Source organism: Epinephelus moara, chromosome 24 (assembly GCF_006386435.1).
Source record: "Epinephelus moara isolate mb chromosome 24, YSFRI_EMoa_1.0, whole genome shotgun sequence".
Classification (NCBI taxonomy): Eukaryota; Metazoa; Chordata; class Actinopteri; order Perciformes; family Serranidae; genus Epinephelus; species Epinephelus moara.
In genome coordinates, this window is record NC_065529.1 from 16,494,486 (window position 1) to 16,612,170 (window position 117,685).

The 117,685-nt window shown below is 43.0% G+C and overlaps 3 protein-coding genes across 6 annotated transcripts in view; 1 reads left to right on the plus strand and 2 right to left on the minus strand.

The window, feature by feature from the left end:
- The window catches only part of ikbke (inhibitor of nuclear factor kappa B kinase subunit epsilon), a 16,952-nt gene extending 10,139 nt beyond the window's left edge, over positions 1 to 6,813 (minus strand). For both annotated transcript variants that reach the window (XR_007569461.1, XM_050038117.1), the window contains exons 1-8: positions 6,373 to 6,813; positions 5,846 to 5,945; positions 5,450 to 5,587; positions 3,055 to 3,184; positions 2,790 to 2,971; positions 1,385 to 1,545; positions 975 to 1,085; positions 677 to 856 (exon numbers count right to left, since the gene is read on the minus strand). Coding sequence is in view for 1 of the 2 variants with exons in the window: in XM_050038117.1 (XP_049894074.1) it covers positions 677 to 856; positions 975 to 1,085; positions 1,385 to 1,545; positions 2,790 to 2,971; positions 3,055 to 3,184; positions 5,450 to 5,587; positions 5,846 to 5,944 (1,001 nt within the window). In the remaining variant the exon portion in view is untranslated. The remainder of the gene's footprint in view (positions 1 to 676; positions 857 to 974; positions 1,086 to 1,384; positions 1,546 to 2,789; positions 2,972 to 3,054; positions 3,185 to 5,449; positions 5,588 to 5,845; positions 5,946 to 6,372) is intronic.
- Positions 6,814 to 8,839: 2,026 nt separating this feature from the next.
- srgap2 (SLIT-ROBO Rho GTPase activating protein 2) lies at positions 8,840 to 74,983 on the minus strand. 3 transcript variants are annotated; one of them, XM_050038115.1, is made up of 23 exons: positions 74,429 to 74,981; positions 40,206 to 40,398; positions 31,895 to 32,057; positions 27,362 to 27,424; positions 25,009 to 25,224; positions 24,473 to 24,601; positions 23,970 to 24,191; positions 22,908 to 23,009; positions 22,598 to 22,795; positions 22,411 to 22,495; positions 21,805 to 21,832; positions 21,495 to 21,525; positions 20,700 to 20,760; positions 20,411 to 20,488; positions 20,166 to 20,300; positions 19,962 to 20,067; positions 16,463 to 16,687; positions 15,168 to 15,247; positions 14,565 to 14,745; positions 13,673 to 13,810; positions 12,224 to 12,479; positions 12,017 to 12,127; positions 8,840 to 11,926 (listed from the first exon to the last, which is right to left on the minus strand). In XM_050038115.1, exons 1-23 carry the CDS (start codon positions 74,493 to 74,495, stop codon positions 11,372 to 11,374), a joined length of 3,423 nt encoding a protein of 1,140 aa, XP_049894072.1. In that variant the 5' UTR covers positions 74,496 to 74,981; the 3' UTR covers positions 8,840 to 11,371. The 3 variants fall into 3 exon arrangements, with proteins under 3 accessions (XP_049894072.1, XP_049894071.1, XP_049894073.1); XM_050038114.1 differs by having other exon boundaries at positions 14,565 to 14,763; XM_050038116.1 differs by lacking the exons at positions 8,840 to 11,926; positions 12,017 to 12,127; positions 12,224 to 12,479; positions 13,673 to 13,810; positions 14,565 to 14,745 and adding an exon at positions 14,783 to 15,025 and having other exon boundaries at positions 74,429 to 74,983.
- A 167-nt stretch (positions 74,984 to 75,150) lies between these two features.
- Positions 75,151 to 81,186, plus strand: fam72a (family with sequence similarity 72 member A). The gene is made up of 4 exons (XM_050038133.1): positions 75,151 to 76,636; positions 76,874 to 76,951; positions 77,576 to 77,700; positions 77,806 to 81,186. The coding sequence occupies exons 1-4, from the start codon at positions 76,485 to 76,487 to the stop codon at positions 77,898 to 77,900; spliced, it is 450 nt and encodes a 149-aa protein (XP_049894090.1). The 5' UTR covers positions 75,151 to 76,484; the 3' UTR covers positions 77,901 to 81,186.
- Positions 81,187 to 117,685: the final 36,499 nt, after the last annotated feature.

Genomic DNA, 117,685 nt, shown 5'->3' on the forward strand with positions numbered 1-117,685 from the left:
CGCTTTCATGTGATATGCGTGGCATTTCTGTGCGAGCCTGCGTTCGCGAGTAATCCATCCAAGAGTAATGTGTGTGCAAAGCTGTATGAAAGCTCTGTTATACATCATTTTATTGTAATTTTTCGCTGTGAAAACATTGGATTACCGACAAGTGCTTGGCCTTGTCGGAAAGCTACAATTCTGCTGTTTCCGCTTCTCGCTATGACGCACGGTCGCGGAGAAAATCCACAGAGAAGAACGGGTGTGAATTTGGACGCACTATGCGTCGTTCGGGCCCATAGTCTGAACTTCTCAGTTTCAACATTATATTGAGAACATTTAGGAACAGTGCTGCACATTAACTTTTGTCTGCACATTGTTTTTGTCGCCATTGTTGCTGAGTCTGAGATGCGAGTCATGCGCTCTCGCTCCGCCTCCACCTCAGGTACTGAAATTTGGCACAGTTTCATTTTAAGTGAATTGGTACTCGGTAGTACCGACGTGAATCGGTACCAAGTACAAAAAGTACCGAGTTTCGGTACCCAACCCTAGTCACTCCTGCAGAATAAACTAGAAATCTAGTCTGACAATTACAAACAAATGCTTTTTACTTTAGGCAGTCATGTTTTAAATCCTTCCTGCTTCATTTTAGTTTGCTCAGAATAACGTGTGTGACGATATACCCGTGCAGACTTACGTGTTATAGTGGTGTATGTAGATGCAATGCGCCATGGCCTGTTGCAGAGAGAAGAGGTGAACTGGCTGCCTCTGCAGTATGTCTGTGGTGGCCGTGAAGAACTGGTCAAAACCCCAACACCTCTCCTGGTCAGCCTCCAGTATACCTGCCAGTACTGGAACCAGCAGCACCCTCAGACCCCTACAGACAGAGAGGGGGCAGAATGGGAGAGAAATACATGGAGACAATCGAGGAAGAGTTAGCATCATGTACTCTCATTAAAGAGTCACTGAGATACATGTTCAAATGCTCTACATACTGTGAGAGCTGGCAGCTGTGAGGTAGGTGGTAGCTCCACTCTATAGGCCCGTCCTCCACCCGCTGTATTCCAGCTATTGCCCCCATAGGCTTTTCTGTGGTTATTTTGAACCTACACAACAAAACACACAAGTCAGGCTGATGGATCATTGATGGATGTTCATGTTCTGGCGGATACCCCAGGATTCCTGAAGAAACAGCATTCATGATTCCATGGTGATATGCTTTCCAGTATGTATCATGGCTGGTGTTAATGGAGCTTAAAAGAGGCATTTTGAGACCTAATGCAAAAATAATTAAAACTGGTATAATTACTTCATTAGCTATGGTTGAAGGACTTTAAAACTCAGTGTTGCTAACAGAAATGTGTGGTCTGTGATTAACCCTCTCACACCTAATTTATTAACTTACATGGTGGGCTTGTTCCTGCGTGGTCCCCCGAACGGTGCGAAGGGAAGACTCCCGGCGGCAGCGTGGTAAAACGTCACACCAATACTCCACAGGTCTACATTCACACCGTAGGACTTGTGATGAGGCTTACGTAACACAGCGCGTTCATACATGTCTGGGTGCTACACAAACACACACACACACAAACATATGCAGAGTAAGAAGAGAGGACACAAGCAAGACATGTTTATCCCCAGGTCTCTGTCTTTTTATCAGGGAACATCATGTTAAATTCAGTCGTGCAGAAATGTTTACAGTGAAGTTGTTTTCGTGAATAGCCCCATTTGTCCACTAGAGGGCCATCCAGTCTTGATAATACAAACTGCTTCCAGGTATCAAGCTCTAAGCTCCACAGGGCCTGTCTCACAAAGTCATTTCAACGCAATCACTAACGCTGGTAGGATAATTTTTACATCTGGTGGCGTTTATAACAAACCACCAATCACATACAGCACATAGAAATTCAGATCAGAGTTTAGATGATCAGCGATCCTCATGGGGAAATGGGCCTGTGTAGCAGTCATGGTAATATGATTTAGTATGAAAGACTGGTTATAGACTGTAAGCAAACAACCAGGGTGTAAATGAAAGCACCTGAATGAATGGGAATAGTATGGAGTATACTGATTGCACCTTTGACTGTAAAATAAAATGGGTACTGTTAAAAAATGTATTACACATAGTATTGCATATGCTTTCTTTTCTAAAGAACAAGCTACTATTACAACAATGAAAAGCAATGCTGTTTCTGCTTCCAAGCCTCGAGAACGTTCCCTGAATGGAAACTGACCTGATAGAGGAGGTTACAAAATGTGCAATAATCTTAAAACTGTCAATCTAAAGGATGCACTGAGCATACTTTTTTTATTGATACAATATTATTTCATCAATTTCTTCTATTTTACTTTGATGTCTTTATTTATCCAGGGCATTGGGTGAGCCTTAATACACTTTCTCAGCAATGTCCCCATCCACTGAGGCAGTAAAAGGATTTTCTGCTCATAACGTCCCCTCGTGTTCTTTAAGGCGTCAGTAATGGAATATAAATGTGACAGGCTATGTTAAGAGTGCCTGCAGGCTAACCTGTAGTAAAGATGATATAAGAGACTCTGTGCACACCACACGGTGGAGACAAATCTCCATAAGACAACTGCTCAGACATCAAAGTGGTTGGAAATGTCATTTCCACCAGTGGGTTTTATGGGTGTCTGTTTTGTTGTGTATTATCTTCACCAAGTGGGTTATGCTATCAGACCTGTTTCTTGTTCAGCTGTCAGGAAATATCAAAAAGTAATTTCTGACTGCATATCCCCTGGTTGCACAAAACCCAGGCTTATTAAGTTTATTCATGGGACTGTTATCTTACCAGATACTCTTCAGTTCCGTAGATAGACACAAACTTCTCATCATCTTCCAGCTCTCTTGCTGCCCCAAAGTCAGTCAGCTTATAAACAGACTTGCCGTCCTCCCCGACCTGCCGCATGATGTTGCCTGGCTTAATGTCCCGGTGCACCACTCCATTTTCCCGCAGGTGGTTCATCCCCTGCACTGAAGAGAAGAAAGCGAGAAAACTTCAGTTTAGGTATATGAGATTGTTGGGGAAATACCAAGATATACACCCACCTACCCACCTACACACTGCAAGACTGTGAGGAACTCTGTTTCAGGCAGGCCGAAGGCATTTTCTGGCTCCTCTAGCAGGCTGAGCAGACTTCCCCCTGAACAATACTCCATCACCAGTACCTTCTGTTTAGATGGGAGCTAGAGGGAGACATTTTATTTTATTTTATTATTTGTTTATTTCGCACCATTGCACAAGACAATAGAAAAAAACAAAAAATGGCCATCACAAAATAAAGGTGCTGAGCAGAGGCAAGAGATCCAGATGGGCCTATACGGGGCCTCAACTCCTTAAATACAGTACATCACCAATTCAACACAAGAGCCTAAAGCAAAGTGAAAATAAAAAACATCAAAAAAAAATCATAACATTGAATACTGGAATTTGGTATGAAAAAAATATGGAAAACAGCAGGAAAATAATCAACCTTTTCAATACAGTTAAACATAAAAATACATGTCTGATACACATTAATATCAAAAATTGATAATATCTTAAGTTGCCTAAAAAGAGGAGCAGATGGTTCAGAGTGAGTAGAAGTAGTGGCAAGCCTTATGAATTTCTTTTGCAACAAAAAAAGTTTGTGAAGAGAAGTAGGAAATGTACTGGCCCATATAATATTACAATAAGATAAATATGGGTATATTAAACTGTAATACAATGTCAGAAGACAGGAGCGATTCACTAAAGAAGAAATCATTCTAATTATGCCATAAGATTTCATAATTTTTTTGCACACAAGCCCAATATGGCTTTTCCATGTAAGACCTTCATCAACAATAACACCTAAAAATTTGGCATGAGAGACCTGTTTAATTTCAATGTCATTGATAAATAATTTAGAGTCTTGTTTTGAATAATTTTTGTTTTTTTGTCTGAAAATCATATAATTGGATTTGTTGATATTTAAGGAAAGCCTATTCATCTGAAACCATCTCGAGGTTTGTGCAAGTATAGTATTTGCATCTTTAATCAGGGAACCAAAGTCAGAATGTGAAAAAACTATATTTGTCATCAGCGAAAATAATGTTGCAGTGCGGTATCAAACTGTACAGCAAAATCATTTATAAAAATCAAAAACAGAAGAGACCCAAGAACTGAACCTTGTGGTACACCACAAGAAACCACAGTTCTATTGGAATTCATACCCTCTATACAAACATATTGCTGCCGGTTGCTGAGATAATCTCTAAGCCAATGGATAACAACATCCTGAAAACCATAACGAACAAGTTTGGATATTAGGATACTATGATCAACTGTATCAAAGGCTTTCAATAAATCCAGAAAAATGCCAATTGCAAACTTATCGTCATTTAATGCTTCATAAATTTTGTCAGCAAGTTGAAGGAGAGCCATATAGGTCGAGTGATTTTTACGAAATCCATATTGGTGCTTATACAGGATGTTGTTGTCATTAAGATGTTTCAACACTCTTGCATAGACCAACTTCTCCAAAACCTTGGAGAAGCAGGGTAAAATTGATATAGGATGGTAATTATTGAAGAGACAAGGATCACCTTCTTTGAAAAGTGGCAGTACCTTAGCTACTTTCAAGTCATTCGGGACTACACCAGTTTTCAAAGAGTAAGCAAGTACATGTGTTAACGGCATACATGTGTTAACACATTAGGAGGTGAGCTGCAACTCCTTCAACTCTGTAAACATTATGATGTGGAAGAATTCAATGATAGATGCTAGAAAACGTATAACTCAGAGAGGGAAGGGAATGCGGTGGCTTTGCCTCAGGAGGTAAAGTGGGTCATCCACTAGTCGGAAGATTGGTGGTGTGATCTGTGATGGAACTCGTCCAGCTTGAGCAGGACACTGAACCCCATATGGCGTGTGTGTGTGTTAAAGAAAAAGAACTGAGAAGCAGGTGGCACCCTGTGTGGTAGCCTCGGCCATCAGTGTATGAGTATGTGTGTGTGAATATGACTCATAGTGTAAAAAGTGCTTTGAGTGGTCGGAAGAATAGAACGGCGATGTACAAGAGCAGTCCATTTACCATTTCAATTACCAAGTGACTGAGAATGTATGTGTAAATGTATTAAGTCCCTTCTTAAAATATACTTTTATCGGAGCACCTTTCCTGATTTTACTTGAGTTTTAAGTTTATTTAGACTGTCTTTTATTCCCTCAGCCTTTATACACTTAAGTGTTTTTATCAGTTCTTTTAAAAGTTGTTGTTTTTATGTCTTGATTATGTTAATTATTGATATGTGGCGCACTTATTATCATTATTATTATTGTCTAACAGTGTAGGACCAAGTGTATAAATGATTTCCTATTCCATGTTCCAAATGAATTTGAAATAAAGCTGCAGCTCTGTTTTACACAGTGATACATATCCCACCACATGGCTGGAGTTTCCGTTGTCTTCCCTGCTCTCATGGTGGCCTTACCTCTTCCACAGCATACAGCCTGACAATATTGCTGTGGTTGAGCTTCCTCAGCATCTCAAACTCTCTCATCTGGACCTCATGGGGGCGGTTGTAGCTCACTGTGTTGAACACCTTGACAGCTACCAGCTCACCCGACCTCTGCACATGCACAAACACACAGATTCACATCAGCTAACAAGTCACACAGCACCATGTCAGAACATCAAAGCCAGCACACATCAGCACTGCAGCCACAACCTTTTCTTATCACACTTCCTGGTGTTGCTTTTCAGCCAGTGAGTAGGCTGAAGCATCTGAGATAAATGGCAGCAGTGATGTGAATGAGCTGTTCAGTGGAAAAACAACAACTTGACAGTGTGTTATGATGGTGATAAGAATCATCCACAGGGTGGCTACCTTGTTGCGAGCCTTGTAGACACTGGCGGTGGCCCCTTGACCGAGGACATCTTGTAAAGACCACAGGTAGTTTGTTGTGCTGGCTGTAATACCTGACATGCTGGGGGAGACAGGGACAATAATTAGACAGAGAATTAGAAAAACATTGACAGAGACAAGTCCTCTTTGTTCTTAAAAACAAGACACATTAGATAGGAAATAAACATAGAGTAGCCACATATTAGCTGTTAGGTAACGTTAGCTAAGTACGGTACAACAGACAAACTTTAAGTTACCATAGAGAGTAAAGCTAAATTTGTTATGTCATAGAGATGTTAACAGTTGACCTACATAGTTAGCTAGGTGTGCTCTGGTTACTTTTATTTAGCATTACTTTAATATGTAATTCAACAGACAGCCAGCACGTTAACTGCGTACTGTAATGAAACAATTTATTACTAACAACTATTTAGGCTAGTTAACCACTTCAGTAAGCTTTTAGCGAGTCCGTTTCACTAACTGAAAAGTTAGCCGTACTGTTAGCTTACCTGAGCTGCTGCTGCAGTTAGCCGGACTCTATCTCAAGGTGAATCCGTCCTGACAGCTGTGCCTCGACCGGTTCTCCCACTACACAGCTGGTTTTCCCGTGAAATATGGCGTCACAATAAACGTCTGTCTTGTCAGTTACAGCTCAAACTGCTCCGGAGCATTGCGGTAAGTCAAACTTACTTGAAAGCAAAATACGCCTACGCGAGCCAAGTCTTCCGTAGCGAGCGAGAGCAGCTGCACACACAGCTGGGCAGGTACGGTGCAGGCAGGCAGAACAGCTTTCCTATGTTTCCGTCTTACGTGTAGCCAAAGAGTTAATGAGTTTCAATAATAGCAGCAGCCGGCAGCAAGGCATTGCCGTGACTGTTTTAGGAAGTGTGGACTTCACAGTCTATACTCATAAATGATGGCGGAAATAACAGCGAAGTGCAAACTTCACAGTTTTCACTCTGTGTCTGAACTTCCGCCTGTGTCTCAGTGTATATGAGAGCAGGCTACACTGATGGCACACAGCCCTACATCACATTATACTGAGGCAGAGAAATATTGCATATATTCTGTTCCAAGTTTCGATTTGAGTTAAGTTTTATCCCGGAGAAGAGGTCCCTGAGGTCCCTGAGGTCCCTGAGGCCCCTGAGGTCCCTGTGGGTGCTCAGACCCATGCTGGGAACCTCCATGTCAAAGAGTAACTACAGCTGAATCTCCACCCTACTATTCCCAATCCCTTTATGCAATAACTGCTGTGTTTGACTATTTTTCATCATATATCTGCTACTAATCATGTATCTTAAAAATATAGATATGAATGTGTGTGTGTGTGTGTGTGTGTGTGTGTGTGTGTGTGACCGTGTGAAGGATGTGATCAGCAAGTGTGTGTCAGTGAATATCTGAGTGTGTGTTGGTACATGTGTACACATTTATATGCTGCTAACCAGATTTCTCAAACAGAGTTTTGTTACAATAAAGAATCTATCTATCTATCTATCTATCTGTCTATTTGGAAGGACAATCAGCATATCAACCAATATCAACTGCTGTTTCCCCAAGATACCTTTGAACCATCAGACCCTGAACTGACTTTTTAGAGTTTGTTTTATCCCTGTTTAGAGATTTATCATTTTTATTTCTAATTAGTTAACCCATGTGTTTTCACCTTTATAAATGTGAAGAATCAGATATGATTGTGTTCCCACGTGCCTGTAGAGTCAACATAAGCGCTGTCATCACGTCCTTTTAGTTGTTCCATTAATGTTGCCAGGATTTCTTTCTGATATATCTGCAGTGTCGCCCCCCTGCTGTTCAGCATGACAGACAAATTCCCAAATTTGATCTGTAACTGGTAGAAAAGATTTCCACACACTTACATCTACGCAGATCTATCTATGTGAGGAAATCTTTTCTACCAGTTTGGACTTGATGTTTCTAACGCCTTGCCAAGACCAAGCTGGGTGGAGCGGTGGTTGTTCTGCATGAGCACATATTCGATCTGTAAGATCTAATTGATACCAGTCAGTTTATAAACCACCTCAAAGTGTATGTGATGTGATACTAGTGCACTCTGTTCCCCGACTTAAAATCTGCACTGTTTGGAAGTCATTGAAATCTTGAAGGTGTAGCCTATTTTAGAGTCAAGCGGGCGATTTAAGATGTTTATTTTCTTAATTACAGTGAGTAAATGATGATATAGATCAATATTATTTAATGTTCATATATGGTTTAGTATCGGACCAACCCTTTCCATGTTCACTGTCTGCTGCTACAGACACTGTACAATGTGTCTACCTGTTTGTCTGCATGTCAGTTATTAGTTGCCTGACAAGATTCACACATAGCTTTGTTCTGTTGAAGGGGAACTCCACCAAGTTCAACTAACTCGACATGATGCATGCTACTTAGCCTGTAAGTGTAACGGTGGGAGCTTTCTGAAGTTTAAAAAAATAACCCTGATGATGTCATTAGGGTTTTTTTTTTCTATTTTTTATCTCAGACTCGGCCTAGGACTATATATTTTTAAAAGAAACCCTGCATTACAAACTTGAGGTGTGTTGTTTTAAAAAAGTAGGCATTTAGGAGACAAAGATGCTATTGAGTTGCATCATGGGAAATGTAGGATTGAGTACTTTTGGAGTTTAAATCTGTCTCTGAGTCTCCAAACATTATGGAGAGGAATCCTTAACCACTGGAGTACTCCTTTAACCTCAGTTTGGTTTGAGGGTTTTCTTGTCTACACAGCTTAATCAAGTTTTGTCTCCACCGAGCCATCGAAACCTTTCAGTTTGTGCTTCACTTGTTTCTTCTTGCTGTACATTCTTGGTCTATTACATCATCACTTACTTCATAATTACCGTACGTTCTTGTGATAGACACCAATTTCACTGTATTCTATCATTATTTATATCGATATTTCATGGATGATTTTCTGTAATGAAATGCCAGTTTTCTTATCATAAACATCAAACAAGACTCTTTATAGCAAGCAATGTTTATTAAAAAACAGATCTACTACAAGAACTACACATAGAATTATATAAGGCCTATTTGATTAAACTACTATTGCTATTACTGTACAATATTGTACCAAAAAAGAGTGTACCTCTGTAATGTACAACATTGTATATACAAAGTACATCTGAACACAGGATTCTCCAGTAATACAGAGACAACTATAAATAGATTTGACATTACAGTCTTTTTTTTTTTTTTTTAGTTCTGCTGTTTTCAAATGGACACAAAAATGCATATTCAACAATATTCAATTCCGACAAATCATCCCCACACAGTTAGTCCACACGCAAGCCAAGTTGTTCAAGTGCACAATGATTGATTTGAGATCGAAGAGGGTCCCAGCTCCCCTTTGATGGCACAGCCGGGACAAAACACACCAACCAACCACATGCATGTCTGTATGTCGATGAGGTGAGTTTGTTTCTCACCGCACACACGGTCACAGTCCCTCCAGTTGTCACGATGAGGTAAGAGCAACACAAATACACCAGGTAATACACGAACAGTATACAGAGATAAAAATAAACCTTAACAAGTATAATTCATTACCTGGTAGAGAGCATACAGGAATGCAGTATGTGCTGTGTTTCTGGGGGAAAGGGGGAAGGCGTGATGGGAATATGTGGAGCAAAAATTAGTTCAATACTGTGTCAAGAAACAACAAACAAGGTGTTATTCAGTTTACCCTGAATGGTATGTGTCCACTTTTGACGTCAGTGTTTGCAAATGTATTCACATATTCCTCAATTCAACATCAGATCTAATTTTAGGTACATTTTAGCAAACAATATATGAATATATATATATATAAAAGTTTTGGAGTTTCTCGTCCTCTTTCTACTTAAAGCTGGTCGGCCACGAGACGAGACATGTCATGTATCCCTGCAGGCTTTTTATCTGGTCACATGTACACAGTGCATATTTATTCAGCGCTGAGGCTGCTGGTACAGTCGCTGTTGGGTGGCGTCCCTTTATGATGGGTGGTCAAGGGGTGAGGGGGGTGAGGTGCATACACACTCTACATCCACGCATGCTCACACAGGCGCACACACACACACCCAGACAGCTACACAGTTCAACATTTTAACCATTACAGATTCTGAGCATTACTTAACAACTGGGAACGAAAAGAGAGTAACAACAAAAGCAAACTTTGCTTAAGAACGCATCGGATGAGGTGGTTGGTTGTGCTTCTATCTAAACACACTCAAGAGGATCCTCAGCTCCATGCTTCCAGTTATCATGATTATTAAACATACATACACACCATTAGAATAATATAACCCTTTTTTTTTTTACTGTTAAGTCTGAAGTATATAGTTAAAGGAGCAAGCTGTGACTTGTGTTTGAAGTTGTTTAGTGGCTGGTACTGCGAGATATATAAAGTGAGCCAGCTCGCCATAGCGGCTGCTGTCTATGGCCCCAGCATGCAAGGAAAACCTGAAAGGCGTTTAGCTGCCACAAAACACCACCACACACACACATTTGGAGAGAATGTGTGTGCTTGTGTGTGTACAGTCCAACATTACGTATAAAAATGCTGGGTTTCAGTGGTCCCCTACACACGTAATAGAGCTGCAGGAGAGAAGCAGCATAATGCCTCAAACTACCAGCTTTCTGTATTGCTTTATATGTGTATTCAGAATTACTATTGGCCATGTTAGGTTTTGGAGAACACTGTTCCTGCTATGCTCCTGTTGTGGGACTAGTACTGAACAGTAATTAAAAAAAAAAAAAAAAAAAATCACCAAAATATCAAACACTGGAGGAAGAGATAAAATAAAGCTCTCGATCACATGACTTACACTGATATTTGGCCCAGTTTTCTTTCCTTTCATCATCTCAAAAGTCCACCTTTATCTCCAGCCTTCCACTTCTGAAGCAGCGAGTCAGTGTGTTTTCGTTTCTACGCCGAGAGAGAGCTTAGCATTTCACAGTCTATTCTCAGGAATCAAACACTCCCTTCCAGTCCGCTAGTCGTGGGTCATTAAAAAGAAGAAGAGAAAAAAAAAACTGTCATGTCTACTATACAAAAATCAAACAGTGCTTTTTGTTCCTCACTTAGATCTGTGTGTAAAGGCAAGTAACACTCCTGCACACCCACTCAAACACAATTTCAAACATCACAAACTAGTGTATGTAAGCTGAAGGTCAGTAGGAGTCCTGTTCCCTTGTAAATAAAAAAAAAATGTAAATCCAGTGATGCCTGGGATCTCTGCGGTGGCAAAAGAAGTGTCTCTGATCGATGATCGCTAAACTGCGCCATCTGATAGTTGACCTGTCGTAAGCAGAGCTGCCAGGAGAGGGCTGAAAAAAATCTTGACGCTCTAAAGGGAACATGGTGTCTTAAGAACTGGTCTGGACACCATGAAGTGAATGCTACACATGAGTAGTGGGTTAGGTCTTGTGTGAAACAACGAAGTGCTTTCTGCACCTGCTAGAAGAGCCGTAAGAATTTGCGAGAATCAGCAAGGTGGGTCAGAGCAAGAGGTCCTAAGCCGGGCAGGATTTGTCGTTAGACTGGGGTGGAGGTGGAGGAGGAGGGGTGTGAGGGAGAGAGTGTGTGTGGCCTGACAGTGGAGGGGGAGGCGTCGGGGGCACGGTAGAGGTTGGGGAACCCATGGCTGGACTGCCACCTCCGCTCTTTGGGAACACCACCGGCTTGGGCCTTGTCGCTGGGGGGCGAAGCTCTCTAAAGGAGGGTACAGATGAGGAGAGGGAGGAGGAGGAGAGAGAGGGGGATGTGGCGGAGGGCAGGGGGCTCCGCGGCTGGCTCTTAGCCGGGCGGAAGGAGGAGGGCACGTCGCTTGCGGAGGAGGCGCTGCGCTGCAGTGGGTGGGCATGTGAGGAGCCCCCCTCGCTGTCCCGTAACAGACGGGAGTGGAGTGGACTGGAGGGCTCCGAGGCTCCTCCTCCTCCTCCTCCTCCTCCGCCACTCACACCTTTTAGCTGCTCCAGTGTATCCAGGACCACATCGGGGGTGTGTGTGTGTTTCGAGGTGCTCTGTCTCTCCAACTTACTGAGCTCACTCATCGCAGCCTCGATGTCCTGCAACATGAAAGGCAGACAGAAACATATTATCTTGTGCATGCAAATACCCAAAGTAGCAGATGGGGATATAAGCGACCTGACACGCACCTGTGAGCTGGGCTCCACCTGGGCTATGACCTCAGGGTCCAGTGGTCTGTGGTTGCTGAAGCTCTTGGATCGTCCTGCTGAAGTTGTCTTACGTAACTGCGGACTCTCCACCTAAATGTTCATAATACCCTCAATTAAATTCTCGCCACATTAAACAAAATAGTCCTTTCACTACATGAATTTGTTGAAGCTAAGATGTCACAGTACCTTGGTCTTGAGAGAGGAGTGGCGGGTGACAGAGTTGAGGATGCTGTGAGCGCTGACGGGTCGTTTGTCTCCAGTTTCTTTCACCAGAGCCCCACCAACAGGAAGAGAAGCCGTTCTCACCCCTCCTCCTCCTCCTCCTCCTCCTCCTCCTCCTCCTCCTCCTCCTCCTCCCCCTCCGCTGGCTCCTGGACTCGTGCTGTCGCTCTCTGAACGGAAGGCTCTTCGGATGCTACCAGATTCTGGACGTTTTCTCATCCTGAATGAGACAAATATTAGAATACAATAGATTATATCTGTACTTTCCACCAACGGAACCAATTTTCTTGGCTCACCAAACACAAGAAACAACACAAGCATATAGACAAGATCACTGAGGCCAAAACACACTGGCGCCAACCAGTGCACACAAAACATACGCCCAATTATTTTCAATGTACAACCAAACACTGCGGCTGCTACACGCGCCTCGGTGCTCCTGGACGCGCCGCCCCACAGCACTTCACACCTCATCCTATTTCCAGCCTCGCCGCTCCTGAAAAAATGTTATTTTTCCCCCACTCATTCCTTGTTTGCACATACTGGCTCCTGTCGAAGCTCTTGTACTCTGCTGCCATGGCAGCTCGGCTCCTCTCCTCACCATGGATGTGCTGTATAAAGAGAACTCTGTTGCTGTTGCTGTCTCGCGTGGGTGTTGAAGAATGAATGAGGAGAGGCTCGTTAAAGTCGAGAAATATCCTGAGCTATAAGCCCCACAGTCCTGTCATTATAAAGACAATGGCAAAAAAAGATATTGCCTGGTGAGCCACAGCTTTGGAGAACAGCTCTTTGGGCGAGAAATCCGGTTTAATTAGTGAGTGTCCACACATGATTTTAAGCTGATGCATAGGTGGAGGAAGTACAGATCTTTTAGTTAAAGTAGCAATAACTGTGTGTGGTCTTCTGTTGATGTGCTGCAGTGTGACGTGACCTGTTTGTGCTAGGGGCGGCATTTCACATGCGTCACATAACGCACCACACCAAAGCAGTGCCAGTGTGTTTTCAGCTTCATAAACAGTTTCCACATTAAAAACAGTTTATGTCAGTGTCTGCAGCTTAAATCTCATCAGTCACTTTGCTGAGTGAGGAATTTTGATGGAACTTGGGATGAAGGACTTCTTAAATACATGTTAAGAGGGATTCTATAGTGCCTCCTGAAGCTCCAGAGCTCAAACTGGCTGAAGAGAGAGCAGGAGCTATCTTCCAGGATGCTCCTTGCTTTCTTTCTTATCCTTTCTGTTAAGAGTTGGGTCAAGGGCTTTTGTGGCTTGCCACATATTTTGCTTGATGTTGACACAATCATAAAGTTTTTTCTTAGATCTACAGTTTCAGCCAATTTAGGGGCAAAAAACTATGAAAACAACAACAACAAAAAAAGCTGCAAATGAAAATCTACAAAATACTGAGACACACTTGTTCAGGTTGGCCAAGTAGATGTCCGCCACATGAGCTCCAGTAGGAGAGGCAGCGCTGCCTCTAGTAGACACTCTCTCCTCCAGCAGGTCCCTGCTGTCCACATCAGGCTTTGGACTTCCCCTGCCTCCATCAGTCCTGAAACATCCAACAAATAGTTTACAAATCACTGCTGTGCCTTCATATTGCAAGTTAGAGAAGAGAAACTCTTTCTGTCTCTGATACATCACTGCGTCTTGACTCATATGATGTAAGGAAGCATGAGTCATGACAAAACTGTTGTCCTAATTGAGTAATAAACACAAACACTAGTCACCTTTTTCAAAACTACAAAGTTTTTCACTGCAAAAATAGCGACAGACACTTCAAGGGGAAATCCAGCATTTTTCAAACTAAGTATTCTATGACTGATCTAGATAACTTTTTACTCACCACCTCTGAGTTTTGAGAAACACAGACTCTAACAAGAATAGCTACAGTTAGCTCAGTAAACATGAGCTTCACACATTTGTTTACTTTTATGCAGAGTCCAAAGTATTCCCGTATAAATCCCTGTGGCCGTAGCCACAAAGTGTAAGAAATTCTCACACTTAATATAAATAAACCACAAGGAAGCTGACCTGCTATGATATGCAGTTTCCTACATATCACAGCAGATCAACTTCCTTAGCGATGGGGATTTCCAGTGGATGACTCTCTGTGTTTGCTTTTGGTCAGATCAAAGAACAAGCCTCAGTTGTCTTGATGTTTTTTTATGGGAAGCTCTTTGCCAATCTCAACAACAGAGACATGAGTAAAATATTATTATGATCAATAATCACTACAAAAAAAATGTATTTGTTATTCTGTTCTTTAATGCAGACATTTGATGAAGACTGGTGACAAATCTTACGAGTCTTGGACCACGATGTACTGGTGTGGCACTAGTCCATCCACCCCGTTATGTCGTCCCTCCCACCAGTCGTCAGACGCTCGCTGGTACAGAAGCAGAGACGCGCCCTTCTTAAACGACAGCTCCCGACTGGTCCGGCCTGAGTAGTCAAACCGAGCGATGGCTTCGAATGGGTCAGACTCTGAAACAGCCAAGGAGCCTGAGAATCAGAGGATGGTGGACAGACACAGGAAGTGGCAGAGAAGCAGAGGGCGGCAACAAATGAGAGAGAGAGAGAGAAAGAGATGTGGAAGAGAGGGGAAGCCAGATTAGTGCATAGCAGGTTAGTGCTGCTGCTGATGCTGATGCTGTGTTTGGTGACTGCACAAATGTTAAATAATGCTGAGCGGTAACAAAGCAACACAATGAACAGGTTACTGGGAGAAGGTGTGAGCGGGTTTAAACTGTTAGAGCTGTAGTAACTGGTGAGAAAAGCAGGATGAGATTACTTTAACTGGTTGCAGGAGGAGACTGACTTCATTTATTACAGTGTATAAAGTATTGCATGTATTCATATGTGTGTGTGTGTGTGTGTGTGTGTGTGTGTGTGTGGGGGATATGCACCATCTTCGCTGTTGTGGATGACAGAGACGGTGTCAGGCGCAGGCTCCTCCACAAGGGGGGGCTCACAGTGTGGACTGTCACTGAGGCGGACACACAGAGCAGATGAGGTTAGAGGACACAACAGCAAAAGACTCAGACTGACAACATGTGTTGATGACTCACAGCCTGACTTCATATTCCTCTTTCACATCACATAAGCTCACACTGTATGCACCGTGCAGCTACTTAGTGACAAGATTATAACCGTGCTGCAATCCTCTCCACTCCTTGAAATAACATTTTAAAATGTGCTGTCTGTCTCTGCTTGGATTTTAAGGCACTATGAGATCTAGAGCTGAGTTTGGGTTCATCCAGGGCCGCAGCCAGGAATGTACTGAGGCCATGAAGTCACTCCAAGGCACCCTCTATCCCCCCTCAGAAAACTCTCAACTGTTCAGTTATATTACCTGTTAATTTTACTTCCTGACATTACCTACACTGTCAGTAGGGATGTCACGAGAACCAATACTTTGGTACCGAGTCGTTGCCGGAATTCTAAAAACTGGGCTGTATTCGTTCTTCTGCGGTACTATAGGTACTACTTTATTTAACCATTTAGTCATTTATTGGTTGGTTTAAAAGTAGGTACATTCTGCTAAACTCAATCTACACTGAGTTTGAAAACAACCAATTAAATACCCACTATATGTCCATTTTAGTTGTTGAATGTAGACTCTCCCTAGGTTGCTAAAACTTCCCAGATCCTATGAGAAGTACAGTATTGACCACATGGCCTAAATGGCTGCTGTGGTGCAACCAAGCCCAGCCATGCCAGCGTGATAAGATTTTCTGTCTACGCAGCTCCTCCAGTGTGACGAACAGTCTAAACAACGGCACTGACTGGCAGTAATCATAATAACTGGTGCCGAGCCTTGTCATTACAGTAAAATTGAAAGTTGGCCCCTGTGGGTGCTGTGGTGTGTGTGTGAGTGTGTGCATGCTGTGCTCTCCCAGGCTGATGTGGTCAGGCGGTACTTTAATCTCCTATGTGATGGAGGGTAAGCTGATCCTCGTGGCCCCCTGGCCCTCAGCGGAGCAGACGAGCTGAGCTCCCCCATCACTCCACGGCAGCCCCTAAATCAACCACCTGGCCCCCTTTTTTTCTGCCCTCCTCATCATCTCCAAGCCCCCTCTAGTTAGATACCAAATGGACGAGCAATCCCCTGCTGTCCTGCTAGCCTTAGCAATTTAAGTTCCTGCACTACATGACTTATTAAACGCCCCTCGCATTACACACTCTCACTCCCCGCCCTCACCAGAAGTCATCCCCAGCTCCAGGGATGGTGTAGATGGGGCCCGGCAGGTCCTGCGGTCCGGGGAAGATGGTGTCATGGTGGATGATGATAGTTTTAATGAGCTCGTTGACGTGGGCCTGGCAAGAGACCTGGTCATGGCCCTCAGGGACAGACATCAGGGTGGGACCAAAACAGATGGCCAGGTTGTAGGGGTCCATCATGTTCTCCTCGCTGTACTGGGACAGGCTGGGCAGAAAGGGGGGAAGCAGAGTAATTCAGAGGGAATTACCTCATCCTTTTTTCTTAAACAGATAATATATACAAGACCGACTATGCACACAAACAGCCATGACATGTCATTTACAGCCTTCATCACCCTCTACTTGTGGATAAGCTGTGAATGCATATCTGTGTTTTGTTGCACAAGGTCCAACAGTAAACGCTCCCAGTGTCTGCATCAATACATCACTTCATTTGTACACTGTGGTGATGGAGGCTCTGATGATGTGAGTATGTTTCAGTGTGTGAGAAGAAGCAGGAGCACTGGGGTGACCATAAATCACTAAAGGAAGAGAAGACGCTCCCCTTCTGTCTCCGCTAGGTTTACCCAGGAGTCTCACATTTCAGGTCTACCACATCCCTTTTCTTTGTCTCTCACTCCCCTTTGCTACCTCCCTCCACTGAAAGGCTTATCATGGTTTTTTTAGGGACGGACTGGACAGCGTGGAATATGCGCCTCGTCATGTGTGCATCGAAAATCAATTTTGGATGTATATTGGATGATGCAGAATAACCACCGCTCCAGCCAGCTTGGTCTTGGCAAGATTCTGCAAAGATCCAGACTGGTAGAAAAAGATTTCCGCACACTTGCATAGCATACAATGTATATTGGATAAAAATATATATTTAACCAACGCTGCATCAAACAAAGTGCACATGCAGAAAAATGTTTTGTGAGATTACTTTAGGTGGAAACTACTTCTTACAATGACACAAGCCCTCCTATAGCTTACTTTATTTTAATGGCCTCTACACAAGCTTTTTCAAATTCTCCTTTATTGGCCACTGCTTTGCGGTGGAGTCTGTCCTCGTCTTTTTAAGGAGCTTGGGTTTGTGGCTGCTGTGAGCCCATTAAGACTGTATATAATACTGGGCTATACAAATAAACTTGACCTGAAGTGGAAAACTGAATCTTGCCTCAAGGACACAAGTTCCTGAAGTAATGAAGATGCAGAAATGTTCTTTGCACTTTGGACTTTCATTAGGGTTTGCACTTGACTTCCCACAAAAGGTTAAAGGATGTTTAGATTTGGAGTGAGAAGGCTAAATGTAGGCCTTTAACCTAATTGTGGTGTTTATGAAACTACTGATAGTGTATGGGGGAAATGTTAGCAAATGTCAAGAGCATGATGATGCTCCTTAACTGTTGAAAGACTCTTTCATATGACCAATACATCATTGGCTATTATTAGGCTTATGGTGATGAAAACTGTTTTTTTGAAGTCAGTAAACTTCTGTATACTGAAAAATGTACACTGATGAATATTTGAAAATGACTTTAAGGGGTGGTATGCTGTGACACACATTAGCATTAACTGAAAAGGCCCAGAAGTATGGCTGTTTTCAGTGGTCGGAGTAATAGTTGCAGTCTTTTCAACCCACCATACTTCGACTTGCTTAGAGTATGCTTAAAGTATACTAGGACTACAGCCTCATTTGAGAGAAATATGGAATATGAAACTATGCTGAATATCACAGTAATGATATTACTTGCGATAAACAAATAGATAAGCAAGTGTTTCTGCTGCTCTCACTACAATGCTAAAATACAATAAGTTTCTTGTTACATTTAAAATATTAAAAAAAAATATTTCCATCATTCTTTCATCGAACAAATTTAATATTGTACTGAACACAAAAGGCAACAACAACAACAAAAAAAGAGAATGACAGTTACATTTTAGTGTGCAGTTTTCTACTGATACTCTATTACAGTGGTTCCCAACTGGTCCAGCCACGGGGTCCACATTAGTTCAAGGTCCCACAGTTTAATATATCCAGCGTCATACTTGCATTTGGCTATGTCGTTGAGCTAGTTTGCTGTTTCTGTTATGTAGCTATCCAGTAGTCACTAACTCTATAGCAGAGAACAGCACTTCAAAATGAAAGCTCTGTGACGGAAATTCACAGTCCTTCAAAAAAACAAAATAGTTTTTTACAGAGCTGACACATTCGCAAGTCACTTGAGGTCCATTCAGAATGGACCCGTGACCCACTTTTGGACCACGACCCACCAGTTGGGAACTGCTCTCTTACAACTAACTCAAAACTCAGAATCCCTAAGTGTAGTATCACAGTCTTTAACAGTGCCTTTTGGTGCAAGCTAGCATCATGATGACGATAAAGAAAGGATTTTGTGCAGCCATACAGTGAACAGACACTATAAAAAGTGATGCATGTTGGGTGCTCAGCTGAGAGTATTTATTGTGTGAGACCATTGTAAAGCAAACCTGATGAAGCTTGAGGTGAAATGCATCGTTCACACAGGGGATCTACTCTGCTTTTCTGTCTTATACATAGATACAGTGAAGAATGTTCATATTGAATGTGGCTAAAGTTTCAAATAATAACATTAAACATATGTAAAACATGTCATCTTGGTTGACGATGTTGTAAATTTTGGTTCATATTCCTGCTGGAACATGTCCACTTGTGTTTAAAAGCTGTTACTGGTGATTTTTCACAGTAGAACATGCAGCTACACCCAGTAACAGTCATTCTGCAGCTGCAATGACGGTGCAGAGACACCAAGATATGGAAGACCTGAAAACTCTGACCTATCAGAGCAGACTGTGGTTTTTGTTAGGGGGCTTTAAGAGACAGGCACTAAAACAGAGCGTTTCAGACAGAGGGTGATACAGGTGTTCCAGCACAAACAGTATAAGGCAATAAAGTGTTTTTTGACCATTGAAGCATGTAAACATGTTTTAATAGAAACCAAAAAAATGAGCAAAATAGCTCCTCTTTAATAAATTTGACCTTTGACTGTGCAAATTTTTTTGGTTTAGTTTTATATCATAATTTGTTTTCTGATGTTGGTTTAATGTGACAGTTGTTCTTGAGAATGCAGCTTTTGATGTTAAGCTGCTCCCATCTCGCCTCGTTTGTGAGCTCTGTCCAACAACATTTGGCTTCTTTGGAGCAGTACGCCTCAGGGCTGAGGATATGCCGAAACTCAAATATAACAAGTGGTGATTGTCACACCGGTTTTACTGTGCACAATGTGTAGTTGCTTTTGTAACAGTCAATTAATTCTTTGTTTTATACAATATATAATTTGCAATAACGTCATAGCTACTAATGAAGAAGAGAAATCAGTCTTCTTCCAACAACTTCCTATAACCACTTATTGGCAGAGCAACTATAAATAGTTTAATTTTTTCCATTGGTTGACTTTAGTTTCTTGGTGTGTGTGTGTGTGTGTGTTTTTGTATGTGCTTGCATGTGTCCTCCCACTCACTGGTTGAGGAAGGCGAACAGATATCTCATAATGATGAGGGTTTTGCTTGGCAGAGATTGCAGACCTTTCTTAATGTGGACTGCCCGCTCCTGGAGGCTCTCCATCGCTGGAAAATAACACAGCCATGACACCCAGGAGATTACTCACACAATCAAGCCCATAAATACACACTCGCACAAACAGAGGAAAGGATGAGAGACTCACAGACACAGGATATGAGGTCATGGAAGACTTCCTTAGGGAAGAGGGCTTGGTCCAGTCCTCTAAAGTAGAGCTTCAGGACGCCAGCAATGGAGTCCATGTCGTGGTCATTCTGGTCCCCTGCCAGCGGGTCCTCACCTATATCCAGAAAACAAGACAGAGAGGAGAGAATGGGAGGGATAATAAGGCACTGGACAAACTCAGTGTGTTTAAAGTGCTTGGGGTTTCCTGTTGAATGACAGTCTTACCTCTCTCAAAGGCATTCTTGATGTCATTGACTTCCACCTGAGAGCCTGACACTCTGAAGATGCCCTCGTGCTGCAGACCTACACACACACATAAACACACACACAGGTGTTTAAATCAAAAGCACTGGGGGGATTTTACATGTTTTGTAGTTTCACGCTAAGAAGTTCTGGTAAAATTCCCACTTTAATCTGATCCCGAACCAATCACACTTGACTCAACAATGCAACCAATCAGTGCTCGGGAAAAGCTGATGCTAAACCTATCACTTCACTGGAGAATTTCACTCACCATGGCGACTGATGAAGCGGATGCAGCTCTCGACCATCAGAGGGATGGCCTCGCCAGACTCCTGAAATAAGGGGAGAGGAATTAACTCCCAATGACGGAACACACGACAGGAGGCCGGTGTGTGGAAATCAAACACAAGCGCACTTTCTTGTCAGGAGGATTTCCGCACACACGTCTGCACATGCACATGCATCAGTGCACACGTTTGTGTGTGCGGGGCGAGAAGGGAGGGTGGGCACGGTACCCAGCTGTTGCTAGGAGACGGCGCTTTTTCCTTTTCCCTTTGTTTGTTTGGGGTTTCCAGAAATCTCTGGGAGGTGCGGCTGTGGAAGGTATTTTGGCTGATATACGTGCCCATTGTCATGTGAATCCCATTGTAGTTTTAATGTGTTTAAAACATGACTTTCGTTTGAAATTAATGATCAAATGATTTCTTTGTAAAGTGAGAGCTGGTGGCCAAAACACGAGCTATCCACAAGGGGGAGCCACAAACATGAGATTCCCTGATGGAGCAGTTGGCTTTTGATCACTAATGCCTTGCTTCACGTAGCATTACAGTACACCAGCAGACAGATTTATCTGTAGACATAATTGTATTTGTGTATTGGGTTGTATTAATCGGAGTTATGTGATAATAACCAAAATGCTGTCAACCTCTAGGTGCCCATACACCCTGTGGGCAGAGGATAATGTGAGAAAACATGTGGTTTGAGTTAAAAACAAAGCTTCAGCAGGCTCTAACTGAGACGCTAACAGCCGCTCAGAAACAAAGACACACTTCTGACAGATAATTACCTGCTTCCGTACCGCCGAGTTCCTCCGTCCGCTACACAGAGGGAGAGAGAGAGAAAGAAACAGCACTCTGTCATTATGTCTCCAGAGAAAGTCTATTTATACTCACACAACTCTGGTAACGCTCTATTTGTATGCACAGACACATATGCACATGTGTTGAAAATATCTATAAACAGTGACAGGGAAAATAATACCCCAGGTTGCCAAGAAATCAAGCTCAAACACTGCTATGGTATATGCGTGTGTGTGTGTGTGTGTGTGTGTGTGTGTGTGTGTGTGTGCGCATATTTCCTTCCTTCACCACACCTACCTGGCAAGGCAACAGTCAGTCTTCTGACCTAAAGGGGAGAGAAACAGGAAGAAGGGGAGGGGACACGGAGAGAGAGATAGACAGTTATAGTAAAAGCAGGACACATTAGGAAACAGCTTGAGATGGACAGAAACAGGGAAACAAACTTCCCACTGAAGCTGTATACACACACAGGTTTTCCTGTAAGGTTGTGGAAATGCATACACATTCGGCCCTAAGGAACACCCTCCTCTCACACTTAAACTCACAGCTGCATCCACATATGGTCACTGTCACTGTGACCTCGCCCTCCACTCATTCGCACACACACACCCACACCCACACAGCGCTTGTGATTATTAGATAAATTAAACCCACTCTGCTTCCCCGCATGTGTCCTGATGTGTCCCACTAAACCACTCATCCCTCTGATCTGCTGCTTGTTCCGCCTCGAGGCACTGGGCCTTTTCCTGAATCCATCTCCCTCCTACTGGGGAGGCTCCCAGTACGCACGCACGCACGCACGCACGCACGCACGCACGCACGCACGCACGCACGCACACACACACACACACACACAAACACAGGACACAAGGATAATGTCTAAAAGGTATGAAGGACACTCACTCTCTCCCAGGGTCTTGTCGATGAGGTCATGCTTGGCCTCCAGCTTGGTGATCAGGTTCCTGCCTTCCAGAAACTCCTTAAGCTTCTACAGACACACACACACACACACACACCGGGGTCGCACAATGCACTACACTAATGCACAAATGTTCCTGATAAATCCTCCATGACCATAACTAGCACTAACCGTGAAGTAAAACTGCTCCGTCTCCTGCTGATTGGCCCGTCGTTTGGCCAGACTGGGCTTGCTGAGATAGGATTCACTGAAAGTGGACTTGACTGACTCCATGCTGTTGCTGTGATGGAAGCACTCTGAGACATCAAAGTCCTCCACCGTCACCATGTCTTGGATGGTGGACAGGGTGGCCTCCATGGTTTTCTTCACCTGATGGGCAGGAAGCGAGAGGAGAAAAGATAGAAAGCAAAAGTTGTGATTAACACACAAGACGGCTGCAAGAGGTGAAAAGATCAATTAACAATACAGAAAGATGTCTGACCTCCTCATTCTCAATCTTGAGTGTCGAGAGGCGGGACTGCAGCTGCTGACACCTCTGGAGCAGCTCGCTTTCCAGCGCCTGCTGTGCGCACAACACTCCCATCTACACCCACCCACACACACACACACACACACACACACACACACACACAGGAACACAGTGGAAAGTTAGACAATTAATAATGTGAGATAACATCATCACAAACAGTCATATCATAACATCATAACAGTGCACTGACTTAAAGGGATAGCTCAGATCCTTTGAAACAGGGTTGTATAAGGTACTTATCCATAAACAGTCAATCATCAACAGTAGATGTTGGTTTGGTACGTCTCCAGTTTGGAGAAGCAGACAGGAGTACTGCCATGGAAGCTAATGTACTGCTGTGGATGTGGGCAGCAGCAAAATGTATTTTAGCCACTCAAAAGAAGGTCTACAGAAAGAATTGTTAACAGTTTAAGTGTGCACTATATTGAGAATATTTTCATCACTTTACCCTGCCGTCAGCCCTTTCCAACAGGGAAGCACTTAACAGCTTCAGTTTCCCATCCACACTGTCATAAAAGCTACCAGATTCCATTGAGGAAAACAGTAATTTTACCTCACTTAACACAGGAGCTGCTGATATAACGCTGCCTTGATCAGTTCGTTTGTTTGTATTATTGTGTGACTTTAGTGAACCTGAACTAACTCAGTCACACAACCAAAGTTTCACTGGAGTCTGGCACTAAAGAGAGCGACAAAAACAGCTTCAGTTCCCCATCAGAAATCTCTGTCTGATGACAAGGTTAAGTGGTAAAGAACTTCCTAAATATAGCATACACTAAAACACATTTTGCTGCTGCCCTGTCCACAGCAGTACATTGCTTAGCTTCCTTGTCCGCACTCTAGCCTGCTTCTTCAAACTGGGGTCGTGCTGACCGCCATCTACTGTATGTAATCCAATGACTATGGGTAAGTACTTCACACAACCCCACTTCAAAAGATCTGAACTATCCCTTTAAGCTTCAATAAGAAGAAACAACACGCCTAATAAGAATGACTCGAGGAGCACAACTGTACCGTGTCTCCCATGTGGGACTGGAAGTCAAAGCGAGCTGGGGGACAGAAGACATTGTTGTAGGTCTCCATCAGTTTCTGTTTGTCCCCGTTGGCCTCCAGACTCTCTGTGGCTCCCTCCAGTGTCTCCAGGCCGGAGTGTTTCGACGACTCTACGTTCTGTTCTGCAGATAGGTAGGTCCTCAGGGCGCGGTGCAGGCTGGCGTGGTAGCCTAGGTCACAGCACTGTCACACCCACACATAAAACTAGATTAACACACATGGTGATATGCCAACACTGCAAATACTGCTGGTAAAAGAGAAATCATGTCAGTGGACAAAGAAGAGCAAACGTGCAAAGAGAGGTGACCGGTCTACTGCCTTCATTAGGAACACTGAAGCTAATGTGAAGAGACTGATCAAGAGGCCACCAACGGCTAAAACACACACACACACACACGCGCGCACTCACTATGTCGACAAATGTTAGCTGCTCCCACAGAGTAACATGGTGTGTTGATACTCACGTCAATGATGTCGGAGAGGTCATGGATGTAATATTTGAAGACACAGCTGTTGGTAGCCTCAAGAGCTAGCAGGTACTCATTCCTGGCCTTGATGGCCTTCAGCTTGTTCTCTGTGTACTTAGCTTGTCTCTGATAAAACCGACAGACAGATTGTACAAAGAGAGAGAAAAAAACAAATTGTAAGGGAGGTAATGAAAGAAATCAGAAGAATGGCAATGACAGGTAGTGAGAGGGAAGGAAGGAAGAGGGATAATAGGTGTTAGAGTGAAACGCCTCAGTATTGATTACGGATAATAAGAAGTGGAGAACCATGTTGCTGTGACAGGCCCCAGCTGTAGCAGACAAGGTTAGCAATAAGCCAGTCGTGCCCTCATAAATCATTCATGAGATGCACATCGTAAGTCAGTGTGACAACAGGTGGAGCACTCTGAAACAGCTTTCCTCTCTCTACCCGTTGCCCCCCCCCCCCACCCCCCCCACCCCACCCACCCCCCCCCACCCCACCCAGCACCCCAGCAGGGTCCGGCTCCACTCACCTTCTCCTTCATCTTCTCGATTTTCTTGACACTGGAGCGTCGGACGGGCTTCTCGTCGGTCTTGATGCTGGCCAAGGTGTCGGGGGAGCGTGGCGTCTGTCGGTCGTCTTGTCGACCAGAGCGTCCCATCTGCTTCTCCTCCTGCTTCTCCGCCTCCTTCAGCTTGGACTCAGCATTGATGCTGTCAGTGTTGTACATGTGGTAGGTCTTCATCACCTGGGAACACAGGGTTGAGATTTGCAGGTAAACACGAGTGCGCGCTTTGCCCCAGTTTGTCTCTTACTTCAGTTTTTGGCTCAGGATCAAAAGCAGTTTTTCATCAGTCAGCATAATGTGGGGCACCGAGGCTCAATACACAAACAGCACAGTCTACACAGACAGATCTTTTTGGCGCTGGCATTCCAAAATATTGCTGCGAATGAGTCACACAACCAGCCTCCTCCACTGTACAACACCAGTGACATGGTGGTATGAGTTTGACATGAAGAGTTAAACACATGAAACAAGTGTGTGTGTGCAGTGTCAGCCTTATTCCAGTGACCACCACCGGAGCAATCATTACTGCTCAAACCCTTCCAAAACATTGCAGACAGACACACTGCTCCATCTGTGAGTATGGATGTGAGCATGTGCGCGTCACTCAAACCAGATCTATTTCTATCTCTTACTATATACTATAATTACAGCACAAGACCTGCTTTTATGGGCCTAGCTGAGCTGCAGCTATACAGTTTCTTGCTGCTCAGAGCTGTGCCGTGGGAGGAAACTTTGCCCACACACACAAACACACACAGACAGACAGAAAAACACACTCTGATTGCCTCAGTCTTTTTGGCAGTACCATAGACATGTGTAACCAGACGCTATGGAGCCCCTGACAGCGTGAGAAGACCAAAACAACAGACAGTGATGATGTCTGAAATATCAATACTCAGATCAGACTATCCAAATAGTAAAAACAGTGCCTTACAGTAGCATGAGAGTACAGTTTACAGAATATTTAGAGGCAAGAGTCTACAGCTATGCTAGCGGCTCCGTCGGGCTGCACTTAGCCACAGCGGCGCTTTGAGCTAAATGCTACCATAAGCCAGCATGCTGACACGTTCACAATTACAGTGCTAACACGCAGGTACAATGTTTACTATGATTACGTTTGTCGTCTTAACATGCTAATTAGCCCTGAACACGTAGCACAGCTGAAGCTGATGGGAATGTCATTAGCTTTACAGGTATTTGGTTATAAACCTAAGTATTGGACAAATTAAAATTCTGATCTGATGATGGCGGTTACTAAAGCTGCTTTCACACTACGAGCAACAAAGCAACAGGCTACAAGTCATCTTTAATGGCAGCCAGTGACATGAAGCTTCAAAGTGCCACCCAATATTTGTCCCTGCTTGACAGGCGTGACACACTGCAAATCAAAACTCAGCTAGCCTAAACTTTTTCAGCACTTCAATGACGCCATGAAGCATCAGCCAATCATATGTTTTTGTTTCTAGCACCATGCCAGCTCCCTGTGTATTGCAGTGCACACAGGGATGCAATGGGGCAGCAAAATGCGACATCTTTGTTGCGAGTTGCAGAAACACACAAGCCCATGACGAAGCAACAAGGGCTTGGGCGACACTTCAGTGGCCACTCTGTGACTACTTAGCTGGCTGCACTGTTGCTTTGTCAGTGGTAGTGTTAACAAAGCATAAGGGATCACCAAAGTTAATGTACCAAATTTGATGGCAATCCGTCCAATAGTCATGAGGAATTACATTCAAAACCAAAAATATGAACCTGCTGGTAGTGCCGCAGCAGGAAGAGTCAGGTTATCACCAAAGTTAAAGCTTCTTCCTCTGGAGACCATCTTAATTCATTCAATAGTTTTTTGCTCTGTTTTGTTTTGTTTTTGTGATCAGATTTTTTTTTTTATATTTGAGATATTTCAGCCTGGACCAAAGAGGAGGACATACCAAACAGCAGCTTTTCCTTGAGCCAAGCCGCTAGTCAATCTTTATGTCGTGTTTTTGTGTTGGCTATAAGCTTTGTGTTGTCAGCTTCTGTTATATCTAAATATTAAAATAATTGTATAATTATAATAGTACAATTATAATAATTAAAATAACTTTTACTTGCAACCAGTCCTTGTCGTAACATACTTTGTACCTTTGGTTTTGAAATATACTGTTAAAGAATGTTGATAAGCACGTTTTTTAGCAGATTTAGCATCTCATAACACCTGTGAGGAAAAGACTGCTAAACCTGACACTACTCTCTCCCTTGAGCTGTACAAGTTGCAAGAGATCACAACACATAATAATGGATCCACATATGTGATTGCCATGCCAGTGGTTTTTCTTACCGTGTAAAGCTCATTAAGAACTTTCAGCAGGTCCTCTTGCAGCTGCACGCCGACCTCTTTGCTCTGAAGGGACAGAGAGAAAAAGACAGATTAATGTAGCTCAGCGTCATTACTTGCAGCTTCTACTGTCCGTCCATCTACCTGCTCATCGCTCTGCCGACTAATGACATCCACACCCACTCAGTCATGTGGTCAACCCACTGCCACATCATCAATCAAGACTAGATTATCTGGCTAAAATGGAAGTGGAGGAGTCGCGAGTCCAGATAAACGAGCAAGGCAGTAATGGACTTGATGGATTGTGGACTTTAAGGAGGAAGCTACAGATACTGATCTTTACATGTTGGCCAGATGGAAAGAAGAGCAAGACAGAGAGGGCGAGTGGATGATGAAGCCAGAGACAGAGGGCGAGATGACTAAGTTGAAAAAGATAAAAAAGAGACAAAAGAGGGAGGCCAGGGAGTAGTACAGGCACTACCATGCTCCAGACATAACTGCCTGGGAGCCACTAGTGACTGATGACTTCACAACAACCCACAGATCAGAAGACTCTACACACATACACAAGTGTACATACACAAACAACATCGCATTCACAGCTCCTCTTATGCTTTTAAAAGGACGCCATTTAGACTGGGTTTACTAATGACGCAAAGAGAGGCATGAACAAACTACAAAGGAACCACATTTGCGCACACAGACTCACCCAAACAGAACTGACTTAACTTGAAATCAGACAGGTAAGAGAAAGCAGGAGACAAGCATGAGGGGAATAAAGGAGACGATAGAAAAAAGCAAAGACAGTCAACTTTTAAAAAAAAGTGGCTCAGGAATGCAGAATGAAAGCAAGAACAGATTTCTCTGGTGCATGCTGAGCATCTGTCTTCTCCTGGAGGAGGGCACAGAAGGGGGATGGGTGGTGCTGGTAAGCTGGAGGGAAAAAGGTTAAGGGTGGTAAGGTGATCATGATATGAAGGTTAAGAAACGGAAGGAAAAAGAAGGTGTTGAAATGCTGACAGAGAGAGGGGGAGGTCATGGAGAAAAGAGGAACAGAAATCATTATCATTAAACAATCTGGAAAAATTACAGAGGTCAGAAAGGTCAGCAACAGAGGGAGAAAGAGACAGGGAAGAGATTTACAGTAGTGCAGCAGACCAACGAGGTAATGGGATAACTGTGGTTGTCCTGCCCTCGCTCTTCAAAGGGACTGTTCACAGTATTTTTTCTCTTACCTGTAGTGCTATTTATCAGTCTAGCTTAATTTGGTGTGAGTTGCAGAGTGTCGAAGATATCGACTATAGTGTTGTGAGCAGTTTCATGTAGGAACTATTTTCTTTCTACCAAACTATAACCACTAACTGCACCACCACGCAGAAGGAAGCGTGCATCTACTCATTGACAATGGGGCTTGTGTACATGACAGCGCAAGATGTAAATATTAATGGTGTCCTCCTCTGCTGAGCTGTAACGTTAGCTTGCCCACTGGTGCTAGGAGAGCTAGCAGAAGATAAACGCTTCCGTCTATGTGGTGATACAGTTGGCAGGTGTAGTTAGGCAGAGAGAAAATAGTTCCTACATGAAACTGCTCAAAACAAGGTCTGAGAATTATCTTGAGTAATCGGGTCATGATTTCTGGAAAGAGACATTACTGTTGAGGTTTTCAATTTATTTTGTTTTTGGCGCTCTGAGCACCACAAGCCAAGTCCCATGTAGTTCCATTATACTGGAGAGAAGGCAGACATCTCTACGGCCGATATCTCCAACACTCAGTAACTCACACTCAGCAATCTCGATTGATAAATAACACTATAGGTGAGAGAAAAAAATATGTATTTTTGATCTGGGGGGAACTATTGCTTTAAAGTGCTGTAGAAAGCTCATATTAGGTGACAACCAGCCAGACTACAGCCAATCAAAAAGCAGTCATCCATGGCTGAGCCCTCCTACCTATCAACTGTGGATCTTGACCTCTGGGCTTCTCATCTAGCCCGTGGTCGTCTGTCTGGCTTGGCAAGAACCACAACAGAAACTAGAATCTAGCACACTTCATTAGCCCCTGATGTCTGCGGTCCAGTTTGAGACTGTGTACTCATTAATACAGTTTGACTCATTAGTACTCACTCTCTCTCAGTGACAAGATCTCATAAACACTCACGCTGCGCTAACAGTATCATTCTGCACTGCTTTCCACACCGGCTGAGAGGAACGTGATGACTTTTGACAATTTGTGTCGAGAATGTTCGTCTCCTTGAGTTTTGTGTGTGTGTCATGGCCCCTGGCACTGCTGGTATTCATGCCACTGACTGGAAATGTTATAAATGAACTAATTATCTAGTTAATTAGCCATGAGAGCATTCTCTGTGTGTATGTGCGCAGCCTATTTGTGACCCAGACATGATTGGAGCAACTCTCATGCCAAAGAACAAGCAGTGTAGTAAAAAAAAGAAATCAATGTCCATGACTCAACCAAGAGTGAGAAAAAGAAAAAGAGAAAGTGTGGGGTTTTGAACTGGTGTTTCAGATGAGGGCGGAGGGTTGTGTGTGTGTGTGTGTGCGTGTGTGTTCTCATCGCCTGCGATCAGACTGTAAATGTAATTGTGAAATAGTTCAAAGACGACCTATCACGTTGGAAATCAGCAGCCTCTGCTGTGACATTCCAGGCACACACTGCTTCACTTTGCCTCACACACACTTATCTTACTTTACATGTGAGGTGTTTTCCCGATTACATTCCTGTCTTATACCCTATCCTTAGCCCGCCTCACTTTGATCCTTACCTTAAACTTAACCATCTTTATTTTTTACCTAAACCCAGTTTGAGGCTATGTGTTCTCATCCTATGAAGAGGAAACGATTAGCCAAAATGACCTCAGCGTGAGAGATGTCATAGCCCTGAAGGTCATAAGGAACAAACAAAGATGCATAAAGGGATGTCAGCAATTAACTGCTGAGAATATTTTTGACTAGTTATGCATGTCGGGTTAAGGTTAGGTTAAATTTGCTACTCTTCAGTTTACCACACTGCACACCACCCAGGTCTGGTAGGAGCTAGCTAGCAGTGCTGCTCCTCTGTGAGTACCACTAGTAACACCATCCCAACCCACAAGCATTGCTGTGGAAACACTGTACCCACTCTCCAGCCTTCTCCAAGGTCACCCCAGTGAGTAAGCAGCTGAATTGCAAGCCGCAAACCCCGTTTAGCATTGTTAACTAGCTCTGTTAGCACTGTTAGCACTGTTAGCAGTGTCACCAGGGCTGGTGGTGCTTACATAGATTACAATGCTAAAGGGGTTCTGCAGCTCAAAATGAAGCCGTTTACTCTGCGGGGCGATCTGGGGGGAGATCGGAGGGTGGCTAGCATATTTCCGCAGCGGTAATCAAGAATGAGCGGCACCGCTAGCCAGCTCCCACCCGACCCAGGTGTGAATTTGGGTTTCCTAGGATAGGGAAGGCATGACCCATCCTACTTTGCCTTACTCTGCCTCTGATTGGCTTATCCCGGCATTCTTACTCTTACCAATCCCACTCCTCTTGCCTTAAACCAAGTCAACCAACAAAGGTAACAAGTAGAAATAAAAAAACAAAAACAAAAAAAAAACAGAAAATAAAATAAAAGACAAGCCACTTACATCACAAAACATTAAAATTTCATCATCTCTTAAAGGATAGCACTTTGAGATGTGGTGCTACAGCTCACTGAGTCAATGGAGTGCTGGACTAAAACTAAAGGCCTCTTGTTTTTCAAATCATTTTGCAACCTTTCTTAAACATTAACCTGTTAGTTACTAGTTAATGGGTATCAGGCTGTGTGGAAAGCAAAATTAACCAAAACTGCAAAAGGGGTTGCACTAAATAACTTAGCTTAACATACTGAGGAAACCCCACCGTTAGAACTACAGTAGATTACAAGTATAAAGAACACACTCACTCACAGTGAATTCCTGCTTACATCCCTCGTGTATTTGTCCAGCCTTGAGATGAACGAGCCTTGGTATTTGCTGTACAAGGTCACAGTAAGCTCTGATCTCCAGAGAAATCTCTTCATCCCCTCTCTCTTTTCTCTCTCTTGTCCCCATGTTGCCCCCTCTCTCTAACTATATTCCACTCCCCTCTGTTCTCTTTTTCTGTTCTTCCTCTACATGTCCTCTTTCTCACCATCACTCTGCCTCGTCTCTTTTCTCTCTCTCTCTCTTGTCCTGATGTTGCCCCCTCTCTCTAAATATATTCCAATTCCCTCAGTTCTCTCTTTTGCTTTTCTTCCTCTACGTCTCCTCCTTTTCACCATCACTGCCTCGTCTCTTTCCTCTCTCTGACACCAGAGATCAGAGAAGACAAGGATCAGGCTACTGTATGAAACACAGACAACATAAACTCTCTTGGCCTGATGTTCAGCTGACTTGCCGTCAGTCAATAAATCAGACAAGACATAAAACAGATGCTGGAGATGTGGACGGACGGGGCAAAAACATGACACGGATTCAGCATATAGAGATTGACTCCTGCTGCGTCTGTGTGCATTTCAGTGTGCATTACCTTCTTGAAGAGACGTCCTGAGTCCTCGCTGATCTGTGCGAAGCGGGGGATGATGTTGTTGAGGTAGAGGTCGGACAGTGTGGCGTGGTCGCGGCTCTCCCTCTTTACCTGAAGCAGCAGCAGGTTCCAGCAGTTCACTGGGGATAGAATGCTGTGCTCCTTCCTACACACACAGAAACAGAAACTTAAAATGTATTCAAGGACCTCCAAGAATCTTTCAGATAAATTACGAGCATTAAGTCTCTTTCATCTTTTAATTTCCCCTTTTATCCTGCTGATACACACATAAAGGCCAACTTCATGTGAAATGCAGAAACACACTGTTTTCACACAGATGAGACAAGGCATTGGAATAAAAGAGGGAGGGAGAGAAAGCCCAGACAGATTTATGCACAGAGCAGCCACACACACACACACGCAGGGTCGATGAGCCAGCCCAAACAGGGGATTCAGCCAGGGTACAAAACCCAGCAGGAAGAGGTAAGACTCCCCCACAAGCACAGCTGTCGCAGAAAGAGAAAAAGGAGGCAGAGACATGAAAAAGACAGAAAAAGAGAGATTTAAAGACTGTAATGATTTCGGGAACAGCTAACAGCTCAATACTGTTTCATTGTCTTTGCCTCAAGTGCCCATAAAGCCATTACACAAATGCAAGACTGTCAATGCCCTGCTTACACCACAACACAACCCCTTTNGTGTGTGTGTGTGTGTGTGTGTGTGTGTGTGTGTGTGTGTGTGTGTGTGTGTGTGTGTGTGTGTGTGTTTGTGTGTACAGTATGTGTTATGGATGATCCATGGATGATCTAGTGGGTAAAATGGATTATGAGTGAGTGTAAGTGGATGAAAGAAGGTCTTTGTGTCATTAAGAGCAGCTTTAACTGGATAGAGACAGCAAAGAGCTGCAAGGCATTTACACCACACACACTGACACACACACAGACACAGATGGGGTCAGGCAAAGTAGAGCAGTGACCCAAGCATCCACAAGGTCAGACAGACAGAGAAAGTCTTTGACCAAGGGGTATAGAGTGGGGGTGGTGTCCATGGGGAAGTGTGTGTGTGCGTGTGAGTGCGTGTGTGTGTGTGTGTGGGAAAGTAAGGCCTGATGCAATGAGTCATAGACAGTGATGTGATATGCTGGTAGTGGCTGTCACTGGTCAGATGGTCAGATGACTAACTGGGTGTAATAATAACAATAATGATTCCAAGGGGAAGATTTAAAAAAAAAAAAAAAGAATCCACCTACACACATATTACGAAGCCCAAAAGCTGAAACTCCCCACGTGTCATATGCTAAACTTGAGCGGTCATGTGGACACATGTGTGTTTGCATCACTTTCAGCTCCTCTCTGCTGTCTGTGCCCTTTCCTGTGTGTTTGTCTTCACCAGTTGCACAACATTTTTTTCTCCACCAAAAACAGATCTGCAGTTCCTCTATTTACTCAAGCAGCCCGGCCTCTCCACCCGCATGTCACATGTCAACTTCAGCCCACCAGTGATCGCCATGGTAATGGCACCACAGTAGTGGGTGAAATATCACTTTACTCTCTGCAACCCTCAGCTATCAGAAGGTAAACACTGAAATGTCACTGGCCCTCCGAAGGTCACATGGTGTGCGCTGGGAACAGAGTCAGTCCTCGGGTCAGTCGCTGCCACTGACTCACGTTAGAGGGAAAATGCTAAATGGTCATTTACGTTCAGGATCAAAACCCGTAGCATTAAACAAGGCATCGCTACTGGTTGTTTTGCAAATTGAACAGTTAATTGCGCTGACTGAACTAAAGATTAGGTCCGAGTGCTCCATCGAGGCGACAGGCTGAATATACACTTGTTGTCTGAACAAGACTTTTAGAATTTGAGTGATACAAGGATGCATCAAAAAACAGGTCTGGCTGCACAAAATACAGGCACAATGTTGTTTTGTTCTGTGTTGAATGTTTTTCTGTTATTGTTGTGCAACAAAACACTTTAAATACAGAAATAAAATATTAAAAAATATGAATATTTCTGACATTATATTGTGACTAGGGCTGGGCGATATGGCCTAAAAAAAAAAATCTCCGATTTTTTCACAAAAAATCCGATTCACAATTTAAATCGATTTTTTCCCTCCTAGTTAAAAAAATAAAAAATATTTGCGGCCTGGTAGCACATACCTGGGGTTCAAAACTTTCAGCATGTGAATAAACCCTGGCTTTTCCACAGTAGCCTATATATGGGCACCACATCCAATATACATGGCGACTGCATCTGTGATCGCTTTCCACCGGACCCCTTTCTTATCATACGGCAGTGTTTCCCCTACCATCATATTGGATCACAACAGAAGTCATTTAAGGTTACCTTTCCTATAGAACAGGTCTATACCTTGTCCTTTTATTAAACAAACTAAATAGCCTTATATTACAGGCTGAGCCTGATGTGTGTGGCTTGTGTGTGGCTTGTGTGTGTGTGTGTGTGTGTGTGTGTGTGTGTGTGTGTGGAGTTGTGTATGTGTGTAGTTGAAGGCGCGCCAGGTGTGGTGTGTGACGTCAGACAGATGCGCCCCAGGAAGAAAGTGAGGCATGTGCTCTGTTGTTTACATCGAGCAGCCACAGTGAAGAAGCCTACACAGTTCTGCATGCTGTTTTTGAGTTATTTCCCTCTATGTAAACGACAGACACTGATGCGAGAGGCTGTGCATCATCCCTGCAGTGCTGAAAATAAAGTGCCGTTCTTTAACGCAGACGAAGTCCCGTTGTTTATGTGTTGTTGCCACAACGAGCTAACACAAGCTAAAGGAGCTAATGGTTTTCGGAGGTCCCTTTACTACGGTTCGGGGGTCTGCCAGCTTGGCGTTAGTAACACTTATTTATCTTATTTACACAACGGCATGTCATTTCTGTCCCTACGCGGTGCGCGTCTATCCTCCTCTGCTCTCTGTGTGACGCACGGCGGAGTTCGGCCCTGATGCGCGCGCACACACAGACGCAGGTAAGCACACAGACACAGACACAGGTGAGCACACAAAAGCGCTGAAGAACTCATTCCCTTTCTTGAGAACGAGTTCTCACTCTGAATTACGGGAGCCCGGCGTGGAGCGGCGATGGCGGATTTTAAATAGAAACTCGATTTTCATTAAAACAAATCGGCCTAAACTACAAATTCGAATTAATCGATAAAATCGATTTATCGCCCAGCCCTAATTGTGACAAAGTTGATTTCTGTTTCTAGTTTGCGTAAATATTGTTTATTAAGTCTTGAGAGAAGCTGTAATGTTATGACATAAATGCTGATTCATGGATCAAAGTTCTCACTGAATCCAATTTGTGTTAGGGCTGCATGATAAAAGAAAAAAATCCCATAATGTTAAATATTGCGATAACAATATTGCAGTTAACAGATATAATGTGTAATCAGTTCAGCCTTTCTGCTGCTTTCAGTCAACTGCTAAAATAAAAAGAATTTTTAAAAAATGAAAGGAAATTATTCCCAACATTCCTTTACTGAAAAATTGAGCACTGAACTGAACACTAAAGGCACCAATAAAAAAGAATGTACTGTCTATGGAAAGCTGCTGCAGCTGCTCCGAGCTGCAGCTGTTTGATTCTGTGGCAAAGTCTGCCCAAGCTTTGGGATAGTTTAACTTTTAACGTTAAATTACAGCAAGAGAATGTCCGCAGCTACACAGTAACAGAGTCCTGTGACTCTTCTGACATGTTGACCTACATTACAAAGACTTTCTCCTCACCCGAAACACATTAACACACCTCCAGGACACAGAAAAATGTCATTATTAGAGTGCAGTTTTCTACAAATACTCTCTTTCAACTAAGTAAAAAAATCTCTGAGTGCAATATCACAGTCTTTCACGATGTGTTTATCACACTAAAAGTGATATATTGCGCAGCCTTAATTCCTCACATAGTATTTTAACAATAGAAGAAACCAGAGCATGTGGAAGAAACCTTTCATCAGAGTTAAGGTGCCATGAACAGCAGTTTGTCGATAAAGATGGAGTATTTTATGGCCCTCTTTTTAGTAAAAGAATACAATAAAGAGATTAAATATGCTCTTTTTCTTGCCATCTCAAGATATATGTTTGCTCTTTTCACATTTGAGTTGGTAATACTAGCATTAGCTAACGTTGGATTATTATAACTATGACTGGGGACGTCAAAAAAGGTGTTTTCTTGCACTGTGCTCAAGGAAATGCTGTGCTTTATTAGCAGTAAACAGATTTACACAACAGATGAATAAAAGCAATTCCCAGTCCACATGTGATCAGACGACCACGTGATCTTCAGAGTCAGAACCCGAAAACCACATTGAAATAATATGTCGCTGTAGCCGAGGGTTGTGTAAGGGGCTGCAGCTCATTAACAGTGAAGCTGGCCTAATATTTAGCATAAGGACAGGCTTTGAATCAGTGTGCAACTTGTGAGGGCCTCTCCATGTGACCAATCAGCCTGTCAGCCTCAGGGCACACACACACACATACACACACATACACATAAACGACACACACAAAGACACACACATACAATACGGTTAAACCGTGTAACCCCCCACCACTGCTGTACGCAGTCTGCCAAATAGCAGGAATACCAGGGGTCTCCACGGGATCAACACACACACACACACACACACACACAACCCTCACACCCCACATTGCTTGGAGCACCATCAACGCCTGGCTGTACAGAGAAACAGCCACAGGCACACACACACACACACACACACCTACACTCACACACGCGAAAATACACACACACATAACCGGAAAATAGCTGAAATTCCAGCATGGCACCCGGACTGAGCAGCAGCAGATGCAGGGAGACTGTTAAATACACAGATGTTGGATGAAGAGAGGAGCAAAAGAGAGTTGAAGAGGAGCAGAAAGAAGAGGCTAAAAGTAAATGCTGAACACTTGTCAGTCAGTGAACTGTATTTTTTATTGCCATTTGACATCTTGACAGATCATGACGTGCACAGACCTGCCGAAGCGGCGGCTGACCCGCTCAACTGCATATTTCATCCTCCGTCCTTTGCCCTCCCTTCTCCTCTGCTCTCCTTCCCTCCCCCAGTATGCAACGCAGGGAAACACACACTGCAACCGTCTCAGTATTGATCTGAGCTGGAGGGTGTGTGTGTGTGTGTGTAGTAAATGAGTGTGTGTGTGTTGGGGGTATGTCCTCTTGGTTGGAATTGGGTTTCGTTTAGAGGACCTATCGATCCCTTTCAGTCTGTGCCTGCGCGTGTGTGTGTGAGAGCGTGGATGGAGGCTTGGCCCCAGCGGAGAAACGAAAAGTGCATGCTGCAAAAGAAACGAGAACAAGAAGAGTTCAGGGGAAAAAAAGAGGAAGGTGGCTGCAGAGGAGGTCATGGGTAACAGGAAGCCAGAGTGAGAAGGATGACGAGCAGAGAAAAGCCGACTAGTGCTTCCTCTATAGCAAAGGGCATCAAAAGGCACCTATAATACCGCTGAAGTCACATTAGGTGACAAATATCAAGCACTAACAAAAGAAAAAAAGCTTCTCCTTATGTGCTCACATCAAGAGTAACTATCTACCTTAGTGACTAACATTAAATATTATTATTAAAGGTTATTTATTGCTATGTAAAATTGTGGCCTGGTAAAATGCCTATATTTATCTTTTTGTACAAGAACAATCTAAGCGACACAAGCTGAAAAACAACCCAAAGTTGGCCCCTACACTATTAAGGGTGGAGGAAAAAATCAATACAGTATAGTATCTATTTTTGCATGGCAATACCACAGCAATACACGGACACTAAGTACTGATCTTTTATTATTATTTAAAGTATTAGTGTTGCAAAGACAAATTACACTTTTTGTAGCCTAGAATAATAACATTTCAGAATAATAAAATCAATTGCTTTTCTGTTCCACCAGATACATTTGGCTGCAATACAATGATTGAAGTGAAATGAACAGACTGAAAACTTTATCTTATTAGATAATACAAATGCGAACAAAGTTTTCTTTGGGGACAAAATTTGCAGTTGAAAAAAACCTAATTAATCGCAATATATCAGAGTGTACATTATTGCAACACTAACTATATTGCAACACATTTAAAATCACAGTAATATTGTATTATGACTTAAGTATCATGATATTATCGTATTGTGAGGCCCAACCCTAAACACTACTATTTTCCATTTAGCTAATGTGTCTCCTCCTTTCATCGCTTGCATCTGTTCCTTGCATGTTGGAGATACAAGAGACAGATGCATAAAAGGATGAGGACTGGTATCTACTGAGGGGTCATCTTCATTCAAACTAACATCACCATTTTGAAGAGTAAGCATTTATGATGATGTCCCATAAGTCATGACACACTTGTGGCTACTCGTGCCCCCATGGTTTGTTTCAAAGAAAAAAAACACAGCATAGCGGTGAAGGTGTATTAATGCTACTGCAGTAATGATCAAAGAGCGCTACAGCAGTGATCAATCATTAAACACTTTCTCATTCAAAAAGGTGTTGACACCTCCGCACAGATTGCACCTGTGTTTTCTTGCTCACAGCTCCTCTGCATTTAAGGTACTAAAACAGTGATGACAGATCTTGGGTCATTTCAAAGTCACAGGCTAAAAGACAATGGAGCGAGGATGCAACAAGGCATAACTAGCTAGATGGAAAGCACCCTCTGTCAGGACCACTGTTAGGGAGAGGGCCAAAGGGTACAGATGACCCCGGCCCAAGGCCCAAGGGGGCCGATACAAATGTCTGTGGTTGACCCTTATACCAGGCTTGACATCATGATAACTAAAACAAATTTCAACTTGTCATCTGATACCCCAACCCCCACAGATTTTTTGAAAATGGATTAGGGGTCAGGCCTACCCTAACCCATTTTTACAATAAGAGCTGGGGTTAGATGTGCAGAACACACTTGTGCTGCTAATGTGAAGATTTAAAGTGAACTGCAGCCTGGCTAAGCAGAGTCAAAATGCCTCCCCATAAATCAGGGGCTCTAAAAAGAAAAGCCAGGGAACAGAGTGAGCAAGAAAATAAAAGGAGCAGAGAGACAATCACCCAATTTCTGGCCAAAAAAAAAAGAGTGTGAAGATGCACCACCTGCGCCAGGCGAAGCTGAATCTGGCAGAGGTGAGGAGCTAGGCAGACTAGCAAATAAAAAACCCATTGTAGAAGGCTCAGCTGTAAAGCTAGAGTAAAGATAGTGGTATCATATGAAATTAGACAATCCAAGGCATGAGTTGGTACCAACCATGTCATGCTAAATAATGCTCCAAAATCCTGAAAGTCTTGGAAATACATAGATTGGGTTTGACTGGAAAACTGAGACTCTTGTGGATCCAGTGACCCCAGCTGTATTCATGTGTGATGGTGTTAGTCCCCACAGTAGCCTTTTCATTGTAGCGAGACCATTCAAATTGTCCATGTTGGTATTAGAACAGTGGCTGGGTGGTGGTGATAGAGTGGGCGTGGATGAGGGGCCCAATCTGGAAAATTTTGTCCCCTTGTCTTTAACTCCTAATGGCTGGCCTGCCCTCTGCCTCCATTTATCTGTGATAAAGCACCACTAAATTTGTGTGTGTGTGTGTGTGTGGTCTATGATCAGCTAGCAGTTCAGTCCCCAGAGGGACACAAACCGCTGTCTCACACCAAAAACCACCAGATACATTTTACAAGAACATATCACGCTGCTAAAGCTGATGAGCTCTGGTGTGTATTTGTGGACATCTTATGTAAAAATGAGGAAGTGTGAGAGAGAGAGAGGTGGGAGGGTGGGGGGGGCGACCTTATTTGGTGGGAGAGAAACCCTGTTTGGGCAAGGTTACACACACAGCAAGACACTGCAAAATAGTCAGAGCACAAAATCACCACCTGGCCATTTCTGGCAAAATTTACAGCTACACACACACACACACACACACACACACAGGACCTCAATGGTCAACAGAAGTGAGCATCCTACTGAAATGTACAAGGTATGAATCAGTTGGTGTTTCATTTGATCAAACTGGGAAGCAGTGAGTGATGCAAGTCAGTATTTTCCAGACTGGCGCAGCCCAATATGGCCGTCTTCTCTAACCCTATTGGTCATCTTTCTGTTTCATTTATGTGCCCGTCTCTACTTCTCTTTTCTCAGAAATCTTGAAAGCACTCTCCACGGTTTAAAGTGCTAAATAAAGGGTATTTTTAACCTATTCAGCTTACTTCATATCCTCAAAAGGGAACAATATTAGCTGTCTAAGGCATTTGAACTAAACAAGTGAACTCATACTAACTGTCTTGCTGCCCGTGTGGTAGTGCTACGTGTGTGCGAGTGTCACATACTTGAGTAGATGGTCCTTGGTGCTGCGGGTCTTGGTGAGGAACCTCTCGGCCAGCTTTTCAAGATTGCGACTATAGTCCACCTCGATCTCCGCCTTCTTTCTGAAGAAGTCCTGCAGGTCCTGCAGCAGCTGCACCCTCAGCTCACACTGCTGGTCCAGACACTTGAGCTGCTCCACCAGCTGGGCACGGATTTCTGCCAGAGTGATAGAAAGAGAGATGAGTTTAACGTCATTATGCCAACCACGATCCAGGTGTAATCAAAACACTGAACCCACAAAGGACAGTCTACACAGAATGTTTGTTCTAAAATCAAAGGCTTTTCTCTTTTTCTCTCAACTATTTGAACTATATGTAATTATCCATACAGCTGGGGGGAGGAAACTGCATACATTACTGTTGACAGTGCAGTGCTATCATTATAATAATTGCTACAACAATGTGTAAGATGTTAAGTCTTTACAGCTGATGTGGATGAAACCTCGCTCTAAAAAAAAAACACCTGGCAGGGCCCTGACACATCAGCCTGGAGTCTTGGCTGAAATCCATTCCCCTCCCACCAGTCCGTTAAGCACAGACCGCTATGCGTGTGTGTACATCATCACATTCATATGCATTTGTGTGCACGCGATCAGCTATCCTCTTCCGCACACAGAGATCTCCAGAGGCAGTCATTTATCCCAGCTTATCACTTTTCATTTTCCTCCAGCCTCCTTCCCCTCTCCCTCCTCCATGCTGCTCTCCAGTCTGGCCTCAAATTAATAGAGTGCACTCAGTGCAGACACACTCAGTAACCATATTCAATCACTGGCTACAAAAAAGTCCTCTGGAGAGTCCTGCCCACTGCAGTTATAGACTGGGCTGCACAAAACACATGCAAACACATACACACCCGAGGACACACACACTATGATGGTGATAAGCTGGATCAGTGCTGACAGCTGACAGATTAATGCTATGCTCTCATAGCTGCCTGCCAATGCCGAGTAGGCTGCACAAGCATCCTTTTAAAGAGTTAAGAAACAACACACACACACACGCACTTCTCCAATTACACACTTCACTGTCATTGCGAGTCTACCAAAGCTGTCCTACCTTTACAGCGCAGGCCGTAGAGAAAGCGAACGGTTTTGGCCTCCATCCTGGCTTCAGTGCATGATAGACTCCCTTTACATACACACCGAATCAAACACACACTATCACAGACAGGCAGACAGGCAGCCGTCCGGCCGGCCGACAGCGATTGTTGATGCTGCCTTTGTGCTTAACAGCTGAGAGTGCAGTTTCTCATTACCACAAAGAGAAGTGGGATATCTAAATGTGTCTGTGACCACCCCGCTCCTCCTCCTGCCTCCCCACTTCTCCCTCCCTCTCTCTCATAAACACAGACCTAAACATTGTGCTACTAGCCAGCGGCTGCGTCCACTCACAGTCATTCTTTACTGATTAAAAGGCCAGAACAGAGGAGTTTTGTGGCATTATGACACTACGACGCAAACACTCACATACGCAACAAATAAATGCACACACACACAATCTGTGTCTGTGCTAATGACCTGGTGTGAATATTTGCTTTGACAACACGTGTTATTGTCTCGTGGTCTGTGTGTGTGTGCGTGCGCATGTTTGTGTGTAATTTCCTCATCGCACAGCGCTGTCAATAATGGGGAGTGAGTCAGTGTCCCGCCTCTCGGGGCTGCGACACAAAACCTCGAGATGGCGGCCTTGTAATTAGCCGACCCAACACAACAACACAACTGAAAACAAGTGCTCCTACCCATAAGGGATGGAAGGTGAAAGAAAGCATAAGGTAATCAGCTGGGGGGATGCAGGGGACAACTTGAGGGATGGAGGATATGTAGAGAGAGAAAGTGGCATCAGTCCTGTGTGACTGTTTATACCCCTTTCACACTGACAGATTAACCGGGGTTGATTTTGACCAACTTAGCATTCGAGAGGTGGGTTGGACAAGGGTCAATTTCAGTGTGAATGGCAAACCACCAGGGTCGCTATCATCTGGGGCAGGACAAACTACATCACTGGTCACAAATAGGGGCGCACAGTTGTGACATCATTGCCACAGGTCGATGCCACAGCCCGCAAACAAATGGTGCAATGGCAACAGGAATTTTTTCAGCTACAGCTACGATGGGAACAACACGAAGCCAATGCCCATTTGCAGCGCATGAGGTTATTGGTTTGCGTCGCTCCCAGGTTGTGACCCAAGTCGTATGTGAATTATCACGACCAGGGATTAACCTGTGTTGACTGGCTTGGTTTGAATTGACAAAAGAAGGGTTGAACACGGTTCAGATAAGCCCAGGTCCGACCCTGGTCATTGGTGTGAAAGAGGTATGAAGAGAGCAGGTTTGACTGGGGTAAGATTACTTTAACAGGGAGGCTGTGCAATGTGCCCCGCAACCACACTGATTCCAACATTAGTCCCATCTACATAATATATGGCTGTGTGGCTCAACCAAATCTAACACTGAGCTCTCCCTCCTTGAATCCCTCCAGAATATAAAACTGGATTTCCCTGAGGGATCTAAGAGGAAAAGTCTTTATCCATCTAGACGTTGTTATCATCCAACAAGAGAGGAGTGTTAGCTGAGAGACAGGGAGCTTGGTACAGCAAAGAGGAGAGGTGCCGTCAAAAAAAGATCGATGCGGGAGCTTCCTGTCGGCCTCATCCCTCCTGGAACGGTCATCATCCCCTGAGCCAGTGAGAAGTGGGATGTGAACTGGAATGTGACGCCTCCACCCCCCTCCAGACAGCCCAGTCACATTTTCCAGGCAGATGAGAGCAGGTCTTGTAATCGGGCTCTGGGATTCTACTTTACTGATGCTCTCCTTTCTCTTTTTTCCTTCCTTCCTCCTCCTCCTCTGTCTGTAGTGCTGAGGGCTGTCTGGCTCTGTGCACGAGTCTCATCCGTGCACTTTTCACTCTGTTCACCGACACCACGACCAAACTCAAAACTACTCCGCTGAAGGAGATGGTGGCTAACCTTTGAGGCAGCTCTTCCTCGCTGAGGGGACTCTTTTCTGGCCGTGACAGCTGACAGTCTTGTGTGTTATATGGATCACTGATTACAACATCTTTTGTTTGTTTACCTCCTGTTATTGCAGCCCAGTCATGGAAGCCACCTGTTGGTTTGTTTTGGCAGTGTGGGTGAGGGGGTGGTGTCATGTGATTAAGCATGCCAATGTATATGCTCCATATGTCTAGCTTTCTATGTAGAAACAACGTGAGCATGAAATGGCAGAAATCTCTCTCAATCCATTTCACCCAAACCGGCCCCTCCTCATCATCCATTATTGATCAGCTTGTTTATTCTGACCCAGAAATAGGAAGATTAAAACAGAGAGAGATGATGGATGGAGACAGCGTAACCACACTGGAATGACATTACCACCGCGGTCAATGCCTGCTGTTAATTTTGCAGTGGGCAGACATGTTGCTGCATACAAATGTGTGGATGGATACTCTGACGGATATAAAACTAGAAAGGGAAATAAAGAAGCTGCCAAAAGGCAACCTAACCAGACACAAAGTCCTGCTTTGGCAAGCTCCTTGTAGAGTCTGAAAGTCATGTTTTCCCTGCAACATTACCTTTTATAGCTGAAGTTAGCTTTTGCAGCAAACATACCAGCTCTAGGCTGTTTAGTTGGAGGCTGACAGAAGTGATGGCGGCCCTGGATGCTGTTCTGAGCTGGCCTAGATACGGGAGCCACACATAGTGCTGCTAGCACTCATTATACCTGAAAACACCCAGGGCTATGGGCACAATACACACACACACACACATACACACTGACAGCGATGTGACACTGTGAGTCCAAGCTGTCACTCTGAGCCGTTTTGACGGCAGCTCTCCAGCCTGCTCTTGGAAGCCCCACCCCAGATCTGTCCTCCCTTATTACTGGACTGGATTGTAGAGACACACACATATACCTGCCAAGTGCCAGCCCCTCGGGGCTGAAAAATGAAGCCAACATAGAAATGCCAGAAGCTGCAGTTTCTCTAATGGCCACTTGAGGCTGGCTCCAAATGGGAGTCAATCCTAATTGACCTCCATGTTTACAGCCTGGTACAAAGAACAGTTTTGGTCTCTATAGCTAACTTCCCCATTCATGATAACTTCATAAATCATCAGTAATATAAATATAATGACTAAATGGGTAAAGGCTAATAAAAGAACAGTCTGGTAAACTCCCAATACTTTGATGCAGCCTTTTAAATCAGGAAAAGACAACACTAATAATAGGTAGGGCTGGGATATTTGATTTTCTCCATATCACCCAGCCCTATATTACCATGTCCAACATCTAAGATGATACATCCCAATCTTATATCACAATGTCAATATAATATTGACATTTTGCTCAGGCTTACACTCTTGTCAAAATATGTTCACTTCAGGATCCAAAAATCCAAGACGACAGCCAAATGCCTAACTCGAGGCTTCAAAATAGGAGTCCACAAACCAATGGGTAACATCATGGTGGCTATGTCCATTATTCCTATACAGTCTGTGACACCTGCGTGCATGCAAACAATTACACACACATGGTAACTGTTTAACAAGTAGACGTGATGAGTGTTCGACATGGAGCTTGAACTGGCTGCAGAGTGAGGCCGAGGGAGATGACAATCAACAGAGGAACAACAAACATACACAGATGACAGGTCTGTTCAGTTAAAGGATAATTCTGGTTTATTGTGACCTTAAATTGCTGTTTGTGGCCATGACACCGGTTGCTAAATATAAGAATATAATTACAAATTTAATTGCAGAGATTAGGGATGCACTGATTCAGCTTCTTCTCTCCTGATACTCAGATACTGAGCACTAAAGCAATACAAGTGCTGCTGTACTGAAAAGTAAGTCAAGTTCTGTCAATGAATAAATGCATCGAACATGCCTTGTTTCTAGATCTCAGCAATTACTTTGACGAATCCAGTGTTATGATAATCATAACAAATGAAGGTCAAAACCAGGGAAACGTGACCCAAGTTGTATAAACCAAGATAATCCTTTAAACACAAGCCTGTCTGCCAGCATTGGGGTTGAGTGGCCACAAACCTGTGCCAGGTAATCACTGAACACAGCGGGAACACAACACACACACACTCAACTGTTAACTAGGTCTAGGAAATCCAAGACATCCAACTGGGAGATCTAGCTATTGGCGAGGTAGAATATCTCCCTTTCTGTTTGTGTTTTCGTGTGTGTGCGTGTGAGCACGCGTGCACACTGTGTTTACGCAGTAAGGCCTGGTCTTTGTTGCTCCGGGGGCTGATACTGCAGTACAGAGCGGTGGAGAAGAGGAGGGGGGAAGCAGAAGGGGGGGCTGGTAATGGTTTAGAGTTGTACCACTGTGAGCTCATACTATTGTCCTCAGAAGAATGAAAGAAGCAGAAAGAAAAGGAGAAAGAACAGAAAGCAGTGTAAAGGGTGAGTAAGAAGGGGAGGCGAGGGGGCACTGCGTCACTGTGAATAATATGTCCATTCATCCCTGTGCACACAGGAAGAGAGGACAGAGAGACAGGAAGTCAGTAGGACCAGTTCATTGCCAGTAGGGAGCACACAGGAGGGGAGGGTCATACTAAAACAACTACAGGAAGCATATGTGTGTGTGTGTGCAGCAAGATGGGGGGTTGGACTGAGGTGTGTGTGTGCGAGTGTTTCTTCAAATGAAAGGGCCTGAAGAAAAACAGGCAGCTGTGGAGTTCACCAATATAAACCTCCGAACCTGAAACCAGGCAGGAAAAGAGGGGAAAGAGAGACTGACGGAGAGAAACTGGGCCAGGGGTTTGCAGGTTGAAAGGGGGGGCAAGTGTGTGTATGTGTGAGTGAGAGTGTGTGCTTGGATGGCGGGACTGTGGGACGTGATTTTTAGGCAGTTGAATGAGAGGGTAGTCTGAAGCCTCAGGTTGCAGGTAGTATTTCCTAATAAGATTCTTCAGCAGGGTGGAATCTATTAGTTCCAGACATGCCTGCCTAATACTGCTTCACTGTACACACACACACATGCACACACACACGCACAAGCGAGTGAGAAGGGGAGTAAAGGAAAAGATAGAATTACAGTACAGTAAGTGTTGGAGGGAAAACCATTGCAGGAATGAAACGATTCCAGCCAATGTCTTTTCCTTGGGTCTGGACTTTCCTCTGAAAACAAACACACACACACACTCTCTCTCTCTCTCTCTCTCTCTCTCTCTCTCTCTCTCTCTCTCTCTCCCTCTCTCTCTCTCTCTCTCTCTCAAACACACGCACACACACACACACACACACACACACACACACACACAGACACACTTTAACTTATAGAGGCATTTCCTCTCTCACCCAGAGCTTAAAACCTTTAGGAAAAGCAGTGTCGTCTTAAGGAGGCACGTTAACGAGCTTAGTGACTTTTAGACATGGAAAACGGTGCAGAAGCCAAACCACGGCAGACCTGCTCTGTGTGGCAGAGGAGAGGAGGGAGAGAAAGGCAGGCAGAGAGCAGAGGAGATGAGAGATATAAGAGCTACTCTGTGCCGTGCTATAGCATGAATAAGTAAAGACGAGGAGACTCAGAGGGTAAAAGTTGTTGGTGCCCCTTTGGTAAATTTCACTTCTAGCCCAACTTTATAATGGAGAACAAAATTCTGCAGGATGCTTTCAGCCAGGCAAGGAAGTGACCCTTTGACCTCTCAGCTTTTGGCTTTTTATACACGCACACAAAAACAAACACTCCGCATGCAACAAATTGAACCACTGATGACACAGGAAATAAAAGGGATTATGAAAGTAGGGCTCGCTGACATACAAGGCCACAATATGGGCTTTTGGGAAACATTTCCCATCAGCGTTAATAAACATTGTGTTAACTATGCATGAGCAAAGTTTGAAGAATAAGGAGCAGGCCTGATTCGAGGAACCATTGAATATTTTTTAGGATAATGCGCTGGAGTTAGATAAAACTGGAAACACAGAAACAGCTTGCCTGGCTGTGACTTAACTAGGTAACAAAATTTGTTTACCAGCACCGTCTAAATGTCGCTAATTAGCACGTTATCGCAAACGTCAATTTGTGGTTTTACAGGGGGTTATGTGGCGGAGTATTTCTTGGCTCGCACAGTGACTTATTGGAGCCCTGCTATGATAAATTTGTGAGTGGCATTGATGTATCGGTGTGTGGAAATCATCATTACTTGTCAATGTTTCACCCTTCAATGCGGTTAAGGGGGTAAGAAGGGGGAGGCTTGGTGAGAGGAGAGAGAAGGTGACAGGGAGGGAATGGGGGAGTTATTATGGGGGGCAGTACTCAGCAGGGGTAAATTCCTCTGCACTACTACTCAGAAAGTTATTAACCCTCTACTAGCCAGCAAAATGCTTCATCTCCAGCTGGAGGAACAGCAGGAAAGAGGTAGGACTCCTCATGGAAGATGAGAGGTGTGTGTGTGTGCATGTGTGTGTGTAAATGCATCTTTGGCCCCACAGTCTGAGCCATGTGGGCTCTTGTCAGGGTGCCTTGCACTCCGTGAGCTGGGAGCACAGGTCAGGGGTCAGGGGTCGCAAAGCTACTGGAGGGAAGCAGTCTCCCACGTCAACCAACTGGTGGAAAACACCTACAACAAAACTATCAATTTCACCTCTTACTAAAGTAGCTTTTACTAATCTTGTTGCCTGAATCGACTCTTCTACTCTCATTTTTTCTGGCTTAATTACAATCAGTCTACCTAAGAGAATATTCCGTGTCTCTGTCGTTACCCCTCCTGACACCAGCGGCCCTTTCCAGCCATCTCATGCTCTGATTCCTCTCCTGTGGTGGCAGAGGGGTTGCACGGTTGGAGATTTGGGGGCTGGGGTTTCTATGCATAATGAAAAAGGCTTCTTATCAAAAGTTAACTAGCTCCTTACCCATTTACAGCCCCTGCCTGCTCCACTAACCCAGTCTGGAGAAGGCGCTGATGGGGGGGGGGGGGGGGTTGAGGGGGTACGTCTCACACAGAGACTGAGGATAAATGAAGGGACTTCAAATGAGTTTAGGGTTGCAGCCAATAATTGTTTCCATAATTAATCCGTCGACTTTGTTCCAGATAATTGCTTTGTCGTTAAGGCTCAAGCTAAAACGATCAAGTCGATCAATCAGAACCTATTTTGATCAACAGTTGGTCATTTAAGTCATTTCTCAAGCAAAAATGCTAAGTATTCCCTGTTCCTAGTTTCTCAGTTGTAAGAACTTGCTGCTTTCTTTGTGTTAAGTCATAGTAAACTGAAAACCATTGGTCTGAGCAATCTGAAGACATCACAACATGGGCTTTCGGAAATGACGATGGGCATGTTCTACATTTTCAGACATTTTATAGAACAAAATTAATTTTCGATTTATAAAGATGATGAAAAAAACTTTGCAGCTGTAGTTTTTTCTTATTTTCTTTGGCGAAGCAGCCCCAGTTTGGTCAATCAGGAATCAAAAATATAAAGTGGAACCTCATCAAAACTCATCAAAAATACCAACCATACAATGGAGTGAAGCAGCAAAACCTCACATTTAAAAAGTTGAAATCTTTGCATTCTTGTTTGACAAATCACTTGACAAATCGATTACTAAAACTGCTGCTGATTAAATTTAATTGTATTAGCACTAAATTAGGTCGTGCCATCTTGCTATTCATCAATTCAAATGATTTGAGACAGGCCTCTGGGCTAATTTGTGCATGTGTGTGTGTGTAGTCGATCCTCAAGGGTACCATCCACCTGGTGTCACCTCTATTTCCTGTCTCTGCCGGACACAGCCATCTGGGCCTCAGTCTGTTCCAACAGCCTTCATCTCTCTCTCTCTCTCACTCTCCATCTCACTCGGTCTCTCGCTCACACACACATGCTTCGCCATAGGGATGAAAACCATGACAGTATAGTGACCTACGCCATCTGTCTGCGGAGGTATGGATAGGTATCAGACAAAAAAGAAACGCACACACATATTATACCATCCTGGACCAGCAGGAGAGACAATATTAAAGCTGAGCTGCCCCACTGTGTGCTGGTGTATGTGTGTGTGTGTGTGTGTGTGTATGCCCTGTCTTTCCAGTGTTTCCAAATGACCAGTGCAGAACACCCCCTCCTCCTTAATCAGCTTAGCAGCCAGTCAGGGGATTTGACTAATCCACAACACAAGCATGGCAGGGAGCCCACTGAGTGTGTGTCTGTCTGTGCGAGTGGTCTGTCTGACAGACTGTGTGAAGTAAGTTAAATCAACCTCGACAATCTTGGAAAGCGCTCCCTCTCGAAGCATCCAGCATTACAGGAATCATCCAAGACATGGGACTACTTTCGAATAGTGACGGATGGGCGTGGGTGTTCTTTCATGTGCAGACACATAGTCGGGTGGGTAAAGGTTCATTCCCGTCTTTATTAGCAGGTTAACACTTGTCATAATTCCAGTGAATGAGTGACGGCGTCTAATGACTCCCTACTTCTAGATTAAACACTCATCAACCGTTCCATCTTCCCATCTTATTTTTTCTTTCACTTCTCTGTCAGAATAAGTCCGGTCAGAGTCGATGACTCACGGGGACCTTGACGGCTTTGTGTGCATGTGCGCGTGCATGTAAACGCCCCCCTGAGGGAAGCATCAGCGCTTTGAAGCCTAACACAGTGTGTAATAGCCTCCCTCTGTCGTCTAATAGTCATGCATGACAGTCTCTGTCGCACAGCAAACACACATAAACCCCAGTGGGGAAAAAGATGCATGATACTAAACATGAGTATGTGACTGGTACAGTATGTATGCAGCAAACTCTTATCACTGCATTCCAAGAGACATCAGCGGCATGCCGAAAATGGCCGCAGAAAAAAAAATGGTCGAGATGGAGATAGAGGATAATAGTGAGAGTTGAGAGGAGAGGAGAGGAGAGGAGAGGAGAGGGCAGGCAGCGGCGAGTTAAAGGCCGTATCTGCTGATGGCTGCCGATCCTTATCAGAGTGCCAGTGGAAGGCAGCGAGGTTGGGGGGAAAAGAGCAGGGGAATACGTTCCATCAGACAAAGGATGATACTGAGAACAGCAGTCGATAACACAAGATACTATCACCGCATCCACCTTGAGGTCACATCAGAGCTGTCTCCAGCTACAGCAACAAGGTTCTTCCCCAGACAGAGGAGGGGAGGGGCCGGGGAGAGGCTTTATGGGGCATAAGATATGGTGATGCAGTGGAAGGAGTGCCAGGCACATGCAGATGTGGACCACATGAATATTCAGTGTGTGTGTGTGTGTGTGTGTGTGTGTGTGTGTGTGTGCATATGTGTGTGTGCTTGTATGAGAGTAGGAATAATTGTTCCATGACTGTAAAACTGCTTAAAAACATTTAGGTAAGTACTCGGTTGCTATTTTCTCATGTTTAATAGACTAAACAACTATGTTTCAAACCTCACCTGTGGTCATGAGCTTTGGGCAGTGACGGAAAGAACGAGATCTCAGATACAAGTGACCAAAATGAGTTTCCATAGCAGAGTGGCTCGACTCAGCCTTAGAGGTCGGACATCAGGAGGGACCTCGGAGTAGGCTGCTGTTCCTTCGCATTGCATCAAAAGGGGCCAGTTGAGGTGGTGTGGGCATCTGATCAGGATGCCTCCTGAGTGTCTCCCGTTTTAAGTTTCCAGGGCATATCTAACTGGTAGGAGACCCCAGAGTAGACCCAGAACACGGATTATATATCTCATCTAGCGTAGGAATGCCTCGGGTTCCCCTAGGAGGAGCTGGAAAGCGTTGCTGAAGAGAGGGACGTAACCCGCCGCAACCCAACCCCAGATAAGGAGGTGAAAATGGATGGATAGATGGATGGATGGATGGATGGATGAACAATTAATTAAACTAAAAAGAAAAGAAGAAACTAATCATTGATTGCAGCCCTAAAATGTATCACTAAAAGCACTTATATTACACTCCTAGACACTGATCTGTAAAAAGCCTGCCTGTATGTGCTAACAAAGAATAAGCTGTACGATACAGCTATGAAAGCTAAGGTTATATGGAGGTAAAAGCAGTAGATCATAATCAGGGAACAGTGTGTGAGTCAGAAAGGTTCAGTGTTTGGCTCTTATCCCTTCATCACTGGAGGCAGAAAAAGCTGAATCAGGATCAGCCTATGCAGCAGCTACAATCACAACCCCCTCCCCTCTCTCACCGATTTCCTGCATCTAATTCACCCTTCGCTCCAACCCGCTGCTCCGGAGGTATAACTCATTCTCACGCCCGCTAATGTGTATACATATGCATCATGTGTGTGTGTGTGTGTGTGTGTGTGTGTGTGTGTGTGTGTGTCTGTGTACCGTGGAGAAGTGGCCTTGCTGTGTAATGACTCCTGCAGAGGCAACAGCTCAGTAAGCCGGGGTTGCCGGCAGTGACAGGCTGGCCAATGAAATATGGCCACCATTTCAGCCAGGCGGCAGTCTGTCACAAGAACCCTTGCAGATAACCAAGCCTGGGAACAGCTAGGATGTGCATGTGAGAAGATCAGAGCCCCACCCTACCTCCTCACCCCATAGAGAATGTAGCATTGCGGTATATCCTATCACTTAGAATCACGGGGCTAATAAAGCCATGAGTATGATTTCACTGCTATTATACAGTTTACTTATTGATTTTTTTTTCCTCAGTAAAGATCACATTTAGCCAGCAAGTTAAATTCTTCCTTAACTTGCATTCCCACCCGCTCACATCCAGGCATTTGTCTGAGTGCTGCAGAAACATGAGGGAGCACAGAGAGAGAAAGTGGGCCAATGTGCATGAAGGAGCTCCCAGGGAGAAGGACAACTCAACACCTCAGCACAACAATCCACCACAACACAATTTTGTTGTACAGCACAAGAGCAGCACGAGGGACTGTGGCTGAGAGAAAGCTCCTCTCATTCTGTTTCTCTGCAGCATTGTTCGTTCTTTGGCTGTTTTACATTTAGTTTCTTTTCATAATAACAAAACAACCTGCTCTCTTGAGGAAGACCAACAAGAGCTGCAAGTTAAGACGAACAAAGTTTTTCTTACTATCACTATTTTCTTACATGTAGCGCCTTTCACACTAGGGATGCACCCATCAGATACTGATATCAGATATCAGGCCGATACTGACTCAAATACCTTGATCTTGAACCACTATTTGCTATGTAAAGATATAGTGGAGGAATGGCGTCCAGAGCAGACAATGAAGTCACACTACTTATGTGTGTGTGTGTTGTAATCCGAGCTTCTTTGTTGTTTGTTGTGGTAGCTTGTCCAGCTGCGTGTGCATGTTAGTGCACGTGTGTATCCCACCACCCCTTTGTACTGCACTTACACGGCATTTACCGCTGATATCCAGACAGCAGCAGTGCGGAAGTATGCGGTTCCCCCAGGTTAACACTGTTAGCTCTGTTAGCACTGGTGAGTTAACACCATTTGCTGCTGGCCGCCAACTCAGCCACCTCCATGTTGTGATCTATGTCCAGACAACTCATGTGCTCTAAATTTTACATAGAGCCCATTAATTGTGTTTTAATGTTTAAATACTGCTACTGTATTGTTTCATACTGGAATTTCATTTCCTGTTTAAGTGTTGCCTAAGTTGTTGCTGCATTTACAAAGTTTACACTTTACAATTGCAATTCCTGTTAATTATTTTTTTACTAAGCTGCTGGTGCACGATTCATAATTTTATTGGTAAATTACAAATCAGAAAAATTTATATCTATCTATTCAGTAATCTGTTTCGGCCGATACCCAAAGCCCTGGTATCAGTATCGGGACTGAAAAGTTGAATCGTGCGTCCCAATTTTACACCAAGCATCTGTGTAAAAGGGCTGTCCCCTCGTCATGACCCACGCTGCGATCAGGGTCAGTTTCTTGGTGCAAAAAGAACAAGGTGGAAAAAGTGATTGACTGGATGATGAAGGCCGAGCACATTACCGGTCTTTACTGCACAAAAACAAAAGTGACCATGGTTTGCCTTCCATACCCTCCAGAATGCAAAGAAATCCGAGGAAAACTTACTCACTGAGTATTTCATTTCCAAATTGGACAATTTGGTGAATTTATGTATAGCATAACAATAAAAGATGATAAATCAAAAGGTTAAACTGATTTTGGATCATTAAATTGTTGATACATGGAGGTATAATGAGATGTAGGCAGCATCAAGTTGGCTGTACTATCAAATCACCAATAAAGGCTTACAAAAGAAACTTAACAGGCAGCAAATAAAATGCATTTGTTCTACTGGTTAAGTCTGTGGGTAGTGCGATACCGTAGGCTGCTGTTTCACTTTCTGTCTCTTTTTCATTTCGAAATACCACAACTGGGTCCTTCATCTTAATAGTGAGACGGGTCTTAAGCTGTGAAGATCACATTTAGCCACTCTGAATGTGATCACAGTAATCCTCAGACCAAAGTAATTACTTGAGGAAGTGTCGCAGCCTGTTGGTGCAGCTGTAAGTAACAGTCACTAATATACAGTAAGTACACACACTGATCTACACGCCGTGCCTGCAACTTGTGCCACAGGGATATCATATGTCATCAGGTCCACATGAGATAAACGTGGACCCTTGACGTAAAAGGGGTCTGAATGAGAACTCGGATCATTGTTTAGTTCACCACACTACTACTAGGTTAAAGCCCACTTTCTATTCAGACGTTTTTCATTAGGGATTAGCCCTTTAATGAATATTTTGGGCTTCTAGACAAAGTAGGAAAATGAGCTTATATAAAGTGCATAAGACAGGTCTTTCATTTCAGCGGGTTTAATACGAGAGTGAAACCGATTATACTAATCACTGTCTGCATGTAAGTCCAACAAACTCACCGCATACTTACTTGTTTTGTTCTGAGATTAAACAATGCATCCCTACATAAAGCATACACCTTAGTCAATAATGTGACCATAACAGAGGTATAGCAAATTAGGCAGACTTTGTTTCCAGCATTCAAAGTCACACAATAATGCTAATGCAGCAGCTGGCTGAGGGAAGCGGGGTTTAGAATTAGAGAGCACTACAGTGTTTTCTAATTCCTCTAACAGGATGAGCTGCAGCATCGAGACACTCTATTAAACTTTACGAGGTTGTATCAGACAGACATTTGCCCTCCACCGAGAAGTCTGACATCATTCAAAAAAGAAAACCTGGAACTTGTATAAAGACCCAACTGGCAGTGCAGAAACACAGGGCACTGTTACAGAACACTGAGGTGTGAAAAGTCTCACAGCCCGGAGCCAGTAAAATGTCAGTAAAAAGTACAAAACCAGACAAGGGGACTGGCTTAGGCTTTTGCTTCTCAGACTTAAAGCTTTATTGTACAAATGTACGAACTTGCGAGTAACTGACGCAGATCATTGCAACAGGACAGCAGAGCCTCCTGGAAGGTAGGTATGCCACTTGGTGTACACTGGAGGTCTTCACTGGTCCAAAATGACAGACCCAAAACCTGACAGACCTTGGAAATTCATCCTGAGATCTGATTAGACCTGCTAATTTTTAAAATAGATACATTTAACTGACCCAGTACATGTCCATAAATGTTTATAATGTTGGTTACACCATACTTTTCTTACCCATCTTACTTTGCCTCTTGTAATCGGATCCTAAGCATCACGCAAGTTACACACAGTACTCATGCATTTCTGCCATGATCAGCACTGATCACGGTCTCCTTGGATCCACTCAGGTATGACACATGATGATAAACAGACCTGAGACCTGCCTTAATAAACGGGACCTGATTGACCATGATAAAACATAGACCTGTAGTGCTCCCAGGTCAGGTCTCAGGTCCGGGAAGACCTGTAAAGACCTCTGGTGTATACTCATTTAGTGGTTGGGGTGTATCAGACTAACTAATTAATCTTGCTGCAGCAGGGTGAATGGCAGTCAGTTTGAGCTCATTGCCCAATTAAAACTCTGTCTTTATATACCTTAGAATTACAGACTGCAATAATACCGCAGTGCGGGACACTCAAGTGAGCCCTAAGCAAATCTTCCCAGTACTTGGAGGGTAAAAACTAGAAGAACAACAATAAAGTCTGAGAGCTGAATTGTTCAAAAATAACTCTCCTCTCCCAGAATCCTCACAGCTAAAGTCAGACTGAGAGGATACTCAGGGGATGTTTTTTTTTTAACCACTACCGGGTGAGGAACACTCACCTGAGGTCAGCCCGAGGACACCCTGACGCAATGAACGCAGCCTCTGTGCTGTTCGAAACACACAAACACACATACACGCTATTGTTTTGCTTTCTCACACATAACTGCCTACTTAGCAAGCATTGTATGCCACCCACATGATTGTCCCTACAGCTCAAATATCACCGTCTCATGGGTCGTAACAAGCATCCTCACAGTCTGATGATCACCGCAGTCAGCTAGGGACTGAATGTCAGCAGTGCTCCTGGCTGCAGCCTACCATGCCACTGCTAACCTACAAACTGGTCATGTCTTGTAATGACTGAGACCACCATGTTGGTGTAATGGGGAGCGCCCCTGCACAGGGCTCCATCAAACAAAATGCTTGGTCATCCTTTCTTGATGATCCTGGCTCAAATTTTGTTGAAGTACAGCACTGACGTCATGCAGGCAACACTCTGCAGTCCAATTATAATACCTTGTGGTATTGTGCCAAATCTGCCATTTACCTCCTACGCACAGAGACAGAAGAAAAGTGTTGCTGCGATTGATTGATCTCCAGCCATAAACTCCTGCCGCCAAAAGAAGTACAACCTGCTGAGCAGTGTTTTTTGGCATCTGATAAGCCTCCAAACTCATGGATGCATTACTCAAACTGGACTTTCTAGTTCATAATTCATCTTCTCATCGGTACCCGCAACAACACGCTCTCACCCACGCAGCCACTTGCATTTATTTGATTCAGTGTGTTGTCGGTCTTAACAGTCTAAATGATGACGCCGATGTTGTTAACTCAGAAAACCTGTCTTCACTCCTCAGTGACAGCAAGTAAGCATCCTCTGCAATGTGCATGGGCGAAATGCTGACTGGAGAGCGTCTGCTCCAGCTCAACCTGAGCTTTGACCTCCCTGAGGAGGAGGGTCAATAATGAGACAAACTTCTGGAAGTATCAGACTCTTAGATTAAAAGTCCAGCTTCCTCCTCCTGATATCCTCTATGTCCTGAGTCCTACTGTTCAAATCTTTCTTTGTCAGTCTTCCTGCCCTTTGACACCATGGGAGCCTGGCGTCTTGTATGCTCCGGACACATGATGGAAAACAAAGCTATCTGTACTCAGGAACGGACAGCCCTGATACCAAGAGAATACGCCCCTCCAATGAGAGGAGTGCAAACACGGGGTCGATGACTCTACACAGCGTGTGCGTCCTATTTTGTGTGTGATGTGATGTGTGTGTCAGAAAGGGGACATGTCGGACTCAGCGCAACACAATAGAGTGCTGCAGTGTGGGCGGCCACACCCTTTCCTCCTAGCTCCCCTCCACGGCCTCCCCTCCGGCCCCTTGAAACTGCCTTGAAGAGATTTAAAAAGAAAAGGGACAGAGGAAAGAGGGAGCGGACATGCAGGAATGAAATCCCTGCTATGTAAAAAAAACAAATCAGGAGTAAGAGAAAAAAGGAAGACAGGAGGGAAAAAAATAGACACTAATGAATGCAAGAAAAGTGAGAGGTTTGACAGATTCTCAGCTCCAGAAGTGGAAACATGACAGAGAGACGGAGAGAGACAAAGTGGGCAGAACTGAGCGGACGGGGGGGGGGGGTGGTGAGAGAAACAAAATGGGGGCATAAAAACAGTCTAACGGGAGACAGATAAATACTGAGGAATCTGGAGGGAGGGAAAGAGAGGGAAAGCAGTGCTGTGTGTAGCATTGTGTTCTGCAATGTGTCGCTGAATTATTGATGCTGCCTCGGTGTTGAAGGGCGAGAAGAGGGAGCACTTTCACACACAGTGTAATCTCTGCATCATAAACATGCATGCTCACATACGCAGAGCTGTCGAGCTGCGGCAAATATATGTGCGGCGATTATCCCTCTTGACGGCAGAACCTAGTGTCTGTGGCTGGCAGGGGAGGGAAGAGGTCAAAGGTCACGGCAGACCAGAGGGAGACATGTGGCCCACACCTGTTCTAAACTTGCCTCAGTGGACTCAGGCGGAGGGATCATCACCAGCCGGAGACAAGGTAAAGTGAGAGAGTCATTAGTGCCATTTATTGTCTAACAATTCTCTCTAGTTTGACAGACTACAAAGAGCTCTCGTCTTGCTTTCCTTTATCCCTTCCCTGCCTGTGTTTTTCTCGCTCCCTGGCTGGCTCTCTTTCTTATCCGCAGAGGAAGCCTGTTTGATCTAGCAGAGTCCTGCTGTTCGAGCTCTCCAGCTCCCAGACATCAGGCATACACTCCTTTCTCTCTCTCTCACTCACTAAAGGAGAGAGCTCCTGCTTTTTCCCTCTATGCTCCTACTTCTTCAGAAAATCACAGACTCTCCTCTCTCCCGCCCCTCCTCACCAGAAATCAGACACATTCTCCCCGTTGTACCAAAAGACAACAAAATAATTCATGAATTCAAAATGGCCTTGATGCTGTCGAAGCTTCGCTGAGGCCAGCTGTGCTGTGTGCATATGGGCCATGTAGAATGTAAGCTATGACAGCGATGTATTTCACTCAAGAGGACAGTGGCCATCATTGTCATCCCCAGCAAGAGCGGGACACAATGGAGAGGGATACAGCCAGGGACCTGACTCACACATACTGTAAGCCTTCCTGGCCATTATCGGTAACAAAGACACAGAAAACAATGGGCATTAAGTGCCAATGTGTTGCATGGAGATACAATAGCAGCTTTAACAGGAGGCGGTTATGCCAAAACATCTCTCCAAGTTTGTTTTTCTTTGTCATACTGGAATTCAGTATGATTTTTGGAGGCCCATTAACAAGAGTTCGTGTATATTTAACATTACTTTTGACATCTTTTTCCAAGTATACAAACTGCTCAAAAATGCTCTGGCATGTAGGAGTGTCTTTTGCTAAAAAAAGCACTGCCATGTTGTTGGACTCAAACCAAGAAAAAGTCATAAGTCTTGCAAAAAGAATGAATGTGCTTTTTTTCCTGTATTAAAGTTAGAATTCTTCTGCTCAAACACAATTTTAATGCTATTCATGGTGAGCATTTTTTTTTTCAATAAACACAATGGATGGTAAATGGACTGCACTTGTATAGCACCTGTCTAGTCTTCCAATTCCGTTCACCCATGAACACACTGGTGGCCTAGGATACCAAACACAGTGCCACCTGCTACTCATTCACACACACTCACACTCCGATGACTATCAGGAGCCATTAGGGGTTCAGTATCTTGCCCAAGGACATGCGACATGTGAACTGGAGAAGCCAGGGATCGAACCATCGATCTTCCAATTAGTGGACGACCCACTCTACATCAGAGCCACAGCCGCTCTGTGGAATAGCCTTCTGTAATTGTAAGCAGTTTCTATAGGTACTGGTGGAATCAGCCAAGATTCAGAATTACAAACTAACGCACAAGAGATTCACAGGAAATAACATGTGCACATGGCATGATACAGAAGACAAAAGCCAGTGCATGTGCGCATCTCATGTAATGTGAAAGACAACAAATGATTATGAGTTTACAGTGTTGGACTTTATTGGTGTCAGTTTTCTTTTGTCTTCTTTATTAAGAAAATGTGAAGTGATGAATCGTCTTTGCCCAATATTGGTTTGGCTGCTCAGAGTAGCCGCTCAAGGTGCGTTTGCTGCCCCAAGCAATCAATGCTGGCATCATCTTGAATAAAACCTGTATTGTTACGCTGTGATGTTACCACCAGTAACCGCGGGTGTTGCCAAATCAATCAGAGCTGACATTTTAATGATTAAAACTGCCTCAAGAGCGGACTCCCAAGTATGGAAGTCATGTGTATATTAAGAGTTTTCAAAACAGTTCTTGCCATTGATTCTGACTAGTGATGGGTATCATTTACAAAAATATGAAAACAGTACCAATACCAGCACCCTTAAAGTTATGGGGTAAGGGTTGCTGCGGTAATGGGACAGTTACACGTCGCATTTAATTAAAAAACAGTTGTTTTTATTGGCTGCAAGCAAAGCCATACATCATTTTTTCTAGATCTGGGTACAAAAAATGATCAGATGAAGGTATCGTTTGACTGGAGAAGTTTTTATACTGCTTAGTACTGGGTTATTTCAGCTGATACCTTAAAAGGTATTGAGTACTGATACCCAGCCCTAATTTTGAAATAGATGTAAGTTTGATTTTATTTATACTTATAATTTTAAATACAAATGATGGTAAAAAACAAATGGCAACACAATGAATCCTAATGGCTTTACATTCATGCTTAGATCCAGCAGCGGGAATTCACCGCAATTCCAGACTGGGAAACTCTCTCCTCCACATTCCTTTGTGGGAATACCATCAGCACATGACAAGAGCCCCACTCACACTCAGCCACTTAGCCCAATGCCTCCCACTGCAACCTTTGCACACAGAGAATGCCTGTGTGTATGTGCATATGTGTCATGGACAGCAACCTTTAACACGCACCGCTGGCCTCAGACAGAAAGAAATCACAGAGAGAAAACAAGTGGGAGAGGCAAGATTTGGAAAAAAGAGTGATGGGGGGCACCAGAACATGCTTGTGTCAGATGGCTATGCCACGAATGTGATGAAGTGATTGATGAGAAGGGTCTTTATGCTAAACAGTTTCCCCCTCTTTACACTCTCTTCTTCTCTTCTTTGTCAACTTCTCCATCACCTCAATGCTCACAGCTCATCTCTTTTTATTTCAAAGAAAAAGCACTTGGTCATACCCAACACTCAGCACAGGTCTAGGCAGAGGTGTTCTTCCTAACAAAGTGATCTGACAGGGTGTAGCACATAGTGTATAATCTATAAAGAAAGTGGCCATCAAGGTCCGCACCACCCCTGTCCTACATGGGCCACTGCACAACAGGAATGAGTATGTGTGTGTGCATGTATGAAGAGGGATGTTCCCATTTCCACTCTGTTTGAAGCACATGGACTGAGTCGGAATGTGAAGGGGGAGGGGGGCGGCAGAGGGAGGGTGAGGGGAGAGGCCAAGGCAGTAATCTGAGAGGGGTATCCCACAGCGTGGGACAACACATGGTCTATACACTCTACTGTGGGCCCAGCGCACAGGGAGAGGGACACTGACAGAAAAGATTTCCCTTTCAATCACAGGCCTGAATGGAGGAACACTATAGGGCCTGGCAGGCGTCAGAATATACTCCTTTGATGACAGTAACTACACATGACGGTGTCTTTTCTCCAGCTGTTAAAAAAATATCAAATGTACAATTGCAGTTACTACATGCAGTCTTAACAATGCACAAGTTCATTCCTACACAATATTTCCAGTTTTAAACCTAAACTCTATACACTGCAGCATTGTACATATGTTATAATATTAGTGTTGTTTGTTGTCCAGTTATTTACCAGTTATTCAAGACATGTCTCTGCACACATTACTGCGATGTGTTGTCAGTGATGATGAAATGCGGCTGGATTGTTATTCATTGAGTGCTCTGTAAGTCTTGCTAAATTAAAATAGTTTGACGATGACCATTTTAGCACTCAGTTTCGTTTTGTGAGAGTCTCACTAAAACCATCTGACTCTGGTACTGGCTCACATCTGACTAAAATGCAAGGTGCCTCTGCCTGTCTGTCTGCCTGTTCTTTCTCAACAACAGTTCATCCGATCGACTCCACACTTGGCAGGTAAATTGCTCAGGAACCAAGAAAGTGCAGTCATTGAGCGAGAGCCACAGGACATATTTACTAGTGGAGCATTACTACCGCCAGAAGAACAAACTGTGGTGTATTGAGAGGAGACTCTGGCATGCTGGGTACAGCTCACTCTCCTTCACATGTGACAGTTAATTTAACAGCAGATGAAGAAAGAGAGACCAGAGACATTACATTGTAGCAAACTCAAACATTTCAACCACCAGCACTAGCAATGTAACTTTCGGACTGAACATGTTTGTACCCAGAAGTAGCCTGGTCCCAAATAGCTAGCTGTTGGCAGATGATGCATATATTCTAGCACTGCAAGGGGATGCAACTACCGTAAAACTTGGTGTATAAGTCGCACTTTTTTTCCCTTTTTTTTCATCTAAAAAGTTGGGTGCGGGTTACAGACCGGTGCGACCTATAGACCAAGGTAAATGCTGACATAGGTAATTTGACCCACAAGATGGCGCTACGTTAGGCTGACCAAACGTCCTCTTTTGCCCGGACATGTCCACTTTTCATGTCCCGTCCGGGGCGTCCGGGGGTCTTTTATAAACTGATGATAATGTCCGGTTTTCCGTGTGTTTCTCTGTGTGTGTGTGTGTGTGTGTGTGTGAGAGTGCGGCACGGGCAGCATATTTCTGTCTGAACCCGAACCGAGCCCGACATTATTTAATGACCAAAGCACTGAGTTTGTGTCACACAGTGGTTACAGGCTATTTAACAGGCCAGGCGTACGCCGTGGGTGCTCAGCTGCGGAGAGGGAAACCTCCGTGTTTTGAGACGGGAGTGGGAGGCGGGAGTGGGAGGCGGGAGGTCCGACGCTTCTAGCAAGAGGAGNAGTGTAGGAATAACTTGTATAACGTTTTTATTAACAAATAGTAATATAAAACCTTGTTTTCCCTGTTTGAGACCTTAAAAAATAGACTGCGATTTACATGCCAGTGCGACTTATATTCCGAGTTTTACGGTATGTCACGGCAGGTGTATTGGTCAGGACCAAAGAAAGCCCTGTGTCGAGTGTGAAGTTGTTAGGATGCCGTTCTTGAGAAAGCTGCAAGCAGGAATACCAGATGTCAAGCATCTAGCACTAGTAGATAATAGTTTTTGCATCACCACAGCTTGTAGGCGCCTCTCAAAATCTGATACATTGCAAACTACAGATGTGCTGATTGCATAGGGCGCATTGTCTGAAATCCAATAACCATATGTTCTGTGATACCAGATCCTTTAACCTACGTGCTTCCAACACAACCAGAAAGAAGTGGCACTGCATCAACCTGACCACCAACCACTTTTCTAGAGTACTACCATATAAAAAGAACTAAGAACCTCTCTCTATAGACCTAAACCTGAGTTAAATGTGCAGTGAACCTTAGAAAAATTGTTAAATTAATATCTTCCTCATTATTTTTTCATCAAAATCTTCTGGAAGTTATTCCTTCAACCACATTTATAAACTATGCAGTGTTTACTATAGTTCCAACACTAAACAAAAAGGCAAAAAGAGAATCCTTTCAGTGTTCAAAGGACAACAACTTTCCCTACGAACGTGCATCCTGTACCGCCCAAGCTCAATGGAAGGATGGGTAAAACTGTTAAGATGTATCATGCAATAGCACAACAAAAATCCAAACATTCTATATTTGTTGTGTTTGTACGTGACAGGTTCAGAGGCTTTTGACAGTACATATTCCACTGCCTCAGGACACGCTTAAACATGCATGAGTGAAGAGCACATATCAGTATGTTTCTCACACACACCATTGCCCCCTGGCCACGCTCGGTGAGAGGCAGAACAAGAGAAAGAGTCTGCTTAACAGGCGCCTGAAAACCAGTGAGATACATATCAGGCCTGAGGTATGCGCTGCTGCAGGTAAACCACATTTTCAGGGTGGGTTTATCCACACCAGGCATGGCCCCAGCACTGACGTGTCAGTCCAACGCACACAATTACATAAATGCAGTGAGAGTACAGTCAGACTCTTAAACCACACCTTTCGACACATACTAATTTGAGCCTGGAGATGAGTGTGTACATGATGCACGTCCTCTTACCCACATTTTACCACATTCATGTGAAACTGCTGTCACTAGTTGACTTCTGGTTACTGCTCACAGTTACTCATATCTGCATTTAAATGGTACCCAATAAAAACAGTTTCAGTTCTTTCTGCAAACTCCTACGCTCTGTGCACGGCCTCTGTTTTTCTGCCTGTGTCTCCCTCTTGCTCAGTTTAGAGACAAAGTTGTTGACAAATGTTGTTTTAATATCAGAAAACAACGGACAAAATAGAACCATTTTCCGATGTACTTGTTCATCAAACCAAGACAGTATCGGACTCATGATCCTGAGAGACGGCCTTAGTTCTGTTCAGATAGACCACTGATGCAGGTTTCAGTCTGCTGTTTTTTTGTACTTGCTATTTGGAGTGCATAACTGCATTCACACTGACAAGTATGGTAAATTGCAATGCACTATGCATACACAGATGGTCTACCCATAATGGGTGTGAAATGCTGGACATCTCTCACCCTCAATGGTCGCCATCTTGGCCATGCAGCAGAATAGGAGGGACCGCCAAACTTGTGAAAATAGCGGTCAAGAAAGCTGCAGCAGTTGCAAAAATTCACACACTACACGACTACTTCGTGTATTTTTGTTTTACTACATGGAAGTGTATGAATGGAAGTATCCGAAGTAAGACACAGCAACTGTGTCTTTTGCCTTTCTTGCTTTTGAGTCTGCATTAGTCAGTACCATAGACTGTACAATAAAGATGGACGACATGACAGCTCCCTTAAAGGGAAGCCAAAACATCTCAAGCCCTCTCAGCTCCTTGTGACTGGCTACAGTAGAGGTCATAAACCCCGCCTCCTCCATGTTTGTGGACGGGGCATGTGCCAAACTAAAAGATCAAAGTACACATCAAATACATTTTTCCCACAGATGGTTTCTGTCATTTTAGGTTGCTCTTATCACACTGGTGTATGTTCAGGTGTTCTTTTAACTTTAGTTATTAGTATTTTAATGCTATAAAAAGGGGGTGTGGCATCATGATTGACAGCTGTATGTGCCAATCGGGATAAACGGTGCTGTTGTAGATTGGTTGGATGGGTGTATGGGCAGGAACTTGATACCCCAGAGAGCTATAGTGTGCAGACTCAAAGGCCAGGCTTCATTTTTGTACAGTGGGAAGAGGTGGAGACATGTCGTCCATCTTTATATACAGTCTATGGTCTGCACTCATGCAGCACTGTTTCCTTGTCTGCACACAACAGGGGCCTTCTGTCACAAGTTGTCCCACATGGATGAGTGAAGAGGAAGACAAGGGGAGGAAGTGTGATCTTCACATCTACTTCCTGGTGCTATATAACTGTCTGATGGTGACCTCAGTGTAACCTCCAGCTAAGGTCAGCATGTTAGCAGCACACACACCGTCCACACAGCCGACATGCTGTTAAAGGGATATGTGTGGAGGCCGTGCATCTGGTTTGAGTGTGAAGTGAGGGGGCCTGAAGCAGGGGAAGAAGGGCTGACTCTCCCTGTTCTCAGGATCAGAGAGCAGATGATGCTCCTATTTAAGAAAACTACAGTATTACTACATTCAAAGTAGGTTTAAAGTAAAGCCGGGACTCAGCACTTTAAACAAGCCTCTCCGTAAGCCTGTGTATGTGCTGCAACAGACACAGGGAGAAAACGGGAGACATCTCCACCAGAGCAGCATTGATGCTGGGAACAACTAAAATAGAATTGGTGCATCCACATAGCAACCAGGGGGAAGAACACCGTGTCCTCGCTCACATTCATATGGAAGAAAAGAGTAGAGAGAGAGAGAGGCTGCGTGTGTGCGTAAGTGATGCAGATTCAGCTGAGAAGAGGTGATGAATGGCTTCATTAAAACGGCATTAGCAGAGGTGTGAACCCGAATGGCGAGTGCCAGTGAGCAGTGATTGCCCAGCTCCAGCACACACACACAAACTTGTCACAATACTGAAATTCTCTCTTTGATACCAGCACAACTCCAAAACCCACCCTCTTGGCACGTAGTAGTTACAGCGTTTGATGTGGATGCAAGTTTAAAATGCGACCTCAGGCTTTCATAAATATCAAGCTTAAAACATCAGTGACAAGCCAGATTATTTTCAAGAAACAACAAGAACAACAACTCAGAATTTCTTTTAATCAAGCCGCGCCTCCCTTCATCTCACACACACACGGAGCAATACCACCCTGAAGCCTGAGGGAGATGAGGAAACAGCAGTGACACCATGGAAAAAAAAAGAAAGCGATGAAAATAAGAAATAAAGGAGGCGGAGGAGAGCGAACAAGGAGAACAGGAATGCAAAAGCAAAAAGAGAAAAAGAAACCCTGAAAAGACAGGGTTCAAAATTTAATCGAAGTGTGTGTGTGTGTGTGTGTGTGTGTGTGTGTGTGTGTGTATGTGTAACCTGATTAGCCAAACCCTACAGGGGAGACAAATCTACATTATTCTTTCTCATTTTCCCTCTGCTCCTCACAAACCCAGAAAAATGGGGGCAATTCAGTAACCCTAGCAACCAACTCTGCCTACGTGCAGAGAGAAGCTGCTGATGGAAGGGGGGGAAGGAGAGAGGAAGAGAGGGAGACGGAGATGGGGAGTGAAAAGGCTAATACAAGTGCATACTGTACTCACACACATATTGAATTGAGCAGATGGATCGTACAGACGAGTAGAAGCCGGGTTTATTCCCTTCTTTATACGTCTCAAAAATTCTTTTCTATTCAGATCTCCTCTTGCACATTCCCCAGATCCCTCCTCCTCCTTTCCTCCTTCTGCCCCCTTTCCTCCCTTTCCCCTCCTTGGTCAGACTCCTTGCTTTTTCTTCTCCTGCTCTCTGGCCACGTATGAGGGCTGTTCAAACACAACCTGTTTCCTCTGGCGTCCCCTGGGAGCATTATCCAACCTTTCTACTGTTGTGTTTTCTCCCCTTCCCTTCTTTCTGCCTCCCTCCTATTTATTTACAGCTGGATGTCTGTTCTCCTATTGATTGTTTTACAGAGGATATGAGTGGGCTTTGTCTCTGCCCTGCTCGGCTTTATATAGATCCGTCTGTTCTTTAACGTGTTCTCACCAACACACACAGACACACACACACACACAAACATCCTCTCTCAGCTGGCTGTGAGTCAATGTCCGGCGTTGAGGCTCATGCATGCGCCCACAGTACGTGTGTGTCACATATGCTGAAATCATAAAGTGATGATTATTGGTTTAAGCTGCCATGGGAGGCGTGTCGAAAATGTGTGTGTGTGTCACATTTCATCACAACTGACAAACATCATGAGAGAGGAAAAGAGTGAGACAGAGAAGGAGAGGGGGAGCGAGAAGAAGTGAGAGAAACAGAGAGTTTGAGTTGTAGACCAGCAGTTCTTCTCACAATGGTCTGATTGTTCATTGGATGTAGGCTGACAGAAAGAAAAAGATTGAAAAAGAGGGAGAGGGAGTTTGGGATTGACAGGCAGTGTGTGTGTGTGTGTGTGTGTGTGTGTGTGTGTGTGAGGGGGTAGGCCAGAGTACTGCTCTGCTTTACATTTTTACACGCTCTCACCGGTTGCTCTGCTGTTGCCGTGTGTGTGTGTGTGTGTGTCAGAAACAAAGTGAATTTGAATGAGGCACCCTAACAGGGGTCAAGGCCCCTATATCAACTATAGGTTCAGGTCACACACACATTAACACACAGGCTTAAGCAATGCGACCTCATATACTTAAGAGCTGAAACTGTTAGAAAATGAATCGGCAACAATGTCGAAAAATTATTTGCTAATATTTTAATTAACAATGCCCGAGATTCGCTGGCTCCAGCTGATATTAGGGCTGGGCAATATGGAGAAAATCAAATATCATGATGCTTTTGACCAAATACCTCGATATCAATCTGTGACAATATCGTAGGGTTGACTATTGGTGTTTTCACAGAATATTTACACAATGAGATTATTGATAACTAATCATCAGTAATGTGGATATAATGACTAAAGCCATATTCACATGGGACTAGTATTACCCAGGGACCTCTGGTCATTTGTAATGATTGCGAAGGTCATGTGTGATCTTAATCCCATGTGAATCTGCCATGTCTCTAATTTGTCAAGTAAAAATTCCACTGCAAATTACCTACAATATTTTGCCAAAAACAGAGGTCATGTGATGATATTAGTCCCATGTGAATCGACATCTCGTTGATTTGCGGTCATACTTATGTCTGCACCTTGATTTTGCCTCTTTCCAAGTCAGGAATTATGGAGGCTGCGTCGGCAATTATAAATAAAAGTTTTAAAGGATTTTGGGTGCAGGAGCTCATCTCGCTACACAGCATGGAGACATGTTTGCAAAAGGAACAAGCTCAAATCCATCAGAAGACCTAAAGCTCAAATGGTCATGCGACGGATAACATGTGGCAATGTGTGGTAGAATCGGTACTTTAAAAGGAAAAACTGAGGCTAACATTGCATAACAACACTCGTAGTGCTGTGTAATGTTTCTGTGTTGTATAGTGGAGTTAATAATGACTGTCTGCATCATAGCCAGGGGATGATTTCAGTAAATTTTAGTAAAATACAGACTTCACTTTTCCTGTGCAAATGCGCCGTACAAAACACAGATGTGGGGGGTTATTTCCAAATCACGAGGTCCCTAGGTGATACTAGTCCCATGTGAATAAGGCTTGAATGGGTAAAGGCAAATAACATAGCAGTTAGAACAGTCTGGTAAGTTCAGAAAATGACATCACTTTACTGTAATGCAGCCTTTAAAATAGGAAAAGACAACATTTATGTTATTACGATATCCAAAATCTACAATATTGGTATAATATCAACATATTGCCCAGCCCTGGATGACATTTGCAGGTTTCCTTAAATTGAATAGCCTTGTCTTTAAACTTGTCAACTTGGGCTCTGAGAAAGTGTTAATATACTGTGAGACAATGGAAATTTCGCTAAAAGTATAAGCAGGCTATTCCTTTAATAACTCTGGTTATATATGCTGGATTTACAGGATTTTCACATCAGTTTAATGAAGTATATTGATTCAGGTCACAGCATTCAATTCATTGTGTAATCCAGAGACAAATAGTCCGACATGGTTATTGTATCTATAGACAGGCTCCTGGATTGAATTTATAAAATTTGCTATATCACAAAATACAATTACACATATTATAGCCTCATAAAACATTTTATCCATATCGCACACACCTATTCACACACACAAACATGGGCGAGTAGTCACAATGGCTCCCCCACAACGCTGCTCCACTTCATCACGTCACAATAACCAACTATCTGAGTGGAATGCTACGGTTGACATTATGCAAAACACCCACAGTAAGTAACAACAAAGTCTGCCAGGCTGAGTGAGTGTGTGTGTGCATGTGTGTTTTGCATGAATAAATATGACAGCAGCTTCATCGTGTTTCAAAATGTCAGTGTGAGAGGTAAACCCATTGACTGGGGATACAAATTGGGTTCACGTGGGTGCACCTACACACACAGAGACACACACACACTTCTTCTACATCACAGTAAGAATACCTGAAAAGAGGGAGGGGAGATTTCAACCAATCCCAACATGCCTCAGTGCTCAAGGCCTAGTAAAGGGGTGGCAGCCAGAACGCTAGGATTAGCCAACCATGGCAGACGGAGCATCTGTTGCCCAATCAGAGCATCTGGAACATCTGGCACCAATGAACAGCAGCTGAACTCTGACCTCAGCCACTTGGCTTCACCGGCTGCTTTATTTCATTCATTCTCCAGTCTCTCAATCTACTGCTTCATCTCTCTATCACTGGCATCAATGAGCTGTTTGTCCTCGTGGCGTTGTTGTACACCTGTACATGTTCATCTGCATACTGTGGTGATAGCAGACATTCCTCTTTTATGTCTCAGCTGTCGCCTGTATCCAGAATGCAGGAGGGTAGGCAGGGATACGTCTGAGATCTCTATCCAAATAACACACTCACTGACTTGTGCACAGCATTTACAGTTTATGTGTGTGTGCTCTGAAGGAGGCCACCTCAGCACTTACGGCGTTGGTAAATTCAACACTGTGTGTTTTCTCGCAGGTGTCGCAGCAGCCCTGTAGTAAATTGTCATATCGAATGCTGAAGAATGAGGAAGGAGATAGGTAGAAGGGAACAGAAAATCAATGAGTGTTTTCAGCCATATCGCGTCTGGTGCTGACACAGCACACGGCAAATGCTCCTGTGCGCGCACACACACAAACCGAAACATCGGTGGGACACCCGGTATGGAACACATTGTTCTATTGTGAGTTATCAAAGGGAATAGAGGATTTTCACTCTTAAAAAAAACACCTTTATTTCTCAGTTCCTTTCTATTCTGAGAGGCAAATGTGCTGACTACAGAGCCAAAAATCCTCACACACCGAGCACAGTGGGATTGTGTGTGTGTGTGTGTGTTATATGAAAGGCAGTTGAATCCCTTGCCCAGACACAAAGCCGTGGGCCCAAACAGGAAGCTTCACACACACTCTCCCTGTGCGATCTGTGTGTGTTCAAGCCTGACTCCTGTACCTCAGTTTCATACACACACATCCTTCCTTGCTGATTATTTTAAGCTACGTTAGCATTTTTAATTCAGCTCACAATAACACACACATTCCAAGACCACCCTCCCAACCCATTTTTACCACCACACTCTGACAGACATCCACACACAAGTCAATCACGCAACCGTTCAGAGTTGTGTGATTGACTTGTGGTTGGTAAGTGCACCACTGGATTCACTCAATACAGTCCAGCCCTAATTGACAAGGGGTTGTTAAGAAACACACACAAACACACACACACACACACAAAGCCCTAAAACAACCACTAATTGATTAGCTTAAAGATGTCTTCTCACACCCTTCCGCCCACATGTGATGTTTGTCGAGGTGGAGGCAAATGCAGCAAAAGGATCAGTGTTACAATAACATTCATGCTTCCCTTGGTTCCTCTATTCCTTCTATCCCTCACTGTTTCATAGTTAATAAATGAGAAACAGAACCTCTCTTCAATATGTGTCAAAGACCCCTCTGCAGTAACCCTGCTCCGCCTGATCAAATATACATCAATCGACCACAAAGCACACATGTGAAGAGCAATATTCAGCCCAGGCTTACAGCCCCTCACGCACACGCACAGACCAACAATCCCGCTTGCAGACAAACCTCTTGCTGTGTCACCACCTTTCCTATTGTGTGCTAGTGAAAGCAGCCATTTATCCTAAATCATATGTTTCTCTGGCTGCCTCGTAAACAGGCAGCTTAGTAACGTACACGTAGGCAGACACACCGCTTCGGTTTATGGCCACAGGCGCTCATCCATCTTCAGGGAAGACACATCAACATCATATCTGCAGAGAATGAGTTTATTAGCCAGTCTGGAAAATTATAATAAGCCACATCTGTTTGGAGACAGAGCCTGCGCATACTTCTTTGTGTGCGAGCATTTAGTCTAAAGCCCAATTCAAGTTTTTTAGCACATCATCAGATTAGCTGTCCATGCATACCTCTCTGCATTTCTCCAAAGACCACCATTATCGATACGTTTTGTCAGTGGCAGCGGTTATTTGCAAAGGCAGCCACTTATTAACATTCCCAGATGTGTGAAACTCTGACAGATGCTGAAGCGTTGAGCCAAAATGTACTTGAAAAATGAAACATCTGTCAAATGTTTTCAAAGACTCAGCACTCCCTAATTTTCCACTAAAATGTTTCACACCGCCTGAATTGAAGCTTTCCATTCAAATATCAGAGCGAGCTTGCTGACTGGTAAACGAGGGACGGCGAGAGCTGGTAGATGTGCATTGACTGGATAAATGCGATGGAGGCTATAATGGTGACAAACCTCAGGGTAATTTGGAGTCTTTCTAAAAGCAAAGTAGCTTTCTGGATTCAATTCCAAGTAAGTGCTCTGTGAACTCCGAGTGCTAGGTGATAAGCTCATTCCTTAACTCCATTTCAGCGCTGTGTATAACCATTTACATCTGTGTTAGAACATTCCTATCCCCCTTTAAATGCGTCTCACTCACTTTCTCTTGCTATCTTTCTCTTTTTCGCTCCCACTTTCTTATTCTGGGTCTCTATCTCTCCCTCTCATACACAAACTCTCTCACACACACCCTCTTCCTGAGCAGTAGGAACATTCCTTGCATCAGCCAGAATCCCATATTAAAGTATCAGCACATTTCCTGTGTGAGGAGGCTAAGAAAGGATGGTGGAGTATTGATGTGTGCGTGTGCATTAATAAAAGCAATATTTTTCAGCTCACAGGTCAACAGGTGAGGTGACAGTGTCCATGATATCCCCATACCTAATTTAGGCTAAGCTTGGGAGCAACTATGCAGTTGGGTCCTTTACAAAAAGGTACAGAAGGTAGACAATCGTGCAAAATTACGATTCATGTAAGGTTAAATACCAAAAAGCAGCATTTGTGAGCACTTGATATGTGTGTTGTGAAACTTCAAAAACATAAAACAATATGGGGCAGGAGAGTTACATTATAAGCGGCCAAATTATCTCAGGAATCTCGCCAGATTCCTGAGTGAGTGTAGCATGTATGTCATGTTGTTTGAATGTAGTACTATGATGCATGAGTCGAGTTTGATAGTGCTGCACCAGGGTTCCATCAGTGGCCAAACTGGGGATGAATAGGCCAAACAAAATGCAAAATTATGGTAGCTAGTATGCAAGGAGAGGGGAGGGTCTTGAAAATAACCAGGACCGATGCATTCATCAAGAGCTTGACGTATTTTGTCAAGCCCTGTGCGTATGTTTGCATGTGCATCATGCATTTCCTCTCCTGCTACAGAGATGCATGAATGTATGACAGGATTTACATTTATTTCCCCCATGATGCAGTGTACGGCTGCAGCGTGAAAAGCCTATTCCTGCTTGATTACAGACATACAGTTCTGATTCCTCAGCCGGCTGGACTGCAATAGCAGACCTCTTAAAGATTTGGGAAACAAGACAGACACGTGTTAGCAAACAGAGAGAGTCAGAGATGTGACGTGTAGGTGCTTCATGTATTGCTGGCTTGATACCCTCCATTAGAGAATATCTAACAGCAGCGTGCAGAGTAATGACAGACTGTCTGTGTCTCCCAGAGAAGGCAGACTGCTGGGAATGTCACAGCAGACACACAGCACCTGGAGACGCCTCTCCACAGATGGAAAAACACACACACACACACACACACACACCACAAACAGTAATGAGGATGCACAAGTTTATCCTTTCATCTGTTCATTCCAGATAGGGAAGATGGTATGTGGAAAAACAGAATGTGGACAGAGTGAGATAGCTCGACACAGCTGTTCACCAGGGAGCAGTGAAGTAACTGACAGGAGAAATCGATGCAGAGGGTCGATGGACAAACATTAAGTCCACAAACTGACAAACACAGGAGACAGCCCACACAGTGCAGCACAGACAGAAAGTCTTTACACAGGCTGCCGAGCATAAACGGTGGCCTACCGGGACGTTAAGACAACAACGCTAATGTCACTGTGGTGACAGCTAAAGGAGTCTGCAGATGGTCGGGTAAACAAGAGGAAGTGGCTACTAAGAGGTGGTAAACAGTGAGATGAGTCAAGTTACCCTGGATTAATCTGTTCCTTAGTTTAACTACCTGTTAGAATATGTGACCGAATCGAACCCCTGCCCACATTTCATGTAGATGTAGAGCGAGTAACAAATAAAGGATGAACTTGGATGGAGTGGTGTAACATAACAAATTTAGAAGTTTCCACATAGAGCACAAGGGGGTCACTGAAAGGTTTGATAGGTATGAAATTGACCTTAATCATGAATATCTATTGGAAGAATGGTGCTCATCGCTCCTGTAGAGTTACAGAAACTTGTTGAATTGGAGCCATGGGGCATTGAGGCCATTTTGGCAGCACCACACTTTGCACTTTATGTTGTTTTTTCCTTTAATTTGTCACCCATCTGGATCTCAACACCAGAAATTCCAGTTTCACAGCATCAGATTTATGATAAAACCCTCCAAAGCCGCTTTGTTTGTCACTGACTTGCTGCTCTGACCTACAAAGTTCAGCGTTCCCACACATTTGCATGGACAGAATCTCAATCAACATATTAGAGCTACATTACAACAGCTATCTTACAGAAAATAAAGTTGCTGTTATGTTACATTACATGGAAAGTTATCCCTGGAGGATTACGGTAACATTTAATTTCATTATACACAACAAAACTCCATGACTTTTCCATGTTTTCCATGACTGTAGGAACCCTGAGAGTTGAAGGTAGGAGCAGCTTTACAGGAGAATAGGAGGGTTAAGAGTTGACCATGTTGGAGACAAGGCAGGGAAGAGGACGCATGTTCTTAAGGGGATGTGATGAGGAAGGTGGTAGCCCATTGTATCTGGTGATCTTGCACTGCAGCAGCAGTGGAAACATGCTGTTCATGAGGGGAGTAATATCCTGTCCTCTCTCCTGCACATCCCTCTCCCCTCTTCCTGCCACCCCTGTGCTCTCCCTCTTCTCCCCTGCCTGCATGCCACTAACCTAAAACCTATAGATCTGATAAGCAATTGCTGTAGCTCTGACAGACACTGCCCAGCTGATTACAGGGTGCCTGCCTGACGACAGAAACACACACACACACACACACACACACACACACACACACACATCAATCAGCCAGTAAACAGTTAACATCTAAACGCCCCTTCCTAACCACTACAATCTGCTCGCCCACCCCTGCTGCTCTCCTATGTCCTTGATCGTGGGCAGGGGCGACACCAATGAACTGTGATCAATGGACAAGCCTCAGCACAAATGGATCATTTAATTGAAATATGCATTAAAAGCCATGCACACACAGACACACACACATTTGCAGCATGAGCGGACGGCAGCGCACACCAGCAGCACAGACACGCAGGAGACAGAGAGGGAGAGAAAACGCCCTGCCTTGTTCCATGTCGAAACCCCAGCACTCTGGGTAGTCTACACTACACACACACCACCTTCACATACGCTTGTCTTCTGAGACCATATAGAGACCACATCTGGACAACAACACTGATTCCTGAGTGGGTTTTTTCCCTCCCTGTCTTTGTTGGCCATCTGTGTGCTGCGTTAAAGGCGAGCGATCACACGCTTTAAGACACGCTGACCATGATGTTCTAGTCATGATGGCAATTATTGATATACTACTAATCTGCCACGTCCACGTCATGACGATTAACCTTCACAAATGGTTGGTGAAACAGAAAGGGAACCGTACCCTTTACGCCTGATAGGAGAGGTGAGGGTACAGAAAACCATGCAATGAGGCAAGTCAAGGAAAACACACCACAGAGTCAGAAAGCACAGATTTAAAGCTTTGTCGCTTCAGATTATGATATTAACATGTGAAAAAGCTTTTAAAAAGTTTTACCTTTAACTTGAGTTTCATATTCGGCCACTATCTCCTTGTCCTTTCGGAATTTCGCCGGAGACGTCATGGCTGAGTTTGGGAGATCAGACCACTTGCCCTCGTTGCGAAGTCAATTTTGCCTCAATCAATCACAAAGATCAGCCTCAGACGGAGGGGAAAAGCCACTCTGGATCGGGTTGTGGAAAGAAAAAGAGAGCCCAGATGAGATTGCAGCTCCTCAGTGTGCCCGCGGACCTGTATTGTTTCCCTGCCTGTGTTCACTCCGGGCGCATTGTGAGTTTGGCGCTGCTGCTGCTGCTGCTGTAGCTGTATGATCCCATCCGCCGCCGCGCCTCACCGCCTCCTCAAAACCGGTTATGGTGCAAACAACTTCAAGTGAAAGGAGATTCATTCCCTTCTTAGGAAACAAACAGCGATAGCCTGTCACTCAGCACTTCCAAAAGTTTTTCATGTATTTGCCCTAAGCGCGTATCGGTCTAGCAGCTGCCAGTCCGCCTGTCTGAACTCAACTGCTCTCCTCCTCTTCCCCCTCCTGAAGTGAGACAGAGGAGGAACCTAGTGGAGATGGAGGGGCAGCCCCAGTGCGCAGGACAGGCATGGATGCACATGGACACTAGTCTTTTGGGTTCATAAACCAAATTACTTGCAAACAACTCCTTTCCTGCACGTCCCATTGGTGTGTGTCTTGTTTGACCAGGTAATTATATAACCTACACTGTCATGAAAGTGTGTTGCTGCCGCTGTTTGTTATGGCCAAGGGGTAAACTTGAAAACTAAGATTCTCAAAAAAAATAGGAGCATGATAGGCCAGTAACAATGTGAGGATAATGTAGCCTGTTTCAGAGAGGGAAAGGTGGGTTTAACTGCCATTTTTACATATCATTTGAGTAACGTTATGACTACTGAGAGGAATATATACTGTACAACGGAGTGTCTACTAGTAAATTTACTAGTACTATTACTTGTAATACTTATATTTTGCTTTTTTTTACTGTATACTTGACTTATGTCTTGCTTTTTGTTTATATTTCTTGTTTTTGCTGCTCTTACACTGCACCGTGGAGCCAATAAAGGTTAGCTTAACAATATCTTATTAAAACAAAACAGCATTTTGTCTGTAGCTAGGAGTGAAGCTAACGTTAGCCCCAAATTAGCCAAAAGTCTAACGTTAGCTTTAGCTTGTTAGCAAGCATAGCCATAACTCTGCATATCTATACCCACTTATCACATTGTTGGGCGTAATGTAAATGCGTTAACCTTGCCTTGTATTACGACGTCGACCATTTTTTAACATAAAATAGTGTAATAATAAAGCCGTCTTATTAAAAGGGGACCCTCACTATGACTGTAAATGCATTAACTTTTTCACAACGTCTAAACCACAGCCCCGCCTAATTTTATAGGACAAGAGCTATATTTCCCACAACACGATTGGTGGATCGAAATTTGAGTGACATGTATGCACACCAATCGGCTTTCAGGATTTTTGAATGTGGGCCTTTCAACTCTAATTTTCAACCAATCACGTCCAGACATTGTCATGAAGGTGGCCAATAGCGTCGGTTACTATGGAGTGTATCCAATCAGAGTCAGATGTGGGGTCTTTTAAAGATAGTTTCAGGAAGTGCCGTTAAATACCAGGAAGTTGTAAACAAAGCTGACAGCTATTCAGTTAGCTGTTAACTAGATCCGAATGGATGCTGAGCCAGTCGTGTAAAATAGGCTAGTTATTCGCCATTGTCGTGTATCTATCGGTGATACAGCAAATTGTTTTCTTTTATGTAGAGAGCGTTCGCGGAAATAGATTTTTTTCCGAGCGTTTATTCAACAAGCTGACGTTAGCTGCCTTCCGTTTTGTCGTTAGGAAAAGGCTAACGTTTGCACAAGGACGTTAGTGCTAGCGTTAACGCTTGCGAAGTTAACGTCAAATCGAGCATTATTATCCCGAATTGAACGGGTAGTGAGCAACATCAGGACCCGATTCTTGTTTTTCTGCTGTATTTGCTGTCTGGGCGCAGAAAGAGCGAGAGAGTTCGTCCATTTTAGCAGGACAACAATGTCTACATCCAACGCTAATTTCAAAAACAAGTGTGTGACCCAGGTTAACTGCATATTCTGTGACAGTCTGCTCTGCACGAGAGGCATGAAAGCAGTGCTTCTTGCAGACACTGAGGTTGAGCTGTTTTCGACTGATATACCTCCCAATAGGTAAGTGCTAATCTAGCTAGCAGTGCTGCTAGCCTTTGTTTATGTCTGTTGTTGTTGCCAGGGCAAGGTGTAATTGAGACAAACTGATACCTAACTGATCATTTAGTAGAAACAGGGACATAATACAGGCACCCAGACTACGATTGACAGCGTTTGTTGCATGAAAATGTGAAATGAGTGTGGGTTTTAACCTTTCATGGCTGTGTTTGTTTCTCATTACACGCACCCTCCCCCAAGAACTGTTGACTTTGTGGCCAGCTGCTACTCTACTGAAAGCTGCAAATGCAAACTGAGAGACATCGCATGTCTCAAGTGGTATGTAAAGCTCATCTGTAGCCTGCAGGGTTTGCTTTAGGAAGACCATCTGCTAATGTGATATCTTGATTAAAAGCACAGCCACCACTGTTACCACAGCAAACAAGTAGGTCCTACCCATGTAGCTGTTTTTCACAGTATACACCTGTAGAGCTGCAATTATCGATCATGTTCATCATCTATTTATACAGTGATTATTGTTATTGTTTTATCTGGCCAACAGTCCAAAAAGATATACACTTAGAAACGCAGCAAATCTGGTGTTTCTGTTTGAGTGGTGTCTCATACAATTAATCGATTATCAACATAGTCATCAAATAATTTCCTGTGGATGATGCTAGAATTGTCAAATCGTTTCAGCTCTATGCAACCGTCATTAATATGAAATTGCCATTTGGCATTTATGTCTGATATTGACCCTAAAGGAGAGAGCTTGGTGCTACAGTGAGGCTTTATGGAGCCTCTTTTGTATTCCCAGGCCTTTGTTGTTGTTGTACACAGGGTAAAAACAAACATCAGTTAGATAATAGACACCCGCTAGTGGAGTTAGCACTTTTCAGGAGTGCCCCCAGTAAAGTGCTGACACGCGCTTTCTTCTTTATTCTCCCTCCCTCCCTCTCCCAGTGGAAATGTTGTGGGCTATCATGTTGTCGCCCCCTGTAAACCCTGCCTGCTCTCCTGTAACAACGGCCATTTCTGGATGTTCAACAGCGATGCTGTATCTACTCTCAACAGACTGGATGCGACAGGTCAGTACAGGCTCCCCTTAAAAAGAAAAAAAAATGGAATTCTTTGCAGTTTCGCTCCATTGAATGTGTTTCATAAGTCTCTGTCACCCTCCAATGTGTCTGCAGGTCTGAATCTGCTCCTGTGGGGAGATCTTCCCGAGCTTGATGACAGCGAGAACGAAGAATCGGAAAGCCCATCAGAAGAGGAGTGTATTAGGTAGACAGGGAAACGGACAATGCGAAGAGAAGTGGAACGCCAACATTTGAGGTGGAGCTAGAAGAGTGTACAAACCATGCTTGAGATAAGAGAGAAAAGAGACATTTTAAAGAGTAATACTGAATCAAGTAGGGCAAAAAAATAAGTGCTGCTGTACTGCTCTGCATGGATTGATAACTGAAACCATGGTGCACATCTGGCCACACCCCCATCACTGATGTCACAGCAGGTGCTCACCATCACCTGTCAAAGGCAAAACACCTGTTGTGACATCACTGCTTGGCTAGAAACACAACATGCACCACAGTTTGAACCCACAGAGAACAGTGCAGCAAAAGATTTTTGCCCCTGCATCATTTAGTGTTGAATCACTTAAACCTGTGACCATGCCTTCCCCCATCACTCTCACTGTTAAAAGCACAGACGCACACAATGTGACACATATTCTTTACTCTCTTTTTTCGTATACTTGCATGGGCTATTATAAAAACACGTGGCTGAAGTAGACTGAAAATAACAGACAACTAGACTCCTTAATCTAGTGCATTCTACTCTTCATCACAGAGTCTCCACTGAGCTCGTGGTTGTGGATCGGCCCCATGAGAAGTTGGGGGTGTGGTATGATAAGTCAGTGGGACTTATCAGCGAATGCTGTGCTTTTTCATGCTCTTTACGTTCAGTCCAGTTTTCTGAAAAGGTGACCACGATTCGCCTATCTTCATTTTAATGGCAGTTATAATCTGTACATTGAATATGCTGTAATAAGCAAAAACTCCAATAAGAGTTGTGTCTTAAAGGCTTATATTCTCTCTGTGTGGCTGGGTGCTGACTGAAAGAGAGTGCTTTTTGAATCTCGTATATTGGAGAAATAGCACAATGGTTGAATGATATATATATATATATATATACATGAGTTCCTTGCTTTTTAAGGGCATATTTGATTTAGGTTACCTTACGATCTGATGTTCTATCGGTGATACATTTTGATATGCTTACAAAGTGTTGTTACATACTTGACAGCAGCAGTATGTGCTTAACACCCAGATGAATCTGACTGTAGCAGTATCTGATACTAACCTACTAACTTATGCATAGGGTGTGCTTCCACAAAGGCCTGGAGCAGCTGAGTTTTGAAGTTAAGTTCTCGGTAAGAGCTCAAATCAAGTAATGTGTTCTCAGATTGATGATTTAGAAAAGCTAGAACTGAAGCTGACAAAGGTGCACTTTTGCAACACTCCAAAAATCTTTAATGTGGATCATTAAGATAGATTATGAAACCATGACTTCTAAATGGATTTCCATGCTCTGTTTTTGTTCCATTACTGTTCAGTTTTATGTAGCAGCATAGTTGTAGCACCTGAAGAGAAGACGACTCCAAAGAATCATGGAACATATCAATATGGAATTTATGGAGTGGCCGCCCCTCTAAAAAGGATAATTATGTCATTTTGGGCCCGCTTATTGGTTAACTTTAGTTTTTAATTATTCTGTTGTGAAGTTAAGCTTAAAGGGACAGTTCGCCCCAAAATAAAAAACACATATTTTACCTCATACTTTTAGTCCTACTTACGTCTAGATTGTTTTGGTGTGAGCTGCAAAGTGTTGGAGATATCGGCCGTGGAGATGTCTGCCTTCTCTCTAGTATAATGGAAGTAGATGGTGCTCTGCTTGTGATGCTCAAAGCGCCAAAAAAATACATTTGTAAACTCAACAACAATGTCCGATTCCAGTTACTCAAGATAATACACAGACCTTGCTGTAAACAGTTTAATGTAGGAACTATTTTTTGTCTACTGAACTACACCAGCATCACTGCATAAAAGGAAGCTGCTGCTACTGAGCTAGCTAATGTTACAGCTCAGCTGAGGAGAACGCCATGATTGTTTACATCTTGCATTATCCTTAGCAGGAGTCTCGCCCATGAGTAGATGCACTCCTCCTGCACAGTGATACAGTTGGCAGGTGCAGTTCGGTAGAAAGAAAATAGTTCCTGCATGAAACTGCTCACAACAAGGTCTGTGGATTATCTTGAGTAACTGGGTCATGATTTCAGGAAAGAGACATTGCTGTTGAGTTTTTCAAATGTATGGTTTTGGTGCTTTGAGTATCACAAACCGAGTGCCATCTAGTTCCATTATATTGTAGAGAAGGCAGACATCTCTACGGCCGATATTTCCAACAGTCAGCAACTCGCACCAAAACAATCTAGACTGATAAACAGCACTACAGGTAAGAGGAAAAATGTGTATTTCTGATGTTGGAGTGAACTGTCCCTTTAAGTCAGTGGAGCTGACCATGAAACTTTTAACCCTCAATATTCTTTTGGCCTTACTGATGCTGTGATTGCTGACAATGAACCTTTTGTTAAGCTGTGGACTCGAGGATGATGCTGTATGTTAGTTGGTCATCACCAACTGACCAGGCCTTCTCCTCAACCCTGTTGTGCGAGACACAGCCTTGGACATCCTCCAGTCACAAGGGACTTAACTCAAGTCAGTCCTTTTTTGGCAGTGCCATCCTTCTGCTCTTGTTATTGTTTCACTGCTGTGCACTGCTGATACTATGATCCTGTCTTAAAGTAACCGTCGTTAATGTGAGTGAATGAGGTTTGCCCGCGTTGTCGGCAAACGTAGAATGTCACTTCTTACCTGAAGGAAAATGATAAAAAGAAGAAGGTATTTTTTAACGTTAATTGGCCTCTGTATTTATGCTATAGCCTTTAGTTGTGGAAAAACACACATAGAGGAGGAAAACCGTGTCCAGATTTTCACGTCTTTCACCTTTAAATTATAACTGACAGTCTGCTACACTTGCACACCAAATACTGTCTATGTGGTTAAACTGCTAGGATACAGTTCATCAGCTAGGTATTTATTAAACCCACATACCAAATATCTATAACCACATACTTCCTTTTTGTTTACAAGCTTTGTTTACAAATGCAATCGGTTTGTTTTGTGCTACAGTTCTTATGTTTTTATGTTCACGTATTTAATATTTCATTTGTGATGTAGTGCTTTGTTTTGTACGTTAAAGATCTGATGTGTACAGTTTTACCTCAAGAAGGTATCACTCGCGAGCTTCCTCTGGCTAGGACAATTGTCATGATAATCAAAAAAAAAAAAAAGAAATATTTAAATGGCTGTTTCTGACGTGAATAACTTTGATTAACATGCCCTGCTGAAAAAATGTATATTTTGGAATTGCACTGAAACTGCATTGGTAGTTTGAAAAAAGGATTTGTTGTTTTGTATGCTTGTTAAATTAATAAACTTTTTTTTTTTTTTTTCAAAATATCTTAAATGCCCTGTCGTTCTGTTTTACCTTTTTTTTTCTCTAATTTAGATCCACAGTAGCTTCTGCCTCTATATCTGCTCATCCTGGGCTCCATAGACAAGTTATGGACAAAATTGGCATTACATTCCATACACTCAAGCTGCACTACAGAATGTTTTGGCAAAGGTTCCTACAAATCATATCTGTGTGCTTTTATCATCTTTTCATCACTCATCACACAGTGGTGCGCACAAGATCATGTTATAGAAAGAAGTCAGTACAAAATGTTCAAACATTGCTGTTGTGAGGTTGTTTTGCCACATCCAACGCCATCAACACATGTTTCTGTATCTGATGTTCTCTCTAATTTACAGTGCTCCGACTGCCAAGTCTGATAATGAATGTATCCAATAGACAAGTCAGTTTTACTTACAGCCACAAATCTCAAATTAGTCTCAGAGGGCTTCACAGCTTGCACAACATACGTCATCCAATATCTTTAGGCCGTTGAGCCGGATAAGAAAGAACAGAATCTTGTGATGGAAAAAAAGTAGAGGAACTTTTAAGTACAGGCAACAGAAACTGTGGCCCCTCTTTGTTAAAAAAGCTCTGCCTCAGCTCTGTGTATGCTCAGTCTGTGTGCCTATGCCCCCAAACACAGCAGCAGGTGAGATGGCAGAAGAGCAGATCATGGCTGAATTTCACCTGTACAGACCACAGTGATATCTGAATGGTATCAGTTTCCTTTGCAAGTGGGTGTGCATCCATGAGAATAACCACCCACACAAATTGTGATGGACTCTTGCACGTGATGCTTTAATTTGACATTGGGCTCATTTCACACACGTTTCTTGTACCTACTTTGAACTACACATATAAACAATAGATAGTTTAAACTCTAGATCTGAATTCTGCATCTTTTTTCTACAATCTCATCCATCCTGATCTGACACACTGAACAGTCGCTGCCACAGCTAGATGAACTCTCACACACTCTTCTCATGCAGAGAGACATAAAGTAAGTGCTATGTATCAATTATAGTATAAATAAGTAGAGCACACCAGATTAATTGCAACTGAAACAGTCAAAAGTGTATGAATATCCTCCTTGGTGGATATTTTGATTCCACAATCTCATTATGATGCTTTAATACACAGAATCCACTAGTGTCAGCATGCCAAGTGAAGAGTTAAGTCAACATTTATAACCAAGAAACTGGATGATCTTCCTGCAAATGATGTTTTGATTCCATATCCCTTTGTGTTCTCGGTTACCAATGAAAAGGAGGAAGTTGTCTGGATGTCATGACCCGCACTATCCAGCCCTCAGACAGTTTGCATGTGTCTGAGAGTTTTTGCACACAACTTACATTTCCTCTGGTCAAAGTGTTGCCTGGGCTTGCCTGAGCATGAATCTGAAGAAATCTTCAAATTCAGTCAAACTATTTGGCTTGTTTTTCTTTTTATTATGTTTAGACCTTGGGCACATGGGAATACTGTATTTTCTATATATTTTGTTACATGTTAGAAGGAAAGAAAACAGTATTCCCATGTGCCCAAACATTAAATGCATAGTACAATAAGAGCACATCTGTATTTCAGAAACTACAAGGAGTACAATCAAGTATTTGCTTTATATTAACAACAAGTAAGTGAAATAGAAATGTGGTGCACACATGTGCAGTGTAAAAAATATCCTGTAAAATGTCAGCATTTTTCTCACCTTTAAAAAAAATCCTGACCATTGATAAAAGTGTGATTTTTCATGTGATCCAAAAAAATGAAAAATTAAGTTAAACTGTACGATACTTGCCCAAAATATAGTCCTGCAGATTTCAAGACCCCAGCACCAGGGGTGTTCAACTCATTTTAGTTCATAGGCCTTATACGTCTTATTTTGATCTCACATGGGTCAGACCAGTAAAACCATTGTATAATGACCTATAAATGACAACACCTTAAAAATGTCCCTTTCTTCTAGTGTAAAGAAGCACAAGTACATTCTAAAAATGTTCCTCCATGTACAAAACGGATGATGAACAGCCTGAGATGTTGTAAGAAAAATTTGTGCAATTTCAACAGTATGCCACATTCAGTCTGTCTGCTACTGTCATTACTTGTGCATTTTTTCCATACATTTCCACTCCTGTGTAGTGACACTGGCATCACCATGAAGTCAGCTACTCACCGTTTGGCAGGCCGGTTCTGGCCTTTGGGCCGTATGTTTGACACCCCTGCTTTAGACCAATCAGAACAAATCTTGAAGCATTTTTCCTTACAATACTAAATATACTCTGTGGGCACAAGTGAGTCTGCTAAACAGTTCAGTTGGCACAAACAAGGAGAGCTATAGTTATCTCTGACCTGCAGAGCTCTGTCAGTGCATCGGAGATGGGTCTTTTTGTTTATGCACTATGCAGATTTATAATATTCATCAACAACTTTTCCACCGCTGAGACATTTTAGCTGAATATTTATGAGCCCTCCTTCACTTATACACACGTTAAGGAAAATGCTTTTGTTTTGGAGGTGAACAGGTTCATAGGGTAATGACAGAACTTCTGTGGACGCACTGAAAATTCATGAGTTGGATTTTCACTTGAGGAGATGTTAGGCCAGAATAGAGAAAGTAAAAGCCTTATCTTCAAAAAGAAAATTTCAACCTTAAACACATGTATAGAGTCATCTGCAATCTGTGATTTAAAAAAAAAAAAAAAAGTTTCCTGCAGTTCTTCTGTGCATTGCACTCCCTGCAGAACTGAGTGTGAACATGCGCACCAAGAAAACTGGCCCTTTTTTTTTTTTGGGAAGGATGTGACTGAAGTTTTGTAATTTGTTTGTGCATACCTCCTTGTGGAGCATTCTCTGTTACTGTCGGGGCATGTACAGGGCAATTTACGTAGTGATGGCAAGAAAAAATCATAAAACAAATACTTGTGGCTCACTCTGTTTTCACATGTTTTTATAGCATCCGCCCAAATTACAAATCACGCCCACACAACATCAGCTCTATGTTTGAGGTTTTATCTTACGCCGTCTCATGAACTGTATCGGCCTGTTGTTTTCTGTGCAATTCAATAACTTCCTTGCAGATTTCCCCGCAGAGATCCAAAGGTCAGGGTCAGGAAAAATGTGGTTTGGATGTTCCTTCACTTTAAGTCACACTCTGCTACAACATGGGTTACTCCTATAAAAGGGAAGTAGGGAAACACTCCAAAAACATTAGATGAATGTGAAGCAGGGTGTTGCTGAATAAAAGAATGTATGCACAGCACTCAGTGCATAGTTGCCTGTCCAGGAAAAATAAAGGAACAAGTGTAAATCCACAATAGCTGCAACAATGTACATGCATGTACCCACGTGCTGCCCCTTTTCTGCTAAAGGCAAAAACAGTGGAGAAAACTTTCCACAACATGCCGGGCAAGTCTGTGAATCCAATTTTGAAGTTATGTGCCTAATTGTAGTAGGCCACTCCTGTCTCCACTTGGCATGAATGCAAACACACACCTTTATACACACACACACACACTTGACCTCCATGCCAAAGGGTGGGGAAATTTTTGTGGACCGACCAACCAATCAATCGATTGCCCGATCAACCAACCAACCAACCAGCCAGCTGATAGAGCTAAATAGCTGCTGGTTGCAGTTAAAAGTTTTTCAATATGCTGCCTCTCTGCCCCAGTGACAGCCAAACTGGTTTAACAGGCAGAGGCACTGCTAATAGAGCAACATGCTAATACAAGCCTCACAGATCAGATCCTGTCACAATAACCCTGGGTTACACAAATAATGTGACATAATGATAAATGCACAACATGGTCACATCAACACGCACAAACTTGAATATGCTGATGTTCAAAGTAGAAAGTACAGTATGAAAACGTGATCGAGATACAAGTCAAACATCAGTGTTTAGTTGGGTTTAAAGGTAAAAATCACCCTATATAATAGCTCAGACTCACTGTATGGATTTCATACTGTATGAGTGAACAGACTTTAAAGACCCCAAGACCTTACTCACTAAGGTTTTAGAGACATTTGTAATAGTGCAAATTTGTTTTTGGCCATAGACAATGATTGTTTTTCTGGATTTTTCTCAAATATTTTTTGGTTTCGTTTCCCCTATTTTTAAAGAGCAGCCTGAGAGGGGAACATCACCCTTTGGCTGAACTGCCTGTAATTCATAAACCAATGCAACCTGTGGCAAGGGAGGTCATTAGCCAGAAAGGATGGGAACCAGTGGTTTATCACAGTATGAATCACACTGATGTAACCCACTTTGCATTTTTTGTTCTCCTTTTTTAAGGCTTATTCATACCTGACTGCGTTTTCCATGATAAAAGCAAATGGCTTGGAAAAACTGTGCCATTAGTGTCACAGATCAGCTGTGAGCTGAACAGGAAAGCAGGCAGACAGGTATGGAGCTAATACGGCAGCTGTTTGAGTGAACTGTGTGTAAATGGTAGACAGGTGTGTGTGGAACATATAGGGGGGCAGGTGTGCAACTGCTGTACATAAACAGCTGCCAGGTGAGAAGACAAAGAGTGAGGATAACATGTCCTCCAGTTGGGAACACATACAATGACGCAATGCTCTGCTTAGCATTATTTTTCCTAATGACAGAATAAGATAATCACAGAGTCATTATCTTTTTAAGCAAACATAGAAATTGACCTTTTTCCTGGCAGCAGTGTGACTCGTCAGGAAGCACAGGTGCAACTAATAACATTAATGGCGACCCTGCTCCATTAAAATGTCCTTGTGAGCCAGCATGGAATTCAATTAATGTTATTCATTACACCTGTGCTTTTGCTGCTGTGGCATGTCTGTTGTGAAAAAAGCCTCCTCCACTCAAACAGTCAGTGCCTCAGGAATAAGAAAACAAAGACACCGCATTGGTTAATGAAAAATAATAAAACACCCAAGTGTGTAATTAAATACACATAATTTAAAATCTTTCCGCATTAAAAAATAACCTATATTGTCTTGTCCTTGCAAATGATAAATCATTCACTCCTGGGATGCTGATTTACAATAACCTGACCAAATGTATGAAAAATGGACCTGATAAAAGGTAAGCTAAAACAGGCCTTTAAAAGGAATACAAAAACAGTTTAAGTATTCTTAAAGGGACAGATCACTCCAAAAACAAAAATACATATTTTCCTCCTACCTGTAGTGCTTTTTGTCAGTCTAGATTGTTTTGGTGTGAGTTGCAGAGTGTTGGAGATATCGGCTGAAGAGATATCTGCCTTCTCTTGAATGTAATGAATCTAGATGGAACTTGGCTTGTGGAACTCAAAATAAAATACATTTCAAAAACTCAACAGCAATGTCTCTTTCCAGAAGTCATGACCCGGTTACTCAAGATAATCCACAGACCTTGTTGTGAGCAGTTTCATGTGGGAACTACTTTCTTTCTACCAAACTACACCTGCCAACTGTATCACCATGCAGAAGGAAACGTGCATCTACTCATGGACGAGAGGCTTGGGACAGCGTGAAATATAAACATTAATGGCGTCCTCCTTGGTTGATCTGTAACGTTAGCTATCTCAGTGGTGCTAGGTGAGCTAGCAGTAGATGCACTCCTCCTCCCGTACTGTTAGTGGGTGCAGTTCGGTAGAGAGAAAATAGTTCCTACATAAAACTGCTCACTACAAGGTCTGTGGATTATCTTGAGTAACAAGGCCATGATTTCTGGAAAGAGACATTGCTGTTGAGTTTTTCAAATGTTTTTTATTTCTCAATAGAAGGCAGACATCTCTACAGCTGATGTCTCTAGCCCTCAGCAACTCACATCAAAATACTCTTGACTGATAAATAGCTCTACAGGTAAGAGGAAAAATATATATTTTCGATTTGGAGGTGAACTCTGCCACAGGCGTTTTCAATACTAGACCTCTTATTAGATTGAAGTGGGATGGAGCTTTGCTGGAATTACATTTTTCACAAGACTCTATGTGGTAGCTAAAGGTGTACTTTGACCTGCCCTTACAGGAGAGTGAGGATGATATCAGTCAGGTATAAAACGTGTATGTGCACACACAGTCCTGAGAGGAGGTTTCATCTGCGGGAAATTAGTAAAAAGAACTAGTGTGGACCTTTAACTACAGCAACTGGAGCAACTAGATGATAGCAAACCTTCCTGACACCTCTTGATGCTTAATCTCAGAGAGAACACTCTGGCACACTCTGCTGGATATGAGGTGCAATGACACTATTAATACATATATCAATCTACTGTATTATTATATTCCAAATATGTGTACATTGAGAAAAGTGGTCTCTCTTCACATCTCATGACATTCACACTTGCGTGGTCCCCTGTTATTGTATTTAATGTGTGAAATATTGATTAAGAAGTAAACCTGTAAACACAGCAGAACATATTCAGATTTTGTAGGTTCCTGTCACCACTATGGTGATCTGTGATGGAAAGAAAGATGATGTTCTGATATAGTTAAGATTAATAAAAGAAATTAGATCCTGTTCGCCTTTGATCTTCCTGTAATTGAAGGAAAATATAAAAATAAAATAGTTTTGTTTCCTTACTGTAATTCGGGAACATTATGGTGGAAATCACAGTTGTCATGGTTACATAAAACAACCCAAACATCTTAATCCTCTGCTCAGAATGGTCAAGAGTGGATGAAGGACTTTTTCATGATTAAAACTGAAAAATTCTACTTCTGATAAATTTAAAAAATATGTACACAAATACCCTAGGTGTCCCTCAGGCAAAAATAAGTGAAATGATAATGAGATTACAACCAATAGTAAACCAATGGTAAATTCCAGGACAAGAATGAAACAAATATTAAAATAAATTAGGAGGGGAATAAGTGATTAATGACATTAACAAAAACATAACAAAACATTACATATAAAAAAAATGCATCAGCTCAGTCTGTGTTGGCAAAGAAAACAAGAGTGGAGAAGAATATGGCTGTTAATTGTTGATATGGAAAATAAACATGTGAAGTGGCTTGTGATTATGACACTTCAATCATGATGTTACTGCTGAGGATTAAATACTGCTGATGGCTCAAAATGAAATGTAACAGCCTTTTATAAACAATATCAATATTCTCATGTTAGAAAAACATTTACCATGTACTCCAGTAAGCTCTGCAACATGCAAATAGCAAAAGACGATGTAAAAAGGCAGTAATTCATATGCTTAAAATGTCCCTGCAATATATTGATAAAAACATAAATTTAAAAAATTGCTATGTAATGCCATGCAACCACTCATTGCAGTCAGAAATAATCATAAGCAAATGCAAAAATAATCATAAGCAAGTCCTAGTATTAGGGTGTACTGCAGTTCTTTCTTGTGGTTTGTCCAAGAGGTGTTGCCGTAGCACAGCAGGAGCCTTCGACTGCTGTGGTTAGGTACACCCAATGTCAAACACTGTACTGACTCTGTTTCATTACTATTAAATGTATTCAGAAGTGGAAAACTAGAAAATATAGTGCACTAGAGTTAAATTGTTTAATGTTAAATGTGTAATTTATGTCATGTGCTCTCCCTTAGTGTTGTAATGCCCAGTATCTACTTAATAAAGGCTGAAAATATACACACACACATTCACAGGCCTGAATCTGTCAGAGCTGCCACATTAAAAGTCTAATCCAGTCCAGCATAAATTACACTTTTATTTACATACATATTTGATTCCGATGGAAAAATATGTGTCTTCCAATTGATCTTGAGTAAAAACAGGCTTTTTGCCAGGTTTGTTGCAGTGTTAGAAAATGACATGTTTACACAAATCAATGATTAATACTAACAGGAAGCATTAATAGCCTCATTTCAGTCCAGTTGTTCTTTGGTGTTGGTTCTCGCAGTAAAATAACAATTAATTATTTGCATATGTTTGGACACTGGATTGGATTTTTAGGGCTTATTAAGCAAAACAATTGCTCTGGTCTCCAGACAAATTAATAAGCAAATGGTTATCAGTACTGCATAATGAAAACAGCTGGTTTTCCCCTTGAAAAAAAAAAAAAAATGATGCTAATTGTGTTTTCTATGTTAGAGCTCAGGGACTGTGCACAGACACAATTACTTTGTCTTTGTGTCACTAGATGGTGCAGTTGTACCATGAATGGAGGGTAGCATGAGACGATCTGGGCAGAGTGACAGATACAGCACCTCAGTGTCAAAGAAACAAATTGGAATAAAGATTTTGGAGGAGATGTATACTTATTTTTGCCATGTCAATAGTAGTGCCACTTCATTTACGAAGAACGCAATTCTTTCTTACTGGTGATTAAAATTCAAAATCAAAAGCATCAGGATACTGATAAAGACAAGATGTGGTCTGTACATTTTTTTAAAAAAATTACTAAAAAAAAAAGCCTCTTATCAGCTTGTTTTTAAATAGAGGGACCAGTCATTTTAAAAAAAAAAGAAAAAAGATTGAACTACTTCCCTTTTCACATAAATAATTTTGCATTTAAATACTCCAAGTAGATGTCATTATTATACTTCCTAGGACAGATGAAGAGGATTGCCATCAAATTAGCGGTCACCTTGATCATCAGAGGGAACAGAATATCTTATAAAAAATATAAGGAGGTTCATAAAAGCTCTGCAGTCTGTCATGGTCATCTCCTGATAATAGACCTAAAAGGCTAGACTAATGTCCAGCTTTGCCTGATTATGCATATTAATGACACCTCAAGAATTCATCACAAAAATCTTTTTTCAGCGGGTGAGGAGGGCAAACGGTAATAAATGGCTGAATTTATTCACTTTCGGAATAATCCCTTTAATCAGGAGAGGAAACTTTCATGAGACTGGTCGGCCAGGCTGCTTGGAGTCTTAAATAATTCTACTAAATCAATCTCATATGTAATATGATCGCTTAACCACAAAAAAACAACATATCCTTTAGGAGCTAATGAGCCCATAAGCTTGGGCACATTAGCTTTATAATTAAGGGATAATAAAAACAATTGCTTTTCCAACGCTTAGTCTGGGGAAACAGAACTGCAGGTGCCATAAACGCACCAGTGCAGGTTTTCAACAACTGGGCTGCCTTCTGGCCCAGCATTATACTCTGAGGCAAGCTGCACTGGGCTTTTGTTGAAGTGCTCGAGATAACACAAAGAAAACTTCAAACAGGCTTCTTATTGTGTTCTATTCTTCTGGGCAAGCTGATTACAGTTAAGGATAAAAGTTGTTCCCATACAGTAAACTAATGCGGGGAATCAGAGAGCACTAATTAAGTCATGGGGGGATCCGAGGCGGTCGGCATGGATGTGTTCCCCAACGCCCAGACCATGGGGGTTTAGTGGGAACTTTACAGCCCAACAGCAGTCAGCATCAAACGTGTTTATTGTCAGCTGAATGTCCGGTTGAGGCATGAACCGCTGGATCTGCAAAGCCACCTGGGAATAAAAAAGCAAAAGCTGCAGCTTCTCAGCCTAAGTACTGATAGGCTCCTTTTTTTCCCTTCTTCCCTCCATCTCACTGCCCCTAGCAGAGCTTAGAAAGTTGCTCCAAATGCCATCTTTATGTGGAGCAAACACACTCACTGACTGTGTATGACAGCAGAAAATGTCTGTAATATTGTGATGAAGATCTTATGGATTGAAATGTTGCCTTGCAAAAAGAAAAATGAGAAGTAAACTATTCATTGGGAGCCTAACAGTGTGCAGACCTCCTTTGTGTCCTGCAGTCTTTTCTGTCTTGCACCTGAGTACTTTTGCCTGGATGTGCACCCACCCGGTCCCTCTTCCCTCAGTTCTTACATTATCCCGTGTTCACAGCAGTGGTGTTAAGTGTCTCTATCAAGAAATGAATGGCGGCAGGTCCACAGAAAATTTAAACATATGTTGACATAATGAAAACGAGAGTGAAATTTCAAAGTCTGCTCAATTTTAACCTTTGATTTCACCTTAATTTTGCTGGTAACCATGAAAACTAAATCAGAATTTAGTATAATTGCTTTCTATTTTCACCTGCTACAATGAGAGTTAAAATGAGAGTTAGGCAGCCAGAAAGAACCTTTAGACTTTTATATCCACTGTAAAATCAGACATGTTGTTGAACTTTGACCCTATGTTTCAGGTCAGTGTCAGCATGTGATGTCTGATTGTTCAAATAGAAACCAACTAGGATTTAATAGAAGTGATATTACTAACTATGCTGTGGTGGAGATGTTTCAAATTTCATGATCAAAGCTCTGAATAGCCGCCGCTGAAGCATCATCACCATTTATTTGCTCCATGAAATGAGAATGAATTTATGAAATAGTGTGTATTGGTGTGTGTGTGTGCTGTGAGACTAAAGGATGCTGTAATCTGCGAGTGTGTGTGTGTGTATTAAGTGTGTGTGATTTCAAGACGATGTTTTTGTATTGGTACATCTTAAATGAATATGCACAATGTCATGTCACTGACCAGACGCACACACACACACAGAGTGTAAAGTGTTTGGCCTCTCTTCACTTTTCTTTTCATGTTGCTGGTTTTGTAATGTGTCCTTGTGTTAGCCTGGCCTTTCTGTGCTTTTATATTTGCTGCATGCATCATTCTTAGATATTTCCTCTATATTTCTACTCGGTCTGCCTGCCTTATTTCCCCCTCCCCAACATTTTCTATACCATTTAACTGATATGAACTTGTGTGAAGGTCTCACCTGTCAGCCCATCCAACATCAACTCCTGCGTGAAGAACATGATTAAACACACTTACACACATGCTGTTGCTTGTTTCTCTTTCTGACCCTGTTTATCTGATTTAATTCCCCAGTCTTTGTTTTATTAATGAGACTCATTCGACTACAGATGTATTCTTTGTGCATCCTAAATCATATTATGTGTGATGGAGCAGCTTTTGGAGCAGGGGAAAGTCAGCTGGGAGATTATTAACAACAGTTACAACAAAATGTTGCTGTGTTTCTTTTAAGTGTAGCAATGTCTTATAAGATTTAGTTGTACCCATTGGTTGTTGTGCACACACACACACACACACACATACACACACACATGCGCACGCACGCACGCACGCACTCCCAGACACACGCTTTTCTTAACCCCTTTTTTCATTATTGGGAGGGCCTGTCCTACTGCCTGTAGCCACCTGCAAATTACAATTTAGTACTCCAAGAGTTAAGACTGTGTTCTTTCAGCCCATTGTGTGTGTGTATTTGTGTTTGTGAGTCTGTGTGTGTGTGTTTGTGTGTATGTGTGTGTCAGGGGGAGGGGTAGAGAGAGAGTCTGGTAGAAAACCTTTAATCCGGGTGCTGTCAGGCCCAAACCCGGCTTGACGTCCCATTGATGTGGAACAGAACAAAACACAGGGCCCCTTGCTAAGCTCCCACTGCCTCACTCGCGCGCGTGCACACACATACACACACAAACGCACACACACACATACACACACGCACTGGGCCCCTCTCTAAAGCCCCTAGCCTGGGCCCCTGCTCCCTAACTGGGAAGGGCATTCCTCAGCCTATGCACACGCGTGTGCATACGCAAACTCACTTACTCTCTTTCTCACACACGCACACACACACACACACACACACACACACACACACACACACACACACTGAACTGGAAGAACACAATCTTAACTCTTTAAGTGCTGTGTTGTAATTCGCAGGTAGTAAGAGTGTGAAGGTCTGCCCCTCTCTCCTATAGGGTATGTGTCCACTCACTCCCATACATAAACCTGAGTGTGTATGTGTGACTGTGTGTTTGAGGGATGTGGGGAGTGTATCAGCCAACAATCTCTTTGATTTGTACACAACTGTCCACACTACACACACACACTCACACATTTATTATTATTTATATAAGTTTGTGAGATGCTTGGATACAGTTAACAGGAGCCAGATGCTCCAGTGCGTGTTGGCAGCAATGGAAGTGTGTATCCGTGGTGACAACAAACAGTTATTATTGTCCTGCTGTTTGGACAGCTCCCAGCCCGCAGCAGCATCTCTGTTTATTATTAGCTTAAAGAAAGAGAAACAGAAAGAAGGAGACAGAAAACAGAGAGAAGGGGAAGGCGAGTGGCAGATGCATGTCGGAGCGGAAACAAAAAGCGTCTGATATTAGAATAAACATGTGTTTTAGCTAATGGCCTGGAACTGTCTGGGATATCAATGTTTATTTGGCTGTCCTTCTTTTGTTGGCCAGCAGGTGGAGGTGTGGGCAGCAGTCAGTCATGCAGCAGAACATCACTGCTCCAACTTTGACCCAACATTGGCCTTGAGGTTGAAGCATTGTAGTTCATCAGTTCAGTTTCAGTCTGTCCCACCAGAGCTGAGGTGGTCCTGAGTGGTTCAGTTTCAGGTTTGAGGTGGCTGCCATGAGTTCTCACTCTGCAGCTCAACACTTAAAATAACTACCAGGACATAAGGGAGCCACACACCTACTGTATGGAAACCATTCCCACCTGTGACCAAACACACCCACTCACACCTACGTGGCCAGCTTGTTTCCCTCTTCACCTTCTCCCGGACTAAACTCGCCCCTCGGTTTCCGCTGTTAAATTACAGAGATCTTTATTCCCCCACGCTGGAATTCTGCCGCTTCCGTTTTGGAATGTCAGAACTCCGAGTGAGCCGTTTGTTTGGTCCGGGCTGCGGTCCAGAGAGGCCTGAGCGAGTCCCAACCAAAATGTTTTTATTGACGGGCGAAAGCAGCCGGGCCGACAGCACCGATTGGCTGTAATTGGTCGGCAAGGCAGTGTTGTGTTTGAACTACCCTATGTAAAGTGGCAGCCTTTAAAAGCGCACACACACACACATACGCCCACCCCTGTTTCTCCCCTCCCGCCGCTTTAAGAGAAGCCAGATGGGCCACGGGGAAGCAATCACCCCTCTATTTGTCTTGGTGCTGATCAGGTTAGTGAAGTGTTCTCAGGCCTGGCCAGGAGTCTACACACTGCTGCCTGTTGTCCCTGTAGCTGACTGCACTGCACGGCTCCAGCCAACTGGCCCGGTCAGACTGCTCTGGGACTGTCTAAACAGCAGTACCGTGAGTGGGAGAGATGCTCTATCACTAGTACAGGGGCAGTAAAGGGCAGAAGTAATGATTTCTGTCTGTTGCTGTCTCATTGTGGATGTTTGATGACCGGACTAGGGATGTCAGTTTTTGTTAGTTTTGCTTCCAATAGCCCAAAACTCATTAAACAGTCACAAACTGCTTAATTTGTAAGAAAAAAACATGCAAAATGATGTCAAATACAAGATGCCTTTCCTCTTAGTCCGGCGCCTTTTTGACTCAATGAGCTTTAGCACTGCATTTCAAAGCACCATCCATTTAGAGGTGGTGAAATTTTAATGTTTTGTGATGTAGTTGTCTTGCTTTTTATTTTATTCTCCCTTGGCTTTGCTGACAGACAGCTGGTTTGCTGAGTTAACATGTGGAAACATAGCACCCTAAGCCCACCCTCTGGTCTTGACTCCTTAGCCTTTGCCGCTCTGCACTGCACACCACCCAGGTTGGGTGGCAGTTAGCTGGTGGTGCCGCTCATTCGCACTTACCACTGGTTGCTGTGGAAACATGTTAGCCATCATCCAGTCTCCCCTCAGATAGTCCCGGTGAGTAAGCTTTTCCCCTTTAGCATTGTTAATTATGTTAGCACCACTAGCCATGCTGACACTGCTAAAGGTGCTAAAAGAGCTAACTGTAATAACATAGTTAACAATGCCAAAGGGGGTGTTAAAATTGAGCCGCTTAATCACTGGGGTGACCTATGGGGAGACCGGAGGGTGAGCATAATTTTTCCATAGCAACACTATTGGATCATGATTGCGTAATTAGCAGTAACCGCCGAATGAGCGACACTGCTAGCGAGCTCCCACCAGACCCACGTGTAGGCCCCTAGGAACGCTGCCCAGCCTTGCAGTCAATTTTTTTCCCAGTGGCCACTTGCAATATTGCAGTGAAAAAATTCCCTGCTGCCCGAAAAACATTTTCCCCAAAGGCCATCGTTATGACAGAGACGTCTGTAACACTGTTGACAGGTCACCTCAAACTGCAAACAAGGTCAGTTATGATTCTTTCTACTGTGAATATTTTATCCATGGAGGTTTTATATTTGTGAAACTTCTTTAGGGCTGAGAAAAGTGATTTAAAAATCTTTGACGTCACATCACAATGTAAAGTCTATGAGCTGAGCAGAAACTGGCGGGCATGGCCAGCAGGATATCCTAGGCCACATACCCAGGAAATACTCCCAGAAGCGAGAAACTTTTTTTTGGTGTATGCGCCAGGTGAGCAACTCTATTGAAGTGAATAGGCGCCATTTTGGGATCTGGTCTTAGGCCTGGTATACATCTTTGCCCAGGCGATGCACATTGTAGTAAACTGAAGAGCAGCAAATAGACCTATAGGCCGACATACGTAAAAAAGTCAAAATTATTCTTGGCGGTTAACCAGTTATCGGTTTACTGGTTAATAGTTAACCGCTGACATCTCTAGACTGGGCCCAGTTGAACACCAGCTTTCTACCTACTACAGAGTGCTAAGTAGCTGACTGAGCTAATGTATAAGTATGAAGGTCAGCAAGGAAAGCTGGTAGCTAACATCTTTCATCTGTTGATATGGACGCCACCATTTAGGGCTGGGTCAATGGATGGGAGGTGTGGAGACAGCAGTGTGTGTGTGTGTGTGTGTGTGTGTGTGTGTGTGTGTGTGTGTTTGTGGAGAACATTCCAGCCATTGAACACACACATGGTTTGGTTTAGAGCGATGAAATGAGCACCAGACACAGAGCAGTGACAGTGAACGAAAGCCTCAATGATGCATGTACACACACACACACACGTACGCGCAGCCCTGACTGCACGGGTTAATGGAGTGACGGAATCCAGAAGGAATTTACTCAAGGACTCAGGGAGTGAACTATTAGGTAGCCTCTAAACTGCCCTGCAGAAACTCCGAGAGCGCTGCTCAGTTTTCCCACATTGTGACGCACCTACAGCCTCTTAACGAGGGCAATACAGGATGAAAGAGCTGTGTGTGTAGAAAAGTGAGACGGCATTATCAAAAAGACAAAAAGATGGTCAAAGGGGAGGACGCAGAGGCAAAAAAACTGCACCGGGGCAGAGCAGCAGCATCAGGAAGACTCCTTGGCAGTGCAACCTGATCTCTCCCAGACTCGCACACCCTCTGATTGGCTGGCCCTCCCATGAACCCTGACCCTTGACTTTGTCTGGGACTTGTGACCTTGAGTGAAGTACAGGCAGAGCGCCGCGTCTCCTCCCCGAGACTCTCGCCTGTGCTCTTTCTCGGCTCTCTCTCCCCTGGCTTTTCCCCTCTGCCCATACGTCTCCAGCGAGAGAGGGTCGGCGGGGAGGAGATGGAGAGCAGAAATGTCAGCGAGACATTAAACAGAGTGCGTCTGTGTGTGCTCTCATAGTCCAACCTGTCTGATTTCCCTCTCCTCCATCCCCCCCCCCTTCCTCCTCCCCACGTCTCCTCTATATATGCTTCTCCACAGAGTAATAAATTCATCCTCTCTTCTCCAAATCTCCAAATCTCTTTGTCTTTTTTGCTCCATCAACACCCTTATCAGTTTTTTTGCAGATCTTTTCTGCCTCCCTTTGCACTCATATGGTTTATTACACCCTGTGTCAAGGCTAGTACCACCAGTAATTCAAATAAATCGGCTGTATTTGAGTCCTGTTTGGCAACACACCGTGGCTTGAAAGGAAAATACCAACCATAGAAGAAGTTGCATATAACCTTGAATGGATTAACTGATCAAGTTACTCATAAAAAAACAGTGTCATAATAGTTTATAATTATAAATGAATAAAAACGCAGATCATTAGGAAAGCATTCCTTGAAACTATTTTAAAGGAATAGTTCATGCAGACCTGTTATGTGCCCTGCAGTGAGGTCTTGCACCTTAGCATTTTTGCCTGGATGTGTGCACACTTGGTCCCACTGTCCCTTGATGTAAAGTATCACTACTGAAAAAATGAACCTCGGTGCAGTGAAGTCTGTTTCATTTCAACCTTTGATTTGACCTTAATTTTGCTGGTAGCCATGAAAACTAAATCAGAATTTAGTATAATTGCTTTTTATGTTACCCGCTACAATGACAGCCAGAATGAACCTTTAGACTTTTATATCCACTGTAAAATCAGACAAATTGTGGAACTCTGAACCTATGTTTCAGGTCAGTGTCAGCATGTGATGTCTGATTTTTCAAATGCAAACCAACTAGGATTTAATAGAAGTGATATTACTAACTATGCTGTGGTGGAGATGTTTCAAATTTCATGATCAAAGCTCTGAATAGCCGCCGCTGAAGCATCATCACCATTTATTTGCTCCATGAAATGAGAATGAATTTATGAAATAGTGTGTATTGGTGTGTGTGTGTGCTGTGAGACTAAAGGATGCTGTAATCTGCGAGTGTGTGTGTGTGTATTAAGTGTGTGTGATTTCAAGACGATGTTTTTGTATTGGTACATCTTAAATGAATATGCACAATGTCATGTCACTGACCAGACGCACACACACACACAGAGTGTAAAGTGTTTGGCCTCTCTTCACTTTTCTTTTCATGTTGCTGGTTTTGTAATGTGTCCTTGTGTTAGCCTGGCCTTTCTGTGCTTTTATATTTGCTGCATGCATCATTCTTAGATATTTCCTCTATATTTCTACTCGGTCTGCCTGCCTTATTTCCCCCTCCCCAACATTTTCTATACCATTTAACTGATATGAACTTGTGTGAAGGTCTCACCTGCCAGCCCATCCAACATCAACTCCTGCGTGAAGAACATGATTAAACATACTTGCATTCATGCTGTTGCTTGTTTCTCTTTCTGCCCGTTTATCTGATTTAATTCCCCAGTCTTTGTTTTATTAATGAGACTCATTCGACTACAGATGTATTCTTTGTGCATCCTAAATCATATTATGTGTGATGGAGCAGCTTTTGGAGCAGGGGAAAGTCAGCTGGGAGATTATTAACGAAAAATTAAACAAAATAATGCTGTGTTTCTTTTATTAGTGTAGCAATGCCTTTTAAGGTTTAGTTGTGCCTGTTTGTTGCGGTGCACACACACACACACACACACACACACACACACATGCTCACACGCATACATACAAATGGGTGACAAATTAAAGGAAAACCAGCATATAGTGTCTTAGTATGGAGTCAGTGGATACAACATTTTGGGAATTATGCTTATTCTCTTTCTTGCAGACATCAATACCACTCTCATGCCTGTACAGTAAATATGAAGCTGAGCTGAGCACAAGCAGACGGGAACAACCTTGGCTCTAACAAAATGTGCCCACTGGTACATCAATAGATCACTCACTAATCAACAATTTATTTCTCATTTGTTTAATTCATACATAGGCTATGAGCCTATTATGGACTATTTCTTGGTAACAATATCTTCCTTAGCTCTTGTTGTACCTATAGACTGTATAAAATAATGGAAGTAACTACCGTGATGTCACCCACATGGGCGGTATGTGGATTTCCTTTCTGAAGCCCTGAGTTCAGCATTTTGGCCGTCGCCATCTTGGATTTTTGGAGCCAGAAGTGACCATATTCTGACAAGATGCTGGAGAGTGAGGTGGGTGTGACTGAATAAAATGTAAAAAGGTGACTTATAAACATTTATTACTCTTAAACCTGTTTTAATCTAAATAAATGCATTTCAATCAGGAGTGACTCGTTTTTTATTTTTGGATTACGTCAGAAAATGAGCTCTGTGGCTAACACAAGTTTATGATACTTACAGGTTTTGTTCAGCGAGATAATCTTCACATATGAACACCTTTCATACCACATTTGAAGCTTAAATGTGATCGCCAGAAGTAAAAAGCTAACGTTAGGCTTTAACAGACTACATGACTACTCCACGGTCGCATGACTCTTGACGTCACCGCCACTAAGCTTTCAACTGATTTCGGCCGCTTTATTTTAAAAACATTGTATAATGGGGAAATCGGACTGTTTAAGCTAAATAAGAAGCTGTAATGGCGGACTGCCAGCACTCTCGCCTGTGATGACGTTTAATGTCCCCGACAGGGTTTGTAGTCGTATTGAGCAACTTGTTAGCAACCGCCTTTTTTACGACACGTAAAAGCTACAAAATTCACAAGTAGGGTATTTACTGACGTGTTTTATGTCGTAGAACAAAACCTGAAACTCGCCTTAGCTTTTGTTAACCACATACCTTATTTGAGGCATTTACGAAAATCCCATTCAAAAAACGTATTGACTTTTAGACAAGAGAACCGGAAGTGCTAAAAGTGCTAACGGAGTTCCGGGTTTACTGGCACACTCTATAGGGAAAACCTTCCGTGGTCTGGACGCTGGTGGTGGTAGAGGTGATGAAGATGAGATATGGAGAAGATGAGAAGTGCTGATCGTCTGGATGAGTAGAGGAATGAGCCTTTGTTGAGCTTGTCCTGGACTCTGGATACGATGGCTGGAGGTGAACAGGGTGGAGGAGGGTGTGAAGATGATGGCTGACAGCGGCAGAGGTGAGAGCAGATTTAAAATTTTGCAGTGGCATCCTGATTGGCTGATAGAGATTGTGGCAAAGTTTGATTGGATAACTAGAAGAGTGAACATCCATAGTCAGCTGATTAGAGGAAGCAGTGGGAGTGGGATGGAGAGAATTGTGAATGGATGAGCAGCACAAAGAAAGTCTTCCTGATTGAACTTACGCTGAGCTTGTTTGTAGAATCTATAGGCAGTGGTGCAAGATGTAGGGATTGGAAGCGCTGTGGTTCCTGCTGTAGCAGTGAGGAGTGTACATTTGAGCATTGGCCAAAATGCAATCTCAGAACTCACTCGCTAACATCTGACAAAGATTTTGCTTTTTATTATCTTTTCTTTAAAATTTCTCTCATTCATATGCAGATATCTGTTTAAAGAGATTAGCTGAAATGCTCGTCACGTGAAACAGGAAGTGTTGTCCTGGATACCTGTTGGTTACACCACAATCCCCAAAATGCTGGCTGTTTTCTCAAGAGGCTCATCATCGTCAGAACTATAGTGTCAGATGATGATGAGCTCTACGATTGCCCCTGTTTCCAGTATTTATGCTAAGCTAAGCTAACTAGCAGATGGTGATAGCTTCATTCCAGTTCAAATATGAGAGCGATATCAATCTTCTCATATAACTCTTTGCAAGAAAGAGAATAAGTGTACTCCAAAAATGGGTTAAAGACAGGACTAATCTCTCCTCTCCTCTCCTCTCCTCTCCTCTCCTCTCCTCGTACACCTGTGGACACACATGTCCACGTGCCCACATGTAGCCTTGGCAGACACACACAGAAGTCTCTCTGTGCTGTCCCAGTGCAGAACATGGCAGGAGAGCTCAACCGAGCACAGCCGAGTGGTGTTTATTTTATTGGATGTTTATTTCGCTCTGTAAAACATGCCACTCAGGGACCTTGCGAGGCGATGCACTCAAACTCTTCTCTCTCGCGCTCTCTCTCTCTCTCTCTCTCTCTCTCTCTCTCTCTCTCTCTCTCTCCTGTCTCTCTCTCCCAGTGTAAACAGTGTGTATATCGGGAGTGTTTCCTTCACTTGTCTGTGTAGAAGTGTAATCCATCCAGTCAGACACTGTAAACAACATCTCTACGTGTTTATAAATACTGCCCAACCACTCTAATGAATTTATGGTAATGCCTTGTTCTACTGCTTCTGCTGTGTGTATGAGTTTGTGTGTGCGCGCGTGTGTGCACGTATCACTACTCTGCTAAAGAGTACTGCGCACATTTTTACTGGTTTCTGATGTTTCTGGAGGGGGTTTTATTTCCTGGTGTGTACAGCCTGGTTAAAAGCTTAAAACCTGTCACAGCAGCAAGCAGTGACTGACTGATATGAACCAACGTGCCTCAGTACGAAGTCCATTAGCAAAGCAACTCTGTTTCATTCCATTTACCTCGCTTCAACTCACCACAGCTAGATCTGATCTCTTAATAATGAAGTATATGTGTTATATTTCTTGTAGGAGTTTGTTCCATTGATTTTGACTTTGATGATTTTTTAAACACATGGCGGAGACAGCCGCTGCCACTGGAAATGTGAGCACATTATTAAACTTGCCATTAATTTGTTGGAGTCTTATTTCACCACATTTCATTGTTTGTGAAAAAAACAGAGACATTAAACTTCATTTCCAGTGTTGGAAACACATTGAAGGGCAAACCAAAGTATTACTCATTGGATAAGTAGTGGTGACTGGACCGATTTTTATTTGCCCTTTACAATGTTTTTCAGTCCGTTATGTTGCACTTTGAAACGTAACTGTGACCAAGTGTTCCAGCTTAAACAGATGGTTTTCCTGTTGTCATGTTTTGATGTTAACAGTTTGAAATTACGTTGAACAAATTGCAGCTTTAGCGTCTCACTGGCAGCCACGCTGCTCTCTCATGTGGGGCACTTTGTGTTTTTCATGGCCATTATTATACAATATCAGTTGGTTAGACATGGCAAATATCACTGTCTCCTCCATTTTGGCTCAGCTGGAAAAGTACAGCCAATGACAATCAAGTGGGCCAGCCACACATCCTTCTTTGCTATAGGTTAAGGGTGCGACATCGCCAGTCAGAGTTCACCAGTGTTGAAATGAATGTGATGCAAAGCCATGAGTTTGTGTTGCCACTGGAAGTAAATGTTTCATTCGCCCTTTCGCTCACACTGAATGGGAGCAAATGGATAGCAAATATTCCCCAGTGTTAATTTCATGCATGTGTGACCGTGCCCTTTGACCTCTTTTTTATCACATTACCAAAGGTCAGCACTTGGGTCATGTGATGACACCTGAGCCGACTCCATTTGCTGATTAAAATCATGAGAAGTTGAGAAAAACTGGCAGGTGGACCTTTGAGCTGGACACGATAAACGACACACTGTGCATTTGCATTCAAGTGACAAAGCCCTCTAGTGGCTTCAAGACTGAAGACTCTTTTATCAGCAGCAAAGAAAGATGAACTGGAAGCCAGAAAGTCCTTTAAATTTGTTATTTTTATTCACTCTCACTGCTCTCGTAGGGCAGTTTCAGGCCGTCAAAGCACCAGTAACACATCCATTCAAATGGGAAATAATGCAAGATAATGTGATGTGTCACACACCTGTAATTCCCTCATGCAGCGACACATGCATTCCCCCTTGAAGGTTTTTTAAAAAAAATCATATTAAATTACATTACATTTTTCAGGTAGAGTTTGCCTTTTTATTAGGAGATGGGTGCGCACAACATACTGATACAGTCAATTACAAATTCATTCATAACTTTTTGTACAGGCCCAGTTGAATAGTGCAATAATAATGTGAGGTTACCAGTGTGCCGCAGCATACCATTTGAGAACCACTGCCATTACCCTCTCAATATGACAAGTCCATGGGAAAATGGAAGTGCAAAGAGGATACCCTGTTCATGTGATCAGTTACTTGTCATGTCAATGTAGAGTCCCTCCTTTCACAACTAAATGGAAATAAATGGTTTTATGACACTGCCTTGTAGCCAGATGGAGACAAGGTAATTCTTGTCATATGGCTACACCATGCAGCAGAACAGTGTCTCTTAAGCTATATATATATATACATATGGGTTTATTACTTATTTATTTAATTGGGTGGTAAATAGACTGGGGCTGGTTGTATATTAGTTGTGAATAAATTTGGGAATTTGTTCAAATAATATATGAGTTAAAAGATGAAATGTAAGAAAGGGGTAGGGATGTATTAGTTTTACTTCTACCCACTCCTTTTTGGGCACTGTATTATTTGTTTGTTTTTATGTTTTTTTATTTTTGGTTCAAAATAAGGTAATCTATCTATCTATCTATCTATCTATCTATCTATCTATCTATCTATCTACACAGTTTCCTCCAGTCTATGGTTTCGTCAGAAGAGTGAAACAGCGCCCCCTTTGTTTTTATGTCAGGTCAATGTTAGACATGATAGTGTAGTTTGAGCGTGGAGGGCAGAAAGGTGAAGTGGCATCCTTTGAATTAAAAGTAGTTTCAGTCACAGTGAAAAATGAATACGTTCACCGTCATGTCACTGTGAGGAGACACGTCGTTGGAGAAGAGTCCGAAGTGAAGCCTGTGGCCTCTTAACCAAGTTAATAACTTTACAGTGTTTGTAATGATATTAGCTTCAGTGTTAGCTAGCAGCGAGGGGCTGCTGTCAACAGACAAATTGTCCAACAGGGCTACACGTGCAGTGGGACATTATGGACACTTCATCTCCATGAAAGAAGGGACAAATGACTTCGACGTCAGATAACGTGAGTCAAACACCCTCTCTGTCTGTCTGTCTCTGTTTGTCTTTAGCTCACAGTTTAAATGCCTCTCGGTGATTTCCTGTGTGTTTTTCCTTAGGAAGTACCCAGAGGACATTATATAGCCTACTGTAGATTGTTTGCCTTGACACTGAAGCTGTTGTCTTACAGTATGTTGTCGACACAGACAGACAGTCTGCAGGGCTGTCCACAGGGCCCAGTGCTGCTGCATTTATAGGCTGTTGAGTCACCTGTTGATGGTGTGTGATCTGTTAATGAGCCTATACTGAGGCTTGTGAGAGTTTCCTCTGTCTTGTATGTTTTTTAGCTGTGCTATAGGCTGTATTGAGCAGTGTGCTTACAGTAACTACACCGTAGGCCTTGTGGGATAATTCTTCTATGGTATCAATATGGATAAAAGTGTGTAAGTCATGTATTTGACACATGCAAGTGATGTAAGCCTTGATGATTGTTTTTACTGTTCAGACTTTAAAGCCTGCTGATATGTATCTGTTCCTGTGCCTGTATCTTGTGGCTTTGTGGTAAGAGAATACACAGAAAACAGTGTGTAAGTCATGCTTCTGTGTGCATTTGTTTCTGTTGTTATTTAGTTTATTATGTACACCTAGATAAAACAAGTGCAATATAACAGTCATGCAGTAAATCCTCCCTTCATGGAGGTCATAATCTTCAGTTTTTTGTTTGGACCTGTTATAGAGAGGTGTTGACCTCTCAGTATAATGCATTACAATTAAAGAGCACCACAAACTATAGCCTCCAAGTGGCCAAAATGTTGAACCAACACCTCACTTTAACAGTAAAAACAGAAGATTATAACCTTCTTGAATGTTTCTTCATGCAATAGCCTGCACTAGTTTGACCTGGCTGTGTCTAATAAACTGGTGGTTGTCGCAGGATGAAGGAGGACATGTGACATTCGAGAGTAAGTTTACTCCTGATGTAGAAGAAGCTGCACATACTGAATATCAGTGTCTTCACAGACTGAACAACACTACATACCACACAGCAGCATAATGGAGATGGATAACACTCATTTTCTCAAACCCGGTCTGTGTGTGTGTGTGTGTGTGTGTGCGCGTGTGTGTACGTGTGTGTACCGGAATGCCGCTTAAACAGAAAATGTAGGTTTGCTATTCATTGGCCCCTAATGCTTTTTACATGTGTTTTGTTGATTTGATTATTTTGTGTGTGTGTGTATACACATGTCTGTGACCATGTAGGTATGTGTGTGAGTGTGTGTCCGTTGCTCTCAGACTAAGCCATCATGACTCCCCCCTCATCAGGCCCGACAGGTGTTATTACATTGAAATGAGAGCAGTGATGTATGCATCTGTAATGTGGACCTGTCCTCTTCTGCTTGATGGAACCTGACGCTTCTCATTATCGTGACGCGTCTGAGAGAAGAACAAAGTACCAACACTTCGCCTGAAGTGCTGCTCATGAGGCATTATGAGGTGTTGTAAGCACATTTCGTGAAGGCATTGACGGAAAGTGACACATCACATTTTAGAATTCTTTCAAAGTGCTAACAAATCTGATGTCAGTTCTATTTAGTGCAGATAAATGACATTTCTGTCGCAATTTGCACTCAGGATGTTAAGCAGAGAGTGAAATGATAATGACAGAATAATGCATTTTATTTGGATTGGACTATCAAAACAGCATTACCAACACTAGTATTCATAAGCTGTTAGGCAGTTAAAACACACATTGTTGATTTATAAATGGTATTTGACAACCGGCATATTATAAAAAAATCACCAACCCCTTGTCTTAATGTCAAAACAGAGATAGAAAACAGTTAATCAAGATCTACTTCTCCTCACAGAGAAATATCTTGAGTAGCGTAGGAAAAACTGGTGCTGCTGTTTGCCAGAATCTGACCCAGCGTGGTACAAATCCAATCTGATTGGTCACAAACACATTCCAGCAGCTTTGACTTGCCAGCTGCTTTTCTTTGCATACCACCTTGAAGACGACTTTTTATTCACTTCACACGCCTTGCTTACTGATTTGTAATAGCCACAATGCTCTCTTGTATTCTTTGTTGTTAATTAACAAAGCTCTGATATGTTGTTGTCCCATCCAGTGCTTGTTGTGCCACAGAGACCTGAGAACGAGCAGGTTTTTGTTCCTAATGCACTGCAGCAGCAGATTTGATTGCTGTGCTGCTGTGATCACACACAATGAGAAGTGATAAAATAAAAGACAAAGATAAAGACATCCCTTTGTTACACGAAGAGAAGAAATGAAAGGGGGCAAAACAAAAGAAACAAACTAAATGCATCCTCTATGCAAAGCAGTTTTCATTTTTATCCTGGGGATGTTTGGTTGAGGTCACTACCTCTTACCTACTGTATGTATTGTTTTCTATAAAGTTTGTGTGTTATCATAGTTTGATTTGCGTCTTGCATTTCTGCTTTCATTCCTTTGGAGTAATTTCTGATATCTCTTTGACAAACACATAAAATCAACAGACGAAGGTGCTATCATAAAATATATCTAATTAAACATCTCGCAGTTGCATCCAATCTGTCAGTGGATTATGCAGCTTGCATAGCATGGCCTCACATTTTATCTTCACTTATCTTTGAACATCTAAACACTCTTGAATGCCAAAGCCAGACTCATGCTTGACTCTGCCTGAACATCTGTTTCATTTGAATTCAGTCCATCTAACTTTATTCACAGCCAAACAGATGTGATGTCTTTGAAGGATTTAGCCAAGCTGTCGAGTGATACAGCAAATAAGCTACAAGCAGTATTTTCATATTATAAGATGAAAGTATTCATCATGTGATTTTTAAATAAGGTTTCGTAACTGTAAACCAGGCTGCTGGGCTTTTATGCTGCATTTTGTAGTCTGCTGCCACAGTGTTGATGCAGTGCCATAATTTAGTCATTAAGAGCCTGATTATTATTTACATGTGTTTTGGGTGATCCAGTCACAAGTGGACAGCGCTATATAAAATTCTAAATAACCAACAGGACGCATTGTGATTTGACCACTCAGACAACTTGCAAACTTGTAGTGCAAACACTAATGTTTCCTGATGCGTGCCCGACAAGGACTACGTTATCAATGCAGGACGTGGTGGTTGTTAAGGCGATGTGCTAAAAGCTTTATAACTTTACCATTTAATGTTGTGTTAGACAAATTGTTGCATGCCCATCCCTCATTTTGCCCTATAGAAGGAGACATGTTGAATTCTGCTGAGAGAGATATCTCCAGCTGTACCGACACAACCACTAATGTGACTAGCAAGCACGCTACAGTTACAGTAGCTAGCAAAAGTGTGGACATAATAACTGTGCGTGGGGCAGTAATGAAATCTGAACACAAATGGTCAGCTGGAGATACATGAGAGATACAGTTCTTAACAGCGACGTGTCTCGACTTTCCACTTTTGTTCGGATCACCAATATGCATGTTACTACCAGGTCTGCATAGACTCTAACAAGCATTTATTATATCCGCCAGGTGTAAACCTGGAGAGGGTCTTGCATTTGGTCATGTGTGTGCAGGTCTGTATTTGTCTGCAGCTAGTCTCACAAACTACTGGACCCATCAGCCTAATATTTTCTTGGCACATTTATGAATGTGTGGTTGATGATGGCTTGTGGTTGTGGTAGGGTTGCAGCAGTAGAGATTTTAACAGTATGATAATCGTCTTAGAAAATATTGCAGTTTCATGGTATCATGGTATTATAGAATTATTATCATTATTAATGACTCTTGAAGGAAAACGGAAGGGTTATTTTTAGTTGAGTAAATGTTTTATTACTATCATTGTAACTTGAAACCATTTTTTAAATGGATTCATGTGTAAAACGTCTGTCCTTTGAAAATAACTAGAATAAAGGTGACATTCTCCGTCTAGTTGCATTTTTTCCCCATTATTTTTGATGAGCAAATGTACATGGTATAATAACCATCTATTGTTATGTTACAGTATAGCTTGAAAGCAGTATACCGCTGCAACCCTAGGTTGTGATTATTCACAATTTTCAAAAAAAACATTTTCATTGACTGCTCTGTTTTATACCGTCGTTGACTGCTGACTCCTCACTCCTCTTAACCAGCTGATAGGGGCCTGAAGTGATCAACAAAATGATACAGCAAAAGAGATTTCCTGCAATCGACTAGGCTAAAAACAAGCCTTGTCTGTTGCAGGCCACTTTTTGACCATGTCATGGTTAAAAAACTGACATCAATAGAAAAGTTTGGTCTCATTTTGAACTAGGGCTGCAACTAACAACTAATTTGATAATCGATTAATCTGTTGAATATTACTTCGATTAATCGATTATTAATCAGATAAAAAGACAATAACTACATTTCTATCCTTTCCAGTATTTTATTCAAAAAACAGCATACTGGTCTTCTTGTACCATGTTCTTTCAAACAACTTGCCAAATAAACAAAGCAAATGTTACAAAAATTGTTTTTTTATAAAGTGCACATAACATTTACATTTGTTCTCAACACAAAAACCCTTTTAAAGTCTTCCTTTTAAAAGGAGCCAAATAAATTAAATAAAAACCTTATAAAATAAATAACAAAAATAATAATAAAATGTATAAAGTGCACTTCTGTTTGTAGCTGAACGTTTAACAGTTAAGAAAAACACATGTATGTTTTGACAAATTTCACATAGGAGGCCTTTCCAATCATTCTCAAACAATAACCTGTTCAAGTCTTCAGTTTAAAAAAGGGAGGTGATTTAGCTGAAGAACAGTTTCAATAACAAAGAAAAACATATAACACAAACCAAGTGTTTCACAGGCTTTGCCAAATGGCTCTTTAACAACAGGCCATGGAGGTAGAATTGGAGTATGAAAGAATGGTTCTGCAGGAACACCCTCATTCTCACTGACTTACAAGAAACTGTGCATTGCAATGCAAAAATGTTAGCATGTCCACATGCTCTGGGCTAAGGCTGGCTCTCTTCTTGGAAGCGATGTTGCCTGCTGCAGAGAAGAGGCGCTCAGATGGTGTTGAGGTGCCAGGAATGCATAAGTAGGACTTTGCTAACCTGGCCAAGGTGGGATATCTATTCTCATTAGCCTTCCACCAATGTAATGGATTTTCTTCCTTGGGAAGGGGCTTCTCTCCAAAGTATGTGAGGACCTCGTTCCTCACTTGGCTATTGGGATCCTCACCTTCCCCCTCTCTATGCTCTTCTTCACTGCTGGTTTCAGAATCAAGGAGTGAGTCAAGTAAAGAAAGAGGAGTTGTAGGTGCAGGAGCAGCTACAGTAGTGGTGGAGGTGACACTGGTTTGCTCATGGACACCGTCACACTGCTGCTGATGATCCCTTCTCACTTCGAATGCCTCTGTTTGCACTTTGGCTTGCACCTTAAAGACCTGCTCAGGCGTCAGAAACTTCAGTTTTCTGAACCTCGGGTCCAGGGCAGAGGAGAGGATCACCGTGTTCGGTGCTGTGTCAGAGAATGTAGTCTCCTTCTTCCATCGCTGTTGAAGCTGCTCTGTAGCAGTGACTTGGAAAGCCTGCACTGCTGCTGACTCGAAGACAACAGTCTGGGTGGACTTCACTAGCCCCTTCACAAGTGGAGGTACTGCAGAGATTGTCGTGTATTTTTCCCCACTCATAAACACAGTGGCACATTCAAAGGGTTTAAGGGCTGTGGAAAGCTCTTCAAGTAGGCTCCACTGGTCGACTTTTAAGTCAAGGTACCGTTTGCCTCTCTGTGTAACAGTCGAGTCAGACAGCGTGGCAGTTACAGGCCACCTTTGCTCAAGCAGTCGGCTAATCATATAAAATGTGCTGTTCCATCTAGTGCTTACATCCTGAACAAGCTTGTGCTGAGTTGTTCCCATTTGTTGCTGTTTTTGTCTCAGTTTGTTGCAGGCTAGCTCACTTTTTCTGAAGTGTTCCACGAGACATCTTGCAGCCCCAACTGCTTTTTCAATGTTTGTGTGCTTCAGTGAAGAATTGATCACCAGCTGCAAGGTGTGTCCAGCGCAGCGGACTGAAGACCACCCATGCTTCTCCTCAAGTACTTTTGCTGCAGCCACAATATTGGCACCATTGTCATGCACAATAGCAATAATTTTGCTTGGGGGAATTTCAAACCTGGCTACTACCTCTCCCAACCATTCTGCAATGTTGGATGCTGAATGTCTTTCCTCTAGTGGCATGGTCGTAAGGCAGATTGACTTCATGTTCCATTCGTCTCCAATGTAATGGCATGTAATGCCAAGGTAGGCTTCCGTGGCTACACTTGTCCACACATCAGTAGTGAGAGCAATTTTGCTCTGGGTGGCTTTTATGTCAGTCTTCACTGCTTGGAATGTCTGCTCGTACTTCCTCTCCATCAGTTTGGTAAAATGGGTCCTCGAGGGAAGAGTGTAACCAGGGTTGAGGACGTGAATCATTTGTCTAAAACCTTCATCCTCCACCATTGATAGTGGCCTCATGTCAGTTACCAACATATTCAGAATACCATCAGTCAATGCAGCCGCTTGCTGTGGTGTGCAGACCTTCCTTTGCACAAAGTCACTAATGTTGGGTTGTTTCTTTCTGAAATGAGAGAAACCATAATATGGTTCATTATATTATAATGAACGTACATAGTAGCATCATTTACGTGTAACTCAATACATACCTTGTTGATTTCATTAATAATTTCTGATGTAAAAGGCAAATAAAGACAATGCCACCACATAAAAAAACAAAATTAAATAAATGGACATTGGGGATGCAGCATACACCAAAAATAACACAGAAATGTAACTAATCAGATCAGAACTGGATCAGATATTGTACACGTTTCTGTTGTGAATAATATTCACTAAATATTAATTTTAGACTGCCTCTGAATAATAGCATGAAATATTCCAGCAACTCCATAACGTTAGTTATACTAAAGTGTCTCTCCAACCTAAATAGATTTAAATAGCCTTATGGGGCCCGGCTACATTGATCCATTATGAAACGAACCGGAGATATTTCTGTCCGTTACGTTTATTTCGAAATTGGTAACCGTGCGTTTTCTCTCTCAAAACGGAGTCAAATCTGCCGGAGACCGACACATTATCAGCCCCGCGTTGCAACAAAGGGATAACGACGTTACTCAAACAAAAGGGCTGGCGTGCTGAACTCATGAATGCCTATTGCGACTCAAAACAACACAGCAAATGAAGTCGTCGCACTCTCCAAAAAGTTCGTAACACTTTGAAAGTTAATACACAACAGTTGCTGCTGCGCTTCGTTAAAAAAATCTCCTCGTTAACAAAAGATTAAAAACACACAAAGACGGACACGACGGATCAATGTACCCGGGCTCTGGATTTATAAAGTTACGTACTGTGAGTTCCCTTCATCCATGGCTCCAACATGTTTCCTCTTCAGGTGCTCCCGCAGTGATGTTGTACTACCGTGCCATGCGAGGTCAACGCTGCACATTTTGCAGGAAACTGTCTTCTTTGAAGGCTTTAACGTAAAGTGTTCCCACACTTTTGACGACTTAGGTCGTACACTTTTCTCCGTGGTATCATTAACCTCCAAACGTTTCTCCACTAAACTATCTGTACTGCTTTCCTCCGCCATTTTTCAAATGTTTCCTCCAGGCAACGTAGACGGCGTCGTCACGTGAGCTGCACATGACCCATCATTGGCTGGCTTACTGCCACCACATGAGACGTAGCCGCAGCGCATACAGCGCATGCGCATAACATAGATCCAACGAATCGATGACTAAATTAATCACCAACTATTTTTAGAATCGATTTTAATCGATTTAATCGATTAGTTGTTGCAGCCCTATTTTGAACCAAAGCATCTGTAGATTAATCCCACCCCCGATATGTTATTATGATCCATTAAAGTTGAGTGAGATTCAACTGTCTTGTGTGGGAGGAGAGAGGGAATAGGAAGGGGCTTTATTGGACATTGGACATCCAAGGTTTGTCCCCACTTAGCCTGTCTACTCTGGTTACACTTTGATAATGCAACCTACATATTGTCTTCATTTCTCTACTGTCATGCATACTGTCACTGGACACACAGCCTGCCCTGCACTCCCCATGTTCCCCACCCACATACTCAGACACACTTGAAGGAATCTGTACTCTCCTAGTGCATTTTTTTAGTACTCTGTAAGAATATTAATCATGAAGTCTGATCTGCAGATTCGTAGCTTGAGACTAAATGGCATTGTCACTGGAAAAGATAAATTCATGTTCGACTTTTCACTGACAAGTTTTCACATGAAGTGAATAAGATGCTGGAAAGGGGCCATTCATAGAGGTGGGTGCTGGTATGACTGCTCCCTGGCACGACCAGCTATGACCTCTCTTTACAGGCAGGTACGCCACACCACCAGGGACGTGTGCTCCCTCCCTCTCCTCTCTTCTCCTCTTTTGCCATGATACCTTTTCATCAAGCTGCTTTCATTTTTAAACAATGCCACCTCAGTGACACAGGGGAGAGGTGGCTAGCCTGCATGTTTCACGGTTTTCTGTCAGAAATTAAGAGCTGAACTTGCAGATGGAGTCTGCTGGCCCTTGAAGACCTCTTTAAGTTTCTCTTCCTTTTGCAGGTGCCGGGAGAGCTCAGCGTATTAACCCATTCCTGATTTACGTCCAGAGATCAGTACCTGCAAACACTGTTGCATTGTCCACCACAGTGTAGCTTCGCTTTCTGTGTCACTCGCTGCTGAACTGAACATTGCAGGCTAACTGTTTTGTCAGTTTTATACGTTTTGCTCTCTATTCACTTTAAAGACTTCTCTCATCCACAGAGTCCTGACCTGTTGTGGTACTATATTTAATCCACAAGTGTTAGCCTTGCAGTAAAGCATTGCAGTCTGATTCACAGCAGCACCCTGAGCTTCACTAATTATATGTTCAGTAATTATCATAATTCAAAGCGTTACTTTTTATGCACTTACTATACCATTAGTGGACCCGATCTAGAGACATTGTGGCATTTTACTAATTTGTTTTTAGCTGCTGTTTTACATTGCAGAAAAAAGCATTTTCAGCAGCGTCACAGAGCCAGGATCAGGACAGATTTTAGCAGGAAAACTTCATAGCATGCTCTGCTGCGATGATGATATTCTCAAACCATTGCTTGGCCGAGTGGCCAATTCTGATTAGACACAGGATGTCTGTTATGATTACATAATGGCAGCACTCCAGGTAAACATTTCAAGCAACACTCAGAGTAAAGTTTTTCTGTCGCATTTAGGCCATCAGTCTGATAATACATTGTGAGTGTGAGCGTGTTGCTGTTTCCCTCCGAGACGGCTCGGGTGAATCGCATGAAAGGACAGCTCAAGTGTATTAGCGAATAAAGTATACACATTTTATTACCCTTCATCCCTTTATCTTTGGATGTGAAAGGGTCTATTCACTCGACTGGGCTTATGCAGTGCACGAACAAGCAGCCAGTCCCGCGTGTGCCGGCTGAGTTTGTCCATGTTCGCTTCAACAATTGAGAGGGACAAAGGTGAACCAACTGATTTGTTGCAGTCGCTAAAATAATAGAGCAATTTCTTTCCTTAATGCTCATGGTCTGCTGTTGACTCACACAGACACTCGGGTGAGCGTGCACACACACACACACACACACACACGCACACACACACACGCAGATGGCCAGGTCTGCTGAGAACAGGCTGTTCGCTCAAATCGTCCTCAAACAATGAAGTGCTGAACAGATCACATCAATCTCTCTCAAGAGAAATATTAGTTTCCCCCACCTTCCTTCCCCCCCACCCACACATAGTGGAGGAGGCTGGGGTTGCGTATGTGTTTTTGGGGCTTGCGCTTGCTTGAGTGTGTGTGTGTGTGTGTGTGTGTGTGTGTGTGTGTGTGTGTGTGACAGTGTGCAGTGAGCTAGACAGTGGAAAAAAGATACATTTTCAGCTTGTCTCAAATTTACCTCCAGTCCCCCGCGAGGCTTACACAACTGGCGAGAAATAGTCGGTGAGATTCCACTGCCATGACTGTCCCGCCAAGACATAAAACAACCTCTAACTGGCAACGCACTGCACATCAATTACACCTTTATTTGTTGGCTGGAGGTAGGGTGAAAGAGGCCTTATTTTCACAGCAGCTTCAAAAGGGATTTTACTGCAATAGCCGTGCAGTGATTTATATTTTTGCCTATTTTTATAGCAGCAGTATCATCCTAAAATGTATTAACAGTGAGTAAATCATATGCCTTCTCTGTTGATTGCCACTTTAAACGGCAGGAGAAGTTTTTAATATCAGAATTAGAAATTGGTTTTGAAAATTTGAAAGAGAGAAGAAGGAAGGCTTGGCTGATAAGGCAGGTTTAAGGTTTAAAGTAGTTTTTCCCTTTTTTTGGTGCACTTTTAATTTTTATTTTTTTTTCAAGTTTAAGAAAGGCATTCTCTCTCCGTCTCCCTCTCCCCCACCCCCCACTAATCTCTGTATATTAGCTCTCAGGAAGGGAAAGCTCTCTCAGTGTGTCCTGGCTGTTTTAATATCTGTCAGCTTCATCCTGTGCTCCATCCCTCTGCTTCCTCCTCTCTTATTTTGGCTCTCTGTTTCCTCCTGTCTTCATATTTCACTCCTTTGTTTGACTCCTCTGTCCCCGTCTCCGTTCACTCTATCAGTCCTCGTCAGCGGCCGGCGGCGGACAACTGCATGTGCGCGTAGTTTAGAGACGGATGATGAGGTCTACGCCATTTAGTGCATTGTCTTGGCATTCCTCATTTCACCCAGTGCTTTTTGTCACAGCAACCCAGGTTCCTTGACACTCCATATAAACACACTGATTACAGCTCGAGCAATGGGACTTGTGTGTGTGTGCGTGTGTGTGAGACTGATTCCTAGTGTGCACCTGTGTTTAAGTGTTAACTCTGCAGTGATGTCTTTCAGCAAACCATCTATTCAAATTACATTTGTTTCGAAACAGCTTATGTGCAGAGATACACCTTTATACTCCAAGCTAAATTCCAAGAATGGCAACTTAACTTGGAGAAATGCATAAAAGACACCCACCACCCTTTGATATCTATTACTGTCAAGCCTAAATTGACAACATGCCCTTGGGACATGGATTGGATGACTGCAGAAGGAAACATTCTTTCAGCTGAATCGAGACTATTGAATCAAATGTCTCTCTTAAGAAAATAAATACCATGCGGTGCTGAACACTTTATCTTCATGTGATTAATTACAGAATTACAGAAACACTCAAGTAGCTCACAGTTCATACAAGTAATCCTTTATCATCATAAACACCACTAAACATACATACTTGCATGATGCATCATTTACAAATCGTCTTTAAAATTTCTAGAGAGTATTTCTAGAGACTCTGATGGTCACATGTTCTGTCCAAATTAAACTGTTGATTGCAGTGGATCTGTAGTGTGTGTCGACCACACTTTGCAAATTACTGTTGCAAAAGAAGGACACCTCAGTGATAGAGGCCCTGTTGGTGTGAAATTTAATCGACAGGTCTAATGAGTGGTGGAGCGGGCACAAATATCAATATAAGTGCAAGTGAGGCTTTATAAATCTATAAGCTCAAGCATAAAGGGAACTTCATGTAGCTTTATCAAGCAGTCAGTCAGTCACGGTGGTCCTGAGCGTCTCCATAACCATGGCAACAATGACGCTAAGTGACAGACCTGTCATTCCCCGACATTCTCCTCCTCAAATTTTGAATTCATATTTTTCCGCTATGTCTTGTGAAACTTTTCTGGTTTAATATTTCTCATGTCTTTCCAAGCATGTAAAAACGTATTTATGCAGTAGAGCAGGGTGCGCACAGATGTACGGGACAAATTGTGCCCCCTATTGATTCAGCAAGGGACAGAACATTTTAGTTTCAATATGGGACAATCTGATATTATACAAAACGGGTGGCAACCCTAGGCACCGAGTCCAGACTGCTACAGAGAGCGAAAACAGAATGTTGAGCTCACATCATCAGGATGGTCTTACCACGTTAGGAAACCCTATATATCACACATCAACTTTTAAGGAGCTAAGAAAACGGGCTTGTTTCAAACTTAATAAGGCATTTTTTGGTATAATCCATTGTGTTTTGAAAGGATTTCTGTGAGCCTTAGTGGAAGGGAAATTTCTGATGACACAATAGAGCATGTAATCCCTCAAGTTTATTGAAAACACAAAAATCACCATACTTGGAGAGACCTGAATTTCACTGGATAGTGATGATACTACTCAATAAAACAATTACCTTGTCTCCTAAGTTTAGTCATTGCCAAATTCATATTTGTAGCACAGTTACAAATTTGCTGTTGTTCTGGGCAGGCTCTTAACCTGCGGCTGGCCTCAGTATGAAGCTAACAGCCTGACTGCAGTCAGTTACTGACCCACCTAGAGAGCAGAGAGGCCGAGGTTAATATTATCTCCTCCAGATCTCCTCTCTAGTGGACAGTTGCCCTGACCCACCATTCACATGTTGTGTTTGTTGCTACCAGTGGGTATTTCACACAGAAATAAAATGAAACAGCTGCTAGAAGCTGAGAGTGCTGCAGCTCTGTAGAAAGGGCTGTGATTTCATTGGCAGAACATGAGTCTTTCCAAAAGTTGGAGAACCTGATTTTTGTGTTTCCCAAAATACCAACAAACATAGAACAAATGTTTGTTGAGAACTTGGTCATTGGAATAAGTATATTTACAAAAGCAACTATGCATGTAAGTAAGATAAACAGTACAAGTGCACATGAAAGTTATGAAAAAAAAATGTGTACAAAATTACTTTTTGAATTTTCTTTTTTTTTATACTTAAACCTCTTCAGGCAGGATGATATTTAAGACAGAATCTAAGTGTACAGATTAACAGATGATTTGTGCTGATTAAGATTTAACAGAAGTCTTTGGCGCTTGGAAACCAGAGGGAGATATGTTGTGATCGAGGGACATGAGAGCAGCAGCAAGACACTGGTGGTGGTGGTGGCTGATGACTCTGAGGCTGCTGACTCTGTGGCTGCTGAGGCGCATGAGGCTGATGAATCTGTAAAGACCAGGTAGTGATGGGGAGGTGGAGGGCGCGCACGACTGCAGCAAGAAAGAATTACAGCAGAGAAAGAACCAAATTTAAAATGAGGAGCTGTAAGATGATAGGCTGACAGAGAAGATGTGTTGCTGTACTGTTGGCTGATTGTGAATCAACTGAAAAATACACAGGTAGAGATAGTGAGTGAGCATGCATGCAAGGAGTGAATGACAGGGTGAGACAGAAATCTTACAGCCTGAGCATGAAAAGTATCGTCCTCCTGACTGAACTTTCTCTAGAGCTTCGTAACAAAAGATAAGTGTTACCTACCCTAGTTAGTTAGCACAACTGTTAGCACAGCTGATAAAGGTGAATATTTGCAAGTTATTAAATACTCAAAAAAAAAAAAGAAGTTAGTTAGCACAACTGTTAGCACAGCTGATAAAGGTGAATATTTGCAAGTTATTAAATACTCGAAAAAAAAAAAAAAAAACGCACTCCGGTGGCCATAGTCGCATGAGTAACATGAGGTTAAAATTCGCTTTGGGTTTGGTCTGAAGACACTCAAGAGCTCCTATAATTTGCTGTCAATGACATCTTTGCTGCTGAGTAGACTTACTGTAAAGTCTTTTTGTGTTGCCCTTTTTGGAAGAAAAGAAAAATGTTTCATTGCTGTTGTCTTTTTCTTGGATTGGCCTGAACATGTATAAGGGCCAAATTTAAAATTTAAAAAATGAGCATATCTTTTGCAATTGTTCAAATATTTGGAATGTTGTGTACACATACTTTTTTTTCATCTAGATGAATTGGCCACGGCCTTAAAAATGTCACTTGGTGCGACCGTGATTTATCTTAAAATTAATTAATTTCCATAATCTGCGTAAAATTTGTTTTTTTAAGTTCTAAATTATATCAAGTGTTTAGAAACAAAATATTTTGCATTTCTTTTGAGTTTTTGTCAATAATATTAATTTAATGTCTCAGCCCCCTTGTTAAATGAACTGACTGAAATATTTTTCTTGTATATTGCATAAAACTGTTAAATATCTTTAAAGGAGCAATAAGCGAAATCGTTTCACCACTAGGTTCGCTGTTGTGCACTGCCTGTAGAGCAAAACAAAGTGTGTCATGAGCCACTCCTCCCTCTACCTCTGCTCTCCAACAACGCCCCCCCCCCCCCCCCCACTCGCCTCGTCTGTGCCGGCGAGTACCGCAGCACCTCCACGGACTATCACATCCAGATGGTCCTGGTGTTTCTTCCGCAGGCTC

Bases quoted from the DNA above. Each gene is read 5' to 3' on its own strand.
- srgap2 (XM_050038114.1), bottom strand. From the start codon at position 74,495: ATGACGTCTCCGGCGAAATTCCGAAAGGACAAGGAGATAGTGGCCGAA. The intron at 24,602-25,008 runs GTGAGTGGAGCC...CGGTTTTATCAG, and splicing joins TCGAGAAGATGAAGGAGAAG to AGACAAGCTAAGTACACAGA. The intron at 11,927-12,016 runs GTGCGTGTCAGG...TTCATGTTGCAG, and splicing joins AGGTGGAGCCCAGCTCACAG to GACATCGAGGCTGCGATGAG.
- fam72a (XM_050038133.1), top strand. From the start codon at position 76,485: ATGTCTACATCCAACGCTAATTTCAAAAACAAGTGTGTGACCCAGGTT. The intron at 76,637-76,873 runs GTAAGTGCTAAT...CCCTCCCCCAAG, and splicing joins ACTGATATACCTCCCAATAG to AACTGTTGACTTTGTGGCCA. The intron at 76,952-77,575 runs GTATGTAAAGCT...TCCCTCTCCCAG, and splicing joins GACATCGCATGTCTCAAGTG to TGGAAATGTTGTGGGCTATC.